Raw genomic sequence first — 128,965 nt, forward strand, 5'->3', positions numbered from 1 at the left:
ATTCTCACCAGCCGCGTAGGAGACGTTAGAAGACTAAGATGGCCTCGAACTCCTACAAAACATTGCAGGTTTCTACTTTTCAAAATGTTCTTACCCAATTTGTTTTGTGCATTACTTCATACACCCAAGTAGAACTATTGGAATATGAATCGTTGGGTACTCACCGTCCACCCGACCTTCCCGAATTCCCGGAGATGGTAGAACAACACGGGCTAGCTTCTTCAGTAAGGTACCTGGTTGCCTGGGAGTCAAGCCGACACCAAAACTCCACAATGACTCAATTTTGCTCTTCCCCGTCCTCCCCGGTGGTCAGGTCTGTACAAAGCTGGTCTGACCAATCAGAATTCATGTTCAAAGATTGTTTGATTACGTGGACTGGAATATGTTCCGAGTCGCCTCTGGGGAAAACTTAAATGAATACACCGACAAAGTCATCGAATTCAAAAAAAATGCATGGATGATGTGATGCCGATGGTGTCTTTCAAAACTTATCAGAATAAAAAACTGTGGATTGATGGGAGCCTTGTCAGGAAACTGAAGGAGAGAGATGCTGCTTTTAAACATGGCAAGGTGACCAAGGACAATTTTATGGTCGAACAGTACAAATACGACCTATGCAGATGGATCAAGATGGCAAGACTCAAGTATAGGGACCACGTGGAGGAGCAATTGAGCGGGTCGGCAGGGTCTTTTAACAATTAACAATTGCAAAAAGAAAGCCAATCACGTCACGGACACCAACACCGCCTTACCGGATGAGCTGCATACCTTTTTCTCACGCTTGAAGCGAAACAAATCTGAGCTGCCGAGGAGAGCCCCTGATGACAACGAGAGCTACGTGCTTACAGTGTCCATGGAGTACAAATGTAAGTAATTCAAACGTGTTAACTCTCGCAAGGCTGCCATCCCAGACGGCATCCCTAGCCACGCCCTCAGAGTGCAGACCAGCTAGCTGTTGTGTTTTCTTACATGACATTTTCAAGCTTTCTCTAGCTCAGGCCGTTATCCCCACCTGCTTCCAGATGTCCACTATCATCCCCCTGCCCAAGAAAGGGAAAGTAACTGAACGACTACCGACCCGTAACACTCACCTCCGTCATCATGAAGTGCTTCGAGAGGCTAGTCAAAGACCACATCACCTCTTCCCTCCCCAACACACTCGACCCTCTCCAATTCACCTACAGCTCGAATGATCCACAGAGAAAACAATTGCCATTGAACTACACACTATCCTTACCCACCTGGACAAGATAAATGCCACCATAAAGCTCACAGCCCTGGGACTGAATTATTCCCTATGCAACTGGGTTCTGGACTTCCTGACGGGCCACCACCAGGTGGTGAAGGTAGGCAACATTACATGCTCCACACTGATCCTCAACACTGGGGCCTCATAAGGGTGTGTCCTCAGTCCCCTCCTGTACTCCCTGTATACCCACGACTGCGTGACCTCACACAGTTCCAACTCCATCATCAAGGTCGCTGACTACACAACAGTAGTAGGCCTGATTACTAACAATGACAAGATGGCCTACACAGAGGAGGTAGGCACTCTGACAGTGTGGTACCAGGTAAACAACCTCTCCCTCAACGTTGGCAAAACAAAGCAGCTGATTGTGGACTTCAGGAGGAACCAGGCTGAGCATGCCCCCATTCTCATCAACGAGGTCACCATGGAGACGGTTGAAAATGTAAAGTTCCTCAGCGTACACATCTCAGAGGAGCTGAAATGGTCAAACCACCCGGACACGTGGTGAAGAAGGCACGACAGCGACTCTTTAACCTAAGGAGGATGAAGAAATTTGGCCTGTCCCCGAGTGCCCTCGCAGTATTCTACAGGAGCACCATCAAGAGCATACTTTCGGGCTGCATCACAGTCTGGTACAGCAGCTCCACCGCCGCTGACCGCAAGGCACTACAGAGGGTGGTACACTCAGCCGAACGCACCATTGGGTGCACACTGCCTGCTTTCCAGGACACTTACAAAAACCAGGTGTCGCAGGAAAGCCAAGATGATCATCAGCCACCCAAGCCTCGGCATGTTCTCGCTCTTCCTTCACTCAGACGCGGGCAGTACAGGCGCATCATTGCTGAAACTTACAGACTGGCAAATAGCTTCTACCCTCAGACAATAAGTCTGCTGAATAGCCACCACTAGTGAGCTATCTGTTCTACCCTGCCCCCACCCCAATGGACATTTAACATATCTAACTCAGCTGATAACTGAACCGACCCGCCCAAACCTTAAACACCCTGAAAAATATACTCTTTTACGCCCATCATAAGTTTACAGCCAATGTCATTTTTGCTAATGAGTTCGGTGACCACTGTCCCGTTGCCTGCATTAGAGATGCAAAGCTACGTAAATCTCGCCATTGCATTATTACAAAGAGAAATAACAAGAATTTAAATGAGCAAAAATTATTGTCTGATCTGGGAATGTGTGAATGGGAGATTGTCAGCTATCTGACTCGGATCAGGCCCTAAATTGTTTTATTTCTTTGCTCAACTCTATTGCAGATAAGCATGCACCATTCAGGAAAATATGGGTAAAGGATAGAGCTAATCCCTAGTTCTGCCATATCTGCATATATGGCGTCGACAGAGATGGTAGCCTTGCTTCGAAACTATGCAGTATTTAGTTTTTTATGTATTATTTCTTACATTGTTACCCCGTGCAATTTTAAGTCTTATTATATACAGCCGGGAAGAACTATTGGATATAAGAGTAACGTCCACTTACCAACATTACGACCAGGAATACAACTTTCCCGAAGCCGATCTTCTGTTTGGACCACCACCCAGGACAATGGATCTAATTCCAGTAGTCGACCCAAAACAACGACAATGACAAAGCAGCCACCTGGCCAGGCTCCTTAAATGTGCCCACCGCTCGCGAGTATACTACTCGCCAATGTCCAGTCTCTTGACAACAAGGTAGACGAAATTCGAGCAAGGGTTTCCTTCCAGAGAGACATCAGAGATTGTAACATTCTGTGTTTCACGGAAACATGGCTCTCTCGGGATATGTTGTCGGAATCGGTCCAGCCACCGGGCTTCTCCATGCATTGTGCCGACAGAGATAAACACCTCTCTGGGAAGAGGAAGAGCGGGGGTGTATGCTTTATGATTAATGATTCATGGTGTAATCATAACAACATACAGGAACTCAAGTCTTCTGCTCACCCAACCTAGAATTCCTTACAATCAAATGCCGGCCATTTTACCGACCAAGAGAATTCTCGTCAGTTATAGTCACAGCTGTGTACATTCCCCCTCAAGCAGACACCAAGATGGCCATCAATGAACTTCACTGAACTATATGCAAACTGGAAACCACACATCCTGGGTCTGCATGTATTGTAGTTGGGGATTTTTAAAAAGCAAATTTAAAAACAAGGCTACCTAAATTATACCAGCATATTGATTGCGCTACGCGCATGCACAATACCCTCGGCCACTGCTACTCTAACTTATGCGATGCATACAAAGCACTCCCCAGCCCTTCCTTCGGCAAATCCGACCACGACGCCATCTTGCTCCTTCCGTCTTATAGGCAGAAACTCAAACAGGATGTACCAGTAATGAGAACCATTCAACGCTGGTCTAACCAATCGGAAGCCACGCTTCAAGATTGTTTTGATCACGCGGGCTGGAATATGTTCCGGTCAGCCTCTGAGAACAACGTCAACCAATACGCTGACTCGGTGAGTGCGTTTATAAAGAAGTGCATTGGAGATCGTACCCACTTTGACTATTAAAACCTACCTTAACCAGAAACTGTGGATGGATGGCGGCATTCGCAAAACTGAAAGTGCGATCCACTGCATTTAACCATGGAAAGAGGTCTGGGAATACGTCTGAATATAAACAGTGCAGTTATTCCCTCCGCAAGGCAATCAAACAAACAAAATGCCAGTAGAGGGACAAGGTGGAGTCGCAATTCAACGGCTCAGACATGAGACGTATGTGGCAGGGTCTACAGGAAATCATGGACCACAAAAACCAATCCAGCCATGTAACGAACACCGACGTCACGCTTCCAGATGAACTAAACACCTTCTTTGCCCGCTTTTAGGATAATGCAGTGCCACTGTCGCGGCCCGCTAACAAGGACTGCACCCCCCTCCTTCTCCGTGGCTGACGTGAGTAAAACATTTAAACGTGTTAAGCCTCGCAAGGCTGCTGGCCCAGACAGCATCCCTAGCCGCGTCCTCAGCGTATGCGCAGACCAGCTGGTCGGTGTGTTTACGGACATATTCAATCACTCACTATGCCAGTCTGTTGTCCCCACATGCTTCAAGATGGTTACCATTGTTCCTGTACCCAAGAAGGCAAAGATAACTGAACTAAACTACTGTCCCGTAGCACTCACTTCTGTCATCATGAAGTGCTTTGAGAGACAAGTCAAGGATCATATCACCTCCACCTTACCGGCCACTTTAGACCCACTTCAGTTTACATACTGCCCCAACAGGTCCGCAAACGAAGCAATCGCCATCACACTGCACACTGTCCTATCCCATCTGGACAAAAGGAATATCTATGTAAGAATGCTGTACATTGACTACAGCTTGACATTCAACACCATAGAACCCTCCAAGCTCATCATCAAGCTGGAGACCCTGGGTCTCAACCCCACCCTGTGAAATTGGGTCCTGGACTTTCTGATGGGCCGCCCCCAGGTGGTGATGTCACTCAAACAGAAGGTTGAACTAACAAAGAGTCACTGACAAAAACCAAAACGAAACAGGTGGGGTTTTAGGAGGGGTTCTGAAAGACACTCATGGGAGTGTCCACTGAAAGTTGACTAGCATCATCAACTGGAAGCTAAATCTGCCCAAGAAGAGACAAACAAAATTAAAATCCACACCAAACTTAAAGACAGGAAGCAAAACAAAATGGTGGCGCATAACAAAAACAGGGAAGATCAGACAAAGGAGTATTTTCTAGAAATCAAATAGGGAGTACCAACATCTCTCAAGACAACTAGAGCACTGAGCCAGCCACTCTTAAATAGCACCTGGGCCAGCACAGGGGAAACGCCTTCCAACTAAAGAGATGGCAACCAGCACAGGTGTAACGCATACTGAAATCATTGAAACTACTACACAAGAGAACAGAATATAAACACTGAGGATCAATACTTTATTTTTTTTTAAATGCATGTAGAGTCGGAAGCGCCCACAATTGGGAAGCAGCCTGGCAAATATCAAACAGCTGATTGTTGAGTTGTGGCTGTCAATGAACAGCAAGCAGAAGCTTAAAGGCCTTTCAAAATACAGTTTTGATGAGTCAATGCCACTGGAAAATTTGTGGACTATAATTTCTTTGTGATATTGTACAATCTGTATCCACTCTTTTCATTGGTCGATGGCTGTATGCTATTGGTTGCATTTCAGACAGGGTCGTTCGTTTTATTGATCTCAGTAAGCTATGTCACTGTAAGAGTAGCCTGTCATTTCAGTCAGTTGTGTGGTATTAAAAAATGTCCTTCTAATGTCTCCAGTCGTGTAAAATGAAGTAGAATTGCATGAAATTATTTTATTAAAGGCAATTTTTTCTCCAACCCGCAAGTACAATGACATGAATGCAATGCTTTATTATAGGCCTAAAGGTTTTTTGTTTTTTTTCACCCTCCCCTGTCAACCCCTGGTCTTCAGAGCTGATCCCCCATTCTCTTACTTAGGTCGCGTAAAGGCCGTCTGCACGGATCTGTCTAACTCGCAAACACTCATGGGGTATTTAAAGAGACGTTTGGCTACAATATGCTGTCCAAACATTCGAAAATGTTACCAAGGTGACATTGTCCACTGAACCCCCTTTCATCCTCAAAAGAATCAGAGTTAACCAGAGACTCTGGGTTCGAGCCCAGGCTCTGTCGCAGCCGGCCGCGACCGGGAGGTCCGTGGGGCGACGCACAATTGGCCTAGCGTCGTCCGGGTTAGAAAGGGTTTGGCCGATAGGGGTATCCTTGTCTCATCGCGCACTACCGACTCCTGTGGCGGGCCGGGCGCAGTGCACGCTGACCAGGTCGCTAGGTGTACGGTGTTTCCTCCGACACATTGGTGCGGCTGGCTTCCGGGTTGGATGCGCGCTGTGTTAAGAAGCAGTGCGGCTTGGTTGGGTTGTGTTTCGGAGGACGCATGGCTCTCGACCTTCGTCTCTCCCGAGCCCGTACGGGAGCTGTAGCGATGAGACAAGACAGTAACTACTAACAATTGGATACCACGAAAAAGGGGGTAAAAAAAGTTCATCTTCCCAAAACCGATAAACCTGTAGCAAATATTGACGTTATTTTCATGGGCAAGTCTTCACTTCCTAATTCTACATCTAGCTAATGTGTTTTGTGTTGGTAGAATGAATATTTATGAAATTCGAAAAGGAGATGGCTAATGCTTTGAACCAGTCTCAAATCAATACATATGAAACGAAAGACAGGAATTCTAACAACGCTAGTTAACACACTCAATGCTGAATATTAACTTAGCCTGCTAGCTATTGTAGTTAAATTCTAGGTAATGCACAATGAGTTATGATATCTGTTCTGTCGTCATTAGTGCACGGAGTTCTGACTGTTCTCCGAAAGTAGTGAGGCACAGTGCCAGCTGTCAAAGTCAGATAGGCTACATGCTTGCTGATTTCTGAGAACAGTCGCATTACTTTGCTATAGTACAACTTCATCAACAAGTGGGCAAACTAGCTACTGTATGGCCAGCACTAGGCTGCTAACTGGAGAAGTTTGCTCAGTTGATCGATCATGGTTTGTAGTGAGTCATAGCTAGTGTTAGGCGGATGAGCAAAATCTAGATTTTTAGAGACGAGTTCAACTTCCTTCAAGACAGATCGGATTTGGTACGAGCGTCTTCTAGGAGTGATGCCATCTGACGTGAGACAACAATGGCCTGAGCCCTATACCGCAGTGGCTGAGTGCCCTAATGTTCTGACACTCAGGTGACGCCCCTATTGACTCGTTTGATTGGATTTGATGGGTGACCTAATCCGAGGTGTCCCCAAAGCAGCATCATGCATATCTGTATAACTTCACTCTTTGGTATGCTATGTGGTCTATATTCTCTGCGGTACAAAGACCCGAGCAATGACACACCTACACGTAGGCTATGTGTAATACAGTATATACCCGACGTTTTATTATGACAGTAGCCTACTGTCTGAAAAGTTTCTCTGCCTTCTTCATCAAATTCAACTCAGTCCGCTCTGACCGGGAGTAACCTTTCATTTCCATCACAGACCGGCCCCCAGCACGCGCCACCTCAACGAGTCCAATCAAAAGCCAGGGAATGCCTCCTGTGTAATAATACCATGACGACGCGCCTGTCACTTCCGAGCTGCGAGCGGCGACCAATATCAGACAGACGATGCGGGAATTCAATTGCAATTCATGAAATAAAAGAACGCATTCCCTTTCGTCGCTGATATACCAGGTGTTTTATTCAAGGTAAGTGTCATGATAAAGTATTCTTTCTCGGTGATGCCCACTCAGCGGCAGCCGGCGATGTCCAGATGTGCACGATGCTGTGGATCCAGCCAGTCGCTGCTCGCCATACGGTGCAGAGCAGAGGATGGAAGACTGAGCGTCCCGGTCACCTATAATACATTATCTGTAGGATACATAATATCTATTCCAGATAGGTGGTAATGGCTTTTTGACAACCTGTATCTGCTCTGCTCAATCAGTTTTCCTCCCTTTTTAAATGATCTCTGTCATCCCTGTGGCTTGCAGATACGATTTCTCTGCAGTGCGCCCACTGACTGTTCAGATGGTCAATAATAAGTTTCACATTGATTTGAATGAATAATTACATAAATAATGACTTGTTGATGTACCTTTGTTTATTATCTGACAGAATAACTTATTTTTCGTAATGGGATTTTTTGTCGTTGTTGCCTGTCTTCACCATTGCCTTTGTATGGACACCATAATCAACATTTTGGTTGACGAAGTCTGCACTTTACCATTGACACATGTTATGCATAATGTTACCAGAAGACTGTCCTGTCTCGTAACTCACTCTAGTTGTGAATATCTTGTCCACTGTTAGACTTGTCTGTACTGCTGTTGTCATTTACTTGGCTCATGGCAACTGCAATCAAATCAGGGTGGTCTATTGGAGAGAGCCTGTACTTACACAGAGCATCTATTGTCTGCCAGGGATGGTCCGATGGGATATGTGCACACACATATGCCCTATTCTCTTATGCCATGTTTCTGTCTGCAGGAGCTTTCTTCTGTGGAGTGTTCTTCTGTGGAGTATTCTTCTGTGGAGCGTTCTTATGTAATAGGTTTCAGAGGGTTGGTCATAGGCCCATATCATTCACCGGAGGGTATGGCTATACCTTTTGGTTGAATCAAATGTTTGAGGTCCATCACTTGGCAGCATGGCATACATAGGCTAAATGTCATGGTCTGCTAGCCCTGCATCCAGGTTCATGTATCCTAAACTCAGCAGTGTGGGAGATGGCAGAGAAAGGAAGATATCATAGAGAACCTTTAGTTTCAGATTAGGCTAGTTGTTTTAGTGGTTGTCTGGTATTTTTACTAGTTGCTTGCTTCTGCTACCACTCAAACACTAAGAAGAAAAGCTGTAGTCTGAGCCACATAATCCATTCCATTGTGTGTTGTGAAAACATGCTTACTCAAAGCTTTAAGTATGATTACGCCATTATTTGGAGAAGTCTGTGCACACACGGGCTCATACACACACACACAGTCTGACCCTTCCAGTGGTTGTCCTAGCTGTGGCGTGAGCTGGACTGTTGGCACAATGGCGACGTTGAGCTTTCTCCAGGTGGCCTGCCTGCGCGGACAAGACGAGAGGGTGGCGTGGTCACACAAAAGGCCCATTCACAATCAGTTAAGGAAGCAGTGATTCCCTCTTACTGCGGCCTGTCTGCCTGCCCACCAACCACAGGAGGGATGGCAAAATATTACTCAATTAATCCACTGTGTTATGGTCGTATGCCATTTCCAAACCTCCTGCCCTGTTGTACAAAGCTCAATTATTGAGCAATTGTTTCCCTTCCTTATTCATTCTTGAAGTTCTTTTGATTGTTCTATTGGTTGAAGCTTTATAATGGACATAAGGCCAGGCACCACACCCTAATAGGGTATTTAACCCCCTTACATCATATCACAATCAACTTTTACCAGTTAAATGTGGACAGAAATATATTTTTTGTATATTCTTCCCCCCAGAAATATAGTATGAAAATATGCAAATTAGGTGATATCTCATTAAATATTTACATATCACACAAATAAAATTCTGGACACAGGAAGAATTCATCCTAAATATTTTGGTTTCATTTTGTTAAGACACACCTGGACAGGACTTACACATTATAACTGATTGTGAATAAATACGGTTTTACATCTTTCTATCTGTAGAACACTAAAGAAAGGTACGTAAAATTAATTTGGCACATTTTTCAATAATCTAGAATAAAATTTGACAACCTATGAACAATTCCCTGTGTATAAGACTGTCTAAGGATAACCACACAAGATGTGGTGAATGCAGATGCTTCTGAAGCTGAGGAAAATGAGTTAGCGCGTGTCACGCTGGTATAAAGGATTTGAGACAGGCGAAGGAATACACAATAGGGATTTTTAATACACCCAAAACTAATACGTATACAAAAAAACACTGGGCTGTACCCAAACAAAAGAGCGAGGGTAAACCTCGTTGAACGCCACAGGACTATACCCGTAATACACAATATATAAAGCACGCAGCATAACAGCTGCAGCAACGCATAGGTACTCACACGACCAACGGACATGGGAACAATAACCGATAAAGACAGAGGGCACATATATAACATACTAATCAGGGGAAATGGGAACCAGGAGTGTGTAATCAGACAAGACAGTCCGGGGTTGATGATAATGAATCCCGTTCAGTGAAGCCTAGAAAGCCGGTGACGTAGACCTCCGGAACTGGTGAACAGAATGAGCAGCAGTACCGGGGGATCCGTGACAGCGCGTGAGAAAAGTCTGACTTTCGGGAAATGGCAGTTAAAGACAAGGACACTGAATTTAGACTACCAAATGAGAAACATCTATTTAGAAAACATTCTCTATGAAATGGGCTTTTAAATGAAGTGTGATTCAATGTTGTGAGCTTTGAAATTATGGATGTATGTCCATTTAAAAGGGGTTACAATTCATAACATTTTGAGGACGGTAGTATGATAAACTACCGAATATATAAATTTCATCAAGCTTTTGACATTTTTACTTTTTGGAAAATACTAATATTAATGGACCAAAATACCCTAAAATTGCAAAATTGATAAGTACATGCAAAAATGTCATTTTAGTGCCTGCTCCTATCACGAGTGTGAATTCCAAAACAGGGCTCGTAAACTGCAGCCTCGCCCATCTGGTGGAGGGAGAGAAAGGAAGGGAGAGAGAGAGGTTTAACTTGTTAGTCAGGTTTCTCAAGCAGGGAATCCCAATGCAGTCAGAATATGTCAGTATGTCATTGAGTTGTTAGCAGTGGAGAGATGAAATGTGTCACACCTTTCCGGCTATGTTTCCTCCTCACCTAGGCTACTTTCTTATCTGTCTGTCAATAAAGCATAAAACATACAGGAGAGTCACTGTCCTTTAAAAAGAGAGATGAACCCCAGATCTCCTCATGGCCTCCTTCACCAGGTCTCCTCAAGGCCTTCTTCACCAGGTCTCCTCATAGCCTCCTTCACCAGGTCTCCTCATGGCCTCCTTCACCAGGTCTCCTCATGGCCTCCTTCACCAGGTCTCCTTAAGGCCTTCTTCACCAGGTCTCCTCATAGCCTCCTTCACCAGGTCTCCTCATGGCCTCCTTCAGCAGGTCTCCTCATGGGCTCCTTCAGCAGGTCTCCTCATGGGCTCCTTCACCAGGTCTCCTCAAGGCCTTCTTCACCAGGTCTCCTCATAGCCTCCTTCACCAGGTCTCCTCATTGCCTCCTTCACCAGGTCTCCTCATGGCCTCCTTCACCAGGTCTCCTCATGGCCTCCTTCACCAGATCTCCTCATGGCCTCCTTCACCAGATCTCCTCATGGCCTCCTTCACCAGGTCTCCTCATGGCCTCCTTCACCAGGTCTCCTCATGGCCTCCTTCACCAGGTCTCCTCATGGCCTTCTTCACCAGGTCTCCTCATAGCCTCCTTCACCAGGTCTCCTCATTGCCTCCTTCACCAGGTCTCCTCATGGCCTCCTTCACCAGGTCTCCTCATGGCCTCCTTCACCAGATCTCCTCATGGCCTCCTTCACCAGATCTCCTCATGGCCTCCTTCACCAGATCTCCTCATAGCCTCCTTCACCAGGTCTCCTCATTGCCTCCTTCACCAGGTCTCCTCATGGCCTCCTTCACCAGATCTCCTCATGGCCTCCTTCACCAGATCTCTTCATGGCCTCCTTCACCAGGTCTCCTCATGGCCTCCTTCACCAGGTCTCCTCATGGCCTCCTTCACCAGGTCTCCTCATGGCCTCCTTCACCAGATCTCCTCATGGCCTCCTTCACCAGATCTCCTCATGGCCTCCTTCACCAGGTCTCCTCATGGCCTCCTTCACCAGGTCTCCTCATGGCCTCCTTCACCAGGTCACCTTATGGCCTCCTTCACCACATCTCCTCATGGCCTCATTCAGCAGATCTCCTCATGGCCTCCTTCAGCAGATCTCCTCATGGCCTCCTTCACCAGGTCTCCTCATGGCCTCCTTCACCAGGTCTCCTCATGGCCTCCTGCTTTGTTCTGAGTCTTAGTACTCTGGCACCTGGCAAGGCTCACATATGGATCAAGTCACGGTGTTGACACAGCCTCCTCTCCTCCTCATACAACACTACCTTTGTACTCTCACCTATCACCTGTACAGTCAGTCTCACTTGTGTTTTAATACCAGACAGCCCCTCCCACAGCGGTTAGCCCCTTCTCCTGTGTGATGTTATAAGTCATTACCCAGTCTCAGATAGAAAAGGCATCGGTCACTCAGTGTATCCAACCACTGGAACAGTCACACATGACATAAGTTTAATCATCCATTTTATTGCTATCTAGACAAATATTACAGCAATAACGTACGTGTGGTCACAGTTATGAGTTCCAACGCCACGGTGCAAACAGTTGGAGTTTTGTCGTGTATAGTTTTTTCTTCCCTCCCAATACGCAGAGTCATCGGCTGAGCCGATCTAATTGAGATAATTTGTTCACTTTAGCCTAACAATTCTTCACGTCAGCCACAGTGCTTTCTACCTTGGGTTCCAGCGGCAGCCCAGATTACTCCAACTAACTCCAACAAACCCCAAGACTGTTCCAAGGAACCCAAAGACTACTCCAAGAAACTCCAAGAAAACCAATCACTACTTCAACAACATCGAAAGAAACCCAAAGACTACTCCAACAAACCCAGATTGTGTATGTTTCCATGTGTCCATGGAGAAGGAAAAGGAAGCAGAGAGCCAGCGGGCGGTCAGTAACCTCAGCAGTGTATCAGTTCATTATAGTGACTGTGAGTGAGCTATGGCACTGCTAGATGTGCTGGGTAATTGTACACCAGGCCAGCACAGAGGGAGGATGATAATGCTGGGAGTTGCTGTCTCACTCTGGTTTATTCATGAGTCTTTAGGGAGCATTTTGGAGAGGGGATAGTGTGTGTGTGATGGAAGGATGGGGGAAGGATGTCGTGCTGCTGGAGAGGAGTTGAAGATGTGCTGTTCTCTCATATGAATAATGAATGACTGCCGCTAAAATAGCCTGCTGTGGTCTAAGGCTAATTCAGTAGGTGTGTGTATGTGTGTGTGTGTGTGTGTGTGTGTGTGTGTGTGTGTGTGTGTGTGTGCGCGCGCATGTTTTGTTGTTTGTTATTATTTCTCAGTAGAAACTCATGTCAGAAAGACAGAGACTTACAAAGTGAGTTTGAGCAGCAGGACAATGCTATGGATCAGTGGCTAGGGAAATGAGCTAGAAAATGGGCTGCAGGGACAGACATGGCACACCATAAGCGCCCAACCAGGCAAGATAACATATCATCGCTACCATTTGTAGCTCAATGTCTTTAGCCTCTCTGGGGTAACCATCAGAGATGGCCATGGAGAGGGAGGAGGAGCATGGTTTTCCAGTACCATGGACAGCTACCCAACACTACTATCCTCAGGAGTTGGAGGTAGCTATCATCATCCCTGTTAACACACACACACACACAACATAACCTATTTCACACACATAATCCTCACATAAATCACACACACAGAATCCCTTTCAGTGAAAGTTTCACACACATTTGTTTTCAATCTGGTATAAAGTAGTAGAGCACCTTTCACCCAGTTGAGAATTTGTGTTGAAATACATTCTGAGTTAACGTGACTCATTCAGCCCCCTTATTTCTTTCTTCCTCATTCCCCCTCTCCTTGCCCTCTCACTCTCTCTCTGTCTGTCTCTTTCACTGTCTGTCTCTCTTCCTCTGTCTCTCTCTTTCTCTGTCTGTCTCTCTCTGTATCTCCATCTCTCTCTCTGTCTCGCTCTGTCTCTCTCTCTATCACTCACTCTCTCAACTCAATTAAGTTCAAGGGGCTTTATTGGCATGGGAAACATACAGCGCCTTCGGAAAGTATTCAGACCCCTTGACTTTTTCCACATTTTGTTACGTTACTAACTTCTAAAATGGATTAAATATATTTTTTTTTCAGCAATCTACACACAATACCACATAACGACAAAATGTTTGTAAATGTATTAAAAATAAAAAACTGAAATACTGTTTAAATAAGTATTCAGACCCTTTACTATGAGACTCGAAATTGAGGTCAAGTGCATCCTGTTTCCATTGATCATCCTTGAGATGTTTCTACAACATTATTGGAGTCCACCTGTGGTAAATTCAATTGATTGGACATGATTTGAAAAGACACACACCTGTCTATTTAAGGTCCCACAATTGACAGTGCATGTCAGAGCAAAAACCAAGCCATGAGGTCCAAAGAATTGTCCATAGAGTTCCGAGACAGGATTGTGTCGAGGCACAGATCTGGGGAAGGGTATCAAAAAAATTCTGCAGCATTGAAGGCCCCCAATAACACATTGGCCTCCATCATTCTGAAATGGAAGAAGTTTGGAACCACCAAGACTCTTCCTAGAGCTGACTGCCGGCCAAACTGAGTAATTGGGGGAGAAGGGCCTTGCTCAGGGAGGTGACCAAGAACCCGATGGTCACTCTGACAGAGCTCTACAGTTCCTCTGTGGAGATGGGAGAACCTTCCAGAAGGACAACCATCTCTGCAGCACTCCACCAATCAGTCCTTTATGGTAGTGGCCAGATGGAAGCCACTCCTCAGTAAAAGGCACATGACAGCCAGCTTGGAGTTTGCCAAAAGGCACCTAAAGACTGTCAGACCAAGAGAGACAAGATTCTCTGGTCTGATGAAACCAAGATTGAACTCTTTGGGCTGAATGCCAAGCGTCACGTCTGGAGGAAACCTGGCCCCATCCCTACGGTGAAGCATGGTGGTGGCAGCATCATACTGTGGGGATGTTTTTCAGCAGCAGGGACTGGGAGACTAGTCAGGATCGAGGCAAAGATGGAATGGAGCAAAGTACAGAGAGATCCTTGATGATAACCTCCTCCAGAGCGCCCAGGACCTCAGACTGGACAAGCACAAAGACCCTAAGCACACAGCCAAGACAATGCAGGAGTGGCTTCAGGACAAGTCTCTGAATGGCCACCCAAATCCCGGACTTGAACCTAATCGAACATCTCTGGAGAGACCTGAAAATAGCTGTGCAGCGACGCTCCTTATCCAACCTGACAGAGCTTGAGAGGATCTGCATAGAAGAATGGGAGAAACTCCCCAAATACAGGTGTACCAAGCTTGTAGCGTCATACCCAAGAAGACTCAATGCTGTAATCGCTGCCAAAGGTGCTTCAACAAAGTACTGTGTAAAGGGTCTGAATACTTATGTAAATGTGATATTTCATTTTTTTATTGTAATAACTTAGCAACCTTTTCTAAAAACCTGTTTTTGCTTTGTCATTTTGGGGTATTGTGTGTAGATTCATGAGGGGGGAAAAACAATTGAATCAATTTTAGAATAAGGCTGTAACTTAACAGAATGTGGAAAAAGTCAAGGGGTCTGAATACTTTCCGAAGACACTGTACATTTACACTAATTCTTTGTGGATCTGTGTAATCTGAGGGGAATATGTGTCTCTAATATGGTCATACATTTGGCAAGAGATTAGGAATTGCAGCTCTATTTCCACCTCATTTTGTGGGCAGTGTGCACAAAGCTTGTCTTCTCTTGAGAGCCATGTCTGCCTACAGCGGCCTCTCTCAATAGCAAGGCTATCCTCACTGAGTCTGTACATATTCAAATCTTTCCTTAATTTTGGGTCAGTCACAGTGGTCAGGTATTCTGCCACTGTGTACTCTCTGATAAGGGTCAAATAGCATTCTAGTTTGCTCTGTTTTTTTGTTAATTCTTTCCAATATGTCAAGTGAATATCTTTTTGTTTTCTCATGATTTCTCTCCCACTGTCATCTGTCATTGCATCGTGGGTTGTAATGGGTACATGGGGTTAAAAGACGCATGTACCCTAGGCCTTTCTCTCAGCCATAATCCAACCCCCTCCCTTCACTCTCTCTCCATCTCTTTCCCTCTCACACTCTTTATCACTCTTCCTCTGTTTCGTTTCCCTCCTGCGCTTTCACTCTCTTCTAACTTCACGTCTCTCTCGTTCTATCTACACTAAATGACCAAAAGTATGTGGACACCTGCTTGTCGAACATCTCATTCCAAAATCATAGGCATTAATATAGAGCTGGTCCCCCTTTTCCTTCTATAACAGCCTCCACTCTTCTGGGAAGGCTTTCCACTAGATGTTGGAACATTGCTACAGGGACTTGCTTCCATTCAGCCAAAAGAGCATTAGTGAGGTCAGGCACTGATGTTGGGCGATTAGGCCTGGTTTGCAGTCGGCGTTCCAATCCATCCCAAAGGTGTTCAATGAGGTTAAGGTCAGGGCTCTGTGAAGACCATTCAAGTTCTTCCACACCGATCTCGACAAACCATTTCTGTGTGGACCTTGCTTTGTGCACGGGAGCATTGTCATGCTGAAAGGGCCTTCGACAAATTGTTGCCACAAAGTTGGAAGTACAGAATCGTCTAGAATGTCAATGTAAGCTGTAGTGTTAAGATTTCCCTTCACTGGAACTAAGGGGCCTAGCCCGAACCATGAAAAACAGCCCCAGACCATTATTCCTCCTTCACCAAACTATACAGTTGGCACTATGCATTTGGGCAGATAGCGTTCTCCTGGTATCCGCCAAACCCAGATTCGTCCGTCAGGACTGCCAAGTGGTGAAGTGTGATCACTCCAGAGAATGCGTTTCCTCTGCTCCAGAGTCCAATGGCGGTGAGCTTCACACCACTCCAGCCGACGCTTGGCCTTTCGCATGGTGATTTTTGGCTTCTGTGTGGCTGTTCGGCCATGGAAAGCCATTTCATGAAGCTCCTGACGAACAGTTATTGTGCTGACGTTGCTTCCAGAGACAGTTTGGAACTTGGTAGTGAGTGTTGCAACCGAGGACAGACAACTTTTATGCACTACATGCTTTAGCACTCAGCGGTCCCATTCTGTGAGCTTGTGTGGCCTACCACTTCCCGGCTGAGCTGTTGTTGCTCCTAGATGTTTCCACTTCACAATAACTGCACTTACAGTTGACCGGGGCAGCTCTAGCAGGGCAGAAATTTTACGAATTGACTTATTGGTATCCAATGACGGTGCCAAGTTGAAGGTCACAGTAAGGTCCTTCTACTGCCAGTGTTTGGTTATGGAGATTGCATGGCTGTGTGCTCCCTTTTATACACCTGTCAGCAACAGGTGTGGCTGAAATAGCTAAATCCACTAATTTCAAGGGGTGTCCACATACTTTTGTATATATAGTGTATCTCTATCTCCCTCCTCTTTCTCAGCCCGTCGTAGTCCATCTGCTGTCTGTCTGTCTGTACGTATCTATGTCTTGGTGGTTAGTGATAGAAAGAGCGTGCTGTACAGTTATTTGTGGGAGATGGGGTTAGATAGGGAGCTCTGCGCTCCAGCATTCTGGCTGGCTGCAGGGGGACAGGGAGTGGGTAAGGAGCACTCAGGCTGAGATGTAGCCTACAGTACACGGCTGGGTGTCTTATTATGTAGGCCAAGCCATCAGGCTGTGCATTACCATTGGTGGGTGCTTGAGGATCCACCAACAGAAACATTAGAAGAATCCATTTAAACCTATTATCTTGGAGTGTGGCGTCTGGTGACTGTTGGGTTAAAAAGCTCAGATGGTGTCAGATGAATTGTAGCTCAAGCACTAATGTTAGTATACATGTATAACAAAACATTGACATATTATAAATAGCATATTCTCATACTTTGTTTGAATGTTGTTGTTTTTTGTCGTCCCTTGACTAGGAGTAAGGTGTTGCTGCCATCGTCATCAGATAAACACACAAGGGCAGAAGAAGAAGGACCAGGAAAGGAATACCTTGCCCCGTCAGTGGCAACAGGATTCATTCTCTCTCCAACCATTCACACCTTAGACTTAGAGGAGCTGTCCTGGTGATAAACTACCTGCTCAGAGCATAAACCCTGGACCCTACCTTGGGTTCTAAAGTGACACACACACACACACACACACACAGACAGACAGACAGACAGACAGACAGACAGACAGACAGACAGGATGAAGCTGAAAGAGGATCTGAACCCAGTGCTGTTGCTGCTCTTCCAGGTGACAGTGTGGCTGTACTCTGTCCTAGCCTTCCTCCCCTCCTACCTCTTCAGCTCTGTGTCAGAATCAGACGCAGGCCTCGGCTCAGAACAGGAGCGGGCTCAGAGACTCAAGGCCCAGTCTGTGACGGGTCGCCCCGCGGGGCCCTACAGGGCCATGGGCGCCACCAAGAGGCTGGTGTCGTCCCTGCACCCCGGGGTAGACACACTGGATAAGGTGTTTGAGGATGCATCCAGAAGGTTCCCTGACAGAGACTGCCTGGGCACCAGAGAGGTGGTCATGGAGGAGGATGAGAGACAGAGCAACGGAAAGGTCTTCAAGAAGGTGAGGACAGGAAATGTGACTTGAGGACTTTCTGTTGGGCAAGAAACTCAGGTGTGTTTTGTGTTTGCAGTGAAAACATAAGACCTTGTTCTCCCAAGTCAATCTAGCCAAAACAGGAGAGAACAGCCACTAATACATAACACATATCTCTTGCTCAACAGAAAGGCCTCACATCACCTCAAACACAACACACAGGCCAATCTAAACTTTGCTCAAATAAAGCACTCTCGCTGTGTGTGTGTGTGTGTGTGTGTGTGTGGTGTGTTGTGTGTGTGTGAGAGAGACTTGGAACCCGTTTAATTAAACCCCAATCATCAGGCTAATCCCACTAGTCTAATCACAGTGCTGTTGAAATTCATGTTGCTGGAATAAAATAATGGAGTGTGTTTTGCCACCTCTTGACTTCCTGGACAATGAGACCTAGAACGAAAAACATAGAATAAATGTATTTAAATGTTGTTATTGTTTCACTGGCACAGTGTGAATGTGCATGTGCATTAGTCTGTGCCAGGTCTGGGTGTATGCAGTACCAGTGTTATCCCAGTAGAGAGCAGGAGTTCCCAACTGTTTGTGAGTTTGTGATTCAAATTCCAAAAGTTAAAAAGCGTCCATTAGCAAAAATAAATCCTACTGTCATATTACTTAGCAGAAAGTGCACAACCTCAAGCTGTAGGCTTTACTGTTCACCACTGTGAACTATTCTGCCCTCCAGCATCTTTCCCTCACATTCTGTTTCCCTGAAACTCTTTCCAAAACGTTGTTTCTCTGTATGTCTATTATTCTCCACCTCTCTGCTTTTTCACCTGGTTCTGATCTCTCTCTCTCTCTCTCTCTCTCTCTCTCTCTCTCTCTCTCTCTCTCTCTCTCTCTCTCTCTCTCTCTGTATGTATGTATGTATGTATGTATGTATGTATGTATGTATGTATGTATGTATGTATGTATGTATGTATGTATGTATGTATGTATGTATGTATGTATGTATGTATATATATATATATATATATATATATATATATATATATATATATATAAATATATATATACACATACAGACCTACAGATATATATATATAACATTCTGTGTGCTCTCTGTGGTTCCCTGTAGGTGATCCTGGGGCAGTACCGCTGGCTGTCCTATGCCGAGACCCACAAGGCGGCAGCACGCTTTGGCAGTGGTCTTGCAGCGTTGGGCCAGAGGGCCCACAACAACATTGCCATCTTCTGTGAGACCAGGGCCGAATGGGTCATAGCCGCACAGGCGTGCTTCATGCAAAACTTCCCCTGTGAGTGTCCACACACACACACACACACAACACACAACACACAACACACAACACACAACACACAACACACAACACACAACACACACACACAGCCCAGGACTGGTTCATGTACAACCTCCCTGTGAGTACTTTTCATACATAGACAGTTCATCACTCTCTCTCTCTCTTTTCTCTCTTTCTCTGTTTATGCATCAGTTATGGTCCCATGGAGTTTAATAGATGTATAGTTGTAGTGGTGTGTGAGGAGGGTATACATAACATCTGAAATATATCCAGCCCAGCTGAGGAAGAAGGTCAGTTTGTCCCTGTTGCTATGCCACTGTTATATAAGTGTCCCAATTATCCTCCTTCTCCCCCACCCCTCTTCTTCATTTGGCCTGAGGGCTGTATGCTTCTTCTCCTGCCTGATGCCAAAATCAGATGCTCACATAGACCCTCTGACACCATAGACTCAGCCTTCCGCCTCTCTCCATAGGCTCTATTCATCCATCTCTCAGCCTTCCTCCTCTCTCCATAGGCTCTCTATTCATCCATTTCTCATTCTTCCTCCTCTCTCCCTAGGCTCTCTTCATCCATTTCTCATTCTTCCTCCTCTCTCCCTAGGCTCTATTCATCCATCTCTCAGCCTTCCTCCTTTCTCCATAGGCTCTCTATTCATCCATTTCTCATTCTTCCTCCTCTCTCCATAGGCTCTCTATCCATCCATTTCTCATTCTTCCTCCTCTCCATAGGCTCTCTATTCATCCATCTCTCAGCCTTCCTCCTCTCTCCCTAGGCTCTCTTCATCCATTTCTCATTATTTCTCCTCTCTCCATAGGCTCTATATTCATCCATTTCTCATTCTTTCTCCTCTCTCCATAGGCTCTATATTCATCCATTTCTCATTATTTCTCCTCTCTCCATAGGCTCTCTATTCATCCATCTCTCAGCCTTTCTCCTCTCTCCATAGGCTCTCTATTCATCCATCTCTCATTCTCCCTCCTGCGCCTCCACCTCCTTCTTACTTCTTTGTTCTCTCTGTGTTTGCATTGTCAAGTTTAGTCTGACTCAATCTGACTGGTTGGCCTTGCTAGGAGTTTGTTCGTGGTTGGTTGCAGAGTATGAGCTAATCGATCACCTGATGATTTAATTTTGGGTCTAATAAAGGAAGAGCAGAGAGAGTGTATGTGTGAACAGTGTGTTAGTATCTCATAGATGGAGGTGTCACACCCCGTGTCCTCACACACACAACAGGAAGTCTCAGCCGTCCATGACACATGGCAGCAATGTCACTGGCCCTGTTTCTTAAGCCCCTTCTCTGTCAGCCTTCTGGGTCAGGTGATCTCCCCTCTCTCCCGCCGTCCTCCCCCTCTCCCTCCCCCCTTCTCTCTTTGTCCTGTCAGAGAGGGGTCATGAGTGGATTTTGGGCCAGGTGTCTTGACCCTTGCAAGCTACTGGTATGACCTCTTCACAGCTCTTCGTGAGCACTGCTGCAGCTACTGTGCACTACACACACACGTACACACATACACATTTATACACATTTATACACATTCCACCCCATTCCCAACAGCCTGAGTCTTTATCTGATTGGATGGGAGTCCATTTTGAGCCCACTGATGGTGGGTGGGGATGTCATCTGTGTTGGAGATGGCTGAGCTGTGTATACACAGACGGAGAGCACATTCTCCTCTAATGCCTGAGAAGGATGACTCTGCATGGGGTCATGTTTTTCTGGAGAAGAGACGTGTGCATGTCTGTGTGGAGGAGTGTAAAAGGGTGGTTTAGGGATGCTTGAACATGTACATGTACACCCTCACACACCCTCATCTCGGCACGTGCCCCTGCTCCCTGTGCTGAGTGATTCCCACATCTACCAGTCAGACATATACTGATGTAATGTAGCCTGGGCCCAGCCCAGTTCAGCCTGGTTTAGCCCAGTCCCAGGCCACTCACTCATGCCAGTGCCAGAGCAGACATGATGCCATCGCTGCAGCGTTACACTAACACAGTGTCACATTACCACAGCCCTGAAGCAAACAGAATATACTGCTCACTAGGGCTTTACCATGTGGACTCACTTCCAAACAGGAACAGGAAATACACCTTGATCTTAAATCTTACCCTAACTCTATCCATATGATATCTTATCATGAACGTTATTACCTGATGATACCTCATTGGGCTTACCTTTGTGTGTGTGTGTGTGTGTGTGTGTGTGTGTGTGTGTGTGTGTGTGTGTTTGCGTGTTTGCGTGCGTGCGTGTGTGTGTGCGTGTGTGCGCGTTGCAGTGGTCACTCTGTACTCTACCCTGGGGGGTCCGGCCATAACTCACGGTCTGAACGAGACAGAGGTTAGTCACATCATCACCAGCAGAGAGCTACTGGAGACCAGACTCAAGGTGAGAGAACACACACACATCTGAAATTAGTACATATTTAGAAGGTAAAGGACGAAATCATGAAGGGACAGGAAGCGTGTGAAAGAGGAGTTTATGAGTGGGAGAGAGAGGAGGAGGGGGAGAGGTACATGTGATGCACGTTGTGGATCTGGAGTCTGTACTATGCCCACTGTTATCAGTGTGTGATGCAGAGTGGGGCCAGAGAAACACAGAATGACACAGTGGGTTAGAGAGAGACCAACACACTGGGTTAGAGAGAGATCAACACACTGGGTTAGAGAGAGACCGACACACTGGGTTAGAGACAGACCAACACACTGGGTTAGAGACAGACCAACACACTGGGTTAGAGAGAGACCAACACACTGGGTTAGAGACAGACCGACACACTGGGTTAGAGACAGACCGACACACTGGGTTAGACACAGACCAACACACTGGGTTAGAGAGAGACCAACACACTGGGTTAGAGAGAGACCAACACACTGGGTTAGAGAGAGACCAACATACTGGGTTAGAGAGAGACCAACACACTGGGTTAGAGAGAGACCGACACACTGGGTTAGAGAGAGACCAACACACTGGGTTAGAGAGACACCAACATACTGGGATAGAGAGAGACCAACATACTGGGTTTGAGACAGACCAACACACTTGGTTAGACACAGACCAACACACTGGGTTAGAGACAGACCAACACACTGGGTTAGAGAGAGACCAACACACTGGGTTAGACACAGACCAACACACTAGGTTAGAGAGAGACCAACACACTGGGTTAGAGATAGAATGACACACTTGGTTAGAGACAGACCGACACACTGGGTTAGACACAGACCAACACACTGGGTTAGACACAGACCAACACACTGGGTTAGAGACAGACCAACACACTGGGTTAGAGACAGACCAACACACTGGGTTAGAGACAGACCAACACACTGGTTTAGAGAGAGACCAACACACTGGTTTAGAGAGAGACCAACACACTGGTTTAGAGAGAGACCAACACACTGGGATAGAGAGAGACCAACATACTGGGTTAGAGACAGACCAACACACTGGGTTAGAGAGAGACCAACACACTGGGTTAGAGACAGACCAACACACTGGGTTAGAGACAGACCAACACACTGGGTTAGAGAGAGACCAACACACTGGGTTAGAGACAGACCGACACACTGGGTTAGAGACAGACCGACACACTGGGTTAGACACAGACCAACACACTGGGTTAGAGAGAGACCAACACACTGGGTTAGAGAGAGACCAACACACTGGGTTAGAGAGAGACCAACATACTGGGTTAGAGAGAGACCAACACACTGGGTTAGAGAGAGACCGACACACTGGGTTAGAGAGAGACCAACACACTGGGTTAGAGAGAGACCAACACACTGGGTTAGAGAGACACCAACACACTGGGTTAGAGAGAGACCAACACACTGGGTTAGAGACAGACCAACACACTGGGTTAGAGAGAGACCAACACACTGGGTTAGAGATAGAATGACACACTGGGTTAGAGAGAGACCAACACACTGGGTTAGAGAGAGACCAACACACTGGGTTAGAGAGAGACCAACACACTGGGTTAGAGATAGAATGACACACTGGGTTAGAGAGAGACCAACACACTGGGTTAGAGAGAGACCAACACACTGGGTTAGAGAGAGACCAACACACTGGGTTAGAGAGAGACCAACACACTGGGTTAGAGAGAGACCGACACACTGGGTAAGAGACAGACCAACACACTGGGTTATATAGAGACCAACACACTGGGTTATAGAGAGACCAACACACTGGGTTAGAGAGAGACCAACACACTGGGTTAGAGACAGACCAAAACACTGGGTTAGAGAGAGACCAACACACTGGGTTAGAGACAGACAAACACACTGGGTTAGAGACAGACCAACACACTGGGTTAGAGAGAGACCAACACACTGGGTTAGAGAGAGACCAACACACTGGGTTAGACACAGACCAACACACTGGGTTAGACACAGACAACACACTGGGTTAGACACAGACCGACACACTGGGTTAGAGACAGACCAACATACTGGGTTAGAGAGACAACAACATACTGGGTTAGAGAGAGAACAACACACTGGGTTAGAAAGAGACCGACACACTGGGTTAGAGAGAGACCAACACACTGGGTTAGAGAGACAACAACACACTGGGTTAGAGATAGAATGACACACTGGGTTAGAGAGAGACCAACACACTGGGTTAGAGAGAGACCAACACACTGGGTTAGAGAGAGACCAACACACTGGGTTATAGACAGACCAACACACTGGGTTAGAGAGAGACCAACACACTGGGTTAGAGAGAGACCAACACACTGGGTTAGACACAGACTAACATATTGGGTTAGACACAGACCAACACACTGGGTTAGAGAGAGACCAATACACTGGGTTAGAGAGAGACCAACACACTGGGTTAGAGAGAGACCAACACACTGGGTTAGAGAGAGACCGACACACTGGGTTAGAGAGAGACCGACACACTGGGTAAGAGACAGACCAACACACTGGGTTATATAGAGACCAACACACTGGGTTATAGAGAGACCAACACACTGGGTTAGAGAGAGACCGACACACTGGGTTAGAGAGAGAACGACACACTGGGTTAGAGAGAGACCAACACACTGGGTTAGAGAGAGACCAACACACTGGGTTAGACACAGACCAACACACTGGGTTATAGAGAGACCAACACACTGGGTTAGAGAGAGACCGACACACTGGGTTAGAGAGAGAACGACACACTGGGTTAGAGAGACACCAACACACTGGGTTAGAGAGAGACCAACACACTGGGTTAGAGACAGACCAACACACTGGGTTAGAGACAGACCAACACACTGGGTTAGACACAGACCAACACACTGGGTTAGAGAGAGACCAACACACTGGGTTAGACACAGACCAACACACTGGGTTAGACACAGACAACACACTGGGTTAGAGACAGACCGACACACTGGGTTAGAGACAGACCAACACACTGGGTTAGAGAGAGACCAACACACTGGGTTAGACACAGACCAACACACTGGGTTAGAGAGAGACCAACACACTGGGTTAGAGAGAGACCAACACACTGGGTTAGAGAGAGACCAACACACTGGGTTAGAGAGAGACCAACACACTGGGTTAGAGAGAGACCAACACACTGGGTTAGAGAGAGACCAACACACTGGGTTAGAGACAGACCAACACACTGGGTTAGAGAGAGACCAACACACTGGGTTAGACACAGACCAACACACTGGGTTAGTCACAGACAACACACTGGGTTAGACACAGACCGACACACTGGGTTAGAGACAGACCAACACACTGGGTTAGAGACAGACCAACACACTGGGTTAGAGAGACAACAACATACTGGGTTAGAGAGAGACCAACACACTGGGTTAGAAAGAGACCGACACACTGGGTTAGAGAGAGACCAACACACTGGGTTAGAGAGAGACCAACACACTGGGTTAGACACAGACCAACACACTGGGTTAGACACAGACCAACACACTGGGTTAGAGAGAGACCAACACACTGGGTTAGACACAGACCAACACACTGGGTTAGACACAGACAACACACTGGGTTAGACACAGACCGACACACTGGGTTAGAGAGACAACAACATACTGGGTTAGAGAGAGAACAACACACTGGGTTAGAAAGAGACCGACACACTGGGTTAGAGAGAGACCAACACACTGGGTTAGAGAGAGACCAACACACTGGGTTAGAGACAGACCAACACACTGGGTTAGAGAGAAACCAACACACTGGGTTAGACACAGACCAACACACTGGGTTAGAGAGAGACCAACACACTGGGTTAGAGAGAGACCAACACACTGGGTTAGAGAGAGACCAACACACTGGGTTAGAGATAGAACGACACACTGGGTTAGAGATAGAACGACACACTGGGTTAGAGAGAGACCAACACACTGGGTTAGAGACAGACCAACACACTGGGTTAGACACAGATCAACACACTGGGTTAGACACAGACCAACACACTGGGTTAGACACAGACAACACACTGGGTTAGACACAGACCGACACACTGGGTTAGAGAGATAACAACATACTGGGTTAGAGAGAGAACAACACACTGGGTTAGAAAGAGACCGACACACTGGGTTAGAGAGAGACCAACACACTGGGTTAGAGAGACAACAACACACTGGGTTAGAGATAGAATGACACACTGGGTTAGAGAGAGACCAACACACTGGGTTAGAGAGAGACCAACACACTGGGTTAGAGACAGAACAACACACTGGGTTAGGGAGAGACCACCACACTGGGTTAGACACAGACCAACACACTGGGTTAGAGAGAGACCAACACACTGGGTTAGAGAGAGACCAACACACTGGGTTAGAGAGAGAACGACACACTGGGTTAGTGAGAGACCAACACACTGGGTTAGACACAGACCAACACACTGGGTTAGAGAGAGACCAACACACTGGGTTAGAGAGAGACCAACACACTGGGTTAGAGACAGACCAACACACTGGGTTAGAGAGACCGACACACTGGGTTAGAGAGAGACCAACACACTGGGTTAGAGAGAGACCAACACACTGGGTTAGAGAGAGACCAACACACTGGGTTAGAGAGAGACCAACACACTGGGTTAGAGAGAGACCAACACACTGGGTTAGAGACAGACCGACACACTGGGTTAGAGAGAGACCGACACACTGGGTTAGAGAGAGACCAACACACTGGGTTAGAGAGAGACCAACACACTGGGTTAGAGAGAGACCAACACACTGGGTTAGAGAGAGACCGACACACTGGGTAAGAGACAGACCAACACACTGGGTTAGAGAGAGACCAACACACTGGGTTAGAGAGAGACCAACACACAGAGTTAGAGAGAGACCAACACGCTGGGTTAGACACAGACCAACACACTGGGTTAGAGACAGACCAACATACTGGGTTAGAGAGAGACCAACATACTGGGTTAGAGACAGACCAACATACTGGGTTAGAGAGAGACCAACACACTGGGTTAGAGAGATACCAACATACTGGGTTAGAGACAGACCAACACACTGGGTTAGAGACAGACCAACACACTGGGTTAGAGACAGACCAACACACTGGGTTAGAGACAGACCAACACACTGGGTTAGAGAGAGACCAACACACTGGGTTAGAGACAGACCAACACACTGGGTTAGAGACAGACCAACACACTGGGTTAGAGACAGACCAACACACTGGGTTAGAGAGAGACCAACATACTGGGTTAGAGAGAGACCAACACACTGGGATAGAGAGAGACCAACACACTGGGTTAGAGACAGACAAACACACTGGGTTAGAGAGAGACCAACACACTGGGTTAGAGAGAGACCAACACACTGGGTTAGAGACAGACCAACACACTGGGTTAGAGACAGACCAACACACTGGGTTAGAGAGAGATCAACATACTGGGTTAGAGACAGACCAACATACTGGGTTAGAGAGAGACCAACACACTGGGTTAGAGACAGACCAACACACTGGGATAGAGACAGACCAACACACTGGGTTAGACACAGACCAACACACTGGGATAGAGAGAGACTGACATACTGGGTTAGAGACAGACCGACACACTGGGTTAGAGACAGACCGACACACTGGGATAGAGACAGACCAACACACGGGGATAGAAAGAGACCAACACACTGGGTTAGAGAGAGACCAACACACTGGGTTAGAGACAGACCAACACACTGGGTTAGAGAGACAACAACATACTGGGTTAGAGAGAGAACAACACACTGGGTTAGAGAGAGACCAACACACTGGGTTAGAGACAGACCAACACACTGGTTTAGAGAGAGACCAACACACTGGGTTAGACACAGACCAACACACTGGGTTAGAGAGAGACCGACACACTGGGTTAGAGAGAGACCAACACACTGGGTTAGAGACAGACCAACACACTGGTTTAGAGAGAGAACAACACACTGGGTTAGACACAGACCAACACACTGGGTTAGAGAGAGACCAACACACTGGGTTAGAGAGACAACAACACACTGGGTTAGAGATAGAACGACACACTGGGTTAGAGAGAGACCAACACACTGGGTTAGAGAGAGACCAACACACTGGGTTAGAGACAGACCAACACACTGGGTTAGAGAGAGACCAACACAACGGGTTAGAGACAGACCAACACACTGGGTTAGAGAGAGACCAACACACTGGGTTATAGAGAGACCGACACACTGGGTTAGAGCGAGACCAACATACTGGGTTAGAGAGAGACCAACACACTGGGTTAGAGAGACAACAACATACTGGGTTAGAGAGAGAACAACACACTGGGTTAGAAAGAGACCGACACACTGGGTTAGAGAGAGACCAACACACTGGGTTAGAGAGAGACCAACACACTGGGTTAGAGACAGACGAACACACTGGGTTAGAGAGAGACCAACACACTGGGTTAGAGAGAGACCAACACACTGGGTTAGACACAGACAACACACTGGGTTAGACACAGACCGACACACTGGGTTATAGAGACAACAACATACTGGGTTAGAGAGAGAACAACACACTGGGTTAGAAAGAGACCGACACACTGGGTTAGAGAGAGACCAACACACTGGGTTAGAGAGACAACAACACACTGGGTTAGAGAGAGAACAACACACTGGGTTAGAAAGAGACCGACACACTGGGTTAGAGAGAGACCAACACACTGGGTTAGAGAGACAACAACACACTGGGTTAGAGATAGAACGACACACTGGGTTAGAGAGAGACCAACACACTGGGTTAGAGAGAGACCAACACACTGGGTTAGAGAGAGACCAACACACTGGGTTAGAGAGAGACCAACACACTGGGTTAGAGACAGACCAACACACTGGGTTAGAGAGAGACCAACACACTGGGTTAGAGAGAGACCAACACACTGGGTTAGACACAGACTAACATATTGGGTTAGACACAGGGTTAGAGAGAGACCAACACACTGGGTTAGAGAGAGACCGACACACTGGGTAAGAGACAGACCAACACACTGGGTTATATAGAGACCAACACACTGGGTTATAGAGAGACCAACACACTGGGTTAGAGAGAGAACGACACACTGGGTTAGAGAGAGACCAACACACTGGGTTAGAGAGAGACCAACACACTGGGTTAGAGAGAGACCAACACACTGGGTTAGAGACAGACCAACACACTGGTTTAGAGAGAGACCAACACACTGGGTTAGAGATAGAACGACACACTGGGTTAGAGAGAGACCAACACACTGGGTTATAGAGAGAGCAACACACTGGGTTAGAGACAGATCAGCACACTGGGTTAGTGAGAGACCAACACACTGGGTTAGACACAGACCAACACACTGGGTTAGAGAGAGACCAACACACTGGGTTAGAGAGAGACCAACACACTGGGTTAGAGAGAGACCAACACACTGGGTTAGAGACAGACCAACACACTGGGTTAGAGAGAGACCAACACACTGGGTTAGAGACAGACCAACACACTGGGTTAGACACAGACTAACATATTGGGTTAGACACAGGGTTAGAGAGAGACCAACACACTGGGTTAGAGAGAGACCGACACACTGGGTAAGAGACAGACCAACACACTGGGTTATATAGAGACCAACACACTGGGTTATAGAGAGACCAACACACTGGGTTAGAGAGAGACCGACACACTGGGTTAGAGAGAGAACGACACACTGGGTTAGAGAGAGACCAACACACTGGGTTAGAGAGAGACCAACACACTGGGTTAGAGAGAGACCAACACACTGGGTTAGAGATAGAATGACACACTGGGTTAGAGAGAGACCAACACACTGGGTTAGAGAGAGACCAACACACTGGGTTAGAGAGAGACCAACACACTGGGTTAGAGAGAGACCAACACACTGGGTTAGAGAGAGACCGACACACTGGGTAAGAGACAGACCAACACACTGGGTTAGAGACAGACCAAAACACTGGGTTAGAGAGAGACCAACACACTGGGTTAGAGACAGACCAACACACTGGGTTAGAGACAGACCAACACACTGGGTTAGAGAGAGACCAACACACTGGGTTAGAGAGAGACCAACACACTGGGTTAGACACAGACCAACACACTGGGTTAGACACAGACAACACACTGGGTTAGACACAGACCGACACACTGGGTTAGAGACAGACCAACATACTGGGTTAGAGAGACAACAACATACTGGGTTAGAGAGAGAACAACACACTGGGTTAGAAAGAGACCGACACACTGGGTTAGAGAGAGACCAACACACTGGGTTAGAGAGACAACAACACACTGGGTTAGAGATAGAATGACACACTGGGTTAGAGAGAGACCAACACACTGGGTTAGAGAGAGACCAACACACTGGGTTAGAGAGAGACCAACACACTGGGTTATAGACAGACCAACACACTGGGTTAGAGAGAGACCAACACACTGGGTTAGAGAGAGACCAACACACTGGGTTAGACACAGACTAACATATTGGGTTAGACACAGACGAACACACTGGGTTAGAGAGAGACCAATACACTGGGTTAGAGAGAGACCAACACACTGGGTTCGAGAGAGACCAACACACTGGGTTAGAGAGAGACCGACACACTGGGTTAGAGAGAGACCGACACACTGGGTAAGAGACAGACCAACACACTGGGTTATATAGAGACCAACACACTGGGTTATAGAGAGACCAACACACTGGGTTAGAGAGAGACCGACACACTGGGTTAGAGAGAGAACGACACACTGGGTTAGAGAGAGACCAACACACTGGGTTAGAGAGAGACCAACACACTGGGTTAGAGACAGACCAACACACTGGTTTAGAGAGAGACCAACACACTGGGTTAGACTCAGACCAACACACTGGGTTATAGAGAGACCAACACACTGGGTTAGAGAGAGACCGACACACTGGGTTAGAGAGAGAACGACACACTGGGTTAGAGAGACACCAACACACTGGGTTAGAGAGAGACCAACACACTGGGTTAGAGACAGACCAACACACTGGGTTAGAGACAGACCAACACACTGGGTTAGACACAGACCAACACACTGGGTTAGAGAGAGACCAACACACTGGGTTAGACACAGACCAACACACTGGGTTAGACACAGACAACACACTGGGTTAGAGACAGACCGACACACTGGGTTAGAGAGAGACCAACACACTGGGTTAGACACAGACCAACACACTGGGTTAGACACAGACCAACACACTGGGTTAGACACAGACCAACACACTGGGTTAGAGAGAGACCAACACACTGGGGTAGAGAGAGACCAACACACTGGGTTAGAGATAGAACGACACACTGGGTTAGAGAGAGACCAACACACTGGGTTAGAGAGAGACCAACATACTGGGTTAGAGAGAGACCAACACACTGGGTTAGAGAGAGACCAACACACTGGGTTAGAGAGAGACCAACACACTGGGTTAGAGAGAGACCAACACACTGGGTTAGAGAGAGACCAACACACTGGGTTAGAGACAGACCAACACACTGGGTTAGAGAGAGACCAACACACTGGGTTAGAGAGAGACCAACACACTGGGTTAGAGACAGACCAACACACTGGGTTAGAGACAGACTAACACACTGGGTTAGACACAGACCAACACACTGGGTTAGTCACAGACAACACACTGGGTTAGACACAGACCGACACACTGGGTTAGAGACAGACCAACACACTGGGTTAGAGACAGACCAACACACTGGGTTAGAGAGACAACAACATACTGGGTTAGAGAGAGACCAACACACTGGGTTAGAAAGAGACCGACACACTGGGTTAGAGAGAGACCAACACACTGGGTTAGAGAGAGACCGACACACTGGGTTAGAGACAGACCGACACACTGGGTAAGAGACAGACCGACACACTGGGTTAGAGAGAGACCAACACACTGGGTTAGAGAGACACCAACACACTGGGTTAGAGAGAGACCAACACACTGGGTTAGAGAGAGACCAACACACTGGGTTAGACACAGACCAACACACTGGGTTAGAGACAGACCAACACACTGGGTTAGAGAGAGACCAACACACTGGGTTAGAGAGAGACCAACACACTGGGTTAGAGAGAGACCAACACACTGGGTTAGAGAGAGACCAACACACTGGGTTAGAGAGAGACCAACACACTGGGTTAGAGAGAGACCAACACACTGGGTTAGACACAGACCAACACACTGGGTTAGACACAGACAACACACTGGGTTAGAGACAGACCAACACACTGGGTTAGAGAGAGACCAACACACTGGGTTAGAGAGAGACCAACACACTGGGTTAGACACAGACCAACACACTGGGTTAGACACAGACAACACACTGGGTTAGACACAGACCGACACACTGGGTTAGAGACAGACCAACATACTGGGTTAGAGAGACAACAACATACTGGGTTAGAGAGAGAACAACACACTGGGTTAGAAAGAGACCGACACACTGGGTTAGAGAGAGACCAACACACTGGGTTAGAGAGACAACAACACACTGGGTTAGAGATAGAATGACACACTGGTTTAGAGAGAGACCAACACACTGGGTTAGAGAGAGACCAACACACTGGGTTAGAGAGAGACCAACACACTGGGTTATAGACAGACCAACACACTGGGTTAGAGAGAGACCAACACACTGGGTTAGAGAGAGACCAACACACTGGGTTAGACACAGACTAACATATTGGGTTAGACACAGACCAACACACTGGGTTAGAGAGAGACCAATACACTGGGTTAGAGAGAGACCAACACACTGGGTTCGAGAGAGACCAACACACTGGGTTAGAGAGAGACCGACACACTGGGTTAGAGAGAGACCGACACACTGGGTAAGAGACAGACCAACACACTGGGTTATATAGAGACCAACACACTGGGTTATAGAGAGACCAACACACTGGGTTAGAGAGAGACCGACACACTGGGTTAGAGAGAGAACGACACACTGGGTTAGAGAGAGACCAACACACTGGGTTAGAGAGAGACCAACACACTGGGTTAGAGACAGACCAACACACTGGTTTAGAGAGAGACCAACACACTGGGTTAGACACAGACCAACACACTGGGTTATAGAGAGACCAACACACTGGGTTAGAGAGAGACCGACACACTGGGTTAGAGAGAGAACGACACACTGGGTTAGAGAGACACCAACACACTGGGTTAGAGAGAGACCAACACACTGGGTTAGAGACAGACCAACACACTGGGTTAGAGACAGACCAACACACTGGGTTAGACACAGACCAACACACTGGGTTAGAGAGAGACCAACACACTGGGTTAGACACAGACCAACACACTGGGTTAGACACAGACAACACACTGGGTTAGAGACAAACCGACACACTGGGTTAGAGAGAGACCAACACACTGGGTTAGACACAGACCAACACACTGGGTTAGACACAGACCAACACACTGGGTTAGACACAGACCAACACACTGGGTTAGAGAGAGACCAACACACTGGGGTAGAGAGAGACCAACACACTGGGTTAGAGATAGAACGACACACTGGGTTAGAGAGAGACCAACACACTGGGTTAGAGAGAGACCAACATACTGGGTTAGAGAGAGACCAACACACTGGGTTAGAGAGAGACCAACACACTGGGTTAGAGAGAGACCAACACACTGGGTTAGAGAGAGACCAACACACTGGGTTAGAGAGAGACCCACACACTGGGTTAGAGACAGACCAACACACTGGGTTAGAGAGAGACCAACACACTGGGTTAGAGAGAGACCAACACACTGGGTTAGAGACAGACCAACACACTGGGTTAGAGACAGACCAACACACTGGGTTAGACACAGACCAACACACTGGGTTAGTCACAGACAACACACTGGGTTAGACACAGACCGACACACTGGGTTAGAGACAGACCAACACACTGGGTTAGAGACAGACCAACACACTGGGTTAGAGAGACAACAACATACTGGGTTAGAGAGAGACCAACACACTGGGTTAGAAAGAGACCGACACACTGGGTTAGAGAGAGACCAACACACTGGGTTAGAGAGAGACCGACACACTGGGTTAGAGACAGACCGACACACTGGGTAAGAGACAGACCGACACACTGGGTTAGAGAGAGACCAACACACTGGGTTAGAGAGAGACCAACACACTGGGTTAGAGAGAGACCAACACACTGGGTTAGAGAGAGACCAACACACTGGGTTAGACACAGACCAACACACTGGGTTAGAGACAGACCAACACACTGGGTTAGAGAGAGACCAACACACTGGGTTAGAGAGAGACCAACACACTGGGTTAGAGAGAGACCAACACACTGGGTTAGAGAGAGACCAACACACTGGGTTAGAGAGAGACCAACACACTGGGTTAGACACAGACCAACACACTGGGTTAGACACAGACAACACACTGGGTTAGACACAGACCGACACACTGGGTTAGAGACAGACCAACACACTGGGTTAGAGACAGACCAACACACTGGGTTAGAGAGACAACAACACACTGGGTTAGAGATAGAATGACACACTGGGTTAGAGATAGAATGACACACTGGGTTAGAGAGAGACCAACACACTGGGTTAGAGACAAACCAACAAACTGGGTTAGAGAGAGACCAACACACTGGGTTAGAGAGAGACCAACACACTGGGTTAGAGAGAGACCAACACACTGGGTTAGACACAGACTAACATACTGGGTTAGAGAGAGACCAACACACTGGGTTAGAGAGAGACCAACACACTGGGTTAGAGAGAGACCAACACACTGGGTTAGAGAGAGACCAACACACTGGGTTAGAGAGAGATCAACACACTGGGTTAGAGAGAGACCGACACACTGGTTTAGAGACAGACCAACATACTGGGTTAGAGAGAGACCAACATACTGGGTTAGAGACAGACCAACATACTGGGTTAGAGAGAGAACGACACACTGGGTTAGAGAGAGACCAACACACTGGGTTAGAGAGAGACCAACACACTGAGTTAGAGACAGACCAACACACTGGTTTAGAGAGAGACCAACACACTGGGTTAGACACAGACCAACACACTGGGTTAGAGAGAGACCAACACACTGGGTTAGAGAGAGACCAACACACTGGGTTAGACACAGACAACACACTGGGTTAGACACAGACCGACACACTGGGTTAGAGAGACAACAACATACTGGGTTAGAGAGAGAACAACACACTGGGTTAGAAAGAGACCGACACACTGGGTTAGAGAGAGACCAACACACTGGGTTAGAGAGACAACAACAAACTGGGTTAGAGAGAGACCAACACACTGGGTTAGACACAGACCAACACACTGGGTTAGAGAGAGACCAACACACTGGGTTAGAGAGAGACCAACACACTGGGTTAGAGAGAGACCAACACACTGGGTTAGAGATAGAACGACACACTGGGTTAGAGAGAGACCAACACACTGGGTTAGAGACAGACCAACACACTGGTTTAGAGACAGACCAACACACTGGTTTAGAGAGAGACCAACACACTGGGTTAGACACAGACCAACACACTGGGTTAGACACAGACCAACTCACTGGGTTAGACACAGACCAACACACTGGGTTAGACACAGACAACACACTGGGTTAGACACAGACCGACACACTGGGTTAGAGAGATAACAACATACTGGGTTAGAGAGAGAACAACACACTGGGTTAGAAAGAGACCGACACACTGGGTTAGAGAGAGACCAACACACTGGGTTAGAGAGACAACAACACACTGGGTTAGAGATAGAATGACACACTGGGTTAGAGAGAGACCAACACACTGGGTTAGAGAGAGACCAACACACTGGGTTAGAGACAGACCAACACACTGGGTTAGAGAGAGACCAACACACTGGGTTAGACACAGACCAACACACTGGGTTAGAGAGAGACCAACACACTGGGTTAGAGAGAGACCAACACACTGGGTTAGAGAGAGACCAACACACTGGGTTAGAGAGAGACCAACACACTGGGTTAGAGATAGAACGACACACTGGGTTAGAGAGAGACCAACACACTGGGTTAGAGAGAGACCAACACACTGGGTTAGAGAGAGATCAACACACTGGGTTAGAGAGAGACCGACACACTGGGTTAGAGACAGACCGACACACTGGGTAAGAGACAGACCAACACACTGGGTTAGAGACAGACCAACACACTGGGTTAGAGAGAGACCAACACACTGGGTTAGAGAGAGACCAACACACTGGGTTAGAGAGAGACCAACACACTGGGTTAGAGAGAGACCAACACACTGGGTTAGAGACAGACCAACACACTGGGTTAGAGAGAGACCAACACACTGGGTTGGAGACAGACCAACACACTGGGTTGGAGACAGACCAACACACTGGGTTAGAGAGAGACCAACACACTGGGTTAGAGAGAGACCAACACACTGGGTTAGAGAGAGACCAACACAATGGGTTAGAGACAGACCAACATACTGGGTTAGAGAGAGACCAACATACTGGGTTAGAGAGAGACCAACACACTGGGTTAGAGAGAGACCAACACACTGGGTTAGACACAGACCAACACACTGGGTTAGAGACAGACCAACACACTGGGTTAGAGAGAGACCAACACACTGGGTTAGAGAGAGACCAACACACTGGGTTAGAGAGAGACCAACACACTGGGTTAGAGAGAGACCAACACACTGGGTTAGAGAGGGACCAACACACTGGGTTAGAGAGAGACCAACACACTGGGTTAGAGACAGACCAACACACTGGGTTAGAGAGAGACCAACACACTGGGTTAGAGAGAGACCAACACACTGGGTTAGAGAGAGACCAACACACTGGGTTAGAGACAGACCAACACACTGGGTTAGAGAGAGACCAACACACTGGGTTAGACACAGACCAACACACTGGGTTAGACACAGACCAACACACTGGGTTAGAGAGAGACCAACACACTGGGTTAGAGAGAGACCAACACACTGGGTTAGAGAGAGACCAACACACTGGGTTAGAGATAGAACGACACACTGGGTTAGAGAGAGACCAACACACTGGGTTAGAGACAGACCAACACACTGGTTTAGAGACAGACCAACACACTGGTTTAGAGAGAGACCAACACACTGGGTTAGACACAGACCAACACACTGGGTTAGACACAGACCAACTCACTGGGTTAGACACAGACCAACACACTGGGTTAGACACAGACAACACACTGGGTTAGACACAGACCGACACACTGGGTTAGAGAGATAACAACATACTGGGTTAGAGAGAGAACAACACACTGGGTTAGAAAGAGACCGACACACTGGGTTAGAGAGAGACCAACACACTGGGTTAGAGAGACAACAACACACTGGGTTAGAGATAGAATGACACACTGGGTTAGAGAGAGACCAACACACTGGGTTAGAGAGAGACCAACACACTGGGTTAGAGACAGACCAACACACTGGGTTAGAGAGAGACCAACACACTGGGTTAGACACAGACCAACACACTGGGTTAGAGAGAGACCAACACACTGGGTTAGAGAGAGACCAACACACTGGGTTAGAGAGAGACCAACACACTGGGTTAGAGAGAGACCAACACACTGGGTTAGAGATAGAACGACACACTGGGTTAGAGAGAGACCAACACACTGGGTTAGAGAGAGACCAACACACTGGGTTAGAGAGAGACCAACACACTGGGTTAGACACAGACCAACACACTGGGTTAGAGAGAGACCAACACACTGGGTTAGAGAGAGACCAACACACTGGGTTAGAGAGAGACCAACACACTGGGTTAGAGAGAGACCAACACACTGGGTTAGAGAGAGACCAACACACTGGGTTAGAGAGATAGACCAACACACTGGGTTAGAGACGGACCAACACACTGGGTTAGAGAGAGACCAACACACTGGGTTGGAGACAGACCAACACACTGGGTTGGAGACAGACCAACACACTGGGTTAGAGAGAGACCAACACACTGGGTTAGAGAGAGACCAACACACTGGGTTAGAGAGAGACCAACACACTGGGTTAGAGACAGACCAACATACTGGGTTAGAGACAGACCAACACACTGGGTTAGAGAGAGACCAACACACTGGGTTAGAGAGAGACCAACACACTGGGTTAGACACAGACCAACACACTGGGTTAGAGACAGACCAACACACTGGGTTAGAGAGAGACCAACACACTGGGTTAGAGACAGACCAACACACTGGGTTAGAGAGAGACCAACACACTGGGTTAGAGAGAGACCAACATAATGGGTTAGAGAGAGACCAACACACTGGGTTAGAGACAGACCAACACACTGGGTTAGAGAGAGACCAACACACTGGGTTAGAGACAGACCAACACACTGGGTTAGAGACAGACCAACACACTGGGTTAGAGAGAGACCAACACACTGGGTTAGAGAGAGACCAACACACTGGGTTAGAGAGAGACCAACACACTGGGTTAGAGACAGACCAACATACTGGGTTAGAGACAGACCAACACACTGGGTTAGAGAGAGACCAACACACTGGGTTAGAGAGAGACCAACACACTGGGTTAGAGAGAGACCAACACACTGGGTTAGAGACAGACCAACATACTGGGTTAGAGAGAGACCAACATACTGGGTTAGAGAGAGACCAACACACTGGGTTAGAGAGAGACCAACACACTGGGTTAGAGACAGACCAACACACTGGGTTAGAGAGAGACCAACACACTGGGTTGGAGAGAGACCAACACACTGGGTTAGAGAGAGACCAACACACTGGGTTAGAGACAGACCAACATACTGGGTTAGAGAGAGACCAACACACTGGGTTAGAGAGAGACCAACACACTGGGTTAGACACAGACCAACACACTGGGTTAGACACAGACCAACACACTGGGTTAGACACAGACAACACACTGGGTTAGAGACAGACCGACACACTGGGTTAGAGACAGACCGACACACTGGGTTAGAGACAGACAACACACTGGGTTAGAGACAGACCGACACACTGGGTTAGAGACAGACCAACACACTGGGTTAGAGAGACAACAACATACTGGGTTAGAGAGAGAACAACACACTGGGTTAGAAAGAGACCGACACACTGGGTTAGAGAGAGACCAACACACTGGGTTAGAGAGACAACAACATATTGGGTTAGAGAGAGAACAACACACTGGGTTAGAAAGAGACCGACACACTGGGTTAGAGAGAGACCAACACACTGGGTTAGAGAGAGACCAACACACTGGGTTAGAGAGACAACAACACACTGGGTTAGAGGATGAACGACACACTCGGTTAGAGAGAGACCAACACAATGGGTTAGAGAGAGACAAACACACTGGGTTAGAGAGAGACCAACACACTGGGTTAGACACAGACCAACAAACTGGGTTAGACACTGACCAACACACTGGGTTAGAGAGAGACCAACACACTGGGATAGAGACAGACCAACACACTGGGTTAGAGACAGACCAACACACTGGGTAGAGAGAGACCGACACACTGGGTTAGAGAGAGACCAACACACTGGGTTATAGAGAGACCAACACACTGGGTTAGAGACAGACCGACACACTGGGTTAGAGAGAAAAGAACATACTGGGTTAGAGAGAGAACAACACACTGGGTTAGAAAGAGACCGACACACTGGGTTAGAGAGAGACCAACACACTGGGTTAGAGAGAGACCAACACACTGGGTTAGAGAGAGACCAACACACTGGGTTAGAGAGAGACCAACACACTGGGTTAGAGAGAGACCAACACACTGGGTTAGAGAGAGACCAACACACTGGTTTAGAGAGACAACAACACACTGGGTTAGAGAGAGACAACAACACACTTGGTTAGAGAGAGACCAACACACTGGGTTAGAGAGAGACCAACACACTGGGTTAGAGAGAGACCAACACACTGGGTTAGACACAGACTAACATACTGGGTTAGACACAGAACAACACACTGGATTAGAGAGAGACCAACACACTGGGTTAGAGAGAGACCAACACACTATGTTAGAGAGAGACCAACACACTGGGTTAGAGAGAGACCAACACACTGGGTTAGAGAGAGACCAACACACTGGGTTAGAGAGAGACCAACACACTGGGTTAGAGAGAGACCAACACACTGGGTTAGAGAGAGACCAACACACTGGGTTAGAGAGAGACCAACACACTGGGTTAGACACAGACCGACACACTGGGTTAGAGACAGACCAACACACTGGGTTAGAGAGAGACCAACACACTGGGTTAGAGAGAGACCAACACACTGGGTTAGAGAGAGAACGACACACTGGGTTAGAGATAGAATGACACACTGGGTTAGAGAGAGAATGACACACTGGGTTAGAGAGAGACCAACACACTGGGTTAGAGAGAGACCAACACACTGGGTTAGAGAGAGACCAACACACTGGGTTAGACACAGACCAACACACTGGGTTAGAGAGAGACCAACACACTGGGTTAGAGAGAGACCAACACACTGGGTTAGAGAGAGACCAACACACTGGGTTAGAGAGAGAACGACACACTGGGTTAGAGATAGAACGACACACTGGGTTAGAGAGAGAACGACACACTGGGTTAGAGAGAGACCAACACACTGGGTTAGAGAGAGACCAACACACTGGGTTAGAGACAGACGAGCACACTGGGTTAGAGAGAGACCAACACACTGGGTTAGAGAGAGACCAACACACTGGGTTAGAGAGAGACCAACACACTGGGTTAGAGAGAGACCAACACACTGGGTTAGACACAGACCAACACACTGGGTTAGAGACAGACCAACACACTGGGTTAGAGAGAGACCAACACACTGGGTTAGAGAGAGACCAACACACTGGGTTAGAGACAGACCAACACACTGGGTTAGAGACAGACCAACATACTGGGTTAGAGAGAGACCAACATACTGGGATAGAGAGAGACCAACACACTGGGTTAGAGACAGACCAACACACTGGGTTAGAGAGACAACAACACACTGGGTTAGAGGATGAACGACACACTGGGTTAGAGAGAGACCAACACACTGGGTTAGACACAGACCAACAAACTGGGTTAGACACTGACCAACACACTGGGTTAGAGAGAGACCAACACACTGGGATAGAGACAGACCAACACACTGGGTTAGAGACAGACCAACACACTGGGTAGAGAGAGACCGACACACTGGGTTAGAGAGAGACCAACACACTGGGTTATAGAGAGACCAACACACTGGGTTAGAGACAGACCGACACACTGGGTTAGAGAGAAAAGAACATACTGGGTTAGAGAGAGAACAACACACTGGGTTAGAAAGAGACCGACACACTGGGTTAGAGAGAGACCAACACACTGGGTTAGAGAGAGACCAACACACTGGGTTAGAGAGAGACCAACACACTGGGTTAGAGAGAGACCAACACACTGGGTTAGAGAGAGACCAACACACTGGGTTAGAGAGAGACCAACACACTGGTTTAGAGAGACAACAACACACTGGGTTAGAGAGAGACAACAACACACTTGGTTAGAGAGAGACCAACACACTGGGTTAGAGAGAGACCAACACACTGGGTTAGAGAGAGACCAACACACTGGGTTAGACACAGACTAACATACTGGGTTAGACACAGAACAACACACTGGATTAGAGAGAGACCAACACACTGGGTTAGAGAGAGACCAACACACTATGTTAGAGAGAGACCAACACACTGGGTTAGAGAGAGACCAACACACTGGGTTAGAGAGAGACCAACACACTGGGTTAGAGAGAGACCAACACACTGGGTTAGAGAGAGACCAACACACTGGGTTAGAGAGAGACCAACACACTGGGTTAGAGAGAGACCAACACACTGGGTTAGACACAGACCGACACACTGGGTTAGAGACAGACCAACACACTGGGTTAGAGAGAGACCAACACACTGGGTTAGAGAGAGACCAACACACTGGGTTAGAGAGAGAACGACACACTGGGTTAGAGATAGAATGACACACTGGGTTAGAGAGAGAATGACACACTGGGTTAGAGAGAGACCAACACACTGGGTTAGAGAGAGACCAACACACTGGGTTAGAGAGAGACCAACACACTGGGTTAGACACAGACCAACACACTGGGTTAGAGAGAGACCAACACACTGGGTTAGAGAGAGACCAACACACTGGGTTAGAGAGAGACCAACACACTGGGTTAGAGAGAGAACGACACACTGGGTTAGAGATAGAACGACACACTGGGTTAGAGAGAGAACGACACACTGGGTTAGAGAGAGACCAACACACTGGGTTAGAGAGAGACCAACACACTGGGTTAGAGACAGACGAGCACACTGGGTTAGAGAGAGACCAACACACTGGGTTAGAGAGAGACCAACACACTGGGTTAGAGAGAGACCAACACACTGGGTTAGAGAGAGACCAACACACTGGGTTAGACACAGACCAACACACTGGGTTAGAGACAGACCAACACACTGGGTTAGAGAGAGACCAACACACTGGGTTAGAGAGAGACCAACACACTGGGTTAGAGACAGACCAACACACTGGGTTAGAGACAGACCAACATACTGGGTTAGAGAGAGACCAACATACTGGGATAGAGAGAGACCAACACACTGGGTTAGAGACAGACCAACACACTGGGTTAGAGAGACAACAACACACTGGGTTAGAGGATGAACGACACACTGGGTTAGAGAGAGACCAACACACTGGGTTAGAGAGAGACCAACACACTGGGTTAGAGACAGACCAACACACTGGTTTAGAGAGAGACCAACACACTGGTTTAGAGAGAGACCAACACACTGGGTTAGAGAGAGACCAACACACTGGGTTAGAGACAGACCAACACACTGGGTTAGACACAGACAATACACTGGGTTAGACAGAGACCGACACACTGGGTTAGAGACAGACCAACACACTGGGTTATAGAGAGACCGACACACTGGGTTAGAGAGAGACCGACACACTGGGTTAGAGAGAGACCAACACACTGGGTTAGAGAGAGACCAACACACTGGGTTAGAGAGACAACAACACACTGGGTTAGAGATAGAATGACACACTGGGTTAGACACAGACCAACACACTGGGTGAGAGAGAGACCAACATACTGGGTTAGAGAGAGACCAACACACTGGGTTAGAGACAGACCAACACACTGGGTTAGAGAGAGACCAACACACTGGGTTAGAAAGAGACCGACACACTGGGTTAGAAAGAGACCGACACACTGGGTTAGAGAGAGACCAACACACTGGGTTAGAGAGACAACAACACACTGGGTTAGAGATAGAATGACACACTGGGTTAGAGAGAGACCAACACACTGGGTTAGAGAGAGACCAACACACTGGTTTAGAGACAGACCAACACACTGGGTTAGAGAGAGACCAACACACTGGGTTAGAGAGAGACCAACACACTGGGTTAGACACAGACCAACACACTGGGTAAGACACAGACCAACACACTGGGTTAGAGAGAGACCAACACACTGGGTTAGAGAGAGACCAACACACTGGGTTAGAGAGAGACCGACACACTGGGTTAGAGATAGAACGACACACTGGGTTAGAGAGAGACCGACACACTGGGTTAGAGAGAGACCAACACACTGGGTTAGAGACAGACCAACACACCGGGTTAGAAACAGACGAACACACTGGGTTAGAGACAGACCAACACACTGGGTTAGAGAGAGACCAACACACTGGGTTAGAGAGAGACCAACACACTGGGTTAGACACAGACCAACACACTGGGTTAGAGACAGACCAACACACTGGGTTATAGAGAGACCAACACACTGGGTTATAGAGAGACCGACACACTGGGTTAGAGAGAGACCGACACACTGGGTTAGAGAGAGACCAACACACTGGGTTATAGAGAGACCGACACACTGGGTTAGAGAGAGACCGACACACTGGGTTAGAGAGAGACCAACACACTGGGTTAGAGAGAGACCAACACACTGGGTTAGAGAGACAACAACACACTGGGTTAGAGATAGAATGACACACTGGGTTAGACACAGACCAACACACTGGGTTAGAGAGAGACCAACATACTGGGTTAGAGAGAGACCAACACACTGGGTTAGAGACAGACCAACACACTGGGTTAGAGAGAGACCAACACACTGGGTTAGAAAGAGACCGACACACTGGGTTAGAAAGAGACTGACACACTGGGTTAGAGAGAGACCAACACACTGGGTTAGAGAGACAACAACACACTGGGTTAGAGATAGAATGACACACTGGGTTAGAGAGAGACCAACACACTGGGTTAGAGAGAGACCAACACACTGGTTTAGAGAGAGACCAACACACTGGGTTAGAGAGAGACCAACACACTGGGTTAGACACAGACCAACACACTGGGTAAGACACAGACCAACACACTGGGTTAGAGAGAGACCAACACACTGGGTTAGAGAGAGACCAACACACTGGGTTAGAGAGAGACCGACACACTGGGTTAGAGATAGAACGACACACTGGGTTAGAGAGAGACCGACACACTGGGTTAGAGAGAGACCAACACACTGGGTTAGAGAGAGACCAACACACTGGGTTAGACACAGACCAACACACTGGGTAAGACACAGACCAACACACTGGGTTAGAGAGAGACCAACACACTGGGTTAGAGAGAGACCAACACACTGGGTTAGAGAGAGACCGACACACTGGGTTAGAGATAGAACGACACACTGGGTTAGAGAGAGACCGACACACTGGGTTAGAGACAGACCAACACACCGGGTTAGAAACAGACGAACACACTGGGTTAGAGACAGACCAACACACTGGGTTAGAGAGAGACCAACACACTGGGTTAGAGAGAGACCAACACACTGGGTTAGACACAGACCAACACACTGGGTTAGAGACAGACCAACACACTGGGTTAGAGAGAGACCAACACACTGGGTTAGAGAGAGACCAACACACTGGGTTAGAGACAGACCAACACACTGGGTTAGAGACAGACCAACATACTGGGTTAGAGAGAGACCAACATACTGGGATAGAGAGAGACCAACACACTGGGTTAGAGACAGACCAACACACTGGGTTAGAGAGACAACAACACACTGGGTTAGAGGATGAACGACACACTGGGTTAGAGAGAGACCAACACACTGGGTTAGAGACAGACCAACACACTGGGTTAGAGAGAGACCAACACACTGGGTTAGAGACAGACCAACACATTGGGTTAGACACAGACCAACACACTGGGTTAGAGAGAGACCAACACACTGGGTTAGAGACAGACCAACACACTGGGTTAGACACAGACAATACACTGGGTTAGACAGAGACCTACACACTGGGTTAGAGACAGACCAACACACTGGGTTATAGAGAGACCGACACACTGGGTTAGAGAGAGACCGACACACTGGGTTAGAGAGAGACCAACACACTGGGTTAGAGAGAGACCAACACACTGGGTTAGAGAGAGACCAACACACTGGGTTAGAGAGAGACCAACACACTGGGTTAGAGAGACAACAACACACTGGGTTAGAGATAGAATGACACACTGGGTTAGACACAGACCAACACACTGGGTTAGAGAGAGAACAACACACTGGGTTAGAAAGAGACCGACACACTGGGTTAGAGAGAGACCAACACACTGGGTTAGAGAGACAACAACACACTGGGTTAGAGAGAGACCAACACACTGGGTTAGAGAGACAACAACACACTGGGTTAGAGATAGAATGACACACTGGGTTAGAGAGAGACCAACACACTGGGTTAGAGAGAGACCAACACACTGGGTTAGAGAGAGACCAACACACTGGGTTAGAGAGAGACCAACACACTGGGTTAGACACAGACCAACACATTGGGTTAGACACAGACCAACACACTGGGTTAGAGAGAGACCAACACACTGGGTTAGAGACAGACCAACACACTGGGTTAGAGAGAGACCAACACACTGGGTTAGAGACAGACCAACACACTGGGTTAGAGAGAGACCAACACACTGGGTTAGAGACAGACCAACACACCTGGTTAGAGAGAGACCAACACACTGGGTTAGAGATAGAACGACACACTGGGTTATAGAGAGACCAACACACTGGGTTAGAGAGAGACCAACACACTGGGTTAGAGACAGACCAACACACTGGTTTAGAGATAGAATGACACACTGGGTTAGACACAGACCAACACACTGGGTTAGAGAGAGACCAACATACTGGGTTAGAGAGAGACCAACACACTGGGTTAGAGACAGACCAACACACTGGGTTAGAGAGAGACCAACACACTGGGTTAGAAAGAGACCGACACACTGGGTTAGAAAGAGACCGACACACTGGGTTAGAGAGAGACCAACACACTGGGTTAGAGAGACAACAACACACTGGGTTAGAGATAGAATGACACACTGGGTTAGAGAGAGACCAACACACTGGGTTAGAGAGAGACCAACACACTGGTTTAGAGACAGACCAACACACTGGGTTAGAGAGAGACCAACACACTGGGTTAGAGAGAGACCAACACACTGGGTTAGAGAGAGACCAACACACTGGGTAAGACACAGACCAACACACTGGGTTAGAGAGAGACCAACACACTGGGTTAGAGAGAGACCAACACACTGGGTTAGAGAGAGACCGACACACTGGGTTAGAGATAGAACGACACACTGGGTTAGAGAGAGACCGACACACTGGGTTAGAGAGAGACCAACACACTGGGTTAGAGACAGACCAACACACCGGGTTAGAAACAGACGAACACACTGGGTTAGAGACAGACCAACACACTGGGTTAGAGAGAGACCAACACACTGGGTTAGAGAGAGACCAACACACTGGGTTAGACACAGACCAACACACTGGGTTAGAGACAGACCAACACACTGGGTTATAGAGAGACCGACACACTGGGTTAGAGAGAGACCGACACACTGGGTTAGAGAGAGACCAACACACTGGGTTATAGAGAGACCGACACACTGGGTTAGAGAGAGACCGACACACTGGGTTAGAGAGAGACCAACACACTGGGTTAGAGAGAGACCAACACACTGGGTTAGAGAGACAACAACACACTGGGTTAGAGATAGAATGACACACTGGGTTAGACACAGACCAACACACTGGGTTAGAGAGAGACCAACATACTGGGTTAGAGAGAGACCAACACACTGGGTTAGAGACAGACCAACACACTGGGTTAGAGAGAGACCAACACACTGGGTTAGAAAGAGACCGACACACTGGGTTAGAAAGAGACTGACACACTGGGTTAGAGAGAGACCAACACACTGGGTTAGAGAGACAACAACACACTGGGTTAGAGATAGAATGACACACTGGGTTAGAGAGAGACCAACACACTGGGTTAGAGAGAGACCAACACACTGGTTTAGAGAGAGACCAACACACTGGGTTAGAGAGAGACCAACACACTGGGTTAGACACAGACCAACACACTGGGTAAGACACAGACCAACACACTGGGTTAGAGAGAGACCAACACACTGGGTTAGAGAGAGACCAACACACTGGGTTAGAGAGAGACCAACACACTGGGTTAGAGAGAGACCGACACACTGGGTTAGAGAGAGACCGACACACTGGGTTAGAGAGAGACCAACACACTGGGTTAGAGAGAGACCAACACACTGGGTTAGACACAGACCAACACACTGGGTAAGACACAGACCAACACACTGGGTTAGAGAGAGACCAACACACTGGGTTAGAGAGAGACCAACACACTGGGTTAGAGAGAGACCGACACACTGGGTTAGAGATAGAACGACACACTGGGTTAGAGAGAGACCGACACACTGGGTTAGAGACAGACCAACACACCGGGTTAGAAACAGACGAACACACTGGGTTAGAGACAGACCAACACACTGGGTTAGAGAGAGACCAACACACTGGGTTAGAGAGAGACCAACACACTGGGTTAGACACAGACCAACACACTGGGTTAGAGACAGACCAACACACTGGGTTAGAGAGAGACCAACACACTGGGTTAGAGAGAGACCAACACACTGGGTTAGAGACAGACCAACACACTGGGTTAGAGACAGACCAACATACTGGGTTAGAGAGAGACCAACATACTGGGATAGAGAGAGACCAACACACTGGGTTAGAGACAGACCAACACACTGGGTTAGAGAGACAACAACACACTGGGTTAGAGGATGAACGACACACTGGGTTAGAGAGAGACCAACACACTGGGTTAGAGACAGACCAACACACTGGGTTAGAGAGAGACCAACACACTGGGTTAGAGACAGACCAACACATTGGGTTAGACACAGACCAACACACTGGGTTAGAGAGAGACCAACACACTGGGTTAGAGACAGACCAACACACTGGGTTAGACACAGACAATACACTGGGTTAGACAGAGACCTACACACTGGGTTAGAGACAGACCAACACACTGGGTTATAGAGAGACCGACACACTGGGTTAGAGAGAGACCGACACACTGGGTTAGAGAGAGACCAACACACTGGGTTAGAGAGAGACCAACACACTGGGTTAGAGAGAGACCAACACACTGGGTTAGAGAGAGACCAACACACTGGGTTAGAGAGACAACAACACACTGGGTTAGAGATAGAATGACACACTGGGTTAGACACAGACCAACACACTGGTTAGAGAGAGAACAACACACTGGGTTAGAAAGAGACCGACACACTGGGTTAGAGAGAGACCAACACACTGGGTTAGAGAGACAACAACACACTGGGTTAGAGAGAGACCAACACACTGGGTTAGAGAGACAACAACACACTGGGTTAGAGATAGAATGACACACTGGGTTAGAGAGAGACCAACACACTGGGTTAGAGAGAGACCAACACACTGGGTTAGAGAGAGACCAACACACTGGGTTAGAGAGAGACCAACACACTGGGTTAGACACAGACCAACACATTGGGTTAGACACAGACCAACACACTGGGTTAGAGAGAGACCAACACACTGGGTTAGAGACAGACCAACACACTGGGTTAGAGAGAGACCAACACACTGGGTTAGAGACAGACCAACACACTGGGTTAGAGAGAGACCAACACACTGGGTTAGAGACAGACCAACACACCTGGTTAGAGAGAGACCAACACACTGGGTTAGAGATAGAACGACACACTGGGTTATAGAGAGACCAACACACTGGGTTAGAGAGAGACCAACACACTGGGTTAGAGACAGACCAACACACTGGTTTAGAGAGAGACCAACACACTGGTTTAGAGAGAGACCAACACACTGGGTTAGAGAGAGACCAACACACTGGGTTAGAGACAGACCAACACACTGGGTTAGACACAGACAATACACTGGGTTAGACAGAGACCGACACACTGGGTTAGAGACAGACCAACAAACTGGGTTATAGAGAGACCGACACACTGGGTTAGAGAGAGACCGACACACTGGGTTAGAGAGAGACCAACACACTGGGTTAGAGAGAGACCAACACACTGGGTTAGAGAGAGACCAACACACTGGGTTAGAGAGAGACCAACACACTGGGTTAGAGAGACAACAACACACTGGGTTAGAGATAGAATGACACACTGGGTTAGACACAGACCAACACACTGGGTTAGAGAGAGAACAACACACTGGGTTAGAAAGAGACCGACACACTGGGTTAGAGAGAGACCAACACACTGGGTTAGAGAGACAACAACACACTGGGTTAGAGATAGAATGACACACTGGGTTAGAGAGAGACCAACACACTGGGTTAGAGAGAGACCAACACACTGGGTTAGAGAGAGACCAACACACTGGGTTAGAGAGAGACCAACACACTGGGTTAGACACAGACCAACACACTGGGTTAGAGAGAGACCAACACACTGGGTTAGAGAGAGACCAACACACTGGGTTAGAGAGAGACCAACACACTGGGTTAGAGAGAGACCGACACACTGGGTTAGAGATAGAACGACACACTGGGTTAGAGAGAGACCAACACACTGGGTTAGAGAGAGACCAACACACTGGGTTAGAGAGAGACCAACACACTGGGTTAGAGAGAGACCAACACACTGGGTTAGAGACAGACCAACACACTGGGTTAGAGACAGACCAACACACTGGGTTAGAGAGAGACCAACATAATGGGTTAGAGAGAGACCAACACACTGGGTTAGAGACAGACCAACACACTGGGTTAGAGAGAGACCAACACACTGGGTTAGACACAGACCAACACACTGGGTTAGACACAGACCAACACACTGGGTTAGACACAGACCAACACACTGGGTTAGACACAGACCAACACAGGGTTAGACACAGACCAACACACTGGGTTAGACACAGACAACACACTGGGTTAGAGATAGAACGACACACTGGGTTAGAAAGAGACCGACACACTGGGTTAGAGAGAGACCAACACACTGGGTTAGAGAGACAACAACATACTGAGTTAGAGATAGAATGACACACTGGGTTAGAGAGAGACCAACACACTGGGTTAGAGAGAGACCAACACACTGGGTTAGAGAGAGACCAACACACTGGGTTAGAGAGAGACAACACACTGGGTTAGACACAGACCAACACACTGGGTTAGAGAGAGACCAACACACTGGGTTAGAGAGAGACCAACACACTGGGTTAGAGAGAGACCAACACACTGGGTTAGAGAGAGACCGACACACTGGGTTAGAGATAGAACGACACACTGGGTTAGAGAGAGACCGACACACTGGGTTAGAGAGAGACCAACACACTGGGTTAGACAGACCAACACACTGGGTTAGAGAGAGACCAACACACTGGGTTAGAGAGAGACCAACACACTGGGTTAGAGACAGACCAACACACTGGGTTAGAGACAGACCAACACACTGGGTTAGAGACAGACCAACACACTGGGTTAGAGAGAGACCAACACACTGGGTTAGACACAGACCAACACACTGGGTTAGAGAGAGACCAACACACTGGGTTAGAGAGAGACCAACACACTGGGTTAGAGAGAGACCAACACACTGGGTTAGAGACAGACCAACACACTGGGTTAGAGACAGACCAACACACTGGGTTAGAGAGAGACCAACATAATGGGTTAGAGAGAGACCAACACACTGGGTTAGAGACAGACCAACACACTGGGTTAGAGAGAGACCAACACACTGGGTTAGACACAGACCAACACACTGGGTTAGACACAGACCAACACACTGGGTTAGAGAGAGACCAACACACTGGGTTAGAGAGAGACCAACACACTGGGTTAGAGAGAGACCAACACACTGGGTTAGAGAGAGACCAACACACTGGGTTAGAGACAGACCAACATACTGGGTTAGAGACAGACCAACACACTGGGTTAGAGAGAGACCAACACACTGGGTTAGAGAGAGACCAACACACTGGGTTAGAGAGAGACCAACACACTGGGTTAGAGACAGACCAACATACTGGGTTAGAGAGAGAACAACATACTGGGATAGAGAGAGACAAACACACTGGGTTAGAGAGAGACCAACACACTGGGTTAGAGACAGACCAACACACTGGGTTAGAGAGAGACCAACACACTGGGTTGGAGAGAGACCAACACACTGGGTTAGAGAGAGACCAACACACTGGGTTAGAGACAGACCAACATACTGGGTTAGAGAGAGACCAACACACTGGGTTAGAGAGAGACCAACACACTGGGTTAGACACAGACCAACACACTGGGTTAGACACAGACCAACACACTGGGTTAGACACAGACAACACACTGGGTTAGAGACAGACCGACACACTGGGTTAGAGACAGACCGACACACTGGGTTAGAGACAGACAACACACTGGGTTAGAGAGACAACAACATACTGGGTTAGAGAGAGAACAACACACTGGGTTAGAAAGAGACCGACACACTGGGTTAGAGAGAGACCAACACACTGGGTTAGAGAGACAACAACATACTGGGTTAGAGAGAGAACAACACACTGGGTTAGAAAGAGACCGACACACTGGGTTAGAGAGAGACCAAAACACTGGGATAGAGACAGACCAACACACTGGGTTAGAGACAGACCAACACACTGGGTTAGAGAGAGACCGACACACTGGGTTAGAGAGAGACCAACACACTGGGTTATAGAGAGACCAACACACTGGGTTAGAGACAGACCGACACACTGGGTTAGAGAGAAAAGAACATACTGGGTTAGAGAGAGAACAACACACTGGGTTAGAAAGAGACCGACACACTGGGTTAGAGAGAGACCAACACACTGGGTTAGAGAGAGACCAACACACTGGGTTAGAGAGAGACCAACACACTGGGTTAGAGAGAGACCAACACACTGGGTTAGAGAGAGACCAACACACTGGGTTAGAGAGAGACCAACACACTGGTTTAGAGAGACAACAACACACTGGGTTAGAGATAGAATGACACACTGGGTTAGAGAGAGACAACAACACACTTGGTTAGAGAGAGACCAACACACTGGGTTAGAGAGAGACCAACACACTGGGTTAGAGAGAGACCAACACACTGGGTTAGACACAGACTAACATACTGGGTTAGACACAGAACAACACACTGGGTTAGAGAGAGACCAACACACTGGGTTAGAGAGAGACCAACACACTATGTTAGAGAGAGACCAACACACTGGGTTAGAGAGAGACCAACACACTGGGTTAGAGAGAGACCAACACACTGGGTTAGAGAGAGACCAACACACTGGGTTAGAGAGAGACCAACACACTGGGTTAGAGAGAGACCAACACACTGGGTTAGAGAGAGATCAACACACTGGGTTAGACACAGACCGACACACTGGGTTAGAGACAGACCAACACACTGGGTTAGAGAGAGACCAACATACTGGGTTAGAGACAGACCAACATACTGGGTTAGAGAGAGACCAACACACTGGGTTAGAGACAGACCAACACACTGGGATAGAGAGAGACCAACACACTGGGTTAGAGAGAGACCAACACACTGGGTTAGACACAGACCGACACACTGGGATAGAGAGAGACCAACATACTGGGTTAGAGACAGACCGACACACTGGGTTATAGAGAGACCAACACACTGGGATAGAGACAGACCAACACACGGGGATAGAGAGAGACCAACACACTGGGTTAGAGAGACAACAACATACTGGGTTAGAGAGAGAACAACACACTGGGTTAGAGAGGGAACAACACACTGGGTTAGAGATAGAACGACACACTGGGTTAGAGAGAGACCAACACACTGGGTTAGAGAGAGACCAACACACTGAGTTAGAGACAGACCAACACACTGGTTTAGAGAGAGACCAACACACTGGGTTAGACACAGACCAACACACTGGGTTAGAGAGAGACCAACACACTGGGTTAGACACAGACCAACACACTGGGTTAGACACAGACAATACACTGGGTTAGACAGAGACCGACACACTGGGTTAGAGACAGACCAACACACTGGGTTATAGAGAGACCGACACACTGGGTTAGAGAGAGACCAACACACTGGGTTAGAGAGACAACAACACACTGGGTTAGAGATAGAATGACACACTGGGTTAGACACAGACCAACACACTGGGTTAGAGAGAGAACAACACACTGGGTTAGAAAGAGACCGACACACTGGGTTAGAGAGAGACCAACACACTGGGTTAGAGAGACAACAACACACCGGGTTAGAGATAGAATGACACACTGGGTTAGAGAGAGAATGACACACTGGGTTAGAGAGAGACCAACACACTGGGTTAGAGAGAGACCAACACACTGGGTTAGAGAGAGACCAACACACTGGGTTAGACACAGACCAACACACTGGGTTAGAGAGAGACCAACACACTGGGTTAGAGAGAGACCAACACACTGGGTTAGAGAGAGACCAACACACTGGGTTAGAGAGAGACCGACACACTGGGTTAGAGATAGAACGACACACTGGGTTAGAGAGAGAACGACACACTGGGTTAGAGAGAGACCAACACACTGGGTTAGAGAGAGACCAACACACTGGGTTAGAGACAGACGAGCACACTGGGTTAGAGAGAGACCAACAAACTGGGTTAGAGAGAGACCAACACACTGGGTTAGAGAGAGACCAACACACTGGGTTAGAGAGAGACCAACACACTGGGTTAGACACAGACCAACACACTGGGTTAGAGACAGACCAACACACTGGGTTAGAGAGAGACCAACACACTGGGTTAGAGAGAGACCAACACACTGGGTTAGAGACAGACCAACACACTGGGTTAGAGACAGACCAACATACTGGGTTAGAGAGAGACCAACATACTGGGATAGAGAGAGACCAACACACTGGGTTAGAGACAGACCAACACACTGGGTTAGAGAGACAACAACACACTGGGTTAGAGGATGAACGACACACTGGGTTAGAGAGAGACCAACACACTGGGTTAGAGAGAGACCAACACACTGGGTTAGAGACAGACCAACACACTGGTTTAGAGAGAGACCAACACACTGGTTTAGAGAGAGACCAACACACTGGGTTAGAGAGAGACCAACACACTGGGTTAGAGACAGACCAACACATTGGGTTAGACACAGACAATACACTGGGTTAGACAGAGACCGACACACTGGGTTAGAGACAGACCAACACACTGGGTTATAGAGAGACCGACACACTGGGTTAGAGAGAGACCGACACACTGGGTTAGAGAGAGACCAACACACTGGGTTAGAGAGAGACCAACACACTGGGTTAGAGAGACAACAACACACTGGGTTAGAGATAGAATGACACACTGGGTTAGACACAGACCAACACACTGGGTTAGAGAGAGACCAACATACTGGGTTAGAGAGAGACCAACACACTGGGTTAGAGACAGACCAACACACTGGGTTAGAGAGAGACCAACACACTGGGTTAGAAAGAGACCGACACACTGGGTTAGAAAGAGACCGACACACTGGGTTAGAGAGAGACCAACACACTGGGTTAGAGAGACAACAACACACTGGGTTAGAGATAGAATGACACACTGGGTTAGAGAGAGACCAACACACTGGGTTAGAGAGAGACCAACACACTGGTTTAGAGACAGACCAACACACTGGGTTAGAGAGAGACCAACACACTGGGTTAGAGAGAGACCAACACACTGGGTTAGAGAGAGACCAACACACTGGGTAAGACACAGACCAACACACTGGGTTAGAGAGAGACCAACACACTGGGTTAGAGAGAGACCAACACACTGGGTTAGAGAGAGACCGACACACTGGGTTAGAGATAGAACGACACACTGGGTTAGAGAGAGACCGACACACTGGGTTAGAGAGAGACCAACACACTGGGTTAGAGACAGACCAACACACCGGGTTAGAAACAGACGAACACACTGGGTTAGAGACAGACCAACACACTGGGTTAGAGAGAGACCAACACACTGGGTTAGAGAGAGACCAACACACTGGGTTAGACACAGACCAACACACTGGGTTAGAGACAGACCAACACACTGGGTTATAGAGAGACCGACACACTGGGTTAGAGAGAGACCGACACACTGGGTTAGAGAGAGACCAACACACTGGGTTAGAAAGAGACCGACACACTGGGTTAGAAAGAGACCGACACACTGGGTTAGAGAGAGACCAACACACTGGGTTAGAGAGACAACAACACACTGGGTTAGAGATAGAATGACACACTGGGTTAGAGAGAGACCAACACACTGGGTTAGAGAGAGACCAACACACTGGTTTAGAGACAGACCAACACACTGGGTTAGAGAGAGACCAACACACTGGGTTAGAGAGAGACCAACACACTGGGTTAGACACAGACCAACACACTGGGTAAGACACAGACCAACACACTGGGTTAGAGAGAGACCAACACACTGGGTTAGAGAGAGACCAACACACTGGGTTAGAGAGAGACCGACACACTGGGTTAGAGATAGAACGACACACTGGGTTAGAGAGAGACCGACACACTGGGTTAGAGAGAGACCAACACACTGGGTTAGAGACAGACCAACACACCGGGTTAGAAACAGACGAACACACTGGGTTAGAGACAGACCAACACACTGGGTTAGAGAGAGACCAACACACTGGGTTAGAGAGAGACCAACACACTGGGTTAGACACAGACCAACACACTGGGTTAGAGACAGACCAACACACTGGGTTATAGAGAGACCGACACACTGGGTTAGAGAGAGACCGACACACTGGGTTAGAGAGAGACCAACACACTGGGTTATAGAGAGACCGACACACTGGGTTAGAGAGAGACCGACACACTGGGTTAGAGAGAGACCAACACACTGGGTTAGAGAGAGACCAACACACTGGGTTAGAGAGACAACAACACACTGGGTTAGAGATAGAATGACACACTGGGTTAGACACAGACCAACACACTGGGTTAGAGAGAGACCAACATACTGGGTTAGAGAGAGACCAACACACTGGGTTAGAGACAGACCAACACACTGGGTTAGAGAGAGACCAACACACTGGGTTAGAAAGAGACCGACACACTGGGTTAGAAAGAGACCGACACACTGGGTTAGAGAGAGACCAACACACTGGGTTAGAGAGACAACAACACACTGGGTTAGAGATAGAATGACACACTGGGTTAGAGAGAGACCAACACACTGGGTTAGAGAGAGACCAACACACTGGTTTAGAGACAGACCAACACACTGGGTTAGAGAGAGACCAACACACTGGGTTAGAGAGAGACCAACACACTGGGTTAGACACAGACCAACACACTGGGTAAGACACAGACCAACACACTGGGTTAGAGAGAGACCAACACACTGGGTTAGAGAGAGACCAACACACTGGGTTAGAGAGAGACCGACACACTGGGTTAGAGATAGAACGACACACTGGGTTAGAGAGAGACCGACACACTGGGTTAGAGAGAGACCAACACACTGGGTTAGAGACAGACCAACACACCGGGTTAGAAACAGACGAACACACTGGGTTAGAGACAGACCAACACACTGGGTTAGAGAGAGACCAACACACTGGGTTAGAGAGAGACCAACACACTGGGTTAGACACAGACCAACACACTGGGTTAGAGACAGACCAACACACTGGGTTATAGAGAGACCGACACACTGGGTTAGAGAGAGACCGACACACTGGGTTAGAGAGAGACCAACACACTGGGTTAGAAAGAGACCGACACACTGGGTTAGAAAGAGACCGACACACTGGGTTAGAGAGAGACCAACACACTGGGTTAGAGAGACAACAACACACTGGGTTAGAGATAGAATGACACACTGGGTTAGAGAGAGACCAACACACTGGGTTAGAGAGAGACCAACACACTGGTTTAGAGACAGACCAACACACTGGGTTAGAGAGAGACCAACACACTGGGTTAGAGAGAGACCAACACACTGGGTTAGACACAGACCAACACACTGGGTAAGACACAGACCAACACACTGGGTTAGAGAGAGACCAACACACTGGGTTAGAGAGAGACCAACACACTGGGTTAGAGAGAGACCGACACACTGGGTTAGAGATAGAACGACACACTGGGTTAGAGAGAGACCGACACACTGGGTTAGAGAGAGACCAACACACTGGGTTAGAGACAGACCAACACACCGGGTTAGAAACAGACGAACACACTGGGTTAGAGACAGACCAACACACTGGGTTAGAGAGAGACCAACACACTGGGTTAGAGAGAGACCAACACACTGGGTTAGACACAGACCAACACACTGGGTTAGAGACAGACCAACACACTGGGTTATAGAGAGACCGACACACTGGGTTAGAGAGAGACCGACACACTGGGTTAGAGAGAGACCAACACACTGGGTTATAGAGAGACCGACACACTGGGTTAGAGAGAGACCGACACACTGGGTTAGAGAGAGACCAACACACTGGGTTAGAGAGAGACCAACACACTGGGTTAGAGAGACAACAACACACTGGGTTAGAGATAGAATGACACACTGGGTTAGACACAGACCAACACACTGGGTTAGAGAGAGACCAACATACTGGGTTAGAGAGAGACCAACACACTGGGTTAGAGACAGACCAACACACTGGGTTAGAGAGAGACCAACACACTGGGTTAGAAAGAGACCGACACACTGGGTTAGAAAGAGACCGACACACTGGGTTAGAGAGAGACCAACACACTGGGTTAGAGAGACAACAACACACTGGGTTAGAGATAGAATGACACACTGGGTTAGAGAGAGACCAACACACTGGGTTAGAGAGAGACCAACACACTGGTTTAGAGACAGACCAACACACTGGGTTAGAGAGAGACCAACACACTGGGTTAGAGAGAGACCAACACACTGGGTTAGACACAGACCAACACACTGGGTAAGACACAGACCAACACACTGGGTTAGAGAGAGACCAACACACTGGGTTAGAGAGAGACCAACACACTGGGTTAGAGAGAGACCGACACACTGGGTTAGAGATAGAACGACACACTGGGTTAGAGAGAGACCGACACACTGGGTTAGAGACAGACCAACACACCGGGTTAGAAACAGACGAACACACTGGGTTAGAGACAGACCAACACACTGGGTTAGAGAGAGACCAACACACTGGGTTAGAGAGAGACCAACACACTGGGTTAGACACAGACCAACACACTGGGTTAGAGACAGACCAACACACTGGGTTAGAGAGAGACCAACACACTGGGTTAGAGAGAGACCAACACACTGGGTTAGAGACAGACCAACACACTGGGTTAGAGACAGACCAACATACTGGGTTAGAGAGAGACCAACATACTGGGATAGAGAGAGACCAACACACTGGGTTAGAGACAGACCAACACACTGGGTTAGAGAGACAACAACACACTGGGTTAGAGGATGAACGACACACTGGGTTAGAGAGAGACCAACACACTGGGTTAGAGACAGACCAACACACTGGGTTAGAGAGAGACCAACACACTGGGTTAGAGACAGACCAACACATTGGGTTAGACACAGACCAACACACTGGGTTAGAGAGAGACCAACACACTGGGTTAGAGACAGACCAACACACTGGGTTAGACACAGACAATACACTGGGTTAGACAGAGACCTACACACTGGGTTAGAGACAGACCAACACACTGGGTTATAGAGAGACCGACACACTGGGTTAGAGAGAGACCGACACACTGGGTTAGAGAGAGACCAACACACTGGGTTAGAGAGAGACCAACACACTGGGTTAGAGAGAGACCAACACACTGGGTTAGAGAGAGACCAACACACTGGGTTAGAGAGACAACAACACACTGGGTTAGAGATAGAATGACACACTGGGTTAGACACAGACCAACACACTGGGTTAGAGAGAGAACAACACACTGGGTTAGAAAGAGACCGACACACTGGGTTAGAGAGAGACCAACACACTGGGTTAGAGAGACAACAACACACTGGGTTAGAGAGAGACCAACACACTGGGTTAGAGAGACAACAACACACTGGGTTAGAGATAGAATGACACACTGGGTTAGAGAGAGACCAACACACTGGGTTAGAGAGAGACCAACACACTGGGTTAGAGAGAGACCAACACACTGGGTTAGAGAGAGACCAACACACTGGGTTAGACACAGACCAACACATTGGGTTAGACACAGACCAACACACTGGGTTAGAGAGAGACCAACACACTGGGTTAGAGACAGACCAACACACTGGGTTAGAGAGAGACCAACACACTGGGTTAGAGACAGACCAACACACTGGGTTAGAGAGAGACCAACACACTGGGTTAGAGACAGACCAACACACTGGGTTAGAGAGAGACCAACACACTGGGTTAGAGATAGAACGACACACTGGGTTATAGAGAGACCAACACACTGGGTTAGAGAGAGACCAACACACTGGGTTAGAGACAGACCAACACACTGGTTTAGAGAGAGACCAACACACTGGTTTAGAGAGAGACCAACACACTGGGTTAGAGAGAGACCAACACACTGGGTTAGAGACAGACCAACACACTGGGTTAGACACAGACAATACACTGGGTTAGACAGAGACCGACACACTGGGTTAGAGACAGACCAACAAACTGGGTTATAGAGAGACCGACACACTGGGTTAGAGAGAGACCGACACACTGGGTTAGAGAGAGACCAACACACTGGGTTAGAGAGAGACCAACACACTGGGTTAGAGAGAGACCAACACACTGGGTTAGAGAGAGACCAACACACTGGGTTAGAGAGACAACAACACACTGGGTTAGAGATAGAATGACACACTGGGTTAGACACAGACCAACACACTGGGTTAGAGAGAGAACAACACACTGGGTTAGAAAGAGACCGACACACTGGGTTAGAGAGAGACCAACACACTGGGTTAGAGAGACAACAACACACTGGGTTAGAGATAGAATGACACACTGGGTTAGAGAGAGACCAACACACTGGGTTAGAGAGAGACCAACACACTGGGTTAGAGAGAGACCAACACACTGGGTTAGAGAGAGACCAACACACTGGGTTAGACACAGACCAACACACTGGGTTAGAGAGAGACCAACACACTGGGTTAGAGAGAGACCAACACACTGGGTTAGAGAGAGACCAACACACTGGGTTAGAGAGAGACCGACACACTGGGTTAGAGATAGAACGACACACTGGGTTAGAGAGAGACCAACACACTGGGTTAGAGAGAGACCAACACACTGGGTTAGAGAGAGACCAACACACTGGGTTAGAGAGAGACCAACACACTGGGTTAGAGACAGACCAACACACTGGGTTAGAGACAGACCAACACACTGGGTTAGAGAGAGACCAACATAATGGGTTAGAGAGAGACCAACACACTGGGTTAGAGACAGACCAACACACTGGGTTAGAGAGAGACCAACACACTGGGTTAGACACAGACCAACACACTGGGTTAGACACAGACCAACACACTGGGTTAGACACAGACCAACACACTGGGTTAGACACAGACCAACACAGGGTTAGACACAGACCAACACACTGGGTTAGACACAGACAACACACTGGGTTAGAGATAGAACGACACACTGGGTTAGAAAGAGACCGACACACTGGGTTAGAGAGAGACCAACACACTGGGTTAGAGAGACAACAACATACTGAGTTAGAGATAGAATGACACACTGGGTTAGAGAGAGACCAACACACTGGGTTAGAGAGAGACCAACACACTGGGTTAGAGAGAGACCAACACACTGGGTTAGAGAGAGACCAACACACTGGGTTAGACACAGACCAACACACTGGGTTAGAGAGAGACCAACACACTGGGTTAGAGAGAGACCAACACACTGGGTTAGAGAGAGACCAACACACTGGGTTAGAGAGAGACCGACACACTGGGTTAGAGATAGAACGACACACTGGGTTAGAGAGAGACCGACACACTGGGTTAGAGAGAGACCAACACACTGGGTTAGACAGACCAACACACTGGGTTAGAGAGAGACCAACACACTGGGTTAGAGAGAGACCAACACACTGGGTTAGAGACAGACCAACACACTGGGTTAGAGACAGACCAACACACTGGGTTAGAGACAGACCAACACACTGGGTTAGAGAGAGACCAACACACTGGGTTAGACACAGACCAACACACTGGGTTAGAGAGAGACCAACACACTGGGTTAGAGACAGACCAACACACTGGGTTAGAGATAGACCAACACACTGGGTTAGAGACAGACCAACACACTGGGTTAGAGACAGACCAACACACTGGGTTAGAGAGAGACCAACATAATGGGTTAGAGAGAGACCAACACACTGGGTTAGAGACAGACCAACACACTGGGTTAGAGAGAGACCAACACACTGGGTTAGACACAGACCAACACACTGGGTTAGACACAGACCAACACACTGGGTTAGAGAGAGACCAACACACTGGGTTAGAGAGAGACCAACACACTGGGTTAGAGAGAGACCAACACACTGGGTTAGAGAGAGACCAACACACTGGGTTAGAGACAGACCAACATACTGGGTTAGAGACAGACCAACACACTGGGTTAGAGAGAGACCAACACACTGGGTTAGAGAGAGACCAACACACTGGGTTAGAGAGAAACCAACACACTGGGTTAGAGACAGACCAACATACTGGGTTAGAGAGAGACAAACACACTGGGTTAGAGAGAGACCAACACACTGGGTTAGAGACAGACCAACACACTGGGTTAGAGAGAGACCAACACACTGGGTTGGAGAGAGACCAACACACTGGGTTAGAGAGAGACCAACACACTGGGTTAGAGACAGACCAACATACTGGGTTAGAGAGAGACCAACACACTGGGTTAGAGAGAGACCAACACACTGGGTTAGACACAGACCAACACACTGGGTTAGACACAGACCAACACACTGGGTTAGACACAGACAACACACTGGGTTAGAGACAGACCGACACACTGGGTTAGAGACAGACCGACACACTGGGTTAGAGACAGACAACACACTGGGTTAGAGACAGACCGACACACTGGGTTAGAGACAGACCAACACACTGGGTTAGAGAGACAACAACATACTGGGTTAGAGAGAGAACAACACACTGGGTTAGAAAGAGACCGACACACTGGGTTAGAGAGAGACCAACACACTGGGTTAGAGAGACAACAACATACTGGGTTAGAGAGAGAACAACACACTGGGTTAGAAAGAGACCGACACACTGGGTTAGAGAGAGACCAAAACACTGGGATAGAGACAGACCAACACACTGGGTTAGAGACAGACCAACACACTGGGTTAGAGAGAGACCGACACACTGGGTTAGAGAGAGACCAACACACTGGGTTATAGAGAGACCAACACACTAGGTTAGAGACAGACCGACACACTGGGTTAGAGAGAAAAGAACATACTGGGTTAGAGAGAGAACAACACACTGGGTTAGAAAGAAACCGACACACTGGGTTAGAGAGAGACCAACACACTGGGTTAGAGAGAGACCAACACACTGGGTTAGAGAGAGACCAACACACTGGGTTAGAGAGAGACCAACACACTGGGTTAGAGAGAGACCAACACACTGGGTTAGAGAGAGACCAACACACTGGTTTAGAGAGACAACAACACACTGGGTTAGAGATAGAATGACACACTGGGTTAGAGAGAGACAACAACACACTTGGTTAGAGAGAGACCAACACACTGGGTTAGAGAGAGACCAACACACTGGGTTAGAGAGAGACCAACACACTGGGTTAGACACAGACTAACATACTGGGTTAGACACAGAACAACACACTGGGTTAGAGAGAGACCAACACACTGGGTTAGAGAGAGACCAACACACTATGTTAGAGAGAGACCAACACACTGGGTTAGAGAGAGACCAACACACTGGGTTAGAGAGAGACCAACACACTGGGTTAGAGAGAGACCAACACACTGGGTTAGAGAGAGACCAACACACTGGGTTAGAGAGAGACCAACACACTGGGTTAGAGAGAGATCAACACACTGGGTTAGACACAGACCGACACACTGGGTTAGAGACAGACCAACACACTGGGTTAGAGAGAGACCAACATACTGGGTTAGAGACAGACCAACATACTGGGTTAGAGAGAGACCAACACACTGGGTTAGAGACAAACCAACACACTGGGATAGAGAGAGACCAACACACTGGGTTAGAGAGAGACCAACACACTGGGTTAGACACAGACCGACACACTGGGATAGAGAGAGACCAACATACTGGGTTAGAGACAGACCGACACACTGGGTTATAGAGAGACCAACACACTGGGATAGAGACAGACCAACACACGGGGATAGAGAGAGACCAACACACTGGGTTAGAGAGACAACAACATACTGGGTTAGAGAGAGAACAACACACTGGGTTAGAGAGGGAACAACACACTGGGTTAGAGATAGAACGACACACTGGGTTAGAGAGAGACCAACACACTGGGTTAGAGAGAGACCAACACACTGAGTTAGAGACAGACCAACACACTGGTTTAGAGAGAGACCAACACACTGGGTTAGACACAGACCAACACACTGGGTTAGAGAGAGACCAACACACTGGGTTAGACACAGACCAACACACTGGGTTAGACACAGACAATACACTGGGTTAGACAGAGACCGACACACTGGGTTAGAGACAGACCAACACACTGGGTTATAGAGAGACCGACACACTGGGTTAGAGAGAGACCAACACACTGGGTTAGAGAGACAACAACACACTGGGTTAGAGATAGAATGACACACTGGGTTAGACACAGACCAACACACTGGGTTAGAGAGAGAACAACACACTGGGTTAGAAAGAGACCGACACACTGGGTTAGAGAGAGACCAACACACTGGGTTAGAGAGACAACAACACACCGGGTTAGAGATAGAATGACACACTGGGTTAGAGAGAGAATGACACACAGGGTTAGAGAGAGACCAACACACTGGGTTAGAGAGAGACCAACACACTGGGTTAGTGAGAGACCAACACACTGGGTTAGACACAGACCAACACACTGGGTTAGAGAGAGACCAACACACTGGGTTAGAGAGAGACCAACACACTGGGTTAGAGAGAGACCAACACACTGGGTTAGAGAGAGACCGACACACTGGGTTAGAGATAGAACGACACACTGGGTTAGAGAGAGAACGACACACTGGGTTAGAGAGAGACCAACACACTGGGTTAGAGAGAGACCAACACACTGGGTTAGAGACAGACGAGCACACTGGGTTAGAGAGAGACCAACAAACTGGGTTAGAGAGAGACCAACACACTGGGTTAGAGAGAGACCAACACACTGGGTTAGAGAGAGACCAACACACTGGGTTAGACACAGACCAACACACTGGGTTAGAGACAGACCAACACACTGGGTTAGAGAGAGACCAACACACTGGGTTAGAGACAGACCAACACACTGGGTTAGAGACAGACCAACATACTGGGTTAGAGAGAGACCAACATACTGGGATAGAGAGAGACCAACACACTGGGTTAGAGACAGACCAACACACTGGGTTAGAGAGACAACAACACACTGGGTTAGAGGATGAACGACACACTGGGTTAGAGAGAGACCAACACACTGGGTTAGAGAGAGACCAACACACTGGGTTAGAGAGAGACCAACACACTGGTTTAGAGAGAGACCAACACACTGGGTTAGAGAGAGACCAACACACTGGGTTAGAGACAGACCAACACACTGGGTTAGACACAGACAATACACTGGGTTAGACAGAGACCGACACACTGGGTTAGAGACAGACCAACACACTGGGTTATAGAGAGACCGACACACTGGGTTAGAGAGAGACCGACACACTGGGTTAGAGAGAGACCAACACACTGGGTTAGAGAGAGACCAACACACTGGGTTAGAGAGAGACCAACACACTGGGTTAGAGATAGAATGACACACTGGGTTAGACACAGACCAACACACTGGGTTAGAGAGAGACCAACATACTGGGTTAGAGAGAGACCAACACACTGGGTTAGAGACAGACCAACACACTGGGTTAGAGAGAGACCAACACACTGGGTTAGAAAGAGACCGACACACTGGGTTAGAAAGAGACCGACACACTGGGTTAGAGAGAGACCAACACACTGGGTTAGAGAGACAACAACACACTGGGTTAGAGATAGAATGACACACTGGGTTAGAGAGAGACCAACACACTGGGTTAGAGAGAGACCAACACACTGGTTTAGAGACAGACCAACACACTGGGTTAGAGAGAGACCAACACACTGGGTTAGAGAGAGACCAACACACTGGGTTAGACACAGACCAACACACTGGGTAAGACACAGACCAACACACTGGGTTAGAGAGAGACCAACACACTGGGTTAGAGAGAGACCAACACACTGGGTTAGAGAGAGACCGACACACTGGGTTAGAGATAGAACGACACACTGGGTTAGAGAGAGACCGACACACTGGGTTAGAGAGAGACCAACACACTGGGTTAGAGACAGACCAACACACCGGGTTAGAAACAGACGAACACACTGGGTTAGAGACAGACCAACACACTGGGTTAGAGAGAGACCAACACACTGGGTTAGAGAGAGACCAACACACTGGGTTAGACACAGACCAACACACTGGGTTAGAGACAGACCAACACACTGGGTTATAGAGAGACCGACACACTGGGTTAGAGAGAGACCGACACACTGGGTTAGAGAGAGACCAACACACTGGGTTATAGAGAGACCGACACACTGGGTTAGAGAGAGACCGACACACTGGGTTAGAGAGAGACCAACACACTGGGTTAGAGAGAGACCAACACACTGGGTTAGAGAGACAACAACACACTGGGTTAGAGATAGAATGACACACTGGGTTAGACACAGACCAACACACTGGGTTAGAGAGAGACCAACATACTGGGTTAGAGAGAGACCAACACACTGGGTTAGAGACAGACCAACACACTGGGTTAGAGAGAGACCAACACACTGGGTTAGAAAGAGACCGACACACTGGGTTAGAAAGAGACCGACACACTGGGTTAGAGAGAGACCAACACACTGGGTTAGAGAGACAACAACACACTGGGTTAGAGATAGAATGACACACTGGGTTAGAGAGAGACCAACACACTGGGTTAGAGAGAGACCAACACACTGGTTTAGAGACAGACCAACACACTGGGTTAGAGAGAGACCAACACACTGGGTTAGAGAGAGACCAACACACTGGGTTAGACACAGACCAACACACTGGGTAAGACACAGACCAACACACTGGGTTAGAGAGAGACCAACACACTGGGTTAGAGAGAGACCAACACACTGGGTTAGAGAGAGACCGACACACTGGGTTAGAGATAGAACGACACACTGGGTTAGAGAGAGACCGACACACTGGGTTAGAGACAGACCAACACACCGGGTTAGAAACAGACGAACACACTGGGTTAGAGACAGACCAACACACTGGGTTAGAGAGAGACCAACACACTGGGTTAGAGAGAGACCAACACACTGGGTTAGACACAGACCAACACACTGGGTTAGAGACAGACCAACACACTGGGTTAGAGAGAGACCAACACACTGGGTTAGAGAGAGACCAACACACTGGGTTAGAGACAGACCAACACACTGGGTTAGAGACAGACCAACATACTGGGTTAGAGAGAGACCAACATACTGGGATAGAGAGAGACCAACACACTGGGTTAGAGACAGACCAACACACTGGGTTAGAGAGACAACAACACACTGGGTTAGAGGATGAACGACACACTGGGTTAGAGAGAGACCAACACACTGGGTTAGAGACAGACCAACACACTGGGTTAGAGAGAGACCAACACACTGGGTTAGAGACAGACCAACACATTGGGTTAGACACAGACCAACACACTGGGTTAGAGAGAGACCAACACACTGGGTTAGAGACAGACCAACACACTGGGTTAGACACAGACAATACACTGGGTTAGACAGAGACCTACACACTGGGTTAGAGACAGACCAACACACTGGGTTATAGAGAGACCGACACACTGGGTTAGAGAGAGACCGACACACTGGGTTAGAGAGAGACCAACACACTGGGTTAGAGAGAGACCAACACACTGGGTTAGAGAGAGACCAACACACTGGGTTAGAGAGAGACCAACACACTGGGTTAGAGAGACAACAACACACTGGGTTAGAGATAGAATGACACACTGGGTTAGACACAGACCAACACACTGGGTTAGAGAGAGAACAACACACTGGGTTAGAAAGATACCGACACACTGGGTTAGAGAGAGACCAACACACTGGGTTAGAGAGACAACAACACACTGGGTTAGAGAGAGACCAACACACTGGGTTAGAGAGACAACAACACACTGGGTTAGAGATAGAATGACACACTGGGTTAGAGAGAGACCAACACACTGGGTTAGAGAGAGACCAACACACTGGGTTAGAGAGAGACCAACACACTGGGTTAGAGAGAGACCAACACACTGGGTTAGACACAGACCAACACATTGGGTTAGACACAGACCAACACACTGGGTTAGAGAGAGACCAACACACTGGGTTAGAGACAGACCAACACACTGGGTTAGAGAGAGACCAACACACTGGGTTAGAGACAGACCAACACACTGGGTTAGAGAGAGACCAACACACTGGGTTAGAGACAGACCAACACACTGGGTTAGAGAGAGACCAACACACTGGGTTAGAGATAGAACGACACACTGGGTTAGAGAGAGACCAACACACTGGGTTAGAGAGAGACCAACACACTGGGTTAGAGACAGACCAACACACTGGTTTAGAGAGAGACCAACACACTGGTTTAGAGAGAGACCAACACACTGGGTTAGAGAGAGACCAACACACTGGGTTAGAGACAGACCAACACACTGGGTTAGACACAGACAATACACTGGGTTAGACAGAGACCGACACACTGGGTTAGAGACAGACCAACAAACTGGGTTATAGAGAGACCGACACACTGGGTTAGAGAGAGACCGACACACTGGGTTAGAGAGAGACCAACACACTGGGTTAGAGAGAGACCAACACACTGGGTTAGAGAGAGACCAACACACTGGGTTAGAGAGAGACCAACACACTGGGTTAGAGAGACAACAACACACTGGGTTAGAGATAGAATGACACACTGGGTTAGACACAGACCAACACACTGGGTTAGAGAGAGAACAACACACTGGGTTAGAAAGAGACCGACACACTGGGTTAGAGAGAGACCAACACACTGGGTTAGAGAGACAACAACACACTGGGTTAGAGATAGAATGACACACTGGGTTAGAGAGAGACCAACACACTGGGTTAGAGAGAGACCAACACACTGGGTTAGAGAGAGACCAACACACTGGGTTAGAGAGAGACCAACACACTGGGTTAGACACAGACCAACACACTGGGTTAGAGAGAGACCAACACACTGGGTTAGAGAGAGACCAACACACTGGGTTAGAGAGAGACCAACACACTGGGTTAGAGAGAGACCGACACACTGGGTTAGAGATAGAACGACACACTGGGTTAGAGAGAGACCAACACACTGGGTTAGAGAGAGACCAACACACTGGGTTAGAGAGAGACCAACACACTGGGTTAGAGAGAGACCAACACACTGGGTTAGAGACAGACCAACACACTGGGTTAGAGACAGACCAACACACTGGGTTAGAGAGAGACCAACATAATGGGTTAGAGAGAGACCAACACACTGGGTTAGAGACAGACCAACACACTGGGTTAGAGAGAGACCAACACACTGGGTTAGACACAGACCAACACACTGGGTTAGACACAGACCAACACACTGGGTTAGACACAGACCAACACACTGGGTTAGACACAGACCAACACAGGGTTAGACACAGACCAACACACTGGGTTAGACACAGACAACACACTGGGTTAGAGATAGAACGACACACTGGGTTAGAAAGAGACCGACACACTGGGTTAGAGAGACAACAACATACTGAGTTAGAGATAGAATGACACACTGGGTTAGAGAGAGACCAACACACTGGGTTAGAGAGAGACCAACACACTGGGTTAGAGAGAGACCAACACACTGGGTTAGAGAGAGACCAACACACTGGGTTAGACACAGACCAACACACTGGGTTAGAGAGAGACCAACACACTGGGTTAGAGAGAGACCAACACACTGGGTTAGAGAGAGACCAACACACTGGGTTAGAGAGAGACCGACACACTGGGTTAGAGATAGAACGACACACTGGGTTAGAGAGAGACCGACACACTGGGTTAGAGAGAGACCAACACACTGGGTTAGAGAGACCAACACACTGGGTTAGAGAGAGACCAACACACTGGGTTAGAGAGAGACCAACACACTGGGTTAGAGACAGACCAACACACTGGGTTAGAGACAGACCAACACACTGGGTTAGAGACAGACCAACACACTGGGTTAGAGAGAGACCAACACACTGGGTTAGAGAGAGACCAACACACTGGGTTAGAGAGAGACCAACACACTGGGTTAGAGAGAGACCAACACACTGGGTTAGAGACAGACCAACACACTGGGTTAGAGACAGACCAACACACTGGGTTAGAGAGAGACCAACATAATGGGTTAGAGAGAGACCAACACACTGGGTTAGAGACAGACCAACACACTGGGTTAGAGAGAGACCAACACACTGGGTTAGACACAGACCAACACACTGGGTTAGACACAGACCAACACACTGGGTTAGACACAGACCAACACACTGGGTTAGACACAGACCAACACAGGGTTAGACACAGACCAACATACTGGGTTAGACACAGACAACACACTGGGTTAGAGATAGAACGACACACTGGGTTAGAAAGAGACCGACACACTGGGTTAGAGAGAGACCAACACACTGGGTTAGAGAGACAACAACATACTGGGTTAGAGAGAGAACAACACACTGGGTTAGAAAGAGACCGACACACTGGGTTAGAGAGAGACCAACACACTGGGTTAGAGAGACAACAACACACTGGGTTAGAGGATGAACGACACACTGGGTTAGAGAGAGACCAACACACTGGGTTAGAGAGAGACCAACACACTGGGTTAGAGACAGACCAACACACTGGGTTAGAGAGAGACCGACACACTGGGTTAGAGAGAGACCAACACACTGGGTTAGAGAGACAACAACACACTGGGTTAGAGATAGAATGACACACTGGGTTAGAGAGAGACCAACACACTGGGTTAGAGAGAGACCAACACACTGGGTTAGAGAGAGACCAACACACTGGGTTAGAGAGAGACCAACACACTGGGTTAGACACAGACCAACACACTGGGTTAGAGAGAGACCAACACACTGGGTTAGAGAGAGACCAACACACTGGGTTAGAGAGAGACCAACACACTGGGTTAGAGAGAGACCGACACACTGGGTTAGAGATAGAACGACACACTGGGTTAGAGAGAGACCAACACACTGGGTTAGAGAGAGACCAACACACTGGGTTAGAGAGAGACCAACACACTGGGTTAGAGAGAGACCAACACACTGGGTTAGAGACAGACCAACACACTGGGTTAGAGACAGACCAACACACTGGGTTAGAGAGAGACCAACATAATGGGTTAGAGAGAGACCAACACACTGGGTTAGAGACAGACCAACACACTGGGTTAGAGAGAGACCAACACACTGGGTTAGACACAGACCAACACACTGGGTTTTACACAGACCAACACACTGGGTTAGACACAGACCAACACACTGGGTTAGACACAGACCAACACAGGGTTAGACACAGACCAACACACTGGGTTAGACACAGACAACACACTGGGTTAGAGATAGAACGACACACTGGGTTAGAAAGAGACCGACACACTGGGTTAGAGAGAGACCAACACACTGGGTTAGAGAGACAACAACATACTGGGTTAGAGAGAGAACAACACACTGGGTTAGAAAGAGACCGACACACTGGGTTAGAGAGAGACCAACACACTGGGTTAGAGAGACAACAACACACTGGGTTAGAGGATGAACGACACACTGGGTTAGAGAGAGACCAACACACTGGGTTAGAGAGAGACCAACACACTGGGTTAGAGACAGACCAACACACTGGGTTAGAGAGAGACCGACACACTGGGTTAGAGAGAGACCAACACACTGGGTTAGAGAGACAACAACACACTGGGTTAGAGATAGAATGACACACTGGGTTAGAGAGAGACCAACACACTGGGTTAGAGAGAGACCAACACACTGGGTTAGAGAGAGACCAACACACTGGGTTAGAGAGAGACCAACACACTGGGTTAGACACAGACCAACACACTGGGTTAGAGAGAGACCAACACACTGGTTTAGAGAGAGACCAACACACTGGGTTAGAGAGAGACCGACACACTGGGTTAGAGATAGAACGACACACTGGGTTAGAGAGAGACCAACACACTGGGTTAGAGAGAGACCAACACACTGGGTTAGAGAGAGACCAACACACTGGGTTAGAGAGAGACCAACACACTGGGTTAGAGACAGACCAACACACTGGGTTAGAGACAGACCAACACACTGGGTTAGAGAGAGACCAACATGATGGGTTAGAGAGAGACCAACACACTGGGTTAGAGACAGACCAACACACTGGGTTAGAGAGAGACCAACACACTGGGTTAGACACAGACCAACACACTGGGTTAGACACAGACCAACACACTGGGTTAGACACAGACCAACACACTGGGTTAGACACAGACCAACACAGGGTTAGACACAGACCAACACACTGGGTTAGACACAGACAACACACTGGGTTAGAGATAGAACGACACACTGGGTTAGAAAGAGACCGACACACTGGGTTAGAGAGAGACCAACACACTGGGTTAGAGAGACAACAACATACTGGGTTAGAGATAGAATGACACACTGGGTTAGAGAGAGACCAACACACTGGGTTAGAGAGAGACCAACACACTGGGTTAGACACAGACCAACACACTGGGTTAGAGAGAGACCAACACACTGGGTTAGAGAGAGAACAACACACTGGGTTAGAGAGAGACCAACACACTGGGTTAGAGAGAGACCGACACACTGGGTTAGAGAGAGACCAACACACTGGGTTAGAGAGACAACAACATACTGGGTTAGAGATAGAACGACACACTGGGTTAGAGAGAGACCAACACACTGGGTTAGAGAGACAACAACATACTGGGTTAGAGAGAGACCGACACACTGGGTTAGAGAGAGACCAACACACTGGGTTAGAGATAGAACGACACACTGGGTTAGAGAGAGACCGACACACTGGGTTAGAGAGAGACCAACACACTGGGTTAGAGAGACCAACACACTGGGTTAGAGAGAGACCAACACACTGGGTTAGAGAGAGACCAACACACTGGGTTAGAGACAGACCAACACACTGGGTTAGAGACAGACCAACACACTGGGTTAGAGACAGACCAACACACTGGGTTAGAGAGAGACCAACACACTGGGTTAGACACAGACCAACACACTGGGTTAGAGAGAGACCAACACACTGGGTTAGAGAGAGACCAACACACTGGGTTAGAGAGAGACCAACACACTGGGTTAGAGACAGACCAACACACTGGGTTAGAGACAGACCAACACACTGGGTTAGAGAGAGACCAACATAATGGGTTAGAGAGAGACCAACACACTGGGTTAGAGACAGACCAACACACTGGGTTAGAGACAGACCAACACACTGGGTTAGAGAGAGACCAACACACTGGGTTAGACACAGACCAACACACTGGGTTAGACACAGACCAACACACTGGGTTAGACACAGACCAACACACTGGGTTAGACACAGACCAACACAGGGTTAGACACAGACCAACACACTGGGTTAGACACAGACAACACACTGGGTTAGAGATAGAACGACACACTGGGTTAGAAAGAGACCGACACACTGGGTTAGAGAGAGACCAACACACTGGGTTAGAGAGACAACAACATACTGGGTTAGAGATAGAATGACACACTGGGTTAGAGAGAGACCAACACACTGGGTTGGAGAGAGACCAACACACTGGGTTAGAGAGAGACCAACACACTGGGTTAGAGAGAGACCAACACACTGGGTTAGACACAGACCAACACACTGTGTTAGAGAGAGACCAACACACTGGGTTAGAGAGAGACCAACACACTGGGTTAGAGAGAGACCGACACACTGGGTTAGAGATAGAACGACACACTGGGTTAGAGAGAGACCGACACACTGGGTTAGAGAGAGACCAACACACTGGGTTAGAGAGACCAACACACTGGGTTAGAGAGAGACCAACACACTGGGTTAGAGAGAGACCAACACACTGGGTTAGAGACAGACCAACACACTGGGTTAGAGACAGACCAACACACTGGGTTAGAGACAGACCAACACACTGGGTTAGAGAGAGACCAACACACTGGGTTAGACACAGACCAACACACTGGGTTAGAGAGAGACCAACACACTGGGTTAGAGAGAGACCAACACACTGGGTTAGAGAGAGACCAACACACTGGGTTAGAGACAGACCAACACACTGGGTTAGAGACAGACCAAGACACTGGGTTAGAGAGAGACCAACACACTGGGTTAGACACAGACCAACACACTGGGTTAGACACAGACCAACACACTGGGTTAGACACAGACCAACACACTGGGTTAGACACAGACCAACACAGGGTTAGACACAGACCAACACACTGGGTTAGACACAGACAACACACTGGGTTAGAGATAGAACGACACACTGGGTTAGAAAGAGACCGACACACTGGGTTAGAGAGAGACCAACACACTGGGTTAGAGAGACAACAACATACTGGGTTAGAGAGAGAACAACACACTGGGTTAGAAAGAGACCGACACACTGGGTTAGAGAGAGACCAACACACTGGGTTAGAGAGACAACAACACACTGGGTTAGAGGATGAACGACACACTGGGTTAGAGAGAGACCAACACACTGGGTTAGAGAGAGACCAACACACTGGGTTAGAGAGAGACCAACACACTGGGTTAGAGACAGACCAACACACTGGGTTAGAGAGAGACCAACACACTGGGTTAGACACAGACCAACACATTGGGTTAGACACAGACCAACACACTGGGTTAGAGAGAGACCAACACACTGGGTTAGAGACAGACCAACACACTGGGTTAGAGAGAGACCAACACACTGGGTTAGAGATAGAACGACACACTGGGTAAGAGAGAGACCAACACACTGGGTTAGAGAGAGACCAACACACTGGGTTAGAGAGAGACCAACACACTGGGTTAGAGAGAGATCAACACACTGGGTTAGAGAGAGTTCAACACACTGGGTTAGAGACAGACCAACACACTGGGTTAGAGACAGACCAACACACTGGGTTAGAGAGAGACCAACACACAGAGTTATAGGTAGACCAACACACTGGGTTAGACACAGACCAACACACTGGGTTAGAGACAGACCAACATACTGGGTTAGAGACAGACCAACACACTGGGTTAGAGAGAGACCAACACATTGGGTTAGACACAGACCAACACACTGGGTTAGAGAGAGACCAACACACTGGGTTAGAGACAGACCAACACACTGGGTTAGAGAGAGACCAACACACTGGGTTAGAGATAGAACGACACACTGGGTAAGAGAGAGACCAACACACTGGGTTAGAGAGAGACCAACACACTGGGTTAGAGAGAGACCAACACACTGGGTTAGAGAGAGATCAACACACTGGGTTAGAGAGAGTTCAACACACTGGGTTAGAGACAGACCAACACACTGGGTTAGAGACAGACCAACACACTGGGTTAAAGACAGACCAACACACTGGGTTAGAGACAGACCAACACACTGGGTTAGAGAGAGACCAACACACAGAGTTATAGGTAGACCAACACACTGGGTTAGACACAGACCAACACACTGGGTTAGAGACAGACCAACATACTGGGTTAGAGACAGACCAACACACTGGGTTAGAGAGAGACCAACACACTGGGTTAGAGAGAGACCAACACACTGGGTTAGAGACAGACCAACACACTGGGTTAGAGACAGACCAACACACTGGGTTAGAGACAGACCAACACACTGGGTTAGAGACAGACCAACACACTGGGTTAGAGACAGACCAACACACTGGGTTAGAGAGAGACCAACACACTGGGTTAGAGAGAGACCAACACACTGGGTTAGAGAGAGACCAACAAACTGGCTTAGAGAGATACCAACACACTGGGTTAGAGACAGACCAACACACTGGGTTAGAGAGAGACCAACATACTGGGTTAGAGAGAGACCAACATACTGGGTTAGAGAGAGACCAACATACTGGGTTAGAGAGAGACCAACACACTGGGTTAGAGACAGACCAACACACTGGTATAGAGACAGACCAACACACTCGGTTAGACACAGACCAACACACTGGGATAGAGAGAGACCAACATACTGGGTTAGAGAGATACCAACACACTGGGTTAGAGACAGACCAACACATTGGGTTAGACACAGACCAACACACTGGGTTAGAGACAGACCAACATACTGGGTTAGAGACAGACCAACACACTGGGTTAGAGAGAGACCAACACACTGGGTTAGAGAGAGACCAACACACTGGGTTAGAGACAGACCAACACACTGGGTTAGAGACAGACCAACACACTGGGTTAGAGACAGACCAACACACTGGGTTAGAGACAGACCAACACACTGGGTTAGAGACAGACCAACACACTGGGTTAGAGACAGACCAACACACTGGGTTAGAGAGAGACCAACACACTGGGTTAGAGAGAGACCAACACACTGGGTTAGAGAGAGACCAACACACTGGCTTAGAGAGATACCAACACACTGGGTTAGAGACAGACCAACACACTGGGTTAGAGAGAGACCAACATACTGGGTTAGAGAGAGACCAACATACTGGGTTAGAGAGAGACCAACATACTGGGTTAGAGAGAGACCAACACACTGGATTAGAGACAGACCAACACACTGGTATAGAGACAGACCAACACACTCGGTTAGACACAGACCAACACACTGGGATAGAGAGAGACCAACATACTGGGTTAGAGAGATACCAACACACTGGGTTAGAGACAGACCAACACACTGGGTTAGAGAGAGACCAACACACTGGGTTAGAGACAGACCAACACACTGGGTTAGAGAGAGACCAACACACTGGGTTAGAGACAGACCAACACACTGGGTTAGAGACAGACCAACACACTGGGTTAGAGACAGACCAACACACTGGGTTAGAGACAGACCAACACACTGGGTTAGAGACAGACCAACACACTGGGTTAGAGACAGACCAACACACTGGGTTATAGAGACAGACCGACACACTGGGATAGAGACAGACCGACACACTGGGTTAGAGAGACAGACCGACACACTGGGTTAGAGACAGACCGACACACTGGGTTAGAGACAGACCGACACACTGGGTTAGAGAGAGACCAACACACTGGGTTAGAGAGAGACCAACACACTGGGTTAGACACAGACCAACATACCTGGATTAGAGAGACAACAACATACTGGGTTAGAGAGAGACCAACACACTGGGTTAGAGAGAGACCAACACACTGGGTTAGACACAGACCAACACACTGGGTTAGACACAGAGAACACACTGGGTTAGACACAGACCGATACACTGGGTTAGAGACAGACCAACACACTGGGTTAGAGAGACAACAACATACTGGGTTAGAGAGAGAACAACACACTGGGTTAGAAAGAGACCGACACACTGGGTTAGAGGGAGACCGACACACTGGGTTAGAGAGACAACAACACACTGGGTTAGAGAGACAACAACACACTGGGTTAGAGAGAGACCAACACACTGGGTTAGAGACAGACAAACACACTGGGTTAGAGAGAGACCAACACACTGGGTTAGAGAGAGACCAACACACTGGGTTAGAGAGAGACCAACACACTGGGTTAGACACAGACCAACACACTGGGTTAGAGAGAGACCAACACACTGGGTTAGAGAGAGACCAACACACTGGGTTAGAGAGAGACCAACACACTGGGTTAGAGACAGACCAACACACCGGGTTAGAAACAGACGAACACACTGGGTTAGAGACAGACCAACACACTGGGTTAGAGAGAGACCAACACACTGGGTTAGAGAGAGACCAACACACTGGGTTAGAGACAGACCAACACACTGGGTTAGAGAGAGACCAACACACTGGGTTAGAGACAGACCAACACACTGGGTTAGAGACAGACCAACACACTGGGTTAGAGACAGACCAACATACTGGGTTAGAGAGAGACCAACATACTGGGATAGAGAGAGACCAACACACTGGGTTAGAGACAGACCAACACACTGGGTTAGAGAGACAACAACACACTGGGTTAGAGGATGAACGACACACTGGGTTAGAGAGAGACCAACACACTGGGTTAGAGACAGACCAACACACTGGGTTAGAGAGAGACCAACACACTGGGTTAGAGACAGACCAACACATTGGGTTAGACACAGACCAACACACTGGGTTAGAGAGAGACCAACACACTGGGTTAGAGACAGACCAACACACTGGGTTAGAGAGACAACAACACACTGGGTTAGGGAATGAACGACACACTGGGTTAGAGAGAGACCAACACACTGGGTTAGAGACAGACCAACACACTGGGTTAGAGAGAGACCAACACACTGGGTTAGAGACAGACCAACACATTGGGTTAGACACAGACCAACACACTGGGTTAGAGAGAGACCAACACACTGGGTTAGAGACAGACCAACACACTGGGTTAGACACAGACAATACACTGGGTTAGACAGAGACCGACACACTGGGTTAGAGATAGACCAACACACTGGGTTATAGAGAGACCGACACACTGGGTTAGAGAGAGACCGACACACTGGGTTAGAGAGAGACCAACACACTGGGTTAGAGAGAGACCAACACACTGGGTTAGAGAGAGACCAACACACTGGGTTAGAGAGAGACCAACACACTGGGTTAGAGAGACAACAACACACTGGGTTAGAGATAGAATGACACACTGGGTTAGACACAGACCAACACACTGGGTTAGAGAGAGAACAACACACTGGGTTAGAAAGAGACCGACACACTGGGTTAGAGAGAGACCAACACACTGGGTTAGAGAGACAACAACACACTGGGTTAGAGATAGAATGACACACTGGGTTAGAGAGAGACCAACACACTGGGTTAGAGAGAGACCAACACACTGGGTTAGAGAGAGACCAACACACTGGGTTAGACACAGACCAACACATTGGGTTAGACACAGACCAACACACTGGGTTAGAGAGAGACCAACACACTGGGTTAGAGACAGACCAACACACTGGGTTAGAGAGAGACCAACACACTGGGTTAGAGATAGAACGACACACTGGGTTAGAGAGAGACCAACACACTGGGTTAGAGAGAGACCAACACACTGGGTTAGAGACAGACCAACACACTGGTTTAGAGAGAGACCAACACACTGGTTTAGAGAGAGACCAACACACTGGGTTAGAGAGAGACCAACACACTGGGTTAGAGACAGACCAACACACTGGGTTAGACACAGACAATACACTGGGTTAGACAGAGACCGACACACTGGGTTAGAGACAGACCAACACACTGGGTTATAGAGAGACCGACACACTGGGTTAGAGAGAGACCGACACACTGGGTTAGAGAGAGACCAACACACTGGGTTAGAGAGAGACCAACACACTGGGTTAGAGAGAGACCAACACACTGGGTTAGAGAGAGACCAACACACTGGGTTAGAGAGACAACAACACACTGGGTTAGAGATAGAATGACACACTGGGTTAGACACAGACCAACACACTGGGTTAGAGAGAGAACAACAAACTGGGTTAGAAAGAGACCGACACACTGGGTTAGAGAGAGACCAACACACTGGGTTAGAGAGACAACAACACACTGGGTTAGAGATAGAATGACACACTGGGTTAGAGAGAGACCAACACACTGGGTTAGAGAGAGACCAACACACTGGGTTAGAGAGAGACCAACACACTGGGTTAGAGAGAGACCAACACACTGGGTTAGAGAGAGACCAACACACTGGGTTAGACACAGACCAACACACTGGGTTAGAGAGAGACCAACACACTGGGTTAGAGAGAGACCAACACACTGGGTTAGAGAGAGACCAACACACTGGGTTAGAGAGAGACCGACACACTGGGTTAGAGACAGACCGACACACTGGGTTAGAGACAGACCGACACACTGGGTTAGAGAGAGACCAACACACTGGGTTAGAGAGAGACCAACACACTGGGTTAGACACAGACCAACATACCTGGATTAGAGAGACAACAACATACTGGGTTAGAGAGAGACCAACACACTGGGTTAGAGAGAGACCAACACACTGGGTTAGACACAGACCAACACACTGGGTTAGACACAGAGAACACACTGGGTTAGACACAGACCGATACACTGGGTTAGAGACAGACCAACACACTGGGTTAGAGAGACAACAACATACTGGGTTAGAGAGAGAACAACACACTGGGTTAGAAAGAGACCGACACACTGGGTTAGAGGGAGACCGACACACTGGGTTAGAGAGACAACAACACACTGGGTTAGAGAGACAACAACACACTGGGTTAGAGAGAGACCAACACACTGGGTTAGAGACAGACCAACACACTGGGTTAGAGAGAGACCAACACACTGGGTTAGAGAGAGACCAACACACTGGGTTAGACACAGACCAACACACTGGGTTAGACACAGACCAACACACTGGGTTAGAGAGAGACCAACACACTGGGTTAGAGAGAGACCAACACACTGGGTTAGAGAGAGACCGACACACTGGGTTAGAGAGAGACCGACACACTGGGTTAGAGAGAGACCAACACACTGGGTTAGAGAGAGACCAACACACTGGGTTAGAGACAGACCAACACACCGGGTTAGAAACAGACGAACACACTGGGTTAGAGACAGACCAACACACTGGGTTAGAGAGAGACCAACACACTGGGTTAGAGAGAGACCAACACACTGGGTTAGACACAGACCAACACACTGGGTTAGAGACAGACCAACACACTGGGTTAGAGAGAGACCAACACACTGGGTTAGAGACAGACCAACACACTGGGTTAGAGACAGACCAACACACTGGGTTAGAGACAGACCAACATACTGGGTTAGAGAGAGACCAACATACTGGGATAGAGAGAGACCAACACACTGGGTTAGAGACAGACCAACACACTGGGTTAGAGAGACAACAAGACACTGGGTTAGAGGATGAACGACACACTGGGTTAGAGAGAGACCAACACACTGGGTTAGAGACAGACCAACACACTGGGTTAGAGAGAGACCAACACACTGGGTTAGAGACAGACCAACACATTGGGTTAGACACAGACCAACACACTGGGTTAGAGAGAGACCAACACACTGGGTTAGAGACAGACCAACACACTGGGTTAGAGAGACAACAACACACTGGGTTAGGGAATGAACGACACACTGGGTTAGAGAGAGACCAACACACTGGGTTAGAGACAGACCAACACACTGGGTTAGAGAGAGACCAACACACTGGGTTAGAGACAGACCAACACATTGGGTTAGACACAGACCAACACACTGGGTTAGAGAGAGACCAACACACTGGGTTAGAGACAGACCAACACACTGGGTTAGACACAGACAATACACTGGGTTAGACAGAGACCGACACACTGGGTTAGAGATAGACCAACACACTGGGTTATAGAGAGACCGACACACTGGGTTAGAGAGAGACCGACACACTGGGTTAGAGAGAGACCAACACACTGGGTTAGAGAGAGACCAACACACTGGGTTAGAGAGAGACCAACACACTGGGTTAGCGAGACAACAACACACTGGGTTAGAGATAGAATGACACACTGGGTTAGACACAGACCAACACACTGGGTTAGAGAGAGAACAACACACTGGGTTAGAAAGAGACCGACACACTGGGTTAGAGAGAGACCAACACACTGGGTTAGAGAGACAACAACACACTGGGTTAGAGATAGAATGACACACTGGGTTAGAGAGAGACCAACACACTGGGTTAGAGAGAGACCAACACACTGGGTTAGAGAGAGACCAACACACTGGGTTAGACACAGACCAACACATTGGGTTAGACACAGACCAACACACTGGGTTAGAGAGAGACCAACACACTGGGTTAGAGACAGACCAACACACTGGGTTAGAGAGAGACCAACACACTGGGTTAGAGATAGAACGACACACTGGGTTAGAGAGAGACCAACACACTGGGTTAGAGAGAGACCAACACACTGGGTTAGAGACAGACCAACACACTGGTTTAGAGAGAGACCAACACACTGGTTTAGAGAGAGACCAACACACTGGGTTAGAGAGAGACCAACACACTGGGTTAGAGACAGACCAACACACTGGGTTAGACACAGACAATACACTGGGTTAGACAGAGACCGACACACTGGGTTAGAGACAGACCAACACACTGGGTTATAGAGAGACCGACACACTGGGTTAGAGAGAGACCGACACACTGGGTTAGAGAGAGACCAACACACTGGGTTAGAGAGAGACCAACACACTGGGTTAGAGAGAGACCAACACACTGGGTTAGAGAGAGACCAACACACTGGGTTAGAGAGACAACAACACACTGGGTTAGAGATAGAATGACACACTGGGTTAGAGACAGACCAACACACTGGGTTAGAGAGAGAACAACACACTGGGTTAGAAAGAGACCGACACACTGGGTTAGAGAGAGACCAACACACTGGGTTAGAGAGACAACAACACACTGGGTTAGAGATAGAATGACACACTGGGTTAGAGAGAGACCAACACACTGGGTTAGAGAGAGACCAACACACTGGGTTAGAGAGAGACCAACACACTGGGTTAGAGAGAGACCAACACACTGGGTTAGAGAGAGACCAACACACTGGGTTAGACACAGACCAACACACTGGGTTAGAGAGAGACCAACACACTGGGTTAGAGAGAGACCAACACACTGGGTTAGAGAGAGACAGACACACTGGGTTAGAGAGAGACCGACACACTGGGTTAGAGATAGAACGACACACTGGGTTAGAGAGAGACCAACACACTGGGTTAGAGAGACCAACACACTGGGTTAGAGAGAGACCAACACACTGGGTTAGAGAGAGACCAACACACTGGGTTAGAGACAGACCAACACACTGGGTTAGAGACAGACCAACACACTGGGTTAGAGAGAGACCAACACACTGGGTTAGAGAGAGACCAACACACTGGGTTAGACACAGACCAACACACTGGGTTAGACACAGACCAACACACTGGGTTAGAGAGAGACCAACACACTGGGTTAGAGAGAGACCAACACACTGGGTTAGAGACAGACCAACACACTGGGTTAGAGACAGACCAACACACTGGGTTAGAGAGAGACCAACATAATGGGTTAGAGAGAGACCAACACACTGGGTTAGAGACAGACCAACACACTGGGTTAGAGAGAGACCAACACACTGGGTTAGACACAGACCAACACACTGGGTTAGACACAGACCAACACACTGGGTTAGACACAGACCAACACACTGGGTTAGACACAGACCAACACACTGGGTTAGACACAGACCAACACACTGGGTTAGACACAGACCAACACACTGGGTTAGACACAGACAACACACTGGGTTAGAGATAGAACGACACACTGGGTTAGAAAGAGACCGACACACTGGGTTAGAGAGAGACCAACACACTGGGTTAGAGAGACAACAACATACTGGGTTAGAGAGAGAACAACACACTGGGTTAGAAAGAGACCGACACACTGGGTTAGAGAGACAACAACACACTGGGTTAGAGAGACAACAACACACTGGGTTAGAGGATGAACGACACACTGGGTTAGAGAGAGACCAACACACTGGGTTAGAGAGAGACCAACACACTGGGTTAGACACAGACCAACACATTGGGTTAGACACAGACCAACACACTGGGTTAGAGAGAGACCAACACACTGGGTTAGAGACAGACCAACACACTGGGTTAGAGAGAGACCAACACACTGGGTTAGAGATAGAACGACACACTGGGTAAGAGAGAGACCAACACACTGGGTAAGAGAGAGACCAACACACTGGGTTAGAGAGAGACCAACACACTGGGTTAGAGAGAGACCAACACACTGGGTTAGAGAGAGTTCAACAGACTGGGTTAGAGACAGACCAACACACTGGGTTAGAGACAGACCAACACACTGGGTTAAAGACAGACCAACACACTGGGTTAGAGACAGACCAACACACTGGGTTAGAGAGAGACCAACACACAGAGTTATAGATAGACCAACACACTGGGTTAGACACAGACCAACACACTGGGTTAGAGACAGACCAACATACTGGGTTAGAGACAGACCAACACACTGGGTTAGAGAGAGACCAACACACTGGGTTAGAGAGAGACCAACACACTGGGTTAGAGACAGACCAACACACTGGGTTAGAGACAGACCAACACACTGGGTTAGAGACAGACCAACACACTGGGTTAGAGACAGACCAACACACTGGGTTAGAGAGAGACCAACACACTGGGTTAGAGATAGACCAACACACTGGGTTAGAGAGAGACCAACAAACTTGCTTAGAGAGATACCAACACACTGGGTTAGAGACAGACCAACACACTGGGTTAGAGAGAGACCAACATACTGGGTTAGAGAGAGACCAACATACTGGGTTAGAGAGAGACCAACATACTGGGTTAGAGAGAGACCAACACACTGGGTTAGAGACAGACCAACACACTGGTATAGAGACAGACCAACACACTGGGTTAGACACAGACCAACACACTGGGATAGAGAGAGACCAACACACTGGGTTAGAGAGATACCAACACACTGGGTTAGAGACAGACCAACACACTGGGTTAGAGACAGACCAACATACTGGGTTAGAGACAGACCAACACACTGGGTTAGAGAGAGACCAACACACTGGGTTAGAGAGAGACCAACACACTGGGTTAGAGAGAGACCAACAAACTGGCTTAGAGAGATACCAACACACTGGGTTAGAGACAGACCAACACACTGGGTTAGAGAGAGACCAACATACTGGGTTAGAGAGAGACCAACATACTGGGTTAGAGAGAGACCAACATACTGGGTTAGAGAGAGACCAACACACTGGGTTAGAGACAGACCAACACACTGGTATAGAGACAGACCAACACACTGGGTTAGACACAGACCAACACACTGGGATAGAGAGAGACCAACATACTGGGTTAGAGAGATACCAACACACTGGGTTAGAGACAGACCAACACACTGGGTTAGAGAGAGACCAACACACTGGGTTAGAGACAGACCAACACACTGGGTTAGAGAGAGACCAACACACTGGGTTAGAGAGAGACCAACACACTGGGTTAGAGACAGACCAAGACACTGGGTTAGAGACAGACCAACACACTGGGTTAGAGACAGACCAACACACTGGGTTATAGAGACAGACCGACACACTGGGATAGAGACAGACCGACACACTGGGTTAGAGAGACAGACCGACACACTGGGTTAGAGACAGACCGACACACTGGGTTAGAGAGAGACCAACACACTGGGTTAGAGAGAGACCAACACACTGGGTTAGACACAGACCAACATACCTGGATTAGAGAGACAACAACATACTGGGTTAGAGAGAGACCAACACACTGGGTTAGAGAGAGACCAACACACTGGGTTAGACACAGACCAACACACTGGGTTAGACACAGAGAACACACTGGGTTAGACACAGACCGATACACTGGGTTAGAGACAGACCAACACACTGGGTTAGAGAGACAACAACATACTGGGTTAGAGAGAGAACAACACACTGGGTTAGAAAGAGACCGACACACTGGGTTAGAGGGAGACCGACACACTGGGTTAGAGAGACAACAACACACTGGGTTAGAGAGACAACAACACACTGGGTTAGAGATAGAACGACACACTGGGTTAGAGAGAGACCGACACACTGGGTTAGAGAGAGACCGACACACTGGGTTAGAGAGAGACCAACACACTGGGTTAGAGAGAGACCAACACACTGGGTTAGAGACAGACCAACACACCGGGTTAGAAACAGACGAACACACTGGGTTAGAGACAGACCAACACACTGGGTTAGAGAGAGACCAACACACTGGGTTAGAGAGAGACCAACACACTGGGTTAGACACAGACCAACACACTGGGTTAGAGACAGACCAACACACTGGGTTAGAGAGAGACCAACACACTGGGTTAGAGACAGACCAACACACTGGGTTAGAGACAGACCAACACACTGGGTTAGAGACAGACCAACATACTGGGTTAGAGAGAGACCAACATACTGGGATAGAGAGAGACCAACACACTGGGTTAGAGACAGACCAACACACTGGGTTAGACAGACAACAAGACACTGGGTTAGAGGATGAACGACACACTGGGTTAGAGAGAGACCAACACACTGGGTTAGAGACAGACCAACACACTGGGTTAGAGAGAGACCAACACACTGGGTTAGAGACAGACCAACACATTGGGTTAGACACAGACCAACACACTGGGTTAGAGAGAGACCAACACACTGGGTTAGAGACAGACCAACACACTGGGTTAGAGAGACAACAACACACTGGGTTAGGGAATGAACGACACACTGGGTTAGAGAGAGACCAACACACTGGGTTAGAGACAGACCAACACACTGGGTTAGAGAGAGACCAACACACTGGGTTAGAGACAGACCAACACATTGGGTTAGACACAGACCAACACACTGGGTTAGAGAGAGACCAACACACTGGGTTAGAGACAGACCAACACACTGGGTTAGACACAGACAATACACTGGGTTAGACAGAGACCGACACACTGGGTTAGAGATAGACCAACACACTGGGTTATAGAGAGACCGACACACTGGGTTAGAGAGAGACCGACACACTGGGTTAGAGAGAGACCAACACACTGGGTTAGAGAGAGACCAACACACTGGGTTAGAGAGAGACCAACACACTGGGTTAGAGAGAGACCAACACACTGGGTTAGCGAGACAACAACACACTGGGTTAGAGATAGAATGACACACTGGGTTAGACACAGACCAACACACTGGGTTAGAGAGAGAACAACACACTGGGTTAGAAAGAGACCGACACACTGGGTTAGAGAGAGACCAACACACTGGGTTAGAGAGACAACAACACACTGGGTTAGAGATAGAATGACACACTGGGTTAGAGAGAGACCAACACACTGGGTTAGAGAGAGACCAACACACTGGGTTAGAGAGAGACCAACACACTGGGTTAGACACAGACCAACACATTGGGTTAGACACAGACCAACACACTGGGTTAGAGAGAGACCAACACACTGGGTTAGAGACAGACCAACACACTGGGTTAGAGAGAGACCAACACACTGGGTTAGAGATAGAACGACACACTGGGTTAGAGAGAGACCAACACACTGGGTTAGAGAGAGACCAACACACTGGGTTAGAGACAGACCAACACACTGGTTTAGAGAGAGACCAACACACTGGTTTAGAGAGAGACCAACACACTGGGTTAGAGAGAGACCAACACACTGGGTTAGAGACAGACCAACACACTGGGTTAGACACAGACAATACACTGGGTTAGACAGAGACCGACACACTGGGTTAGAGACAGACCAACACACTGGGTTATAGAGAGACCGACACACTGGGTTAGAGAGAGACCGACACACTGGGTTAGAGAGAGACCAACACACTGGGTTAGAGAGAGACCAACACACTGGGTTAGAGAGAGACCAACACACTGGGTTAGAGAGAGACCAACACACTGGGTTAGAGAGACAACAACACACTGGGTTAGAGATAGAATGACACACTGGGTTAGACACAGACCAACACACTGGGTTAGAGAGAGAACAACACACTGGGTTAGAAAGAGACCGACACACTGGGTTAGAGAGAGACCAACACACTGGGTTAGAGAGACAACAACACACTGGGTTAGAGATAGAATGACACACTGGGTTAGAGAGAGACCAACACACTGGGTTAGAGAGAGACCAACACACTGGGTTAGAGAGAGACCAACACACTGGGTTAGAGAGAGACCAACACACTGGGTTAGAGAGAGACCAACACACTGGGTTAGACACAGACCAACACACTGGGTTAGAGAGAGACCAACACACTGGGTTAGAGAGAGACCAACACACTGGGTTAGAGAGAGACCAACACACTGGGTTAGAGAGAGACCGACACACTGGGTTAGAGATAGAACGACACACTGGGTTAGAGAGAGACCAACACACTGGGTTAGAGAGACCAACACACTGGGTTAGAGAGAGACCAACACACTGGGTTAGAGAGAGACCAACACACTGGGTTAGAGACAGACCAACACACTGGGTTAGAGACAGACCAACACACTGGGTTAGAGAGAGACCAACACACTGGGTTAGAGAGAGACCAACACACTGGGTTAGACACAGACCAACACACTGGGTTAGACACAGACCAACACACTGGGTTAGAGAGAGACCAACACACTGGGTTAGAGAGAGACCAACACACTGGGTTAGAGACAGACCAACACACTGGGTTAGAGACAGACCAACACACTGGGTTAGAGAGAGACCAACATAATGGGTTAGAGAGAGACCAACACACTGGGTTAGAGACAGACCAACACACTGGGTTAGAGAGAGACCAACACACTGGGTTAGACACAGACCAACACACTGGGTTAGACACAGACCAACACACTGGGTTAGACACAGACCAACACACTGGGTTAGACACAGACCAACACACTGGGTTAGACACAGACCAACACACTGGGTTAGACACAGACCAACACACTGGGTTAGACACAGACAACACACTGGGTTAGAGATAGAACGACACACTGGGTTAGAAAGAGACCGACACACTGGGTTAGAGAGAGACCAACACACTGGGTTAGAGAGACAACAACATACTGGGTTAGAGAGAGAACAACACACTGGGTTAGAAAGAGACCGACACACTGGGTTAGAGAGACAACAACACACTGGGTTAGAGAGACAACAACACACTGGGTTAGAGGATGAACGACACACTGGGTTAGAGAGAGACCAACACACTGGGTTAGAGAGAGACCAACACACTGGGTTAGACACAGACCAACACATTGGGTTAGACACAGACCAACACACTGGGTTAGAGAGAGACCAACACACTGGGTTAGAGACAGACCAACACACTGGGTTAGAGAGAGACCAACACACTGGGTTAGAGATAGAACGACACACTGGGTAAGAGAGAGACCAACACACTGGGTAAGAGAGAGACCAACACACTGGGTTAGAGAGAGACCAACACACTGGGTTAGAGAGAGACCAACACACTGGGTTAGAGAGAGTTCAACAGACTGGGTTAGAGACAGACCAACACACTGGGTTAGAGACAGACCAACACACTGGGTTAAAGACAGACCAACACACTGGGTTAGAGACAGACCAACACACTGGGTTAGAGAGAGACCAACACACAGAGTTATAGATAGACCAACACACTGGGTTAGACACAGACCAACACACTGGGTTAGAGACAGACCAACATACTGGGTTAGAGACAGACCAACACACTGGGTTAGAGAGAGACCAACACACTGGGTTAGAGAGAGACCAACACACTGGGTTAGAGACAGACCAACACACTGGGTTAGAGACAGACCAACACACTGGGTTAGAGACAGACCAACACACTGGGTTAGAGACAGACCAACACACTGGGTTAGAGAGAGACCAACACACTGGGTTAGAGATAGACCAACACACTGGGTTAGAGAGAGACCAACAAACTTGCTTAGAGAGATACCAACACACTGGGTTAGAGACAGACCAACACACTGGGTTAGAGAGAGACCAACATACTGGGTTAGAGAGAGACCAACATACTGGGTTAGAGAGAGACCAACATACTGGGTTAGAGAGAGACCAACACACTGGGTTAGAGACAGACCAACACACTGGTATAGAGACAGACCAACACACTGGGTTAGACACAGACCAACACACTGGGATAGAGAGAGACCAACACACTGGGTTAGAGAGATACCAACACACTGGGTTAGAGACAGACCAACACACTGGGTTAGAGACAGACCAACATACTGGGTTAGAGACAGACCAACACACTGGGTTAGAGAGAGACCAACACACTGGGTTAGAGAGAGACCAACACACTGGGTTAGAGAGAGACCAACAAACTGGCTTAGAGAGATACCAACACACTGGGTTAGAGACAGACCAACACACTGGGTTAGAGAGAGACCAACATACTGGGTTAGAGAGAGACCAACATACTGGGTTAGAGAGAGACCAACATACTGGGTTAGAGAGAGACCAACACACTGGGTTAGAGACAGACCAACACACTGGTATAGAGACAGACCAACACACTGGGTTAGACACAGACCAACACACTGGGATAGAGAGAGACCAACATACTGGGTTAGAGAGATACCAACACACTGGGTTAGAGACAGACCAACACACTGGGTTAGAGAGAGACCAACACACTGGGTTAGAGACAGACCAACACACTGGGTTAGAGAGAGACCAACACACTGGGTTAGAGAGAGACCAACACACTGGGTTAGAGACAGACCAAGACACTGGGTTAGAGACAGACCAACACACTGGGTTAGAGACAGACCAACACACTGGGTTATAGAGACAGACCGACACACTGGGATAGAGACAGACCGACACACTGGGTTAGAGAGACAGACCGACACACTGGGTTAGAGACAGACCGACACACTGGGTTAGAGAGAGACCAACACACTGGGTTAGAGAGAGACCAACACACTGGGTTAGACACAGACCAACATACCTGGATTAGAGAGACAACAACATACTGGGTTAGAGAGAGACCAACACACTGGGTTAGAGAGAGACCAACACACTGGGTTAGACACAGACCAACACACTGGGTTAGACACAGAGAACACACTGGGTTAGACACAGACCGATACACTGGGTTAGAGACAGACCAACACACTGGGTTAGAGAGACAACAACATACTGGGTTAGAGAGAGAACAACACACTGGGTTAGAAAGAGACCGACACACTGGGTTAGAGGGAGACCGACACACTGGGTTAGAGAGACAACAACACACTGGGTTAGAGAGACAACAACACACTGGGTTAGAGATAGAACGACACACTGGGTTAGAGAGAGACCAACACACTGGGTTAGAGAGAGACCAACAAACTGGGTTAGAGACAGACCAACACACTGGGTTAGAGAGAGACCAACACACTGGGTTAGAGAGAGACCAACACACTGGGTTAGAGAGACAACAACACACTGGGTTAGAGATAGAATGACACACTGGGTTAGACACAGACCAACACACTGGGTTAGAGAGAGAACAACACACTGGGTTAGAAAGAGACCGACACACTGGGTTAGAGAGAGACCAACACACTGGGTTAGAGAGACAACAACACACTGGGTTAGAGATAGAATGACACACTGGGTTAGAGAGAGACCAACACACTGGGTTAGAGAGAGACCAACACACTGGGTTAGAGAGAGACCAACACACTGGGTTAGAGAGAGACCAACACACTGGGTTAGAGAGAGACCAACACACTGGGTTAGACACAGACCAACACACTGGGTTAGAGAGAGACCAACACACTGGGTTAGAGAGAGACCAACACACTGGGTTAGAGAGAGACCAACACACTGGGTTAGAGAGAGACCGACACACTGGGTTAGAGATAGAACGACACACTGGGTTAGAGAGAGACCAACACACTGGGTTAGAGAGACCAACACACTGGGTTAGAGAGAGACCAACACACTGGGTTAGAGAGAGACCAACACACTGGGTTAGAGACAGACCAACACACTGGGTTAGAGACAGACCAACACACTGGGTTAGAGAGAGACCAACACACTGGGTTAGAGAGAGACCAACACACTGGGTTAGACACAGACCAACACACTGGGTTAGACACAGACCAACACACTGGGTTAGAGAGAGACCAACACACTGGGTTAGAGAGAGACCAACACACTGGGTTAGAGACAGACCAACACACTGGGTTAGAGACAGACCAACACACTGGGTTAGAGAGAGACCAACATAATGGGTTAGAGAGAGACCAACACACTGGGTTAGAGACAGACCAACACACTGGGTTAGAGAGAGACCAACACACTGGGTTAGACACAGACCAACACACTGGGTTAGACACAGACCAACACACTGGGTTAGACACAGACCAACACACTGGGTTAGACACAGACCAACACACTGGGTTAGACACAGACCAACACACTGGGTTAGACACAGACCAACACACTGGGTTAGACACAGACAACACACTGGGTTAGAGATAGAACGACACACTGGGTTAGAAAGAGACCGACACACTGGGTTAGAGAGAGACCAACACACTGGGTTAGAGAGACAACAACATACTGGGTTAGAGAGAGAACAACACACTGGGTTAGAAAGAGACCGACACACTGGGTTAGAGAGACAACAACACACTGGGTTAGAGAGACAACAACACACTGGGTTAGACACAGACCAACACATTGGGTTAGACACAGACCAACACACTGGGTTAGAGAGAGACCAACACACTGGGTTAGAGACAGACCAACACACTGGGTTAGAGAGAGACCAACACACTGGGTTAGAGATAGAACGACACACTGGGTAAGAGAGAGACCAACACACTGGGTAAGAGAGAGACCAACACACTGGGTTAGAGAGAGACCAACACACAGGGTTAGAGAGAGACCAACACACTGGGTTAGAGAGAGTTCAACACACTGGGTTAGAGACAGACCAACACACTGGGTTAGAGACAGACCAACACACTGGGTTAAAGACAGACCAACACACTGGGTTAGAGACAGACCAACACACTGGGTTAGAGAGAGACCAACACACAGAGTTATAGATAGACCAACACACTGGGTTAGACACAGACCAACACACTGGGTTAGAGACAGACCAACATACTGGGTTAGAGACAGACCAACACACTGGGTTAGAGAGAGACCAACACACTGGGTTAGAGAGAGACCAACACACTGGGTTAGAGACAGACCAACACACTGGGTTAGAGACAGACCAACACACTGGGTTAGAGACAGACCAACACACTGGGTTAGAGACAGACCAACACACTGGGTTAGAGAGAGACCAACACACTGGGTTAGAGATAGACCAACACACTGGGTTAGAGAGAGACCAACAAACTGGCTTAGAGAGATACCAACACACTGGGTTAGAGACAGACCAACACACTGGGTTAGAGAGAGACCAACATACTGGGTTAGAGAGAGACCAACATACTGGGTTAGAGAGAGACCAACATACTGGGTTAGAGAGAGACCAACACACTGGGTTAGAGACAGACCAACACACTGGTATAGAGACAGACCAACACACTGGGTTAGACACAGACCAACACACTGGGATAGAGAGAGACCAACACACTGGGTTAGAGAGATACCAACACACTGGGTTAGAGACAGACCAACACACTGGGTTAGAGACAGACCAACATACTGGGTTAGAGACAGACCAACACACTGGGTTAGAGAGAGACCAACACACTGGGTTAGAGAGAGACCAACACACTGGGTTAGAGAGAGACCAACAAACTGGCTTAGAGAGATACCAACACACTGGGTTAGAGACAGACCAACACACTGGGTTAGAGAGAGACCAACATACTGGGTTAGAGAGAGACCAACATACTAGGTTAGAGAGAGACCAACATACTGGGTTAGAGAGAGACCAACACACTGGGTTAGAGACAGACCAACACACTGGTATAGAGACAGACCAACACACTGGGTTAGACACAGACCAACACACTGGGATAGAGAGAGACCAACATACTGGGTTAGAGAGATACCAACACACTGGGTTAGAGACAGACCAACACACTGGGTTAGAGAGAGACCAACACACTGGGTTAGAGACAGACCAACACACTGGGTTAGAGAGAGACCAACACACTGGGTTAGAGAGAGACCAACACACTGGGTTAGAGACAGACCAACACACTGGGTTAGAGACAGACCAACACACTGGGTTAGAGACAGACCAACACACTGGGTTATAGAGACAGACCGACACACTGGGATAGAGACAGACCGACACACTGGGTTAGAGAGACAGACCGACACACTGGGTTAGAGACAGACCGACACACTGGGTTAGAGAGAGACCAACACACTGGGTTAGAGAGAGACCAACACACTGGTTTAGACACAGACCAACATACCTGGATTAGAGAGACAACAACATACTGGGTTAGAGAGAGACCAACACACTGGGTTAGAGAGAGACCAACACACTGGGTTAGACACAGACCAACACACTGGGTTAGACACAGAGAACACACTGGGTTAGACACAGACCGATACACTGGGTTAGAGACAGACCAACACACTGGGTTAGAGAGACAACAACATACTGGGTTAGAGAGAGAACAACACACTGGGTTAGAAAGAGACCGACACACTGGGTTAGAGGGAGACCGACACACTGGGTTAGAGAGACAACAACACACTGGGTTAGAGAGACAACAACACACTGGGTTAGAGATAGAACGACACACTGGGTTAGAGAGAGACCAACACACTGGGTTAGAGAGAGACCAACAAACTGGGTTAGAGACAGACCAACACACTGGGTTAGAGAGAGACCAACACACTGGGTTAGAGAGAGACCAACACACTGGGTTAGACACAGACCAACACACTGGGTTAGACACAGACCGATACACTGGGTTAGAGACAGACCGACACACTGGGTTAGAGAGACAACAACACACTGGGTTAGAGAGAGACCAACACACTGGGTTAGAGAGAGACCAACACACTGGGTTAGAGATAGACCAACACACTGGGTTAGACACAGACCGACACACTGGGTTAGACACAGACCGACACACTGGGTTAGACACAGACCGACACACTGGGTTATAGAGAGACCAACACACTGGGTTAGAGAGAGACCAACACACTGGGTTATAGAGAGACCAACATAGTGGTTTAGAGAGAGACCAACACACTGGGTTAGAGAGAGACCAACATACTGGGTTAGAGAGAGACCAACACACTGGGTTAGAGAGAGACCAACACACTGGGTTAGACACAGACCAAAACACTGGGTTAGACACAGACCGACACACTGGGTTATAGAGAGACCAACACACTGGGTTATAGAGAGACCAACACACTGGGTTATAGAGAGACCAACACACTGGGTTATAGAGAGACCAACACACTGGGTTAGAGAGAGACCAACACACTGGGTTATAGAGAGACCAACACACTGGGTTAGAGAGAGACCAACACACTGGGTTAGAGAGAGACCAACACACTGGGTTAGAGACAGACCAACACACTGGGTTAGAGAGAGACCGACACACTGGGTTAGAGACAGACCGACACACTGGGTTAGACACAGACCGACACACTGGGTTAGACACAGACCGACACACTGGGTTATAGAGAGACCGACACACTGGGTTATAGAGAGACCGACACACTGGGTTAGAGAGAGACCAACACACTGGGTTAGAGAGAGACCAACATACTGGGTTAGAGAGAGACCAACACACTGGGTTAGAGAGAGACCAACATACTGGGTTAGAGAGAGACCAACACACTGGGTTAGAGAGAGACCAACACACTGGGTTAGACACAGACCAACACACTGGGTTAGACACAGACCGACACACTGGGTTATAGAGAGACCAACACACTGGGTTATAGAGAGACCAACACACTGGGTTATAGAGAGACAGACCAACACACTGGGTTAGAGAGAGACCAACACACTGGGTTAGACACAGACCAACACACTGGGTTAGAGAGAGACCAACACACTGGGTTAGAGAGAGACCAACACACTGGGTTAGAGAGAGACCAACACACTGGGTTAGAGATAGAACGACACACTGGGTTAGAGAGAGACCAACACACTGGGTTAGAGACAGACCAACACACTGGGTTAGAGAGAGACCAACACACTGGGTTAGAGAGAGACCAACACACTGGGTTAGAGACAGACCAACACACTGGGTTAGAGACAGACCAACACACTGGGTTAGAGACAGACCAACACACTGGGTTATAGAGACAGACCGACACACTGGGATAGAGACAGACCGACACACTGGGTTAGAGAGACAGACCGACACACTGGGTTAGAGACAGACCGACACACTGGGTTAGAGAGAGACCAACACACTGGGTTAGAGAGAGACCAACACACTGGGTTAGACACAGACCAACATACCTGGATTAGAGAGACAACAACATACTGGGTTAGAGAGAGACCAACACACTGGGTTAGAGAGAGACCAACACACTGGGTTAGACACAGACCAACACACTGGGTTAGACACAGAGAACACACTGGGTTAGACACAGACCGATACACTGGGTTAGAGACAGACCAACACACTGGGTTAGAGAGACAACAACATACTGGGTTAGAGAGAGAACAACACACTGGGTTAGAAAGAGACCGACACACTGGGTTAGAGGGAGACCGACACACTGGGTTAGAGAGACAACAACACACTGGGTTAGAGAGACAACAACACACAGGGTTAGAGATAGAACGACACACTGGGTTAGAGAGAGACCAACACACTGGGTTAGAGAGAGACCAACAAACTGGGTTAGAGACAGACCAACACACTGGGTTAGAGAGAGACCAACACACTGGGTTAGAGAGAGACCAACACACTGGGTTAGACACAGACCAACACACTGGGTTAGACACAGACCGATACACTGGGTTAGAGACAGACCGACACACTGGGTTAGAGAGACAACAACACACTGGGTTAGAGAGAGACCAACACACTGGGTTAGAGAGAGACCAACACACTGGGTTAGAGACAGACCAACACACTGGGTTAGACACAGACCGACACACTGGGTTAGACACAGACCGACACACAGGGTTATAGAGAGACCGACACACTGGGTTATAGAGAGACCAACACACTGGGTTAGAGAGAGACCAACACACTGGGTTATAGAGAGACCAACATAGTGGTTTAGAGAGAGACCAACACACTGGGTTAGAGAGAGACCAACATACTGGGTTAGAGAGAGACCAACACACTGGGTTAGAGAGAGACCAACACACTGGGTTAGACACAGACCAAAACACTGGGTTAGACACAGACCGACACACTGGGTTATAGAGAGACCGACACACTGGGTTATAGAGAGACCAACACACTGGGTTATAGAGAGACCAACACACTGGGTTATAGAGAGACCAACACACCGGGTTAGAGAGAGACCAACACACTGGGTTATAGAGAGACCAACACACTGGGTTAGAGAGAGACCAACACACTGGGTTAGAGAGAGACCAACACACTGGGTTAGAGACAGACCGACACACTGGGTTAGAGACAGACCGACACACTGGGTTAGACACAGACCGACACACTGGGTTAGACACAGACCGACACACTGGGTTATAGAGAGACCGACACACTGGGTTATAGAGAGACCGACACACTGGGTTAGAGAGAGACCAACACACTGGGTTAGAGAGAGACCAACATACTGGGTTAGAGAGAGACCAACACACTGGGTTAGAGAGAGACCAACATACTGGATTAGAGAGAGACCAACACACTGGGTTAGAGAGAGACCAACACACTGGGTTAGACACAGACCAACACACTGGGTTAGACACAGACCGACACACTGGGTTATAGAGAGACCAACACACTGGGTTATAGAGAGACCAACACACTGGGTTATAGAGAGACAGACCAACACACTGGGTTAGAGAGAGACCAACACACTGGGTTAGAGAGAGACCAACACACTGGGTTAGAGAGAGACCAACACACTGGGTTAGAGATAGAACGACACACTGGGTTAGAGAGAGACCAACACACTGGGTTAGAGAGAGACCAACACACTGGGTTAGAGAGAGACCAACACACTGGGTTAGAGAGAGACCAACACACTGGGTTAGAGAGAGACCAACACACTGGGTTAGAGAGAGACCAACACACTGGGTTATAGAGAGTCCAACATAGTGGTTTAGAGAGAGACCAACACACTGGGTTAGAGAGAGACCAACATACTGGGTTAGAGAGAGACCAACACACTGGGTTAGAGAGAGACCAACACACTGGGTTAGACACAGACCAAAACACTGGGTTAGACACAGACCGACACACTGGGTTATAGAGAGACCAACACACTGGGTTATAGAGAGACCAACACACTGGGTTATAGAGAGACCAACACACTGGGTTATAGAGAGACCAACACACTGGGTTAGAGAGAGACCAACACACTGGGTTAGAGAGAGACCAACACACTGGGTTAGAGACAGACCAACACACTGGGTTAGACACAGACCAAAACACTGGGTTAGACACAGACCGACACACTGGGTTATAGAGAGACCAACACACTGGGTTATAGAGAGACCAACACACTGGGTTATAGAGAGACCAACACACTGGGTTATAGAGAGACCAACACACTGGGTTAGAGAGAGACCAACACACTGGGTTATAGAGAGACCAACACACTGGGTTAGAGAGAGACCAACACACTGGGTTAGAGAGAGACCAACACACTGGGTTAGAGACAGACCAACACACTGGGTTAGAGAGAGACCGACACACTGGGTTAGAGACAGACCGACACACTGGGTTAGACACAGACCGACACACTGGGTTAGACACAGACCGACACACTGGGTTATAGAGAGACCGACACACTGGGTTATAGAGAGACCGACACACTGGGTTAGAGAGAGACCAACACACTGGGTTAGAGAGAGACCAACATACTGGGTTAGAGAGAGACCAACACACTGGGTTAGAGAGAGACCAACATACTGGGTTAGAGAGAGACCAACACACTGGGTTAGAGAGAGACCAACACACTGGGTTAGACACAGACCAACACACTGGGTTAGACACAGACCGACACACTGGGTTATAGAGAGACCAACACACTGGGTTATAGAGAGACCAACACACTGGGTTATAGAGAGACAGACCAACACACTGGGTTAGAGAGAGACCAACACACTGGGTTAGACACAGACCAACACACTGGGTTAGAGAGAGACCAACACACTGGGTTAGAGAGAGACCAACACACTGGGTTAGAGAGAGACCAACACACTGGGTTAGAGAGACAACAACACACTGGGTTAGAGATAGAATGACACACTGGGTTAGAGAGAGACCAACACACTGGGTTAGAGAGAGACCAACACACTGGGTTAGAGAGAGACCAACACACTGGGTTAGAGAGAGACCAACACACTGGGTTAGAGAGAGACCAACACACTGGGTTAGACACAGACCAACACACTGGGTTAGAGAGAGACCAACACACTGGGTTAGAGAGAGACCAACACACTGGGTTAGAGAGAGACCAACACACTGGGTTAGAGAGAGACCGACACACTGGGTTAGAGATAGAACGACACACTGGGTTAGAGAGAGACCAACACACTGGGTTAGAGAGACCAACACACTGGGTTAGAGAGAGACCAACACACTGGGTTAGAGAGAGACCAACACACTGGGTTAGAGACAGACCAACACACTGGGTTAGAGACAGACCAACACACTGGGTTAGAGAGAGACCAACACACTGGGTTAGAGAGAGACCAACACACTGGGTTAGACACAGACCAACACACTGGGTTAGACACAGACCAACACACTGGGTTAGAGAGAGACCAACACACTGGGTTAGAGAGAGACCAACACACTGGGTTAGAGACAGACCAACACACTGGGTTAGAGAGAGACCAACACACTGGGTTAGAGAGAGACCAACATAATGGGTTAGAGAGAGACCAACACACTGGGTTAGAGACAGACCAACACACTGGGTTAGAGAGAGACCAACACACTGGGTTAGACACAGACCAACACACTGGGTTAGACACAGACCAACACACTGGGTTAGACACAGACCAACACACTGGGTTAGACACAGACCAACACACTGGGTTAGACACAGACCAACACACTGGGTTAGACACAGACCAACACACTGGGTTAGACACAGACAACACACTGGGTTAGAGATAGAACGACACACTGGGTTAGAAAGAGACCGACACACTGGGTTAGAGAGAGACCAACACACTGGGTTAGAGAGACAACAACATACTGGGTTAGAGAGAGAACAACACACTGGGTTAGAAAGAGACCGACACACTGGGTTAGAGAGACAACAACACACTGGGTTAGAGAGACAACAACACACTGGGTTAGAGGATGAACGACACACTGGGTTAGAGAGAGACCAACACACTGGGTTAGAGAGAGACCAACACACTGGGTTAGAGACAGACCAACACACTGGGTTAGAGAGAGACCAACACACTGGGTTAGACACAGACCAACACATTGGGTTAGACACAGACCAACACACTGGGTTAGAGAGAGACCAACACACTGGGTTAGAGACAGACCAACACACTGGGTTAGAGAGAGACCAACACACTGGGTTAGAGATAGAACGACACACTGGGTAAGAGAGAGACCAACACACTGGGTTAGAGAGAGACCAACACACTGGGTTAGAGAGAGACCAACACACTGGGTTAGAGAGAGATCAACACACTGGGTTAGAGAGAGTTCAACACACTGGGTTAGAGACAGACCAACACACTGGGTTAGAGACAGACCAACACACTGGGTTAAAGACAGACCAACACACTGGGTTAGAGACAGACCAACACACTGGGTTAGAGAGAGACCAACACACAGAGTTATAGATAGACCAACACACTGGGTTAGACACAGACCAACACACTGGGTTAGAGACAGACCAACATACTGGGTTAGAGACAGACCAACACACTGGGTTAGAGAGAGACCAACACACTGGGTTAGAGAGAGACCAACACACTGGGTTAGAGACAGACCAACACACTGGGTTAGAGACAGACCAACACACTGGGTTAGAGACAGACCAACACACTGGGTTAGAGACAGACCAACACACTGGGTTAGAGAGAGACCAACACACTGGGTTAGAGAGAGACCAACACACTGGGTTAGAGAGAGACCAACAAACTGGCTTAGAGAGATACCAACACACTGGGTTAGAGACAGACCAACACACTGGGTTAGAGAGAGACCAACATACTGGGTTAGAGAGAGACCAACATACTGGGTTAGAGAGAGACCAACATACTGGGTTAGAGAGAGACCAACACACTGGGTTAGAGACAGACCAACACACTGGTATAGAGAAAGACCAACACACTGGGTTAGACACAGACCAACACACTGGGATAGAGAGAGACCAACATACTGGGTTAGAGAGATACCAACACACTGGGTTAGAGACAGACCAACACACTGGGTTAGAGACAGACCAACACACTGGGTTAGAGAGAGACCAACACACTGGGTTAGAGAGAGACCAACACACTGGGTTAGAGAGAGACCAACACACTGGGTTAGAGAGAGACCAACAAACTGGCTTAGAGAGATACCAACACACTGGGTTAGAGACAGACCAACACACTGGGTTAGAGAGAGACCAACATACTGGGTTAGAGAGAGACCAACATACTGGGTTAGAGAGAGACCAACATACTGGGTTAGAGAGAGACCAACACACTGGGTTAGAGACAGACCAACACACTGGTATAGAGACAGACCAACACACTGGGTTAGACACAGACCAACACACTGGGATAGAGAGAGACCAACATACTGGGTTAGAGAGATACCAACACACTGGGTTAGAGACAGACCAACACACTGGGTTAGAGAGAGACCAACACACTGGGTTAGAGACAGACCAACACACTGGGTTAGAGAGAGACCAACACACTGGGTTAGAGAGAGACCAACACACTGGGTTAGAGACAGACCAACACACTGGGTTAGAGACAGACCAACACACTGGGTTAGAGACAGACCAACACACTGGGTTATAGAGACAGACCGACACACTGGGATAGAGACAGACCGACACACTGGGTTAGAGAGACAGACCGACACACTGGGTTAGAGACAGACCGACACACTGGGTTAGAGAGAGACCAACACACTGGGTTAGAGAGAGACCAACACACTGGGTTAGACACAGACCAACATACCTGGATTAGAGAGACAACAACATACTGGGTTAGAGAGAGACCAACACACTGGGTTAGAGAGAGACCAACACACTGGGTTAGACTCAGACCAACACACTGGGTTAGACACAGAGAACACACTGGGTTAGAGACAGACCGATACACTGGGTTAGAGACAGACCAACACACTGGGTTAGAGAGACAACAACATACTGGGTTAGAGAGAGAACAACACACTGGGTTAGAAAGAGACCGACACACTGGGTTAGAGGGAGACCGACACACTGGGTTAGAGAGACAACAACACACTGGGTTAGAGAGACAACAACACACTGGGTTAGAGATAGAACGACACACTGGGTTAGAGAGAGACCAACACACTGGGTTAGAGAGAGACCAACAAACTGGGTTAGAGACAGACCAACACACTGGGTTAGAGAGAGACCAACACACTGGGTTAGAGAGAGACCAACACACTGGGTTAGACACAGACCAACACACTGGGTTAGACACAGACCGATACACTGGGTTAGAGACAGACCGACACACTGGGTTAGAGAGACAACAACACACTGGGTTAGAGAGAGACCAACACACTGGGTTAGAGAGAGACCAACACACTGGGTTAGAGATAGACCAACACACTGGGTTAGACACAGACCGACACACTGGGTTAGACACAGACCGACACACTGGGTTAGACACAGACCGACACACTGGGTTATAGAGAGACCAACACACTGGGTTAGAGAGAGACCAACACACTGGGTTATAGAGAGACCAACATAGTGGTTTAGAGAGAGACCAACACACTGGGTTAGAGAGAGACCAACATACTGGGTTAGAGAGAGACCAACACACTGGGTTAGAGAGAGACCAACACACTGGGTTAGACACAGACCAAAACACTGGGTTAGACACAGACCGACACACTGGGTTATAGAGAGACCAACACACTGGGTTATAGAGAGACCAACACACTGGGTTATAGAGAGACCAACACACTGGGTTATAGAGAGACCAACACACTGGGTTAGAGAGAGACCAACACACTGGGTTATAGAGAGACCAACACACTGGGTTAGAGAGAGACCAACACACTGGGTTAGAGAGAGACCAACACACTGGGTTAGAGACAGACCAACACACTGGGTTAGAGAGAGACCGACACACTGGGTTAGAGACAGACCGACACACTGGGTTAGACACAGACCGACACACTGGGTTAGACACAGACCGACACACTGGGTTATAGAGAGACCGACACACTGGGTTATAGAGAGACCGACACACTGGGTTAGAGAGAGACCAACACACTGGGTTAGAGAGAGACCAACATACTGGGTTAGAGAGAGACCAACACACTGGGTTAGAGAGAGACCAACATACTGGGTTAGAGAGAGACCAACACACTGGGTTAGAGAGAGACCAACACACTGGGTTAGACACAGACCAACACACTGGGTTAGACACAGACCGACACACTGGGTTATAGAGAGACCAACACACTGGGTTATAGAGAGACCAACACACTGGGTTATAGAGAGACAGACCAACACACTGGGTTAGTGAGAGACCAACACACTGGGTTAGACACAGACCAACACACTGGGTTAGAGAGAGACCAACACACTGGGTTAGAGAGAGACCAACACACTGGGTTAGAGAGAGACCAACACACTGGGTTAGAGATAGAACGACACACTGGGTTAGAGAGAGACCAACACACTGGGTTAGAGACAGACCAACACACTGGGTTAGAGAGAGACCAACACACTGGGTTAGAGAGAGACCAACACACTGGGTTAGAGACAGACCAACACACTGGGTTAGAGACAGACCAACACACTGGGTTAGAGACAGACCAACACACTGGGTTATAGAGACAGACCGACACACTGGGATAGAGACAGACCGACACACTGGGTTAGAGAGACAGACCAACACACTGGGTTAGAGAGAGACCAACACACTGGGTTAGACACAGACCAACATACCTGGATTAGAGAGACAACAACATACTGGGTTAGAGAGAGACCAACACACTGGGTTAGAGAGAGACCAACACACTGGGTTAGACACAGACCAACACACTGGGTTAGACACAGAGAACACACTGGGTTAGACACAGACCGATACACTGGGTTAGAGACAGACCAACACACTGGGTTAGAGAGACAACAACATACTGGGTTAGAGAGAGAACAACACACTGGGTTAGAAAGAGACCGACACACTGGGTTAGAGGGAGACCGACACACTGGGTTAGAGAGACAACAACACACTGGGTTAGAGAGACAACAACACACTGGGTTAGAGATAGAACGACACACTGGGTTAGAGAGAGACCAACACACTGGGTTAGAGAGAGACCAACAAACTGGGTTAGAGACAGACCAACACACTGGGTTAGAGAGAGACCAACACACTGGGTTAGAGAGAGACCAACACACTGGGTTAGACACAGACCAACACACTGGGTTAGACACAGACCGATACACTGGGTTAGAGACAGACCGACACACTGGGTTAGAGAGACAACAACACACTGGGTTAGAGAGAGACCAACACACTGGGTTAGAGAGAGACCAACACACTGGGTTAGAGACAGACCAACACACTGGGTTAGACACAGACCGACACACTGGGTTAGACACAGACCGACACACAGGGTTATAGAGAGACCGACACACTGGGTTATAGAGAGACCAACACACTGGGTTAGAGAGAGACCAACACACTGGGTTATAGAGAGACCAACATAGTGGTTTAGAGAGAGACCAACACACTGGGTTAGAGAGAGACCAACATACTGGGTTAGAGAGAGACCAACACACTGGGTTAGAGAGAGACCAACACACTGGGTTAGACACAGACCAAAACACTGGGTTAGACACAGACCGACACACTGGGTTATAGAGAGACCGACACACTGGGTTATAGAGAGACCAACACACTGGGTTATAGAGAGACCAACACACTGGGTTATAGAGAGACCAACACACTGGGTTAGAGAGAGACCAACACACTGGGTTATAGAGAGACCAACACACTGGGTTAGAGAGAGACCAACACACTGGGTTAGAGAGAGACCAACACACTGGGTTAGAGACAGACCAACACACTGGGTTAGAGAGAGACCGACACACTGGGTTAGAGACAGACCGACACACTGGGTTAGACACAGACCGACACACTGGGTTAGACACAGACCGACACACTGGGTTATAGAGAGACCGACACACTGGGTTATAGAGAGACCGACACACTGGGTTAGAGAGAGACCAACACACTGGGTTAGAGAGAGACCAACATACTGGGTTAGAGAGAGACCAACACACTGGGTTAGAGAGAGACCAACATACTGGATTAGAGAGAGACCAACACACTGGGTTAGAGAGAGACCAACACACTGGGTTAGACACAGACCAACACACTGGGTTAGACACAGACCGACACACTGGGTTATAGAGAGACCAACACACTGGGTTATAGAGAGACAGACCAACACACTGGGTTAGAGAGAGACCAACACACTGGGTTAGAGAGAGACCAACACACTGGGTTAGAGAGAGACCAACACACTGGGTTAGAGATAGAACGACACACTGGGTTAGAGAGAGACCAACACACTGGGTTAGAGAGAGACCAACACACTGGGTTAGAGAGAGACCAACACACTGGGTTAGAGAGAGACCAACACACTGGGTTAGAGAGAGACCAACACACTGGGTTATAGAGAGACCAACATAGTGGTTTAGAGAGAGACCAACACACTGGGTTAGAGAGAGACCAACATACTGGGTTAGAGAGAGACCAACACACTGGGTTAGAGAGAGACCAACACACTGGGTTAGACACAGACCAAAACACTGGGTTAGACACAGACCGACACACTGGGTTATAGAGAGACCAACACACTGGGTTATAGAGAGACCAACACACTGGGTTATAGAGAGACCAACACACTGGGTTATAGAGAGACCAACACACTGGGTTAGAGAGAGACCAACACACTGGGTTAGAGAGAGACCAACACACTGGGTTAGAGACAGACCAACACACTGGGTTAGACACAGACCGACACACTGGGTTAGACACAGACCGACACACTGGGTTAGACACAGACCGACACACTGGGTTATAGAGAGACCAACACACTGGGTTAGAGAGAGACCAACATAATGGGTTAGAGAGAGACCAACACACTGGGTTAGAGACAGACCAACACACTGGGTTAGAGAGAGACCAACACACTGGGTTAGACACAGACCAACACACTGGGTTAGACACAGACCAACACACTGGGTTAGACACAGACCAACACACTGGGTTAGACACAGACCAACACACTGGGTTAGACACAGACCAACACACTGGGTTAGACACAGACCAACACACTGGGTTAGACACAGACAACACACTGGGTTAGAGATAGAACGACACACTGGGTTAGAAAGAGACCGACACACTGGGTTAGAGAGAGACCAACACACTGGGTTAGAGAGACAACAACATACTGGGTTAGAGAGAGAACAACACACTGGGTTAGAAAGAGACCGACACACTGGGTTAGAGAGACAACAACACACTGGGTTAGAGAGACAACAACACACTGGGTTAGAGGATGAACGACACACTGGGTTAGAGAGAGACCAACACACTGGGTTAGAGAGAGACCAACACACTGGGTTAGAGACAGACCAACACACTGGGTTAGAGAGAGACCAACACACTGGGTTAGACACAGACCAACACATTGGGTTAGACACAGACCAACACACTGGGTTAGAGAGAGACCAACACACTGGGTTAGAGACAGACCAACACACTGGGTTAGAGAGAGACCAACACACTGGGTTAGAGATAGAACGACACACTGGGTAAGAGAGAGACCAACACACTGGGTTAGAGAGAGACCAACACACTGGGTTAGAGAGAGACCAACACACTGGGTTAGAGAGAGATCAACACACTGGGTTAGAGAGAGTTCAACACACTGGGTTAGAGACAGACCAACACACTGGGTTAGAGACAGACCAACACACTGGGTTAAAGACAGACCAACACACTGGGTTAGAGACAGACCAACACACTGGGTTAGAGAGAGACCAACACACAGAGTTATAGATAGACCAACACACTGGGTTAGACACAGACCAACACACTGGGTTAGAGACAGACCAACATACTGGGTTAGAGACAGACCAACACACTGGGTTAGAGAGAGACCAACACACTGGGTTAGAGAGAGACCAACACACTGGGTTAGAGACAGACCAACACACTGGGTTAGAGACAGACCAACACACTGGGTTAGAGACAGACCAACACACTGGGTTAGAGACAGACCAACACACTGGGTTAGAGAGAGACCAACACACTGGGTTAGAGAGAGACCAACACACTGGGTTAGAGAGAGACCAACAAACTGGCTTAGAGAGATACCAACACACTGGGTTAGAGACAGACCAACACACTGGGTTAGAGAGAGACCAACATACTGGGTTAGAGAGAGACCAACATACTGGGTTAGAGAGAGACCAACATACTGGGTTAGAGAGAGACCAACACACTGGGTTAGAGACAGACCAACACACTGGTATAGAGAAAGACCAACACACTGGGTTAGACACAGACCAACACACTGGGATAGAGAGAGACCAACATACTGGGTTAGAGAGATACCAACACACTGGGTTAGAGACAGACCAACACACTGGGTTAGAGACAGACCAACACACTGGGTTAGAGAGAGACCAACACACTGGGTTAGAGAGAGACCAACACACTGGGTTAGAGAGAGACCAACACACTGGGTTAGAGAGAGACCAACAAACTGGCTTAGAGAGATACCAACACACTGGGTTAGAGACAGACCAACACACTGGGTTAGAGAGAGACCAACATACTGGGTTAGAGAGAGACCAACATACTGGGTTAGAGAGAGACCAACATACTGGGTTAGAGAGAGACCAACACACTGGGTTAGAGACAGACCAACACACTGGTATAGAGACAGACCAACACACTGGGTTAGACACAGACCAACACACTGGGATAGAGAGAGACCAACATACTGGGTTAGAGAGATACCAACACACTGGGTTAGAGACAGACCAACACACTGGGTTAGAGAGAGACCAACACACTGGGTTAGAGACAGACCAACACACTGGGTTAGAGAGAGACCAACACACTGGGTTAGAGAGAGACCAACACACTGGGTTAGAGACAGACCAACACACTGGGTTAGAGACAGACCAACACACTGGGTTAGAGACAGACCAACACACTGGGTTATAGAGACAGACCGACACACTGGGATAGAGACAGACCGACACACTGGGTTAGAGAGACAGACCGACACACTGGGTTAGAGACAGACCGACACACTGGGTTAGAGAGAGACCAACACACTGGGTTAGAGAGAGACCAACACACTGGGTTAGACACAGACCAACATACCTGGATTAGAGAGACAACAACATACTGGGTTAGAGAGAGACCAACACACTGGGTTAGAGAGAGACCAACACACTGGGTTAGACTCAGACCAACACACTGGGTTAGACACAGAGAACACACTGGGTTAGAGACAGACCGATACACTGGGTTAGAGACAGACCAACACACTGGGTTAGAGAGACAACAACATACTGGGTTAGAGAGAGAACAACACACTGGGTTAGAAAGAGACCGACACACTGGGTTAGAGGGAGACCGACACACTGGGTTAGAGAGACAACAACACACTGGGTTAGAGAGACAACAACACACTGGGTTAGAGATAGAACGACACACTGGGTTAGAGAGAGACCAACACACTGGGTTAGAGAGAGACCAACAAACTGGGTTAGAGACAGACCAACACACTGGGTTAGAGAGAGACCAACACACTGGGTTAGAGAGAGACCAACACACTGGGTTAGACACAGACCAACACACTGGGTTAGACACAGACCGATACACTGGGTTAGAGACAGACCGACACACTGGGTTAGAGAGACAACAACACACTGGGTTAGAGAGAGACCAACACACTGGGTTAGAGAGAGACCAACACACTGGGTTAGAGATAGACCAACACACTGGGTTAGACACAGACCGACACACTGGGTTAGACACAGACCGACACACTGGGTTAGACACAGACCGACACACTGGGTTATAGAGAGACCAACACACTGGGTTAGAGAGAGACCAACACACTGGGTTATAGAGAGACCAACATAGTGGTTTAGAGAGAGACCAACACACTGGGTTAGAGAGAGACCAACATACTGGGTTAGAGAGAGACCAACACACTGGGTTAGAGAGAGACCAACACACTGGGTTAGACACAGACCAAAACACTGGGTTAGACACAGACCGACACACTGGGTTATAGAGAGACCAACACACTGGGTTATAGAGAGACCAACACACTGGGTTATAGAGAGACCAACACACTGGGTTATAGAGAGACCAACACACTGGGTTAGAGAGAGACCAACACACTGGGTTATAGAGAGACCAACACACTGGGTTAGAGAGAGACCAACACACTGGGTTAGAGAGAGACCAACACACTGGGTTAGAGACAGACCAACACACTGGGTTAGAGAGAGACCGACACACTGGGTTAGAGACAGACCGACACACTGGGTTAGACACAGACCGACACACTGGGTTAGACACAGACCGACACACTGGGTTATAGAGAGACCGACACACTGGGTTATAGAGAGACCGACACACTGGGTTAGAGAGAGACCAACACACTGGGTTAGAGAGAGACCAACATACTGGGTTAGAGAGAGACCAACACACTGGGTTAGAGAGAGACCAACATACTGGGTTAGAGAGAGACCAACACACTGGGTTAGAGAGAGACCAACACACTGGGTTAGACACAGACCAACACACTGGGTTAGACACAGACCGACACACTGGGTTATAGAGAGACCAACACACTGGGTTATAGAGAGACCAACACACTGGGTTATAGAGAGACAGACCAACACACTGGGTTAGTGAGAGACCAACACACTGGGTTAGACACAGACCAACACACTGGGTTAGAGAGAGACCAACACACTGGGTTAGAGAGAGACCAACACACTGGGTTAGAGAGAGACCAACACACTGGGTTAGAGATAGAACGACACACTGGGTTAGAGAGAGACCAACACACTGGGTTAGAGACAGACCAACACACTGGGTTAGAGAGAGACCAACACACTGGGTTAGAGAGAGACCAACACACTGGGTTAGAGACAGACCAACACACTGGGTTAGAGACAGACCAACACACTGGGTTAGAGACAGACCAACACACTGGGTTATAGAGACAGACCGACACACTGGGATAGAGACAGACCGACACACTGGGTTAGAGAGACAGACCAACACACTGGGTTAGAGAGAGACCAACACACTGGGTTAGACACAGACCAACATACCTGGATTAGAGAGACAACAACATACTGGGTTAGAGAGAGACCAACACACTGGGTTAGAGAGAGACCAACACACTGGGTTAGACACAGACCAACACACTGGGTTAGACACAGAGAACACACTGGGTTAGACACAGACCGATACACTGGGTTAGAGACAGACCAACACACTGGGTTAGAGAGACAACAACATACTGGGTTAGAGAGAGAACAACACACTGGGTTAGAAAGAGACCGACACACTGGGTTAGAGGGAGACCGACACACTGGGTTAGAGAGACAACAACACACTGGGTTAGAGAGACAACAACACACTGGGTTAGAGATAGAACGACACACTGGGTTAGAGAGAGACCAACACACTGGGTTAGAGAGAGACCAACAAACTGGGTTAGAGACAGACCAACACACTGGGTTAGAGAGAGACCAACACACTGGGTTAGAGAGAGACCAACACACTGGGTTAGACACAGACCAACACACTGGGTTAGACACAGACCGATACACTGGGTTAGAGACAGACCGACACACTGGGTTAGAGAGACAACAACACACTGGGTTAGAGAGAGACCAACACACTGGGTTAGAGAGAGACCAACACACTGGGTTAGAGACAGACCAACACACTGGGTTAGACACAGACCGACACACTGGGTTAGACACAGACCGACACACAGGGTTATAGAGAGACCGACACACTGGGTTATAGAGAGACCAACACACTGGGTTAGAGAGAGACCAACACACTGGGTTATAGAGAGACCAACATAGTGGTTTAGAGAGAGACCAACACACTGGGTTAGAGAGAGACCAACATACTGGGTTAGAGAGAGACCAACACACTGGGTTAGAGAGAGACCAACACACTGGGTTAGACACAGACCAAAACACTGGGTTAGACACAGACCGACACACTGGGTTATAGAGAGACCGACACACTGGGTTATAGAGAGACCAACACACTGGGTTATAGAGAGACCAACACACTGGGTTATAGAGAGACCAACACACTGGGTTAGAGAGAGACCAACACACTGGGTTATAGAGAGACCAACACACTGGGTTAGAGAGAGACCAACACACTGGGTTAGAGAGAGACCAACACACTGGGTTAGAGACAGACCAACACACTGGGTTAGAGAGAGACCGACACACTGGGTTAGAGACAGACCGACACACTGGGTTAGACACAGACCGACACACTGGGTTAGACACAGACCGACACACTGGGTTATAGAGAGACCGACACACTGGGTTATAGAGAGACCGACACACTGGGTTAGAGAGAGACCAACACACTGGGTTAGAGAGAGACCAACATACTGGGTTAGAGAGAGACCAACACACTGGGTTAGAGAGAGACCAACATACTGGATTAGAGAGAGACCAACACACTGGGTTAGAGAGAGACCAACACACTGGGTTAGACACAGACCAACACACTGGGTTAGACACAGACCGACACACTGGGTTATAGAGAGACCAACACACTGGGTTATAGAGAGACCAACACACTGGGTTATAGAGAGACAGACCAACACACTGGGTTAGAGAGAGACCAACACACTGGGTTAGAGAGAGACCAACACACTGGGTTAGAGAGAGACCAACACACTGGGTTAGAGATAGAACGACACACTGGGTTAGAGAGAGACCAACACACTGGGTTAGAGAGAGACCAACACACTGGGTTAGAGAGAGACCAACACACTGGGTTAGAGAGAGACCAACACACTGGGTTAGAGAGAGACCAACACACTGGGTTATAGAGAGACCAACATAGTGGTTTAGAGAGAGACCAACACACTGGGTTAGAGAGAGACCAACATACTGGGTTAGAGAGAGACCAACACACTGGGTTAGAGAGAGACCAACACACTGGGTTAGACACAGACCAAAACACTGGGTTAGACACAGACCGACACACTGGGTTATAGAGAGACCAACACACTGGGTTATAGAGAGACCAACACACTGGGTTATAGAGAGACCAACACACTGGGTTATAGAGAGACCAACACACTGGGTTAGAGAGAGACCAACACACTGGGTTAGAGAGAGACCAACACACTGGGTTAGAGACAGACCAACACACTGGGTTAGACACAGACCGACACACTGGGTTAGACACAGACCGACACACTGGGTTATAGAGAGACCGACACACTGGGTTATAGAGAGACCAACACACTGGGTTAGAGAGAGACCAACACACTGGGTTATAGAGAGACCAACATAGTGGTTTAGAGAGAGACCAACACACTGGGTTAGAGAGAGACCAACATACTGGGTTAGAGAGAGACCAACACACTGGGTTAGAGAGAGACCAACACACTGGGTTAGACACAGACCAAAACACTGGGTTAGACACAGACCGACACACTGGGTTATAGAGAGACCAACACACTGGGTTATAGAGAGACCAACACACTGGGTTATAGAGAGACCAACACACTGGGTTATAGAGAGACCAACACACTGGGTTAGAGAGAGACCAACACACTGGGTTATAGAGAGACCAACACACTGGGTTAGAGAGAGACCAACACACTGGGTTAGAGAGAGACCAACACACTGGGTTAGAGACAGACCAACACACTGGGTTAGAGAGAGACCGACACACTGGGTTAGAGACAGACCGACACACTGGGTTAGACACAGACCGACACACTGGGTTAGACACAGACCGACACACTGGGTTATAGAGAGACCGACACACTGGGTTATAGAGAGACCGACACACTGGGTTAGAGAGAGACCAACACACTGGGTTAGAGAGAGACCAACATACTGGGTTAGAGAGAGACCAACACACTGGGTTAGAGAGAGACCAACATACTGGGTTAGAGAGAGACCAACACACTGGGTTAGAGAGAGACCAACACACTGGGTTAGACACAGACCAACACACTGGGTTAGACACAGACCGACACACTGGGTTATAGAGAGACCAACACACTGGGTTATAGAGAGACCAACACACTGGGTTATAGAGAGACAGACCAACACACTGGGTTAGAGAGAGACCAACACACTGGGTTAGACACAGACCAACACACTGGGTTAGAGAGAGACCAACACACTGGGTTAGAGAGAGACCAACACACTGGGTTAGAGAGAGACCAACACACTGGGTTAGAGATAGAACGACACACTGGGTTAGAGAGAGAACGACACACTGGGTTAGAGAGAGACCAACACACTGGGTTAGAGAGAGACCAACACACTGGGTTAGAGAGAGACCAACACACTGGGTTAGAGAGAGACCAACACACTGGGTTAGAGAGAGACCAACACACTGGGTTATAGAGAGACCAACACAGTGGTTTAGAGAGAGACCAACACACTGGGTTAGAGAGAGACCAACATAGTGGGTTAGAGAGAGACCAACACACTGGGTTAGAGAGAGACCAACACACTGGGTTAGACACAGACCAAAACACTGGGTTAGACACAGACCGACACACTGGGTTATAGAGAGACCAACACACTGGGTTATAGAGAGACCAACACACTGGGTTATAGAGAGACCAACACACTGGGTTATAGAGAGACCAACACACTGGGTTAGAGAGAGACCAACACACTGGGTTATAGAGAGACCAACACACTGGGTTAGAGAGAGACCAACACACTGGGTTAGAGAGAGACCAACACACTGGGTTAGAGACAGACCAACACACTGGGTTAGAGAGAGACTGACACACTGGGTTAGACACAGACCGACACACTGGGTTAGACACAGACCGACACACTGGGTTAGACACAGACCGACACACTGGGTTATAGAGAGACCGACACACTGGGTTATAGAGAGACCAACACACTGGGTTAGAGAGAGACCAACACACTGGGTTAGAGAGAGACCAACATACTGGGTTAGAGAGAGACCAACACACTGGGTTAGAGAGAGACCAACATACTGGGTTAGAGAGAGACCAACACACTGGGTTAGAGAGAGACCAACACACTGGGTTAGACACAGACCAACACACTGGGTTAGACACAGACCGACACACTGGGTTATAGAGAGACCAACACACTGGGTTATAGAGAGACCAACACACTGGGTTATAGAGAGACAGACCAACACACTGGGTTAGAGAAAGACCAACACACTGGGTTAGACACAGACCAACACACTGGGTTAGAGAGAGACCAACACACTGGGTTAGAGAGAGACCAACACACTGGGTTAGAGAGAGACCAACACACTGGGTTAGAGATAGAACGACACACTGGGTTAGAGAGAGACCAACACACTGGGTTAGAGAGAGACCAACACACTGGGTTAGAGACAGACCAACACACTGGGTTAGAGAGAGACCAACACACTGGGTTAGAGAGAGACCAACACACTGGGTTAGAGAGAGACCAACACACTGGGTTTGAGAGAGACCAACACACTGGGTTAGAGAGAGACCAACACACTGGGTTAGAGAGAGACCAACACACTGGGTTAGAGAGAGACCAACACACTGGGTTAGAGAGAGACCAACACACTGGGTTAGAGAGAGACCAACACACTGGGTTAGAGAGAGACCAACACACTGGGATAGAGAGAGACCAACACACTGGGTTAGAGACAAACCAAAACACTGGGTTAGAGAGAGACCAACACACTGGGTTAGAAAGAGACCAACACACTGGGTTAGAGAGAGACCAACACACTGGGTTAGAGAGAGACCAACACACTGGGATAGAGAGAGACCAACACAATGGGTTAGAGACAAACCAAAACACTGGGTTAGAGAGAGACCAACACACTGGGATAGAGAGAGACCAACACAATTAGTTAGAGACAGACCAAAACACTGAGTTAGAAAGAGACCAACACACTGGGTTATAGAGAGACCAACACAATGGGTTAGAGAGAGACCGAGAGTTAGAGTCATACAGTCCATTTTACCTCCTGAGGAGAGAGACAGGGAAGCAATAAAGCAATATGTATCTGTTAAAACATGAAAGAGTTGACTCACATGTTTAGGTTGTCTAAACATACTGAAGTAGAACGATGTACAACGTGCATCTGTTTTTTTTGCATGTCTACATGTACGGAAAGGTCAAGCCTTTGAAAACATTCTTGAAAAGGAATAAATAAACAAACCACCTTTTGTAGTCAGGAGCCAGTCTGCAACCAGAAGGAATCAGCCAACCCCTATCAGTGTGCCTTATCCCTGTCCTGACCAACCATTTGATGGTTACAGTATAGCTGTCTTAAATACTTCTTTGTGTTTCCTGGTTGAGTTTAGTTCATCCTGCTGGAGGTGCCCAGGCTGCAGCACATCATTGTGGTGGATGACACACCCACCAAGTGGCCTGGTTACCCACGAGGCATCAGTGTCCACAACATGGCTACCGTTCAGGAGCTGGGGACCAAGCCTGAGAATGGTAAACACACAGGTGTGTGTGTATGTGTGTGTGTGTGTGTGTGTGTGTGTGTGTGTGTGTGTGTGTGTGTGTGTGTGTGTGTGTGTGTGTGTGTGTGTGTGTGTGTGTGTGTGTGTGTGTGTGTGTGTGTGTGTGTGTGTGTGTGTGTGTGTGTGGACTGAGCATTTCTTTAACGGCATTATACTGAAATGTACACAACATGTATAACATCGTTATAGCACTCATTTACTAGTTTGTAGTAAGTCACTTTGCTAGTTTCAGAGATACTGTGGTCTCAGAGATATTGTGGTCTCAGAGATACTGTATTCTCAGAGATACTGTGCTCTCAGATACTGTGGTTTCAGAGATACTGTGGTCTCAGATACTGTGGTTTCAGAAATACTGTGGTCTCAGAGATACTGTGGTCTCAGAGATACTGTGGTCTCAGAGATACTGTGGTCTCAGAGATACTGTGGTCTCAGAGATCCTGTGCTCTCAGATACTGTGGTTTCAGAGATACTGTAGTCTCAGAGATACTGTAGTCTCAGAGATACTGTAGTCTCAGAGATACTGTAGTCTCAGAGATACTGTAGTCTCAGAGATACTGTAGTCTCAGAGATACTGTAGTCTCAGAGATACTGTGGTCTCAGAGATACAGTGGTCTCAGATATACTGTAGTCTCAGAGATACTGTAGTCTTAGAGATACTGTAGTCTTAGAGATACTGTAGTCTCAGATATACTGAAGTCTCAGAGATACTGTGGTTTCAGAGATACAGTGGTCTCAGATATACTGTGGTCTCAGATATACTGTGGTCTCAGAGATACTGTAGTCTCAGAGATACTGTAGTCTCAGAGATACTGTAGTCTCAGAGATACTGTAGTCTCAGAGATACTGTAGTCTTCGAGATACTGTAGTCTCAGAGATACTGTGGTTTCAGAGATACTGTGGTTTCAGATATACTGTGGTCTCAGATATACTGTAGTCTCAAAGATACTGTGGTTTCAGAGATACTGTAGTCTCAGAGATACTGTAGTCCCAGATATACTGTAGTCTCAGAGATACTGTGGTCTCAAGGGGGGGGGGGGGGTTGGTAATGCGGCTCATTAGGTCATGTGAATGAGGAAGTGGACACATCTGTGTCAGATTAAACTCAGAGGAAACACTCCCTTTCTCTCCAATTTCTCTCTCCTTTCCTTCCTCTCTCTTTCCATCCCTCCCTTTCTCCAGCTGCTCTCTAGTGCTGCACTGCTTGACCCATAACAAGTAGAGCTGGTACTGTGAGGGGTAGGTGTGTGTGTGTGTTTGTGTGTGTGTGCGTGTGCGTGTGCGTGTGTGTGTGTGTGTGTGTGTGTGTGTGTGTGTGTGTGTGTGTGTGTGTGTGTGTGTGTGTGTGTGTGTGCGCGTGTGCTGACCTGTGGGATTAGGAAGGAGGCTCATGTTTATAGACACTTCTGTAAACTTCACATGACATCATTCCCCCAACACCCCTCTCCTCCTCCTCTCCACCCTGTATCTCTGGGTCCATGTTCAAGTCAGAACAAGGCCCCCCAGCTCTACAAAAAACATTCGAAATCACGTCTTATATTTCCACATGAGGACAACTGAGAGAAATCTGCTGACTGTTGTTTTAGCCCTACTCCATTCATTTCTTATGTAGTCTAGAACTGGGATTTTTTTTTCAGCCCGAGACCCAAATTATAAATTAACCATCCTCCCGTGATCCAAATCGTCCTCCTGCAACCCAAATTACGAAGAAATAGTGTGTGATTGTAGATGTATTCTTATAACACACAACCTACCTCTCACAAGCCAAGGACCCACTTTGGGTCCCGACCCATAGTTTAAGAAACCTATATGATCTAGAATCATCTCACCTCCTTCCACATTGTCAGAATCCACATTGCTTGACATAATATAACTTCTGAGTGGCTTTTTGGTAAGCCTAGACAAGATTAACATAGTGTCTTGGAGAACTTAAGCCCAAACATTTGAAATGGGCTGACGGGGAGGAGAGGCTTTACGTCAATTGAATAGCTCGCAGCCAGTTAACACACAGCCAAATGTCAGAGAAGAAAGAGAAGAGTGAAATAAGATGAAGAGAGCCGTAGAGGGGCAGAGAGAGGCAGAGAGAGAGATATTGTAAAGAGGAAGGTAGATGTGGAGAGAGGAAAGAGGGAGAGGTATATGGGGTTTTTGGCATTAAGATATGCTGTATCTTCCTACTGAGAGTGCCAAGAGGCTGAGGAGGTTTACTAAATGGTGACATTATGTTTAATGTGTTTAATATTTGACTTGACTGATGTTCCTCTCCCTCTTTATTCCATTAGGAATGTTCCATTCTACCACTCCTTTAGATATTCATCATTATGTACCCCCATCTTGTTTAACACCACCATATGTTCCCAGGACCTTCGCCTACAGACTATATATCTTAACATGGACTTAACAAACCTCCTCCTTTTATTGTCCTGCCCTGCAACATATCTTATGATCTCCCATGAACTCCCTTTTCCTACCATATGCTGAATATTTACAAAAACATGCTTTCATGTCATGAACTAATTTGTTTTCCTGTACTTGTGTGTGTGTGTGTGTGTGTGTGTGTGTGTGTGTGTGTGTGTGTGTGTGTGTGTGTGTGTGTGTGTGTGTGTGTGTGTGTGTGTGTGTGTGTGTGTGTGTGTGTGTGTGTGTGTGTGTGTGTGTGTGTAGTGTCTCGTGGGCGTAAACAGCCCATGCCCTCTGACATCGCTGTCATCATGTACACCAGCGGCTCCACTGGCGTACCCAAGGGCGTCATGATCTCCCATAGCAACATCATTGCTGGCATCACTGGCATGGCAGAAAGGATACCCAACCTGGGGTAGGTACAGCTAACCTGCCAACCTTATACACTCTCTTTACCCTCCTGGGCTCACTTCCCCCAGTACCAAACTACTACTACCGACATTTCCTGATAAGCAACATTTTTTCATGAATCATCGAATAGCACTTTGAATGCTCTAAGAATGTTCATAATCCAAGCTGGCTTCCAAAGTGCACCTTATCCAGGAAGACTGATTAAATGTTTACTTAGCCCTTTTTCAGTTGGCGCTGTCTTAGAGGAAGGTCCCATCATGTCCTGTCTATGCTCTTTGACTGATCTCAGCTGTCCATGGGGGAGTACAGTGTGATGGTTATACATAGCAGGTTCCATTTCAACGCTGAATTAAAGAAACACTCAAAGTGATCTATGAGGACAACTTCCTGATTGAGGCCTTGGTGTCAACTGAGCACGTGCAGAAGCGTGGGTTTAAGGCTGTGCTGTAAATAAATGTAGATGCTGTACCATCACACTGGTGATCACTACGACGACAAATGTGTTTGCTTTGTGTTCTTTAAAAAAACTCTGTCTTTCTCTGGAGAACAGGATTGGGGGAAGAGAGGGAGGGGAGTGGAAGAATAGGAAGATGGAAGAGAGGGAGGGGAGTGGAAGACTAGGAAGATGGAAGAGAGGGGGGGGAGTGGAAGACTAGGAAGATGGAAGAGAGGGAGGGGAGTGGAAGACTAGGAAGATGGAAGAGAGGGAGGGGAGTGGAAGACTAGGAAGATGGAAGAGAGGGAGGGGAGTGGAAGACTAGGAAGATGGAAGAGAGGGAGGGGAATGGAAGACTAGGAAGATGGAAGAGAGGGAGGGGAATGGAAGACTAGGAAGATGGAAGAGAGGGAGGGGAGTGGAAGAATAGGAAGATGGAAGAGAGGGAGGGGAGTGGAAGACTAGGAAGATGGAAGAGAGGGAGGGGAGTGGAAGACTAGGAAGATGGAAGAGAGGGAGGGGAGTGGAAGAATAGGAAGATGGAAGAGAGGGAGGGGAGTGGAAGAATAGGAAGATGGAAGAGAGGGAGGGGAGTGGAAGACTAGGAAGATGGAAGAGAGGGAGGGGAGTGGAAGACTAGGAAGATGGAAGAGAGGGAGGGGAGTGGAAGACTAGGAAGATGGAAGAGAGGGGGTCAAGTCGTTACCCTTTAGAGAGCATCTTGATCTGGCCCAGAAGGACATGTACTGCAGTGCTTTGTGTATTTTGTTCTTTAATTGTGTAAACCTTTCTTATACATATAGTTTTGTCATGCAAGTTTATTGAAAGACGATCGTGTACGATTTTGGACTGTTGCCTGTCTGTCTGTCTGTCTGTCTGTCTGTCTGTCTGTCCGTATGCTAGAATAATAAGAAGTTAGGTATATTGTTCTGTGGCAGTGAGAATGACACCTACATCGGGTACCTCCCCCTGGCCCATGTGTTGGAGCTGAGTGCAGAGCTGGTGTGTGTGGCTCACGGCTGCAGGATTGGCTACTCCTCCCCCCAGACGCTAGCGGACCAGGTGAGGTGGTCCCCCCCTGCTCTGTATACTGTGTCACCTGCTTGGACTGTACATTACTAAAGACATATATAAAAGGTGAATATATGTGTAGAGTACCTGTATGATAACTGTATCCTTTCTCTCACACCAGTCAACAAAGATTAAAAAAGGCAGTAAAGGAGACACCAGTGTTCTGCAGCCGACTCTAATGGCAGCTGTGCCGGTAAGACACATACATTACTGTACTGTCAATGTAGGATTGCAAATGCTGATGCTCCAGATACTCAACTAGTCTAAAGGCCAGTTGTATTACTTCTTTAATCAGCACAACAGTTTTCAGCTGTGCTAAGATAATTGCAAAAGGGTTTTCTAATGATCAATTAGCCTTTTAAAATGATAAACTTGGATTAGCTAACACGACGTACCATTGGAACACAGGAGTGATGGTTGCTGATAATGGGCCTCTGTACACCTATGTAGATATTCCATTAAAAATCAGCCGTTTCCAGCAACAATAGTCATTTACAACATTAACAATGTCTACACTGTATTTCTGATCAATTTTATGTTATTTTGATGGACAAAAAATGTGCTTTTCTTTCAAAAACAAGGACTTTTCTAAGTGATCCCAAACTTTTGAACGGTATTGTATGTTTACATTGCCAAAGGAAGTGAAATGGATAAACAAAAGTGATTTTTTTTTTAAAAAGTGAACAGTAAATATTACACTCACACAAGTTCCAAAACAATAGAGACATTTCAAATGTCATATTATGTCTATATAGAGTGTTGTAAAAATGTGCAAATAGTTAAAGTACAAAAGGGAAAATAAATAAATATGGGTTGTATTTACAATGGTGTTGTAACGGTCGTCTTGTGGTGAATGAGCGGACCAAGGCGCAGTGGGTGATAAATACATGATGATTTATTGAAAGACGAAACACGAAGAACACTTGAATAAACTACAAAACAACAAACGACGTTAAACAGCAGCATACCACCCTGCATACCACTGCTGGCTTGCTTCTGAAGCTAAGCAGGGTCGGTCCTGGTCAGTCCCTGGATGGGAGACCAGATGCTGCTGGAAGTGGTGTTGGAGGGCCAGTAGGAGGCACTCTTTCCTCTGGTCTAAAAAATATCCCAATGCCCCAGGGCAGTGATTGGGGACACTGCCCTGTGTAGGGTGCCGTCTTTCGGATGGGACGTTAAACGGGTGTCCTGACTCTCTGAGGTCATTAAAGATCCCATGGCACTTATCGTAAGAGTAGGGGTGTTAACCCCGGTGTCCTGGCTAAAATTCCCAATCTGGCCCTCAAACCATCATGGTCACCTAATAATCCCCAGTTTACATTTGGCTCATTCATCCCCCTCTTCTCCCCTGTAACTATTCCCCAGGTCGTTGCTGCAAATGAGAACGTGTTCTCAGTCAACTTACCTGGTAAAATAACGGTAAAATAAATAAATAAAAATAAAAACAGACCTGAACTTGTGAACATAAAAAACAATGAACGCACGAACAGGAAAGAACAAACGAACGAGACGAGACAGTACCGTGTGGTGCAACAAACACAGACACAGCAACAATCACCCACAAACAAACAGTGAGAACAGCCTACCTTAATATGGTTCTCAATCAGAGGAAACGTCAAACACCTGCCTCTAATTGAGAACCATATCAGGCAACACATTAACCCCAACATAGAAACACAACACATAGAATGCCCACCCCAACTCACGCCCTGACCAACTAAACACATACAAAACAACAGAAAACAGGTCAGGAACGTGACAGGTGTTTGATCTTCAATGGTTGCCTTTTTCTTGTGGCAACAGGTCACAAATCCTGCTGCTGTGATGGCACACTGTGGTATTTCACCCAATAGATATGGGAGTTTATCAAAATTGGGTTCCTTTTTTGAATTCTTTGTGGATCTGTGTAATCTGAGGGAAATATGTATCTAATATTGTCATACATTTGACAGGAGGTTAGGAAGTGCAGCTCAGTTTCCACCTCATTTTGTGGGCAGTGTGCACATAGCCTGTCTTCTCTTGAGAGCCAGGTCTGCCTACGGCCTTTCTCAATAGTAAGGCTATGCTCACTGAGTCTGTACATAGACAAATATTTCCTTAAGTTTGGGTCAGTCACAGTGGTCAGGTATTCTGCTACTGTGTACTCTCTGTTAAAGGCCAAATAGCATTCTAGTTAGCTCTGTTTTGTTTTTTTTATTCTTTCCAATGGGTCAAATAATTATCTTTTTGTCTTCTCATGATTTGGTTGGGTCTAATTGTGCTGTTGTCTTGGGGCTCTGTGGGGTCTGTTTGTGTTTGTGAACAGAGCCCCAGGACCAGCTTGCTTAGGGGGCTCTTCTCCAGGTTTATTTCTCTGTAGTTGATGGCTTTGTTATGGAAGGTTTGGGAACTGCTTCATTTTAGGTGGTTGTAGAATTTAACAGCTCTTTTCTGGATGTTGATAATTAGCGGGTATTGGCCTAATTCTGCTCTGCATGCATTATTTGGTGTTCTACGTTGTACACGGAGGATATTTTTGCAGAATTCTGCATGCAGAGTCTCGCTTTGGTGTTTTTGTGAAATCTTGGTTGGTGAGCGGACTCCAGACCTCACAACCATAAAGGGCAATGGGTTCTATAACTGATTCAAGTATTTCTAGCCAGATCCTAATTGGTATGTCAAATGTTATGTTCCTTTTGATGGCGGCATAGAAGGCCCTTCTTGCCTTGTATCTCAGATCGTTCACAGCTTTGTGGAAGTTACCTGTGGCACTGATGTTTAGGCTGAGGTATGAATAGTTTTTTGTGTGCTCTTGGGCAATGGCGTCTAGATGGAATTTGTATTTGTGGTCCTGGCAACTGGACCTTTTTTGGAACACCATTATTTTTGTCTTACTGAGATTTACTGTCAGGGCACAGGTCTGACAGAATCTGTGCAGAAGATCTAGGTGCTGTTGTAGGCTCTCCTTGGTTGGTGACAGATCTAGGTGCTGCTGTAGGCCCTCCTTGGTTGGGTACAGAAGCACCAAATCATCAGCCAACAGTAGACATTTGACTTCAGATTCTAGTAGGGTGAAGCCGGGTGCTACAGACTGTTCTAGAGCCCTCACCAATTCGTATATATGTATGTTGAAGAGGGTGGGGCTGTCTCTGTCTCACCCCATGACCCTTTGGAAAGAAATGTGTTTTTGCCAATTCTAAGAGTGTACATGGATTTTATAATGTGTATGTTTTTCCCCCAACTCCACTTTCCATTAATTTGTATAGCAGATCCTCATGCCAAATTTAGTCAAAAGCTTTTTTTGAAGTCAACAAAGCATGAGAAGACTTTGCCTTTGTTTTGGTTTGTTCGTTTGTCAATTAGGGTGTGCAGGGTGAGTACGTGATCTGTCGTACGGTAATTTGGTAAAAAGCCAATTTGCCATTTGCTCAGTAAATTGTTTTCACTGAGGAAATGTACAAGTCTGCTGTTAATGATAATGCAGAGGATTTTCCCAAGGTTGTTGTTGACGCATATCCCGTGGTAGTTTTGGGGTCAAATTTGTCTCTACTTTTGTGGATTGGGGTGATCAGTCCTTGGTTCCACATATTGGGGAAGATGCCAGAACTGAGGATGATGTTAAATAGTTTAAGTATAGCCAATTGAAATGTGTGGTATATTTTATAATTTCATTAAGGATACCATCAACACCACAGGCCTTTTTTGGTTGGAGGGTTTGTATTTTGTCCTGTTGTTCATGCAAAGTAATTGGATAATCCAGTGGGTTCTGGTAGTCTTTAATAGCTGATTCTAAGATTTGTAATTGATCATGTATATTTTTTTGCTGTTTGTTCTTTGTCAAAAAGATTGGAGAAGTGGTTTATCCACACATCTCCATTTTGGATAGATAACTCTTTGGGTGGTTGTTTGTTTAGTGTGTTCCAATTTTCCCAGAAGTGGTTAGATTCTATAGATTATTAAATTACATTGAGCTGATTTCTGACGTGCTGTTCCTTCTTTTTCCGTAGTGTATTTCTGCATTGTTTTAGTGATTCACTTTAGTCCAGGCATAGTCTCAGGTTTTCTGGGTCTCTTGGTTTTTGGTTGGATAGATTTCTCAATTTCTTTCTTAGGTTTTTGCATTCTTTATCAAACCATTTGTCATTGTTATTAATGTTCTTAGGTTGTCTGCTTGAAATGTTTAGATTTGATAGGGACGCTGAGAGGTCAAATATACTGTTTAGGCTTTCTACTACCAAGTTTACACCTTCACTATTACAGTGAAATGTTTGTCCAGGAAGTTGTCTAAAAGGAATTGAATTTGTTGTTGCCTAATTGTTTTTCAGTAGGTTTCTACACTACTTTCATTCCATCTATAGCATTTCTTAATATTGTGCATTTCCTTTGGCTTTGATGCCTCATGGTTGAGTATTGCTCTGTTCAGGTAGACTGTGATTTTGCTGTGATCTAACAGGGGTGTCAGTGGGCTGACTGTGAATGCTCTGAGAGACTCTGGGTTGAGGTCAGTGATAAAGTAATCTACAGTACTACTGTCAAGGGATGAACTGTAGGTGTCCCTACCAAAGGAGTCTCCTTGAAGCCTACCATTGACTATGTACAGACCCAGCGTGCGACAGAGTGGCAGGAGTTTTGACCCCTTTTTTGTTGTTGTCATAGTTGTGTCTATTTGATATTTGGGAAGGAATACTGTCACCTACCGGTAGGTGTTTGTCCCCCTGTGTGCTGAGAGTGTCAGGTTCTTGTCCAGTTCTGGCATTTAGGTCACCACAAACTAGTACATGTCCCTGGGTCTGGAAATGGTTGATCTCCCCCTCTAGGATGGTGAAGCTGTCATCGTTAAAGTATGGGGATTCTATTGGGGGGATATCAAACGCTAAATTGAGACTCTGCATGCAGAATTCTGCAAAAATATCCTCTGTGTACAACGTAGAACACCACATTATGCAAGCAGAGCAGAATTAGGTCGATACCCGCTAATGATCAAAATCCAGAAAAGAGCCGTTAAATTCTACAACCACCTAAAATGAAGCAATTCCCAAACCTTCCATAACAAAGCCATCACCTACAGAGAGATGAACCTGGAGAAGAGTCCACTCAGCCAAGCTGGTCCTGGGGCTCTGTTCACAAACACAAACAGACCCCACAGAGCCCCAGGACAGCAACACAGTTAGACCCAACCAAATCATGAGAAAACAAAAAGATAATTACTTGACACATTGGGAAGAATTAACAAAAAAACTGAGCAAACTAGAATGCTATTTGGCCCTAAACAGAGAGTACACAGTGGCAGAATACCTGACCACTGTGACTGACCCAAACTTAAGGAAAGCTTTGACTATGTACAGACTCAGTGAGCATAGCCTTGCTATTGAGAAAGGCCGCCGTAGGCAGACCTGGCTCTCAAGAGAAGACAGGCTATGTGCACACTGCCCACAAAATGAGGTGGAAACTGAGCTGCACTTCCTAACCTCCTGCCCAATGTATGACAATATTAGAGACACATATTTCCCTCAGAATACACAGATCCACAAAGAATTTGAAAACCACCCCGATTTTGATAAACTCCCATATCTACTGGGTGAAATACCACAGTGTGCCATCACAGCAGCAAGATTTGTGACCTGTTTCCACAAGAAAAGGTCAACCAGTGAAGAACAAACACCATTGTAAATACAACCCATATTTATTCTTATTTGTTTCCCCTTTTGTACTTTAACCATGTGTACATCTTTACAACACTGTATATATACATAATATGACATTTGTAATGTCTTTATTCTTTTGGAACTTCTGTGAGTGTAATGTTTACTGTTCATTTTTATTGTTTATTTCACTTTTGTTTATTATCTACTTCACTTGCTTTGGCAATGTTAACATATGTTTCCCATGCCAATAAAGCCCCTTGAATTGAATTGAATATAGGTAGCACACATGAGGACATTTCCTTATTCATTTCTAGCCAGATGTAAAATGTTCCTGTTTTGACTAATTTAATAGAGTAGGTTAGGTCTGCTCTATAACAAATTAGCATACCCCCTGAGTCTCTTCCCTGTTTTACACCTGGTAGTTTGGTGGATGGGTGTCACGCCCTGGCCTTATTATTCTTTGTTTTCTTTATTATTTTAGTTAGGTCAGGGTGTGACATGGGGAATGTTTATGTTTTTGTTGGTTTTGGGTGTTTATTTGGTAAAGGGGTTATGGGGTGGAGTATATGGTTTTGTGTTGAGTGTATATGTCTAGCGTTGTCTATGTTGGTTTGTTATCTAGGAGAGTCTATGGTTACCTGAATGAGTTCCCAATTAGAGACAGCTGATTTCGGTTGTCTCTGATTGGGAGCCTTATTTAGGGTAGCCATAGGCTCTCATTGGTTGTGGGTAATTGTCTATGTAAGAACGTTTGTAGCCTGTATGTTTGTGCACAACGTTTGTAGCTTCACGGTCGTTTTGTTGTTTTGTTAAAGTGTTTTGTTCGTGTTCATCTTCGTGTTGTTAATAAAAGGAAGATGGCTTATTTTCCAACTGCTGCGTTTTGGTCCGTTAATCCGCCACACGATCGTGACAGAATTACCCACCATAGGACCAAGCGGCATGGAAGGCGGCAACAGGACCTACCTACAAAGGATTTCTGGAGATGGGAGGAAATTCTAGACGGGAGAGGACCCTGGTCACAGCCAGGGGAATATCACTGCCCCAAGGCAGAGATAGAGGCAGCACGGCGACACGGGAGGAAGCCCAAGAGACAGCACAAAAAAATTTTTGGAGGGGGGCACTTGGAGCAGTCGGCGAAGTTGAGGGGTGAGTCTGAGTGTGTCGTGGAGGGGAGGTTGGAAGAGAGTGAAATGAGGGAGCTGCTGTGTTGGTGCGTGAGGCACAAGATCCACCCGACAGAGCGTGTGCGGGATGTGAGGTTACCTGAGTCAGCTCTACATGCTCGTCCTGATGTGCGTGCTAACCGTCTGGAAAGGACAGTCCCACGAACCAGGCCTCCTGTACGCCTCCCTAGTCCTGCACCTCCTATATTAGCCCTATGTACTAACTCTCCTGTGACGGTCCCCAGCCCAGTACAACCAGTGCCTCCTCCACGCACTAGCCTTATGGTGCGTGTCTCCAGCCCTTTACCACCAGTGCCTAAATTACGCACCAAGCCTCCTGTGTATACCCAGAGTCCTGTGCGTCCTGTTGCTGCTCCCCGCATTAGCCCTGAGATGCGTGTCCCCAGTCCGGTACCACCAGTTCCGGCCCCACGCACTAGGCCTAATGTGCGTCCCCAGGGTCCAGTATGCCCTGTTCCTGCTCCCCGCACTAGCCCTGAGATGCGTGTCCCCAGTCCGGTACCACCAGTTCCGGCCCCACGCACTAGGCCTAATGTGCGTCCCCAGGGTCCAGTATGCCCTGTTCCTGCTCCCCGCACTAGCCCTGAGATGCGTGTCCCCAGCCCGGTGCCACCAGTCCCGGCACCACGCACCAGGCCTACAGTGCGCCTCAGCCGGCAGGAGTCTGCCGTCTGCACAGCGATGACTGAACTGCTCGTCTCCCCAGCGCCATCTGAGCCATCCGTCTCCCCAGCGCCATCTGAGCCATCCGTCTCCCCAGCGCCATCTGAGCCATCCGTCTGCAATGAGCCTGCAAAGCCGCCCGTCTGCCATGAGCCTGCAAAGCCGCCCGTCTGCCATGAGCCCACTGAGCCGTCCGCCAGACAGGAGCCGCTAGAGCCGCCAGCCAGACAGGAGCCGCTAGAGCCGTCCGTCAGACAGGATCTGCCAGAGCCGCCAACCAGACAGGATCTGCCAGAGCCGCCAACCAGACAGGATCTGCCAGAGCCGCCAACCAGACAGGATCTGCCAGAGCCGCCAACCAGACAGGAGCAGCCAGATCAGTCAGCCAGCCATGAGCAGCCAGATCCGTCAGCCAGCCATGAGCAGCCAGATCCGTCAGCCAGCCATGAGCAGCCAGATCCGTCAGCTAGCCATGAGCAGCCAGATCCGTCAGCTAGCCATGAGCAGCCAGATCCGTCAGCTAGCCATGAGCAGCCAGATCCGTCAGCTAGCCATGAGCAGCCAGATCCGTCAGCTAGCCATGAGCAGCCAGATCCGTCAGCCAGCCGGCCATCCCTCAGTCCGGAGCTGCAGTCCTTCAGTCCGGAGCTGCAGTCCCTCAGTCCGGAGCTGCCATTCTTCAGTCCGGAGCTGCCCCTTATCCTGGTGCTGCCCCTGACCCTGGTGCTGCCCCTGACCCTGGTACTGCCCCTGACCCTGGTACTGTCCCTGACCCTGGTACTGCCCCTGACCCTGGTACTGCCTCTTACCCTGGTACTGCCCCTTAGTCCGGAACTGCCCCTGAATGCAATGGGGTTAAGGTGGAGGGGGGTCGTTTGGAGGAAGCCTAGGAGGTGGTTAGGTACTGTGGTGACGTGGGGACTACGACCAGAGCCGGAGCCGCCACCGTGGAGGGGAGCCCACCCAGACCCTCCCTTAGACTGTGTATGGTGCGCCCGGAGTTCGCGCCTCAAGGGGGGGGTTATGTCACGCCCTGGCCTTATTATTCTTTGTTTTCTTTATTATTTTAGTTAGGTCAGGGTGTGACATGGGGAATGTTTATGTTTTTGTTGGTTTTGGGTGTTTATTTGGTAAAGGGGTTATGGGGTGGAGTATATGGTTTTGTGTTGAGTGTATATGTCTAGCGTTGTCTATGTTGGTTTGTTATCTAGGAGAGTCTATGGTTACCTGAATGAGTTCCCAATTAGAGACAGCTGATTTCGGTTGTCTCTGATTGGGAGCCTTATTTAGGGTAGCCATAGGCTCTCATTGGTTGTGGGTAATTGTCTATGTAAGAACGTTTGTAGCCTGTATGTTTGTGCACAACGTTTGTAGCTTCACGGTCGTTTTGTTGTTTTGTTAAAGTGTTTTGTTCGTGTTCATCTTCGTGTTGTTAATAAAAGGAAGATGGCTTATTTTCCAACTGCTGCGTTTTGGTCCGTTA

The 128,965-nt window shown here is 48.1% G+C and overlaps 2 protein-coding genes across 5 annotated transcripts; both read left to right on the forward strand.

The window, feature by feature from the left end:
- The first annotated feature begins 7,315 nt into the window (after nucleotides 1-7,315).
- Nucleotides 7,316-120,733, forward strand: LOC129822339 (fatty acid CoA ligase Acsl3-like). 3 transcript variants are annotated; one of them, XM_055880554.1, is made up of 8 exons: nucleotides 7,316-7,459; nucleotides 17,453-18,095; nucleotides 19,201-19,378; nucleotides 21,649-21,758; nucleotides 115,526-115,676; nucleotides 118,355-118,505; nucleotides 119,876-119,999; nucleotides 120,130-120,733. In XM_055880554.1, the coding sequence occupies exons 2-8, from the start codon at nucleotides 17,724-17,726 to the stop codon at nucleotides 120,268-120,270; spliced, it is 1,227 nt and encodes a 408-aa protein (XP_055736529.1). In that variant the 5' UTR covers nucleotides 7,316-7,459; nucleotides 17,453-17,723; the 3' UTR covers nucleotides 120,271-120,733. The 3 variants fall into 3 exon arrangements, with proteins under 3 accessions (XP_055736529.1, XP_055736530.1, XP_055736531.1); XM_055880555.1 differs by having other exon boundaries at nucleotides 115,526-115,664; nucleotides 120,130-120,725; XM_055880556.1 differs by lacking the exon at nucleotides 120,130-120,733 and having other exon boundaries at nucleotides 119,857-119,936.
- LOC129822340 (uncharacterized) lies at nucleotides 7,469-17,446 on the forward strand. 2 transcript variants are annotated; one of them, XM_055880558.1, is made up of 2 exons: nucleotides 7,469-11,606; nucleotides 11,682-17,446. In XM_055880558.1, exons 1-2 carry the CDS (start codon nucleotides 10,840-10,842, stop codon nucleotides 11,815-11,817), a joined length of 903 nt encoding a protein of 300 aa, XP_055736533.1. In that variant the 5' UTR covers nucleotides 7,469-10,839; the 3' UTR covers nucleotides 11,818-17,446. The 2 variants fall into 2 exon arrangements, with proteins under 2 accessions (XP_055736533.1, XP_055736532.1); XM_055880557.1 differs by having other exon boundaries at nucleotides 11,707-17,446.
- Nucleotides 120,734-128,965: the final 8,232 nt, after the last annotated feature.

This window comes from Salvelinus fontinalis, chromosome 24 (genome assembly GCF_029448725.1).
Source record: "Salvelinus fontinalis isolate EN_2023a chromosome 24, ASM2944872v1, whole genome shotgun sequence".
Lineage (NCBI taxonomy): Eukaryota > Metazoa > Chordata > Actinopteri > Salmoniformes > Salmonidae > Salvelinus > Salvelinus fontinalis.

Coding starts and splice junctions, on each gene's coding strand:
- LOC129822340 (XM_055880557.1), top strand. CDS start 10,646: ATGAACCCCAGATCTCCTCATGGCCTCCTTCACCAGGTCTCCTCAAGG. Junction 11,607..11,706: donor CTCATGGCCTCCTTCACCAG/GTCACCTTATGG, acceptor CTCCTTCACCAG/GTCTCCTCATGGCCTCCTTC.
- LOC129822339 (XM_055880554.1), top strand. CDS start 17,724: ATGAAGCTGAAAGAGGATCTGAACCCAGTGCTGTTGCTGCTCTTCCAG. Junction 115,677..118,354: donor TGAGAATGGTAAACACACAG/GTGTGTGTGTAT, acceptor GTGTGTGTGTAG/TGTCTCGTGGGCGTAAACAG. Junction 120,000..120,129: donor CCCAGACGCTAGCGGACCAG/GTGAGGTGGTCC, acceptor CTCTCACACCAG/TCAACAAAGATTAAAAAAGG.